General features: G+C 44.0%; 3 protein-coding genes and 5 long non-coding RNA genes across 28 annotated transcripts in view; 3 read left to right on the top strand and 5 right to left on the bottom strand.

Annotated features, from left to right (window-relative positions):
- Window positions 1-29,462: 29,462 nt before the first annotated feature.
- Window positions 29,463-39,937, bottom strand: LOC122429485. The gene is made up of 3 exons (XR_006266044.1): window positions 39,441-39,937; window positions 32,207-32,380; window positions 29,463-29,881 (listed from the first exon to the last, which is right to left on the bottom strand). It is a non-coding gene; the product is annotated as an uncharacterized LOC122429485 (long non-coding RNA).
- Window positions 39,938-44,284: 4,347 nt separating this feature from the next.
- Window positions 44,285-68,081, bottom strand: LOC122429475. Of its 3 annotated transcripts, none has more exons than XR_006266026.1 (7): window positions 65,533-68,081; window positions 62,344-62,442; window positions 59,615-59,731; window positions 50,688-50,823; window positions 49,641-49,920; window positions 45,775-45,937; window positions 44,285-45,317 (listed from the first exon to the last, which is right to left on the bottom strand). It is a non-coding gene; the product is annotated as an uncharacterized LOC122429475 (long non-coding RNA). The 3 variants fall into 3 exon arrangements; XR_006266027.1 differs by having other exon boundaries at window positions 65,541-68,081; XR_006266025.1 differs by lacking the exon at window positions 62,344-62,442 and having other exon boundaries at window positions 65,541-68,081.
- A 1,387-nt stretch (window positions 68,082-69,468) lies between these two features.
- LOC122429480 lies at window positions 69,469-79,346 on the bottom strand. Of its 3 annotated transcripts, XR_006266037.1 has the most exons (4): window positions 78,970-79,346; window positions 77,824-77,917; window positions 72,317-72,421; window positions 69,469-69,622 (listed from the first exon to the last, which is right to left on the bottom strand). It is a non-coding gene; the product is annotated as an uncharacterized LOC122429480 (long non-coding RNA). The 3 variants fall into 3 exon arrangements; XR_006266038.1 differs by lacking the exon at window positions 77,824-77,917; XR_006266036.1 differs by lacking the exon at window positions 78,970-79,346 and having other exon boundaries at window positions 77,824-78,290.
- Window positions 79,347-79,359: 13 nt separating this feature from the next.
- Window positions 79,360-87,476, top strand: LOC122429275 (DNA replication complex GINS protein PSF1-like; the record flags this gene model as incomplete). Its single annotated transcript, XM_043449502.1, has 3 exons — window positions 79,360-79,632; window positions 84,168-84,232; window positions 87,314-87,476. Coding segments are annotated over 3 exons (441 nt in total), but the record flags the coding sequence as incomplete, so codon positions are not given.
- A 5,616-nt stretch (window positions 87,477-93,092) lies between these two features.
- Window positions 93,093-99,271, bottom strand: LOC122429483. The gene is made up of 3 exons (XR_006266042.1): window positions 99,130-99,271; window positions 95,925-96,029; window positions 93,093-93,224 (listed from the first exon to the last, which is right to left on the bottom strand). It is a non-coding gene; the product is annotated as an uncharacterized LOC122429483 (long non-coding RNA).
- Window positions 99,272-109,806: 10,535 nt separating this feature from the next.
- Window positions 109,807-117,506, bottom strand: LOC122429482. The gene is made up of 2 exons (XR_006266041.1): window positions 117,081-117,506; window positions 109,807-110,137 (listed from the first exon to the last, which is right to left on the bottom strand). It is a non-coding gene; the product is annotated as an uncharacterized LOC122429482 (long non-coding RNA).
- Window positions 117,507-117,520: 14 nt separating this feature from the next.
- Window positions 117,521-134,976, top strand: LOC122429465. Its single transcript, XM_043449794.1, has 7 exons — window positions 117,521-118,019; window positions 122,314-122,378; window positions 125,442-125,540; window positions 127,390-127,441; window positions 128,137-128,253; window positions 129,061-129,103; window positions 133,113-134,976. Exons 1-7 carry the CDS (start codon window positions 117,570-117,572, stop codon window positions 133,151-133,153), a joined length of 867 nt encoding a protein of 288 aa, XP_043305729.1. The 5' UTR covers window positions 117,521-117,569; the 3' UTR covers window positions 133,154-134,976.
- Window positions 134,977-137,829: 2,853 nt separating this feature from the next.
- LOC122429463 overlaps window positions 137,830-144,179 on the top strand; it is a 174,452-nt gene continuing 168,102 nt past the window's right edge. For 7 of the 17 annotated variants that reach the window (XR_006265991.1, XR_006265992.1, XR_006265993.1 and 4 more), the window contains exons 1-2: window positions 137,905-138,719; window positions 142,995-143,059. Coding sequence is in view for 4 of the 17 variants with exons in the window: in XM_043449789.1 (XP_043305724.1) it covers window positions 138,276-138,719; window positions 142,995-143,059 (509 nt within the window). In the remaining 13 variants the exon portion in view is untranslated. Of the gene's footprint in view, window positions 138,720-139,200; window positions 139,601-142,994; window positions 143,068-144,179 lie in introns of those variants that run through there. The other 10 variants (XR_006265988.1, XM_043449789.1, XM_043449788.1 and 7 more) reach the window with 8 other exon arrangements.

The raw sequence follows: 144,179 nt of genomic DNA, 5'->3' as shown, positions 1-144,179 counted from the left end.
TGTCAAACTAGAGTCAGACTGGAGAGAGGACCAGATTCAGGATGTAGAAAGGACCAGATTCAAGCCATAAAGTGGACCAGGATCAGACCCAGTGAGGAACAGAATCAGTGCCTAGAGAAGAAGAGACTTAGGGTGTAGAGGATGAAAATCAGGTCCTTATGAGCATAACAATCAGGTCCTATTGAAACAAGAATCTTGATGTGATCAGGACCAGAGTCAGGCCATAGTGAGGACAATAGTCAGGGCCCAGGGGAGAACAGTATCAATCTCCAGTGAGGACAAGATTCAGAAACCAGTGAGTCAAAGAGTCAGGTCATAGTGATGCAAAGTGTCAGGTCATAGAGGACAGAGTCAGGCCATAGTGAGGATAAGAGTCAGGCCACAGTGAGGACAAGAGTTTGGCCCTACTGAAGATGAGAGTCAAGCTCAAGTGAGGATGAGAGTCAGGCCCTAGTGAGGACCAGAGTGAGACCATAGAACCGATCAGAGAGATGACTTAGTGAGGACCAGGGTGAGGCCAGAGTGAGGACTAGAGTGAGGATGTAGTGAGGACATGTCTGAGGCCATAGTGAAGACAAAGTCAGGCCCTTGTAGACATGAATTTAAGGCCCTAGTGATGATGAGGATCATACTTTAGTGAGGACAGAGTCAGTCTGTAGTGAGGACAAGATCAGGGCCTAGAGAAGACTAGAGTCAGGACCTGTGAGGCAATGTATCAGGCCATTAAAGGACCAGAGTCAGGCTGTAGAGAGGGCCAGAGTCAGGTCAAAGTGAGGAGCAGAGTCAAGCTGTAGTGAGGACCACAGTCTTGGCCCAGTGAAATATAGACTAGGGCACATTGAGGACCAGAGTCAGGATGTAGTGAAAATGGTAGTCAGGTTCTGGAGAGGATGAGAGGATCAAAGTTAGGTCAAAATGAAGACCTGAGTCAAGGCCACTAAGGACCATACTCACGGCCTATTGATGACCAGAGTTAGGCACCATTAAGACAAGAATCAGAGTGTAGTGAAGAAAAGTGTCAGGCAGTAGAGGGGACAGAGTTAAGCCATCAGAGTCAGTCCATAGTGAGGACACAACAGGCTGTAGAGAGGACTATAATCAGGGCCCAATGAAGACCAGACTCAGGGTCCAGTGAGAACCTGATTCAGGACCCAGTGAGGACCAGAGTTAGGCCCAGGGAGGCAAAGTGTCAGGTCATAGTGAGGATAAGAGTCAGACCATAGAGAAGAATAGAGGCAGGCTGCATTAATGATGAGAGTCATGCCACAGTTAGGACCAGAGTGAGGTCACAGTGAGGACCAGAGTTAGGGTGTAGTGAATACGAGAATCAGGCACTAGTTAGCACGAGAGTCAGGACCTAGTGAACAAGAGAGTATTACCAGAGTTAGGATGAGACACAGGTCACAGTGAGGACCAGATTCAGGGCCAAGTTGGAACAGGGTCAGGCCCCAGTGAGGACAAGTCAGGCTGTAGTGAGGCAAAATATCAGCCATAGTGAGGCAAAGAGTAAAGCCATATAGGAAAATGTCAGGTCTTGTGAGGATGTGAGTCAGCCCTAGTGAGTACAATAGTCAAGCATTAGTTAGGAACAGAGTCAGGACTCAGTAAGGACAGAGACACTGTCTAATGAGGACGAGTGTCAGAATGGAGTGGGGACAAGAGTGAGGACCTAGTGAGGACAATATTCAGTCCTTAGTGAGGACCTAGTCATTTCATAAAAGGGCCAGAGGCAGGCCTAGTGAGAACTAGAGCCAGGCCATCAAGAGGTGGAGAGTAAGGCCCTAATGAGAACGAGAGTGAGGTCTAATGAAGACCAGAGTCAGGTCATAGTGAGGAACATAGTCAGGGCCCGTTTAGGACCAGAATCTGGGCCAGTGAGGGCCAGAATCAGGTCCCTGTGTGGAAAACAGTCAGTCAGTAGTGAGGGAAAGATTTAGGCCTTAGACAGGACAAAAATCAGGATGTGTTGAGGATGATAATCAGGGCTATGTGAGGACCAGAGTCAGGACCAGTGAGACAAAGTGTCAGGCCAGTGAGGCAAAGGGTCAGGCCATACAGCAGACCAGAACTAGGTCACAGCAAAGACCAGAGTTAAGCTGTAGAGAGGACCAGCATCAGAGTCCAGTGTGGAACAGAATCAGGGCCAAGTGACAATCAGATTCAGGACAAAATGAGGATGAGTGTCAGGCCCTAGTGAGGACAAGAATCAGACCATAGTTAAGACCAGAATCAGGGACCAGTGAAGAACAGTACAAGTCTCCAGTGAGGACGAGAGTCAGGTCCTAGAGAGGCAAAGAGTTGGCCATACTGAGGCAAAGTGTCACACCATAGTGAACAGTCTGGCTATGGTGAGGACAAGAATCTAGCCATCATGTAGACAAAAGTTAGGCTTAGAGTGAGGAAGAGAGACAAGCCCTCATGAGTAAGAGAGTCAGGCCAAAGTGAGGATGATAATCAGGCTCAAGTGAGGACCAGAGTCAAGCCATTGCCAGGAAAAAAAATCAGGTTGCCGTGAGGATCATAGATGGTCTATAGTGAGGATGAGTGTCAGGACATAGAGAGGATGAGAGTCAAGCCCTAGTGAGAAACAGAGTCAGGCCCTAGAGAGGACCAGAGTCAAGCTGTTGTGAGGACCAGGGCAAGTGCCCAGTGAGGACCTGGCTCAGGGCCCAGTGAGGACCTGGCGAGTCGGGTCCCAGTGAAACAAAGAATCAAGTCATTGTGAGGCAAAGAATCAAGCAGTCAAGAGGACCAGATTCATGGTGTAGGGAGAACAAGGGTCAGTCCCTAGTGAGGACAAAAGTCAGAGTATCATGAGAAACAGCATCAGGCCATAGAGATAATCAGATTCAGGTACTTTTGAGGAAAAGAGTGAGGATGTAGTGAGAACCAGAATCATGCAGTCATGAAGAACAGGTTCATGCCATAGTGAAGAACTTGGTCATGCCATAGTGAAGAACTTATTTAGGCCACAGAGAGGAAAGAGTAAAGCTGTAGAGGGGAAGGACCAGAGTCAGGCTATATTGAGGACCAGAGGCAGGCTCTACAAAGGAGAAGTCTGAGGACCCAAGTCAGAGCCCATTGAGGAAAGCATCAGTAAGTACTGTGTCAAAGATTCAGGCTGTAAACAGGACCAGATTCAGTTGTAGACAGATCAAGAGTCAGGCCATAGAGTGGACCAGATGCAAGCTGTAAAGTGGACCAGTATCAGAGTCCAGTGAGGAACAAACTCTGGGCCAAGTTCGGGCCAGATTCAGGGCATACTAAGGATGAGGGTCAGGCTCTAGCAATCACAAGAGTCAGACCCTAGTCAGGACCAAATTCATGCTGTACTAAGACCATAATCAGGGCCCAGTGAGGAACTGTGTCAGTCTCCTAAGAGGAAAAGAGTCAGGCCCCAGTGAGGCAAAGTGTCAGGCAGTCATGAGGCAAAGAGTCAAGACATAGTAGACATAGTCAGGCCATAGTGAGGACAAGAGTCAGACCAAAGTGAGGATGAGAAACAGGCCAAAGAGAGGATGAGAATCAGGTCCTGGTGAACACCAGAGTTAAGCCCTTGTGAGTAGCAGACTCAGAGCCCAGTGAGAACCAGACTCAGCAGGCAGTGTGGACCATAGTTGGCCTCTTGCTAGAGGTCCAGAATAAGTGCTTAGGGAGGAATTTTTATAGACTTTGTGATGAAAGGGTCAGGCCCCATTGAGATAAAGTGCCAAGCCCCAGTGAAGAAAAAACTCAGGTCATAGTAAGCAAAGCAACAGTCAGTTTGGAGGCAAAGAGACAGGCCATAGAGAGGACCAGAGTCAGGCTCTAGTGAGATGAATATTGGTTTTCATGAGGACCAGAGTAGGGCCATAGTGAGGACCAGATTCAGGGCCCAGTGAGGACCCAAGTAAGGACCCAGTGAGGACCCAAGTCAGAGCCCAGTGAGGCAAAGCATTAGTTCATAGATAGGACTAGTTAGGACATAGAGATGATCAGGGTCAAGCCATACTAAGGACCAGAGTGAGGCCATAATGAGGACCAGAGACAGACTGTAAAGAGGACAAGAGTCAAGCCATAGAGATGATCAAAGCAGGGCTCAGTGAAGACCAGATTCAGTGCCAAGTGAGGACAGGTGTCAGTCCATAATGAGGACCAGAGTCATAATGAAAAACAGTGTCAAAGCATAGTGAGTTTCAAGGTCATATAATAGACAGAAAGTTTCAAGGTCATATAATAGACAGAAAAAGAGTGAGAATGTAGTGAGGACTAGAGTGAGGCCATAGTGAGGATCAGGGTCTGGCTGAAGTGAGGGACATGGTCAGGCCATAGTAAGAGCCAGAGTCAGGCCATAGAGAGGATAGAGTAAAATCATAGAGAGGACCAGAGTCAGGACATAGAGAGGACCAGTATCAGGGCCCAGTAAGGACCAGAGTCAAGGTGGAGAGAAAATGAGAGTCATCATAGGGAGCATGAGAGTCAGACTCTAGTGAGGCTGAGAGTCAGGCTGAAGTCAGGACCAAACCAGGGCCAGTGAGGAAGTGTCAGTCTCCAGTGAGGACAAGATTCATGTCCCACTGAAGCAAAGACTCAGGCCACAGTGAGGCAAAGTATCAGTCCACAGAGGACAGAGTCAGGCCTTGGTGAGCACAAGAGTTAGGCTGTGGTGAGGATGAGAGTCAGGCCAAGTGAGGTAGAAATTCAGGTCCGAGTGAGAAAAAGAGTCAAGCCATAGTGAGGACAATATTGACAGTCCAGTGAAGACCAGGCTCAGGGTGCAATTAGACCCAGAGCCAGCATCTAGTGAGGACAATTGGAGGACATAGAGAGGATGAGATTCAGGTGCTAGTGTGGACAAGAGTCAGGCACTAGTGAGGACAAGATTCAAGCACTTGTAAGAACTGGAGTCAGGCCATAGTGAGGACTCATATCAGAGTCCAGTGAGGAATAGACACAGGACCCACTGAGGAATAGAGTCAGGTCACACTGAGGCAAAAAAAGGAGGCTGTTGTGAGGCAAAGTGTCAGTTTGTAGAGAGGACCAGAGTTAGGCCATATTGAGTAAGAAAGTCAGGTTGTAGTGAGGACCTGGGTCAGGATGTATAGAGGATGAGAGTCAGGGCTCACTGACGACCAGACAGGACCCAAGTTATGGCCTAGTGAGGCAAATGGTCAAGCCAGAGTGAGGCAAAGAGTCAGATGGTAGAAAGAACCTGAGTCAGGCCATCGTAAGGAACAGAGTCTGGACATAGTAAAGAACAGAGTTAGGCCATAGTGAAGACATAGTGAGGACATGTTCGAGGCCATATGAGGAAGAAAGTCAGGTCCTAGTACATGGTAATTTCAGGCCTTAGTGATGATGAGAATCTTGCTTTAGTGAGGACAGAGTCAGTCTGTAGTGACCAGAAATAGGGCCTAGTGAGTACCAGTGTCAGGGCTCAGTGAGGAACAAACTCTGGGCCTTGTGAGGACCAGATCCAGGATATACAAAGGATGATTGTCAGGCTCTAGTAAGCCCAAGAGTAAGACCCTAGTGAAGACGAGAGTCACGCTGTACTAGGACCAGAGTCAGGCCACAGTGAGGACCAGAAATAGGGCCCAGTGAGGAACTGTTTCAGTCTCCATAGAGGAAAAGAGTCCTGTAGTAGACTGTAGTGAGGCAAACAGTCAGGCTGTAGAGAGGACCAGATTCAGGATGTAGAAAGGACCAAAGTCAAGCTGTAGAGTGGTCCAGGATCAGAGCCTAGTGAGGAACAGAATCAAGGCCTAGTAAGCACCACAGTCAGGTCCCTATGTGGAAAACTGTCAGGCTGTAGTGAGGCAAAGATTAAGGCCATAGCCAGAACAAGAATCAGGACAGAGTGAGGATGAGAATCAGGGCTATGTGAGGACCAGAGTCAGGCCCAGTGAGTCAAAGTGTGAGACATGTCAATCAAAGAAGAAGTCCATAAAGAGGAAAGGAATCAGTCCATAGCGAGAACCAGAGTTAAGCTGTGTAGAGGACCAGTTTCAGGGCCCAGGGAGGAACTGATTCAGGGCCGAGCGACAACCGTTCAGGGCATAGTGAGGATAAGAGTCAGGTCCTAGTGAGGAGCGTTGTCTGTCTCCAGTGACGACAAGAGTCAGGTCTTAGTGAGCAGAGAGTGAGGTCATAGTGAGGCAAAATGTGAGGCCATAGAGGACAGAGTAAGACCTTTATGAGGAGGAGAGTCTGGCAGTGGTGAGAATGAGAGTCAGGCTAAAGTCAGGAAGAGAGACAAGCCCTAGTGAGGATGAGAGCCAGGCCAAAGAAAGACAATAGTCAGGCCCAGGTGAGGAACAGAGTCAAGCAGTAGTCAGGACAAGAATCAGGGTGCAGTGGGGACCATAGACAGTGTATAGTGAGAATGAGTGTCAGGATGTAGAGAGGAGGAGAGTTTCAGGGACTGGTGAGGATAAGTCAGGCCAGAGAGGACAATAGTCAGACCCTGGTAAGGAAAAGTGTTAAGTGGTAGTCAGGACCAGAATCAGGACACAGTGAGGACCATAGACAGTGTATAGTGAGGATGAGTGTCAAGACATAGAGAGGACCAGAGTCAGGTCTCCGTGAGGCAAAGAATAGCTGTTGTGAGGCTAAGAGTCAGGCTGTAGAGAGGACCAGAGTCAGGCTATAGTGAGAACCAAAGTGAACCTGTAGTGAGGACAAGAGTCAGGATATTGTGAAAAACAGTGTCAGGGCATAGAGAGAATCAGATTGAGGTACTTGGGAGGAAAAGAATGAGGATGAATGAGGACCAGAGACATGCTGTAGTGAAGACCAGGCTCATGCCATACTGCAAAACTTGCTCTTAGAGGAATGAGTAAAGTTGTAGAGAAGACCAGAGTCACGCCATATTGAGGACCAGAGCCAGGCTCTAGAAAGGACCAGAGTAAGGGCCCAGTGAGGACCCAAGTCAGGGCCCACTGAGGCAAAGCATCAGACCATAGTGAGTCAAAGATTCAGGCTATAGACAGGAAGAGTCAGGCTGTACTGAGGACCACAGTTCGGCCATAGTGAGGACTGATTCAGACTGTAGGCAAGACCAGATTCAGTCCATAGAGAGGTTCATAGTCAAGCCATAGAGAGGACCACACTGAGAGCACAGTGAGAAACCAGGGTCAGTACATTTGAGGAGAAGAGTCAGTGCAGAGTGAGAAGCTGGTCAGGTAATAGAGAGGAAAGAGCGAGGAAGAAGAGGGACCAAAGTTAGTTCATAGTGAGGACCAGAATGAGGACCATAGTGAGGCCATACAGAGGCGAGAGTAAGGCCCTCATGAGCATGTGACTCACGCCATAGTTATGATGAGATTCAGGCTGTGGTGAGGACCAGAGTCAGGGTCAGTGAGGCAAAGCATCAGGCCAGAGTTAGGCAAGAAGCAGGTTGTAGAGACGACCAGCCATGGCACAGAGAGGACCAGGTTCAGAGCCCAGTGAGGATAGAATCAGTGCCTAGTGAGGGTCAGAGTCTGGGGAACTGAGGCAAGACTCAGGCCCTATTGAGAACGAGAGTCATGCCATAACGAGGCAGTGTCAGGCCATAGTCTACAGAGTCAGGCCCTAGTGAGGACAAGAGTCAGGCTGTGGTGAGGAAGAGAGTCGGGCCAAAGTGAGGTGGAAAAGTCAGCCCCTAGTACAACCAGAGTCAAGCCAGAGTGAGGACCAAATTCAGAGTCCAGTGAAGACCAGACTTATGGTGCAGTGAAAACAAGAGTCAATATCTAATGAGGACAAGTGTCAGGACAGGACACAGAGAGTGTGAGATTCAGGCACAAGTGAGGACAAGAATCAGGCCCTAGTGAGGACCAGTGTCAGGCACAAGTGAAAACCAGTCAGTCCATAGTGTGGACTCATGTCTGAGCCCAATGAGGAATAGATCCAGGGCCCAGGGAAGTAAGGTCATAGAGTCAGGTCACAGTGAAGTAAAAAGTGAGGCTGTTGTGAGGCAAAGAGTCTGGCTGTAGAGAGGACAAAAGTCAGGCCATATTGAGGATGAGAGTCAGGCTGTAGTGAGGACCTGAGTCAGGATGTACACAGGACCAGATTCAGTGTCCAGTGAGGACCAGACAGGACCCAAGTTATGGCCAGTGATCAAATCTTCAAGACAGAGTGAGACAAAGAGTCAACTGTTGGGGAGGACCAGAGTCTGGCTGTAGTGAAGAACAGGGTCAGGCCATAGTGAGACCAGAGTCAAACTGTCTAGAGGATGAGACTCAGCCCAGTGAGGACCCAAAGCAGGGCCCAGCGAGGAAAGCATCAGGTCAAGTGAGGGAAAGAAATAGGCTATAGAGAGGAGCAGAATCAGGCCATACTGAGAGCGAGATTCAGGCCATAGAGAGGCACGCCATGGAGAGGACCAGAGTCAAGCCACAGAAAGAACTACATTCAGGGTCCAGTGAGGACCAGGGTCAACCAGTAGTAAGGACAGTTGTCAGGGCCCAGTGAGGCAAAGATTCAGGCCCCAGTGATGATAAGAGTAAGTCTATAGTGAGGCAAACAATCAGGAAGCTCTTAGGCAAAATTCAGGCCATAGAAAGGACCAGAATAGGCTATAGTGAGGACGAGGGTCAGGACCTAGTGAAGACCAGAGTCAGGCCAGAGTAATGTCCAGTATCAGTTCCCATTCAGGACTAAATTCAGGGACCAGTAAGACCAGATTTAGGCTATAGAGAAGACCAGAGTCAGTGAACAGTGAGAACCACAGTCAGGGCCTTTCGAGGACCAGAGTCAGGCCCCAACAAGTCAAAGAATGAGGCTGGAGGGAGGACCAGAGTCAGATCGTAGTGAGGACCAGATTCATGTCCCAGTAACAGTGTCAGGCTCCAGTGGGGCCAAGAATCAAGCCCAAGTCAGGTAAAGAGGCAGGCCATAGTGAGGCAAAGAAGTCACCCCATATCCCAAACGATGTACCCGGTGTCACATATCCAGTTGCCAGGGTGATGCCTCCGTCCCAGATCATGTACCAGTGGTCAAATGTCATTGGTCCCCAGAATGACCACCTCCCACACCCTGTACCTGGGTCACACGTCCACAGTCTCCAGGGTGAATCCACCCTCTAGACCCTGTACTTGTGGTCACACATCCACAGTCTACACAGTGATGCCCTGCCCCAGAACCATTACCTGGGGTCATAATCATAGTCTCCAGGATGATCCCAACACCAGACACTGTACCTTGGAGCATACATCCAGAGTCTCCAGGGTGATCCCCCCTCCCCAGACTGTGTAACTCAACTCACACATCCACAGTCTCCAGTGGGACCCCACCCTCCAGACCCTATACCTGGAGTCACACGTTCACATACTCCATGATGACCCCCTTCCCCAGACCCTGTACCTGGGTCCACACATCCACAATCTCCAGGGTGAAGCCACCTTTATGAACCTGTACCCAGGGTCACAGGTCCACAGTCTCCAGGGTGACCCCAACTCCCAGACCTTGCACCTGGGATCACATTTCCACAGTCGTCAGCATGACCCCACCTCACAAACCCTGTACCTGTGGTCACATGTCCACATTCTCTAGGGTATACCCCTCCCAGACACTGTTCTTGGGGTCTCATGTTCACAGTCTCCTGGGTGACCCCACTTCCCAGACCCTGTACCTGGTGTCATGTGTCCACAGTTTTCATGGTGATCACCTTCTCAAAGACCCTGTTCCTGGGTTCAAATGTCTGTAGTTTCCAGGGTGACCACCTCCAAGACCCTGTTCCTGGGTCACACATACACAGTCTCCAGGGTGACATACCTCACAGACTCTGAAACTAGGGTCACATATCCACAGTCTTCAGGGTGATCCCACGTCCCAGACCCTTCACCTGGGGTCACATATCTGCAGGCTCCACAGTGACACACCCTCCCAGACACTGAATCTGGGGTCACGTCCACAATCTCAAGGGTGACACCACCCAAGACTGTGTCTGGGGTCACACATCCACTGTCTCCAGGGTGACACCCTCCCAAGATGTACCTGAGGTCACATGTTTCCCAGGCGCTGTACCTGCTGTCACAAAGTCCACCATCTCTAGGGTGACCCCTTTCCCATACCCTACACTTGAGGTTTCACCTTCCAAGTCTCCAGGGTGACAAACGTCCCAGAGGCTGTCATGGGATCACACGTTCAGTCTCCAGTATGGCCCCATCTCACTAGAACTTGTACCTGGGCACACATGTCCACAGTATCTAGCCCATAACCCCATCTGCCAGATCTTTCACTTGTGGTCAAACATCCACAGTCTCCAGGGTGATCACAGCTGTCAGGCCCTGTCCCTGTGGTAACACATCCACAATATCCATGGTGACACCCTCCCCTTATGCAGCACCTGAAAACACATGTCCACAATCTCCATAGTGACCCCCCTCCCAGACCCTGTTCCTGGGGAAAAAGTCTGCAGTCTCCAGGGTGACCCCTCCCAGGCACTGTTCCTGGCATCACATGTCCAGTCTCTAGGGTGACCCCCTTCCCAAATTCTGCACCTGTGGCCACATGTCCACTGTCTCCAGGGTGACCCCACTTCCCAGACCCTGCACCTGGGATCACATGTCCACAGTCCCTAGGGTGACCATCTCCCGACCCTTCTTGGGGTCAAATATCTACATTCTCCACAGTGACACCCTCCTAGAACCTGTACCTGGGGTCAAATGTCCACAGACTCCAAGATGACCCCTCCTCCCAGACACTGAACTTGGTGTCACACATCCACAGTCTCCAGGGTGACACCATCTCCTAGAACATGTACAGAGGGACACACATACACTGTCTCCAGGGTGCCCCTACCCAGTTACTGCCCATGTGGTCACATGTCCAGAGTCTCCGTGGTGAAGCCCTCCTGAACCTGCACCTGGGGTCACATGTTCAGTCTCCAGGGTGATCCTGCCTCCCACACCCTACACCTGGCGTCTCAGGTCCACAGGCTCCAGCATGAACCCCTCCCAGAGCTTGCACCTGGGTTCACACGTCCACAGTCTCCAGGGAGACACCTCTCCCCAGATCCCATACCTGGGGCCACACGTCCAAAACCTACAGGGTGATACCTCCCAGACGCTGTAAATGGGGTCACACATCCAAGTCTTCAGGGATTCCCCCCTCACCAGAAACTGAAATGGGCATCACACATCCACAGTATCCATGGTGAGCCCTGCTCACCTGCTCCTTGGATCACATGTCCACAGTCTCAAGGGTGACAACCTTCCCAGACACTGCACCTGGTCTCTCAGGTCCACCGTGTCCAGGGTGACCCCACCTCACAAGAACTGTACCTGGAGTCACATATCCACAGTCTCTAGGTTACCCCATTTCACCAGACCTTTTGACTGTGGTCAAAAGTCAAAAGTCTCAAGGGTGCCCACCGCTTCTAAGCACTGAAACTGGGGTCACAGGTCCACAGTTTCCAGGGTGACACAACCCAGACCCTATAAATGGGGTCACATGTCCACAATCTTCACAGTGACCCCACACATCAGATCCTGCAATTGGAGTCACAAGTCCACAGTCTGCGTGGTAACATGCTCCCAGACCCTGTACCTGGAGTCACATGTTTAGAGTCCCCAGGGTGACCCCTCCCAGTCACTGTATCTGAGGTCACACATACAAAGTATCCAGGGTGACACCCAATCCCTAGACCCTGTACCTTGGGTCACAAGTCTACAGTCTCCAGGGTACTCCCCTCCCAGACCCTGTACCTGGGGTCACATGTGCACAAGCTTCAGGGTGACCCTTTCGAAGTACCTGCACCTGGAATCACATGTCAGGATTCTCCTTGGTGACACCATCCTAGATCATGAACCTGGGTTCAGACGTTGACAGTCTCCAGGGTGAACCCAACTCATCAGAACTTGTACCTGGGTTCACATTTCCAGTTTCCTATGTGAACCCCAACCAGACCCAGCACCTGGGTTCACAGTACACATTTTCCAAGGAGACACCCTCCCAGACTCTGTACCTGGGGTAACACCTCCACAGTCTCAAGGGTGACCACACCTCCAGAACCTGTACATGGGACACACTTCAACAGTATCCAGACACCACTTCCCAGACTCTGCACCTGGGTTGGCATGTTTACAAGCTCCAAGTTACCCCCTTCCCTGACCTTGGACCTGTGGTCACACGTCCACATTACCCAAGTTGACCCCATCTCTCAGACTCTGCACCTGGAGTCACACGTCCAGAGTCTCCAGGTTAACCCCTCCTGACCCTGGACCTGGATTCACATATCCATAGTCTCCATGGTGAGCCGCACCCAGACCATGTGCCTGCAATCACAAATCCACTGTCTCCAGGGTGAGTCCCTTCCAGACCCTGTCCCAGGGGTTACACATCCACAGTGTCCACACTGACACAGCTCTTCAGACACTTTACCTGGTGTCACATGGACAGAATCTCCCTGGTGAAGCCCCTTGCAGACCATGTACATTGGAACACATGTCCACAGTCTCCAGGGTGAATGCCCCCCCGCCCCGGACCCTGCACCTGGGGTCACATGTCCACAGTCGGCAGTGTAACTCCACTTCCTAGACCCTACACCTGGAGTTGCACGTCCACAGCCCCTATGGTGATCCCTTCGCATAGCATGCAATTTGAATCTCACATCCACAGTGTCCATGGAGAGCCCACTCCCCAAACCATGCACTTTGAATTACATATCCACCATCCTCAGGGGGACCACACCTCCCAGACCCTGTACCTGGGACACATGTCCACAGTCTCTAGGGTGACCCCCCTCCCAGACCCTGTACCTGGGGTCACATGACCACAGTGCCCAGTGGATGAAGAGGGAATCTCGTGGTTTTTCTTGAGTTGCAGCGGGAAGCTTGGTGTTCCTCTCGAGTTGCGCCCAGGACTTCCTGGAACATCTCATGTTGCCTCAGGGAAGTCAGACCTCCTTTTGTTTTGCGGGGGGCACCTTGGGATTCCTCTTGAGTCGCTGCGGGGGAATAGGACCTCATCTCGAATTGAGGCGGGAAACTCAGGATTCCTCTCCAGATGGGACAGGGATCTCTGGGATCCTATCAAGTTTCAACAGAGAAGTCAGTCCTCATCTTGTGTTGAGGCATGGAACTCCACTTTCCACTTGAGTTGTAAAAGGGGTGTCATGACTCTTGTTGAGTTGAGGTGGGAAACTTGGACTTTTTCTAGAGGTGCAATGGGAAGTCAGACCTCCCTTCATGTTGGGAGGGGAAATTCAGGGTACCATTCGAGACACTACAGGGTCATCAGGCCTTATCTCGAGGTGAGGGGGAATTTGGTGTCCTTTCGAATTGCAGCAGGAACCTCGGGCTTCCTCTCGAATTTAAATTGGTAGACCGGCTTCCTCTTGATGTGCAAAAGGAAAGTCGGGATTCCTCAAGAATCAAAGCAGGGAGATCGCCCTTCATCTCGAGATGAGGCAGGGAAAACAGGTTTCATCTCGAGTGCAGCGGGGAATTTGGTGTTCCCCTCGAGTTGTGATGGCTATCTCAGGAACCTATGGAGTTGCATAAAGGGAGTCAAGCATCCTTTTGAGTTGTGAGATGGAACTCTGAATTGCTCCCGAGGCATTGCAGGGGAAATGGGCCTCATCTTGCAACAAGGGGGGAATCTGGTGGTTTTTCACAAGTTATTGTGGGAAGCTTGTGGTTTCTCTTGAGTTGCGATGGGGACCTCAGTGAAGCTCTCATGTTGCCTCAGGGAAGTCAGGCTTCCTGTCAACAGGGATCTCGGGGTTCCTATCGATTTCAACAGGGGGGTCAGTCCTTTTCTCACTTTAAGGCATAGAACTTCACTTTCCTCTCGAGTTGTAAAATGGGTGTCAGGCATCATGTAGAGTTGAGGCGGGGAAAATGGGCTTTTTCGAGACTTGCAGCAGGGGAGTCAGAGCTCCCTTCATGTTATGAGAGGATGGTAGGGGTTCCATTTGAGTCAGTGCAGGGGAATCAGGCCTTATCTCGAGTTGAGGGCAAGCTCGGTGTCCTTTCAACTTGTGGGAAGGGACCGTGTTGTTCCTCTCGTGTTTCAATAGGTGAGACAGGCCTCCCCTTGAGGGGCGAGGGGGAAGTCAGGATTCCTCTTGAGTTGAAGCAGGGAAATCGGCCCTCATCTTGAGATGAGGTGGGGAACACAGGGCCCTTCTCGATTTGTGGTGGGAAACTTGGGGTTCCTCTCGAGTGGAGATGGGTATCTTGGGGAACATCTTGAGCTGCATAAAGAGAGTCAAGCGTCCTTTCGAGTTCCAAGAGGGATCTGGGAATTGCTCTGGAGGCACTGCAGGGGAAAAGGGCCTCATCTTGCATTGAGAGGGGAATCTCGTGCTTTTTCTCGAGTTGCGGGGGGAAGCTTGGGGTTCCTCTTGAGTTGCGACGGAGACCTCATGTTGCCTCAGGGAAGTCAGGCTTCCTCTTGTGTTGCGTGGGGCACCTTGGGATTCCTCTTGAGTTGCTGCAGGGGAATAGGGCCTCATTTCAAGTTGAGGTGGGAAACTCTGGTTTCCTCTCCAGTTGTGACAGGGATCTGGCAGTTCCTATCGAGTTTCAACAGGAGAGTCAGGCTTCATCTTGTTTTGAAGCATGGAGCTCTGCTTTCCTCTCGACTTATAAAAGGGGTGTCAGGCCTCCTGTTGAGCTCAGGCAGGGAACTTTGGCTTTTTCTAGAGGTGCAACAGGGGAGTTAGACCTCCCTTCTTGTTGTGAAGGGATACTTGCGGTTCCATTCGAGTCAGTGCAGGGGAATCAGACCTATCTTCAGTTGAGGGGGAACGTGGTGTCCTTTTGACTTGCGGCAGGAACTGCGGGGTTCCTTCGTGTTTCATAGGTGAGACAGGCCTATTCTTGATGTGAGAGGCGAAACCCTCTTGAGTTGAAGCAGGGGAATTGGCCCTCATTTCGAGATGAGTTGGGGCACACGGGGCTCTTCTCGAGTTGTGGTGAGATACTCGCGGTTCCTCTCCAGTTGTGAAGGGTATCTTGGGGAAACTCTTGAGTTGTGTAAAGGGATTCAAGCCCCCTATTCAAATTTTGAGTGGGAAATTGGGATTGCTCTCTAGGCGCTGCAGAGGAAAAGGGCCTCATCTCACATTGAGGGGGAAATCTCGTTTTCCTTGAGTTGCCACAGGGATCTCAGGGAACCTCTCATGTTGCCTCAGGTAAGTCAGGCCTCCTTTCAAGTTGCGAGGGGCACCTCAGTATTCCTTTCACATCACTGCAGCGGAATAGGGCCTCATCTCGAGTTGAGGCTGAAACCCAGGGTTACTCTCCAGTTGCGACAGGGATCTCGGGGTTCCTATCGAGTTTCAACAGGGGAGTCAGGCCTCGTCTCATTTTAATGCTTAGAACTCTGCTTTCCTCTCAAGTTGTATAAGCGGTGTCACATATCCTGTCGAGTTGAGATGGGGAACTTGGGCTTTTTCTAGAGGTGGAACAGGGGAGTCAGATCTCCCGTCATGTTTTGAGGAGATACTAGGTGTTCAATTTGAGTCAGTGAAAGGGAATCAGGCCTTATCTCGAGCTGTGGGGCAACTCAGTTTCCTTTCAACTTGGAGCAGGAACTGCGGGGATCCTCTCAAGTTTCCATTGTTGAGACAGGACTTCTCTTGAAGTGCGAGTGAAAATTCCGGTTTCCTTTTGAGTCGAAGCAGGGGAATTGGCCCTCGTCTTGAGGTGAGGTGGGGAACAAGGGGTTCTTCTCAAGTTGTGGTGGGAAACTTGGGGTTCCCCTTGAGTGGTGATGAGCATCTCGGGGAACCTCTTGAGTTGAATAAAGGGAGTCAAGCCTCCTTTCAAGTTCGAGTGGGAGCTTGGCATTGCTCTCGAGGCACTGCAGGGGAAACGGGCCTGATCTCATGTTAAGGGGGGGATGTCGTGGGTTTTCTTGAATTGCGGTGGGAAGATTGCAGTTCCTCTTGATTTGCGATGGGAACCTAAGGGAACCTCTCGTGTAGCCTCAGGGAGGGGGTATATCGTTTCAAGTTGCGAGGGTAGCGCAGGATTGCTCTTGAGTCATTGCAGGGGAATAGGGCCTCATCTCGAGTTGAGGCTGGAAACTCAGGGTTCCTTTCCAATTGCAACAGGGATTTCGTGGTTCCTATTGAGTTTCAACAAGGGATTCAGGCCTCGTCTCGTTTTGAAGCATGGGACTCTGCTTTCCTCTCGAGTGTAAAAGGGGTCTCAGGCTTCCTATCGACTTCAGGCGGGGAACTTGGGCTTTTTGTAGAGGTGCAACTGGGGAGTCAGACCTCCTGCCGTGTTGTGAGGGGATACTCGGAATTCCATGTGAGTCAGGGCAGGGGAATGAGACTTTATCTGCAGTTGAAGGGGAACTCGGTGTCCTTTCGACTTGTGGCAGGAACTGCGGGGTTCCTGTCATGTTTCAGTAGGTGAGACCGGCCTCCTCTTTTGGTGAGAGGGGAAAGTCGGGATTCCTCTCAAGTCGAAGAAGTAGAATTGACCCTCATCTCAAGATGAGGTGGGGAACACTGAGCTCTTCTCGAGTTTTGGTGGGAAATTTGGGGTTCCTTTCGAGTAGTGAGTGGTATCTTGGGGAACCTTTTCAGTTGCATAATGGGAGTCAAGCCTCCTTTCGAGTCTCGAGAAGGTACTCAGGATTGTTCTCAAGGCGCTTAGTGGGAAAAGGGCCTCATCTCGCGTTGAAGGGGGAATCTCATGGTTTTTCTCAAGTTGCGGGGGGTGGGGGGGGGGGAACCTGGTGTTCTTCTCGACTTCCGACGGGGAACTCAGGGAGCCTCTCATGTTGCCTCAGGGAAGTTAAGTCTCTTTTCAAGATTCGAGGGGGAGTGGGGGATGGTTCTCAAGTCAATGCAGGGGAATTGGGCCTCATTTTGCTTTGAGGGGGGAGTTTCGTGGTGTTTCTCAAGTTGTGACGGGGACCTCAGGGAACCTTTCATGTTGTCTCAGGGAAATCAGGACTCCTTTAAAGTAGCGAAGGGCTTCTCGGGATTCCTCTCAAGTCACTACAGGGGAATAGGGCCTCATCTCGAGTTGAGGCAGAAAAGGAACGGATCCTCTTGTTGCAACAGGGATCTCGGAGTTCCTATGGAGTTTCAACAGGGGAGTCAGGCCTCGTCTCACGTTGAGGCATGGAGCTCCGCTTTCCTCTCAAGTTGTAAAAGGGATGTCAGGCCTCCTGGCAAGTTCAGGCAGGGAATTTGGGCTTTTTCTAGAGGTGCAACAGGGGAATCAGACCTCCAATCCTGTTGTGAGAGGATACTCGGGGTTCCATTTGAGTCAGTGAAACAGAATCAGGCATTGTCTTGAGGTGAGTGGGAAATCAGCGTTCTTTAAACTTGCAGCAGGAACCACAGGGTTCCTCACACATTTCTTTTCTTTTTTAAAATTAATTAATTAATTAATTTTGGAGGCCAATTACTTAACAATATTGTATTGGTTTTGCCACACATTGACATGAATCTGCCACAGGTGTACATGAGTTCCCCATCCTGAACCCCCCTCCCATCTCCCTCCCCATCACATCTCTCTGGGTGATCCCAGTGCACCAACCCTGAGCACCCTGTATCATGCATCGAACCTGGACTGGGGATTCTTTTCACATATGATAATATACATGTTTCAGTGCCATTCTTCCAAGCCATCCCACCCTCACCCTCTACCACAGAGTCCAAAAGACTGTTCTATCCATCTGTGTCTCTTTGCTGTCTTGCATACAGGGTAATCATTACCATCTTTCTAAATTCCATATATATGTTTTAATATACTGTATTGGTGTTTTCTTTCTGACTTACTTCACTCTGTATAATAGGCTCCAGTTTCATTCACCTCATTAGAACTGATTCCAATGTGTTCTTTTTAATGGCTGAGTAATATTTCATTGTGTATATGTACCACAGCTTTCTTACTCATTCATCTGCTGATGGACATCTAGGTTGCTTCCATGTCCTGGCTATTATAAACAGTGCTGTGATCAACATTGGCGTATGTGTGTTTCTTTCAATTCTGGTTTCCCCAGTAAGTATGCCCAGCGGTGGGATTGCTGGGTCATATGGCAGTTCTATTTCCAGTTTTTTAAGGAATCTCCATTCTGTTCTCCATAGTGGCTGTACTAGTTTGCATCCCCACCAACAGTGTAAGAGGGTTCCCTTTTATCCACACCCTCTCCAGCATTTATCTTTTGTAGATTTTTGGATAGCAGCCATTCTGACCAGTGTGAGATGATACCTCATTGTGGCTTTGATTTGCATTTCTCTGATAATGAGTGATGTTGAGCATCTTTTCATGTGTTTGTTAGCCATCTGTATATCTTCTTTGGAGAAATGTCTGTTTAGTTCTTTGGCCCATTTTTTGATTGGGTCATTTATTTTTCTGGAATTGAGCTGCAGGAGTTGCTTGTATATTTTTGAGATTAGTCCTTTGTCTGTTGCTTCGTTTGCTATTATTTTCTCCCAGTCTGAGGGTTGTTCTTTCACCTTGCTTATAGTTTCCTTTGTTGTGCAAAAGCTTTTAAGTTTAATTAGGTCCAGTTTGTTTATTTTTGCTTTTATTTCCAATATTCTGGGAGGTGGGTCATAGAGGATCTTGCTATGATTTATGTCGGAGAGTGTTTTGCCTGTGTTCTCCTCTAGGAGTTTTATTATCTCTGGTCTTACATTTAGATCTTTAACCCATTTTGAGTTTATTTTTGTGTATGGTGTTAGAAAGTGTTCCAGTTTCACTCTTTTACAAGTGGTTGACCAGTTTTCCCAGCACCACTTGTTAAAGAGGTTGTCTTTTTTCCATTGTATATCCTTGCCTCCTTCGTCAAAGATAAGGTGTCCATAGGTTCGTGGATTTATCTCTTGGCTTTCAATTCTGTTCCATTGATCTATATTTCTGTCTTTGTGCCAGTACCATACTGTCTTGATGAATGTGGCTTTGTAGTATAGTCTGAAGTCAGGCAAGTTGATTCCTCCAGTTCCATTTTTCTTTCTCAAGATTACTTTGGCTATTCGAGGTTTTTTGTATTTCCATACAAATTGTGAAATTATTTGTTCTAGATCTGTGAAAAATACCATTGGTAGCTTGATAGGGATTGCATTGAATCTATAGATTGCTTTGGGTAGTATAGCCATCTTGACATTATTGATTCTTCAAATCCATGAACACAGTATATCTCCATGTTTGTGTCCTCTCTGATTTCTTTCATCAGTGTTTTATAGTTTTCTATGTATAGGTCTTTTGTTTCTTTAGGTAGATATACTCCTAAGTATTTTATTCTTTTTGTTGCTATGGTGAATGGTATTGTTTCCTTAATTTCTCTTTCTGTTTCTTCATTGTTACTGTTTAGGAATGCAAGGGATTTCTGTGTGTTAATTTTATATCCTGCAACCTCACTATATTCGTTGATTAGCTCTAGTAATTTTCTGGTAGAGTCTTTAGGGTTTTCTATGTAGAGGATCATGTCATCTGCAAACAGTGAGCGTTTCACTTCTTCTTTTCCTATCTGGATTCCTTTTACTTCTTTTTCTGCTCTGATTGCTATGGCCAAAACTTCCAACACTATGTTGAATAGTAGTGGTGAGAGTGGGCACCATTGTCTTGTTCCTGATTTCAGGGGAAATGCTTTCAACTTTTCACCATTGAGGGTAATGCTTGCTGTGGGTTTGTCATATATAGCTTTTATTATGTTGAGGTATCATCACATTAACAAATTGAAAGATAAAAACCATATGATTATCTCAATAGATGCAGAAAAAGCCTTTGACAAAATTCAACATCCTTTTATGATTAAAACTCTCCAGAAAGCAGGAATAGAAGGAACATACCTCAACATAATTTGCTTTTACTTTGTCCCCAGCCTTGCAGGTTTGTGATTTGTATTCTACAGCTTGTCTGTGATTTGTATTCTGTGAACGAACTGCAGGTGTCTCACGTGTGTGTGTCCTCTTCCTGAGCAGTCTGTGGCTTCCATGCCCCCTGCCCTTGTGGGTTTGTCTAGATGGATCTGTGTTTGTGGGAGAGTGACTGTGTGCACTGAAGCAGCTCTGGGTCTCAGTGTGCGTGTGTGCCCTACTCTGGGGACTGGGCCCCTGTGATCCAAGCCTCCTTCCCTCTGCCTCTCCTGCTGGGACACAAATTCTCTTTCTGGTCTCTCCCTCCCTCCCTCCCTCCCCGCAGCTGGGGCTTGTCATAAAGGGCCACCACACAGGGAAGACAGGATGGAGGATGCTGGAAGGTCCTCCATGGGGTGGAATGGGGACAAGGAGGAATAGGAGGGTGGGACAATGGCCTCCATTCCCCTTGAAGGAGTAGACTGGGGCTGGGGGTCCCTGAGAAGAGAGCCCTGAGTGTCAGTGATGCTTCTGGGACCAACATGGCCACCCCACTCTAAGGACTCCACGTGAAGTGGGGGTGGGGAGTGGGCTGGGGTTGGAAGAAGTGAAGGGGAGGAGTGTTCAGGGCTCAGTCCTGAGTCAGGGAGAATGTGCATTTGGGATGAATCCCAGGGCAGGGAGACAGTCTCACACTTTAGGCCATGGGGTGGGGGAAAATAGATTTTTCCTGGGGATTTGGGAAAGTTGGAGATGTTGCCCACCTGGGTTTTGCTAGACTGATAACATCACACAAAGTACATTTGCATACATACAGAGACTTATAGATCTGTGCATCTTACCCATTTTAATTTAGAATGGGCTGCAAGCAGAGGCACAATGAGGTGAGTCCTGAGGAAAAGCTTAGGAGAAAGATTCTGGTTTGAAAAATCACCTGTCTCCATGAGTCAGAGACTAAAGTGGCTGTTTCCTTCCAACCAGAATAAGGCCCCAAGGGAGGCAGATTCGGGCCTAGCCCAGGTCAGAGCTGAGATGGCTTCACCCCGTGAGCTCCCCACCCTAGACTGCTGGCCCACAGGATGGGAAGGGCATGGCCAGCCTGAGCCACTGTGGGAAGAGGAGGGGGATCAGGCCAGAGGGCAGAGGGGAGGACCGATGGGGTCAGACATCTCGCTGGCTGGCTTCTTCCTGGGCAGGGCAGCAAGAGGACAGGCAGCGGCCAGGCCCCACCCACTGTGGTCTAAGGCGTGTCTCAGGAGCCTCCCATTGCCGTGCTATTTCCTGGGAGGGCTGGGTCCACGTCGGATCCACTGGTGCTGACTGGTCTCACTTGTCATCATCAGCCCGAAGAAGCAAGGCCTCTGTCGGTGGCACAGAGTGTGCTTAGGTGTGTGTCTGGTGGGATGCAGGATCAGGTCAGGGTGGGCTACTTCTGGAAGGCACTGTAGGAGCTGGCAGCACTGGGCAGTTGGTGGAGGGGTGCTGGGGGACCCTGTGAAGAAGTTGGGGGAGGCTGGACATTGCTTTGAGTTACAGCCTGGCCTGACCAGGCTTGAAGCCCCAGCCTCAGGAGCTGCAGAAACCCCCCTGGGCTCTGCTCTGATTCTTCCTCCCTTGAATGCCTAGTGGTCAGCGCCTAGCACCTTCCCTATCCTGTCCCAATGCAAGGGAGAGATCTAGGGTGGTTCCAGATCCAAGAGCTGCTTCTGGGGCTCCTTGTGCCCTTCAGGCCATCCTGCTGTGCTTACTCTGGCCCTGGTCCAAGGGTCAGCATGAGCCAATGACAGGAATCAGAGCAGGGGCCCAGGCTGGATCTCAGCAGCTGAAGGTAAAACTAGAAAGAGAGATTGGAAACATTGACTTTGGCCTGTCTGGGGCACAGCCTTGATGTCCAGAGCATTCAGTGTTCAGATTTCTAAATACCTTAGAGCTCTCAAAATCCAGGATTCCCAATACCAAGGGTGCCAGAGCTCTGAACACCACAGGGAACCCGAAACCTAGAGTTCCCAGCACCCAGAGGCCCTAAATGCCCAGAGCACCTCATGTCTAGATCTCTTGGTTTCCTAACATCCAGCCCTCAGAATGCCAATTTACTGGAAAGGAATCTGGAGTGGGGAGAGTGCTGGCCCTGTTGATCCAGGTCCCTTCAGTGACTGGCATTGCCTGAGGAGTGGCCATCATAAAAGCTGGGCCAGGGGTGGTGCTGGAAGCAACAACGATGCTTCCTTGATGCTCTCATCCTGTCCTGAAGTGGGATGGAGACTGGTGACCTTTCTTCCAGTCCCTCCCCATCCCAGGTCACATGACCTGTGTGAGTGAATGTCCACTAACTCTCCATGTGTGAATGCACATCTGCTCTGCGCTGGGGACTGTGCTGATTTCTAGGAACTCAGCCCTGAGAGGAAAGGAACTCCTGTTCCCTATATGGGGACGCGACCATGTGCCTGTGTCCCGTGCTGGGGTGAGACAGCCTATCTCTGAGGTCCACATGTAGTCAAGGGCTCAGCTATGAGAAGGAAGGGCTGCTGGCCTGTGAGAGTGTGTCTGTCAGGCTGTGAACACAGACCATCGGCAAGTTGACGTGTCTGAGTGACGGTCAGAGCAGGTGTGACTATGTCTCCCCATCAGGCTGTCTCTTCCTTGCTGCTTTCTTAAGGGGTGGAGGTAAGGCCCCTATTCCGCCAGATCAGGCCTCCCTGAGAGGAGCAGGAGGCTAGTCCTGGGCTAGAGGCTGACACCCAGAGCTGTCCTGTTGAGGAATGAGAGATTCCTCTCACTGCCCCTGCCCCTGCTGAACACAGAGCCTCCTTGGATTGGGAGGAGAGGCTCTAAGTGGAGCAGCCAACACCCAAAATGGCCATCCACCCTGGGGAGAATCCTGAGACACCACCCCCTCCTCCCAGTCCAGCCCACCCAGTGGGCTGACCTGGAGCCTGGGTGAGGCTCCTGTCTGACTCCGCCTCCCCAGGTCCTTTCTGAGTAGCCCTTTCAGACTGGGAGGAGGACAAAGCCATGATGTGCCTACCAACGATGATGTCACAGGGAGCTCTGACATCATGGGGAGTGACACCGGGCCCCAAGTGGGAGCTATCTGGTGGCCTGAGTGGGTGGGTCTCCGTCTGCTGGCAGCACCCCACAACTCCCAGCAGCTGAGGATGGCAAGGCTGGATAAGGCTTACTGGGGGGGCCCTGCCTTATTAGTCTGCCTCACATGCCTTATAGCCTCTTACCCCTGGGCTAGCTCAGGGAGCAGGCTGGGAGCAGGCTGGAAGAAGGGAAAGGGTCAGCTGGGGCTGGCTGAGCTCCAGGGCAGCCAGCCAGGGTCAGGGAGCCCTGGCAGAGCCCCAAAAAGGGGGTGGGAAGGGTCCCCAAGACAGCCATTCTGCATTCTTATCCCAGGACTTCCACTTGATAGCCAGGTAAACCACAACCTCACTTTCCCCAATATCCCTCAACAGAAGACTATTGGTACTGGCTGACACTCAGTACTGTTGTGGGGATTAAACAGGGTGAAGTAGGCACGGAAGAGGGCCTGGTACATAGTGAGTGCTCATCCTCCTTCCTAGGGAAGGCCAGGATCCTGTCAGGGGCCCACCCGGCCCTGGAGCAGCTCCTGGCTGGCCCGAGCCTTGCTGGGGTTTCCAGAATCTGTGCAGCCCCTTCCCCACCCCATCCCAGTCTGCGCTTGACTCCACACCCCCCAGGAATCCTGGGCTTCCTGGCAGGGTTTCTTCAAGCAGCCCGCACTGAGATCTTGGAGTCCTGGTGCCCTCTGGTGACAAAATCCATCCATGGCTGCTACAGCACATCTGTCCAGACAAAGTGCTGTCTTTATGCCTTCCTCACATCATGTTTCCAAGGTAGGAGCTATCTCCATTTTCTAGAACTGAGGCTCAAGCAGGTTAAATAATTTGCCCAAAGTGAAAGAACTAATAAGTGGTAAAACCTGAGCTTGAACACAGGTTGGCCAGTCTCCAAAGCCTATGCTCTCACCCTGCGAACAGTGTACACAGGTGGTCATGTGGTGACCCAGTCAAAGTTGTATGTGCCGTACTGATAATTGGAGTGCAGTGATCTTGAGTGTGTGTGCATTGAAATTCTTCAACTGTGAATACAAACTCGTGTGACTTGGTGCTGAGCACAGTGAGGTTGGGTGTTTGACTATGGAGACGTTTTGCGTGGTTGTATGATTGTATTGTGTGAGTGTAACCATAGTTAGGCTGGTCGTTTGTGTTGTGTGAAGTTAGCCATGGCAAAGTGCAGCTGTGTGTGTGTGTGTGTGTGTGTGTGTGTGACTGTTGTGGAGGGGTGTGTGGGGGAAGCTGACGAGGGCCCTGAGTCCCCAGCACTGCTGGCCTCTGTGGCCCCAGGACTGTCTGTGCTCACCGTGACACTTGATGGGTGGCTCCACAAGCCTGATACACTCCCTTGGGCCTCCCTGTTCTTAATCCTCCCCTCTCCCCCACTTTTTTTGGAGGAAGTAAGGCAAATAGTGCTGCCAACGGAATTGGCTTTCAGTTTTTCCATAGGATATTTGTGAACCTTTTATTTGTGAGCACGTTATAAACCTTTGAGTGATAACTCCATTAAAAAATCATTTAAAACAAAAAATAAATAGAGCTATTTTAACTCTTTCATTTGAATTCAAGTGTCAGTTCTTATTCGTTCTCCAGGTCTTGTCCACAGATCACTGGGGGTCTCCAAGACCCTTCCAGGGGATCTACAAGGCAAAAATGATGTTCATAATACTTCTGCATTGTTCTTTGCCATTTTCACTTGGTTGATATTTGCCCTGGTGACAGAGCAGCAGCAGGTAGAGCTGCTGGCATCCAAATAGGTATCAAGGCGGGGCTCCCTACTGTACCAGCAGTCTCAGTCTCTCTCTTTTTTCTGCCGCTGTGTGAGCTCAGTACAAAAAAAGAAGAAAAGGCTGATTTTGCTGTTGATAAAGCCACAAAATTATACATTTTATTAAATCTCGACTCTCAAGTACATCTTTTCAACATTTCATGTGACAAAGGGGAAGTGTGCGTATAGAGGTATGATTGTTATCTCCAGGAAAAACACTCAAAATGATTGAGCCGTGAGCCAAAAGTCACTTTTCTCACTGACTGGCTGCTTTCCCTTAAAAGAGCACATGACAAAAATAGTTACTCAGACTTGAGTTTTTGGCATGATTTTCTCAAGTGAATGAAGTAAGCCTGTCATTTCAAGGGAAAAAAACTATTGGTGTTTGTGGCCAGTGATACAATTAGAGCTTTCAAGTGAAAATTAAAGTTTGGAAAACTTCCATCTGCTACTGTGAGTTTGAAAGCTTCTCAAGTTTGATGAGATTGGTAATGACATTAATGAATGTACAGACTGTTTTGTTTGCTTGGATTTTTGTTTTGTTGGTTGGTTGGTTGTTGGTTATTGTGTATAATGACATGTGTCAACATTTGGAAGACCTGATAACTAACTCAGTGAACCAGTATTTTCCGAATGGCCAGGGTACGAGTTAGAGAAACATGCATGGATAAAAGAACCATTCAAAAGCAAGACAGATCAATGGATTTTAATAGGGTATAATTGGTTCATTGATATAGTTTCAGGTTCCACACTGTCACTAATGTTTAAGAAATGACATCTGTTGAGTTTTGGTGTAGTATTAAAGAGGAATAGCCACAGTAAACTAAAAGACTATAGTTATTTAGTGGCTCAGTCGTGTCCGAGACTCTTTTGTGGACTTTTTTAGACTGTAGCCCTCTAGGCTCCTCTGTCCATGGGATTCTCCAGGCAAAAATACTGAAGTGGGTTGCCATTTCCTTGTCCAGGGGATCTTCCCAACCCAGGGATTAAACCAGTATCTTCTGCATTGGCTGGTGGATTCTTTACTGCTGAGCCACCTGGGAGGCCCAAAAAGACTTAACTTCTCTCTTTTCCAACTACATATATTGTGAGGCTGAGTTTCCTTCACATCTTGCCACCAAAGCCATTTACCGCAACAGATTGAATACAAAAGGTATGAGAATCCGTATGAATAAATATGAATATCAACAGATAAAACTCAAACAAAAATTTTTGTGTCCTCAATTAAAAAAAAAAACTTTTTATTTTATATTTAAGTATGACCAATTAACAATGTTGCAATAGTTTCAGGTGGGCAGCAAAGGGACTCAGCCATAGATGTACATGTATCCATTCTCCCCCAAACTCCCCTCCCATCCAGGCTGCCACATAACATTAAGCGGATTTCCCTGTGTCATACAGTGAGAATGTGTTCATCACTTAGTCATGTCCAACTCTGCGACCCAGTGGACTGTAGCCCTCCAGGCTTCTCTGTCCCTGGGATTCTCTAGGCAAGGATACTGAAGTGGGTTGCCATCCCCCTCCAGGGGATCTTCCAGACCCAGGGACTGAACCTGGGTTTCTCCCATTGCAGGCAGATTCTTTACCAACTGAGCCACGCATCTTCAAGGAGCTATACAGGAAGGTCCTCAGTTACTTAAAGGCTCCTGAGATGAGAAAGCTTGAGAACCACTGAATTAGAGTTTTATTTTAAAAAGGACAAAACTGTGCTTAAAAACTTGCTAAGAAACAAGATCTTATTTGTCCCTATAATAATAATGATTACATAAAATGATAGAGGCATTAGTTAATGCTACAATGGCTATCACATTGCAATATATAGATGTATCAAAGTAATATGTACTCCACTTAAATGTACACAGTGTTATATGTTAATTACATCTTTTTTTTTTAAAGAAGACTTCATTTTTTCTTGTCATTATTAATGTACTATTAGATAATAAGCTTCTTTTACTGCTTCCATCACAATGCAAAGAAGTCACAGGTTTTCCTCATTTTCACAGGGAGCCTGGTGGCATTTTCTCTCCCTTGTGGAATGTTCACCTTGTCACCTTCGCCCTGTACAGCCTGGTCTTCCTTCACGAGAAGAAAAATTGATCCCTTAGCTCCTGCCTCCAGGAGCGGTGACGTCGGCCAGTTGTCTGGTTGGGCTGTCTGTAACTACTGGTGCTCCTTCTCATCCCATCTCTCCTGTTTCTAAACACTCTTTTAAAAAAGTGATCATTTGTTAAGGACTGTGTTAACTTTATATATATTTTCTCATTTAATCCTCACAATGATTCTACAGGCTAAAAACTATGATTCTCATTTTATAGGTAAGAAAACTCAACCTCAGAAAGGTTAGGAGAAGTCTCTAGGAATGGAAATGACTTGAAAGCCCTTTTAATTCACTCATTCAAAAAGTTGCCCAGCTGAATTTTGATACTGGAACAATAGTTCTTAGTAATAAATTGCCACTGAAGGGACACATGAGCACAGATCCGCACCCGAACCCTGAGGATGTTTGGGTCCTGGCCTTTGAGACCCCCCATGCTCAGAGCGTGTCTGAGCCCTGCTGACGATGTCTTGCCTGGACTTTAAGCCAAGCCTTCACCCCCACCTCACCCCCACACTCTCTCCAGTGGTCTCACTGAGCCCTTACCTGGGGCAGCACGCTTGAGCTCCTCACTGCATGCTGTATGCCTGGGCCCTGTGATCCACCATCACACCAGAACCTCACTGCTGGAGTTGAGATCTGAGTGGGTTCAGACTCCAATGGCACCTTTTAGGCAGCAGCAGCAGAAGTTGGGGCTGGAGGGTGGGGGAGTGGGTAGAGATGGAGTGTGAGCCGAGGGAAGCAGGCATCGAGAGGAATCTTGGGCTGTCAGCCCCCGGCCACAGCCAGGGATGCTCCCAGACTGTGCTGACCTCTCACCCCAGACCACTCCAGTTCAGGATCCACAGCCGCCCACCACTGCCACTTCAAGGACTAGGAGCCGCCTCTGGAGCAACTGCTGCATCAACATAGGAACCAGGCCAGACAGGATGGGAGTGGGGTGGGGCTGCTTTAAAGTCTTTTATTGCTTCAGAACATAGGCCTGCTCCTCTCATCGTGGTCATGCTCAGGGGCCCTGAGGACTGGGAGATCCAGATCAGCAGGGACTATCTGCTCCCCATTGTGTCTCTGAACTCAGGGAAGGAAGTTTCTGTGGTCTCAGCCAGGTCCTTGCCAGCACAGTCCAAGAGGAAATTCAGGCTCTCTGTCTGGGCCCGCCCCAGCCCAGCACTCTGGACGCTGGTGAGCGTCTCCTCCGGGCATTCTGGTGGCAGAGCTGGAAGGGAGGCAGGGTGGGGCTGACCCCTTGCCTCTGCCCCTCTGGGTGAGACGTATCAGGGACAGGACCTTGTCATCTGAGTACCTGATGGGAGGAGTAGAGGCGTGACTGTGCGAGGTGGGGCTGCTCAGGGCTCGGTGACCTAGACAGAGGCCTTGTGCAGGCGATTAGCTGTCACGGTGGGTCTAAGCTCCTTACCCTCGGAACTCCAGCCTCCCCACCCCTAAGTCTAATGCAGAGGTTAGCGGGGGAGGGCCTTGACAGGTCTCCAGGGACCCATGCAGCGTCACCAGCTGAGGCCCCGTGGGGGTCAGGCCTCTCTCCACCCGTCTCTGTGACTCTCTCTGCTTCTGGGACGACTCTGCCCACCTGGCCTTGTGTGGTGCCTCTGTGTTTCGGTCTCCCCGACTCCACGTGTATTTCAGGCCTTGTCTTTGTGAAGAGCTCTGTGGCCCTGACTCCCTGAAGCCCTCGGGGATTGACAGAGGGGCACGGACACCACCAGGAAATGGGCTGCACAGACCTCAGTGACAGGGCCGTGGGAGACAGCAAGTCTTTGGAGACACAGACTGGTTGGTGACGTGAGGCCTCAGACAGCACAGGGTCTCAGTGGCAACGCATTGCAAGTGGCCCAGGTTTGAGGAAGTTGGGTTATTCGTACTTGACACACGGATTGGGTGACTCTGAGTGTGTGGCTAACACAGGATCTGGTGACTCAGAGCGATTCAAAATGAGTTCTTGGCCAGCCGAGCAATAGCAGTGGTTCTTGACTAGGGCAATTTGTCCCGCCCCTCCAGGGACGTTTGGCTGTGTGTGGAGACACGTTTGGTCGTCACATCTGAGGGGAAGGTGTGCTATTAGCATGTAACATGTAGAGCCAGGATGTTCCTCCACAGTCCACAAGGACCTAAGTGTGGGGGCCTACTCTGACACCTGACTGCCAAGCTGAAATCCTAGCTCCTGCCCTCTGTGACTCTGGGTGAGTCTTCTTATGTCTAACGTGGAGTACCCAGGTGGTACCCTTCTGGGGTGCTGGGACTGCTGAGCTGACTCTTGTCAAGTGTTTGGAATTGGGCCTGGCACAGAGTAGGTGTGGTTTTTGACTCAGTCCTGGAGAGAACAAGGGCAGGTTTAAATTCAGTGACTCAGACGTTCTCTCCCTTTCTTGTTACAGTTTCTACGTCAGACAGGCTTCTTCCCTCTCAGGAAACAACATGGCCAAAAGCGCTCCTGTCTTATAGTTACTGACCAGGGTTCTTGGCCTTCCTTGCGGGTCAGTCGCTAAGTTGTGTCCGACTCTTCAACCCCATGGATTGCAGCATGTCAGGCTTCCGTATCCTTCACTATCTCCTGCAGTTTGCTTAAACTCACATCCATTGAGTTGGTGACACCATCCAACCATCTCATCCTCCGGTGTCCCTTCTCCTGCCCTCAATCTCCTGCCCTCCTCAGGGTCTTATCCAATGAGTCGGCCCTTCACATCAGTTGGCCAAAGTACTGGCCTCCCTTACTCAATAAAAAATAAGAGACCAGACAAGAAATTCAGGCAAGGACTTTATTGGGGCTTCTACTGCAGCAAGGGGAAATAAAAACAAATAAGTTTCCCTTGCTGGCTCCCTGAGCAGGGAGGGCAAGGTGGTTCCGTACTTGGGGTGAAGTTAGGGCTGTGTCCAGGGGTTGGGCCAGAGGGGTGGCTTGGATGGTTTGCCCACCCCTGGGTGCTCTTGAGTGCAGGCGGCATGTAGAACACCCTGCTTTTGTTCCCAGCTTTTTCGAAGTGGCAGTGGTTTCTGGCCTTTTTATGTCTTGTCCATAATTTGCCCAAACTGCCTGTGCATGGTTATTTCTCATGCCTTATAGTTTCTTCGTACTTTTGTTGCTCCAGGAACGTTTCTCCAGATGTAAGCATTGCAGCAAAGGGTCCCAGGTCCCAGGTCTCAGCCGGTCTCTTCATGTCATGCAGGTATAGTCATTTCTGAGGAAAAGAGACAAATACCTATAAATCCCAAAGAAATGACTCTGACTGGCTAAACCTGGGTCACCTGACCATCCACATTTTGCAGAACACCACGTAAATATATTAACTCTTCTATTCTCCATGAGGACTTCCTTGGTGGCTCAGCAGTAAAGTGTCTGCCTGCAATTCAGGAGACCAAGGTTCGATCCTTGGGTTAGGAAAATTGCCTGGAGAAGGAAATGGAACCCACTCCAGTACTCTTGCCTGGGAAATCCCATGGACAGAGGAGCCTGGAGGGCTATAGTCCACAGGGTTGCAAATAGTCAGACACAACTTAGCAACTAAACAATAACAATGACAAATTTTTCATGACAACTCTCTGGAGTAGAACTCTTACTTTCCTCTTTTAACAGTTAAGGAAACTGATGCCCAGAGGTTCAGTAACTTGCAAACCCAAAATTGGATCAAGGCAGTCTGGTTTAAAAAGATGCACCCTTCTTTCAAAGCCACCATCTTGAATGTTTATATTTAGATATATCAGGTTTTATTTTAAAATGTGCAATAAGAAACAACATTGTATTTGTTCATAAGATACAATCACAGAAGCGTTTTCATTACAAGGAGTTGCTCATTTTTCTTTTTCTAAGATAAAGCAATTGCATTAGTCATTAGTCATCTGGTTTTTTGAGTGGGCTAATGAGAGAATGGTTGTGATTTTCTTGGTGAGAGAAAACAATAAGAACTGGTCCTGGGGTGAAGGGTGGGGTAGGAGGGAGGAAAGGACCTTGGTGATGAGCAGAACTAAGTCTAGATAGAATCTGGCCTGGTCCTGAGATAGGACTGCCATGGTTGACAAATTCTTTGTTTGGATGATGACCCAAGACGGGACTCAACCTTTCAACTTTTCCTAAAGTATTGATAGGGATATAGCAAAGTCAAATCAATAATTCACTAATAATACATCTGTTGTCAGTTGCACACATCTTGAGGGAAAGAATGCCTGCATTGTGAGAATTATCTTGCCCTAGGGCCAAGGGTGTGAGACAAGGGGCATAGATAGATAGGTATGCTACGTACATCCTTATTCATATCACCTAATCCTTCTTAGGTGCTTAGTATAAGGAGTAACCAGATGAAAGCATGTGAGTGGGCTGAATAGGAAGAGGAAGTTTCCCTTGGGGAATTTGGCGTCAGAGGTGGGGTTATAGTGCTCTCTAGTGGGGACTTTGTGAATTTGCACAATATCAGACTGGATGTGGCAAGTTGGTTTTTGTTGTTTTTTTAACCAAGGGGTTGGTCTTCAGAGTGTTTGGGAAGCAGGTCCATAAGAAACACTGTGTGTGTGTGTGTGTGTGTGTTGGGAGCTATGCAACTCAACACTGTGTGTGTGTGTGTGTGTGTGTGTTGGGAGCTATGCAACTTTGCCTAACTTCACCATGCAGAAATCAGGAATGGTTAGAGAAGAAAGATGTGGGAGTAGTTGATGGCAATAACCAAGGATTTGATTTAAAATGTGAGAAAATCTAAGGCTGTGGAGATAGGAACTTTCCCCTCACTTGACGTGGACTAAGGTGATTTAAATAAAAAGGCACAGCCAGTAACTTTCCAAGCAGAACTGGATGTCTGCCTGGGTGATTCTAGATGTCACTTAAACTGAGAAATGCTCCAATTCCACTGATTCCCTGGATTCACTGGGAACAAGAAATAAAAAGTGCTGTGCCATTATTAACAAAAAAAAACAAAACACAAAGTAAAAGAAGAGGAGGACCAAGAGAGAGGATACACATAGTAGATAAAAGTATATTTTTGTCAGGATGAGAAAATAGAAGGGTTTGGGAGAAAGGGCATGTAAGAAGAGATGAGTTAGAGATTTCATCTTAATGGTGAATATATTTGTCTTTAAATATGTGTTTAACTTTTTCTCCTTCTGAGATGGTAGCACGCTCTTTGTTTCCAGCTAGAAACTGCCTCTGATCCAACTGCATTTAGAGCTAGTTGGTTAAAAATTAAAAATTAGTATCTGGGGATTTAGAAAATAGGTTGTTTGCTTGAATGGCTTCTCTTAAGTATGTAAATGAATTGCTCTACTATGAGCCTAAATTGCTCTTGGCAAAACTGTCTTTATGTGTTTAACTGGCCAAGGTATAATTTGTTTCACTTATGAATACAGTAAGATTTATATATGAATTAAGAGACATTGAAAAAAACTGATTTATTCTGATAGTGATGTTAAGATTTTTTTGGTTTTGTGTGTGTTTGAACAATCCATTAGTTTAATACAATTTAATTGAAATTGCTCATTAATACACCATTATAACTTGAACACATCTGTGCAAACGTAACTGTTTTAGACTGTTCAGGTCGTAGAAAATACCATACACAGGGAGGTTCAAACTTCAGGCATTTATTTCTAGCATCTCTGGAGGCTGGGACGTCCAAGATCAAGCTGCTGGCAGATTCAGTGCTTGGTGAGGGCCTTCTTGCTGGCTTCCTAGCTTGCAGAAGGTCACCTTTTTGCTGTGTGTACACAAGGTGGGGAGGGATGAAGGGAGAGAGAGAGAGGGAGGGAGAGAACGGTGGAGAGAGAAGGTTTTGGTTTCTTCTCATAAAACACTAATCCCCTTATGGGGGCCTCACATCACGATCTCATCTAAACCCACGCACATACCTCCCCAAAGCCCCACCTCATAATGTAACAGAGAACAAACCTGACTCCGTATCGGAGCTATTGCTTTAGCTCTAAACTTTGTGCTCTGCTTCCTGTGCTTACTCCTGCTGGCTCTGCACCCTGGAAAGGAAAGCCGCCTACAGCCTGAAACACACATCAGAGCTCCTCTTCAGGGCTCTGACTCCCAGGCTTGACTATTAAAGATATAACAATTTTCTTTCATATAGAGATAATTTTTCTCCTTTGGAGATTTATAGGAATATGGTGACGAGACCTAGAGTGGACAAGACCAAAGGATATCACATTCCCTCTGGGGTCTGGTCAGCACCAAGAAGTTTGCAACAACCAGCCACATCCCCTACCCTTTCAGTATGAAAGAAGCCTGAATTCTCACCCGGGTAACATGGTTCTTTGGGACACCTGTCATGTGGTGAGCAGTGTGAGCTTGGACTCAGTAACGATATCATCATATTAGGGGTTAGGGTTTCAACACATAAATTTTAACACATAAACACTAAACTGAACTGAACATAAATTTGGGGGAACACAAACATTCGGTCCATACAGTAAACATACAGGAAAGAGGTTCCTGATCACTACCTTCTCTGTCCTTCTCAAAGCAACCACTACCCTGACTTCTGACCACTCCCCCACCCCAGTAGTTTTGCTTGTTTTTGAACTTTTTATAGTTAGAATTATACAGTCTGTATGCTTTTGTATGTGTGAGATTCATTCATGTTGTTATGTGTAATAGCAGCTTATATGTTTCTATTGCTGTATAGTATTCCATTGCATGAATGCACAACTATTTATTCATTTTAGTTTTTCAGTTTTTGATGACCTGAAAATATAAATATTTTGGTACACAAACTTAGGGTTGGGATTGCTGTGTCCCAGCATTTGCGTGCATTCAACTTTAACAGATTTCATCAAATGGTTTTATAAAGTGGTTGTAGCAATTTACACTCCTTACCAACAATGTGTGAGAGTTAGTCATGGTAAAAGTATTTATCCCACAGAAGTTGGCAACTTCTACAAATCACACTTTCTTTCCTAGTGAGCCAGTTGTTAATTAGTTACCAGTACACCACTGCCAATACCCACTGTCACAAAGACTTCGTATGTTTTTCAATTCTTGGTATTATCAGTCTTTTCCTACCCTCAAAAGAAATAATAAAAAATATTTTAGTTCAAAATTTTAATTGAATGTATTTTAACTCTACTATAAGACAGAATTTAGGGGTATTATTTTTATTTTACTAAGATCAAAACTAATATAACATTGTAAATCAACTATTCTCTAATAATTTTTTAAAAGATCAGATATACAAGCAGATGTCTTTTACTTTCTATACACATATACCCCTCAAATTTAAAAATGATAAACTTACTTTTCAGTCTTTTCAAAATCATGTAGATTTTATGAAAAATTTAAGTTTTATTGACCCAGTTAGGCTTTTTTTTGTTTTGCTCTGCAGCATGCGGGATTTTTGCTGCCCAGCCAGGGGTTGAACCCCTCGCCCTCTGCATTGGGAATGCAGAGTCTTAACCAATGGACTTCCAGGGAAGTCCCAAAACCATGTATCTTAAAGTCAAGGATGAGGAAAAGCCAGGACAATCTTACACTGTTGGTGCAAGTGTTAACTGGTACAACGACTTTGGAAATCTCCCACAATATTTCCTAAAACTAAACATACATATACCCCTGACCAGCAATTCTCCTCCTGAATATGTGCCCAATGGAAATGAGTGCCTCTGTCCACCAGAAGGTGTGGGTGAACGTGTCCACAGCAGCTGTCTTCATGATCACCCACTCTGGAAACAACTCAGAAGTCCAGCAGCAGCAGAAGGAGGAAATACATTGCGATGTGTCCATACAACAAAATATTACACGGCAATAAAAAGGGAACAATGTATGGGCAGTATAGCCACAGAGGTGAGCCTCACATAATTTTGACCAAAAGAAATCAGATGCAAGAGGCTATACTGTGTTATTCCAATTATAGGAAGTTAAAAACTGGCACAACTAACCAATACAGTGGGAGAGGCCAGGTAGAGGTCACCCATGGAAGTGGTATTAACATTCAGGAGCCACGAGAGAGTGTTCTGCAAGGCTGGACTTATTCTATTCTTGATCTGGGTGGAGACTCTATGGGATATATGTATTTAAAATTGATATTGTACTCATTATTGTATCTAAATTATATGCCAATAAGATAAAAACAGTCAAGTGACTGCCTGCTATTAAGAGAGATGTTACTGAGTAGATCTTTATGCCAAGTGAAGCTTTAGTCTTATGCTATATTTCATTGACATTGCAGTGTAACATGAAAATACTCTTTGTGGTTAAGTGTGAATAATTCTTGATATCATGATTATGGAAATAGTCTTAAATAAATGATCATTAAAAGAAATATGTTCCTAAAAAATCAATGCAGAAAGCACTAAAAAAAGTTTTTTTTTAATTGCCCCAAATGCCACTACCCCAAAACAATCATCTTCAACCTAGTTCAATATCATTTCTGACATCCTTAAACTTCTGTGTGACTGACTGTGTATATTTCTATCACATCTTGTCAACATAAAAATAGTAGCCACATAACTTGGATTGATTATTAATGTCTGAATATTCAATTTCATATGTAAGTGTTATTTAAGATGTAATTCAGTGAAAATGTACTTCTTTTGCTTTATATGTTGAAATTCTATCAGTCAGTTGAAGTATAAATATATATGTCATTTTTCATGAGTAAAATGCTGTAGTAATCGGTGATGATTTGAAAGCTGTTGATTGTGTACAAAACACTGACAAAGAACTTTCAAATAATTTAATATGAAAATAGGTTGATAGTTAATGCAGTTTTTAAGACAAAGTATGTTAGCTAGGTATCTTTAGAAAGAACTTTATATGCTTAAAAGTCAAGACCTGTTAATGGTGCTGGCACAAAAACAGACACAATAGATAAGCAGCACAGGATAGAGAGCCCAGAAATAACCCCACACACGAGTGGTCCGTTAATCCACCACAAAGGAGGCAGGAATATACAATGGGGAGAGACAGTCTGTCCATAAGTGCAGCTGGGAAAACTGGACAGCCATATATAAAACAACGAAATCAGAACATTCTCTAACACCATAGACCAAAATACCCTCAAAATGGATTAAACATCTAACTGTAAGACAGCATACCATAAAACTCCTAGAGGAAAACATAGGCAGAGCACTCTTTGACATAAATTGCAGCAATATTTTTTTATCCCCTCTTAAAGGAAATAAAAGCAAAAATAAACAAATGGGACCTAATGAAACATAAAAGCTTTTGCATAACAAAAGAAACCATTGACAAAATGAAGATGACTTACTGAATAGGAGAAAATATTTGCAAATGATTTGATTGGCAAGGGATTAATATTCAACATATGTAAACAGCTCATACAATCTGACATCAAAAACAAAAATCAAACAACCCAATTAAAAAATGGGCAGAAGACCTGAATAGACATTTTTCCAAAGAGGAAATGCAGATGGGCCAACAGGCACATGAAAAATGCTCAATATCGCTAATCGATCAGGGAAATGCAAATCAAAACCACCATGAGATATCATCTCAAATCTGTCAGAATGTCTATCATCAAAAAAGAATATAAATAAAAAATGTTGGCAAAGATGTGGAGAAAAGAGAATCCTTGTACACTGTTGGTGAGAATGTAAATTGGTACAGTCACTGTGGAACACAGTATGAAGGTTTCTCAAAAAACTAAAAATAGAACTACCACATGAACCAGGAATTCCTCTCCTTGGTATATATATCCACCCCCCAAAAAAAAACACCAATTAAAAAAGATACATACATCCCAGTGTTCATAGCAGCATTATTTATAATTGCAAAGATGTGGAAGAAACTCATATATATATATTAACACATGAATGGGTAAAGAAAATAGAACTTTATAGATGTGGTATATATACCACATCTCAGCCATAAAAAAGAATGAAAATTTGCCTTTTGCAGCCACATAAATGGACTTGGAAGGCATTATGTTAAGTGAAATAAGTCAGACAGAGAAGGGCAAATATTGTGTGACACCACTTATAGCTGGGATCTAAAAAAATACAACAAGCTAGTGAATATAACAGAAAAGAAACAGATTCACAAATACAGAGAACAAACTAGTTGCCAGTAACACTGTCTGTAAGAGAGAAGGAAAAAAGGAACAATTCATACGCCCATTGACCACAGAATGGAGAGTTTGTGGTGTATTCGCACATGGAATACTACACAGCAGTAAAAATGAAAATGATATTCCTTTTTGTGCCACAACATGGCTAATCTTCATTATCATAATTTTGAGTGGAAAAGCAAGTGTCAAAAGACTACTCTTTTCACTAAGATCAAAAGCAAATAAAACAGTATCTTATTTAGGCATCAACATATGTGATAAAACACTCAGATATTTGTGACCTCTTGGGGGAGGCGAGTATTGGATGGGAGAGGAGTGCATGGTAGACCTTAAGTTACTGATAATAGTTTAGCTCCTGGGATGAGTAGCAAACTCATGGGTTCTCATTATATTATTTTAAAAAATAAAATCAAGAAATGAATAGTCCTCCCCATATATCATCCTTTACTACTAATAGGATCTTCATTGCCTTCAAACTCAACCAGAGAGGATGACCAATCTCACCCCTAAGGATGCCAGACTCTCACTCCCTTGAGTGTTTATTGCTGCAACTATTTTTGGTGTGAATCATTGTATCAGTGAAAGTGCTTTGTGCAAACCACAGAATCTAATACTCAGTTTGAAAAGAAAGGGATGTATTACAAGGTGCTAGATACTATGTGGGCTTCCCTGATAGCTCTGTTGGTAAAGAATACACCTGCCATGCAGGAGACCCCAGTTTGATTCCTGGGTGGGGAAGATCTCTGGAGAAGGAATAGACTACCCGTTCCAGTGTTCTTGAGCTTCCCTTGTGGCTCAGCTGTTAAAGAATCCGCTTGCAATGTGGGAAACCTGGGTTGGGAAGAGTCCCTGGAGAAGGCAAAGGCTACCCACTCCAGTATTCTGGCATAGAGAATTCCATGGACTATACAGTCCATGGGGTCACAAAGAGTCGTACCCAACTGAGTGACTTCCACTCACTCACTCAGGTACTGGGTAAAGCTGAATTTTTAGAGGCAATAAATCGTGGTTGATGCTGATTATGGATAACAAGAGGCTTTCATAGGGTGGGGTCCCTGGAACAGAGTCTGCAGTGGAGATTTTTAAAATATTTTTAATACTATTTTTTGCTGTGCTGGGTCTTTGTTGCTATGCGTGGGCTTTCTGTAGTCGCAGAGAGAGGGGGCTACTCCCTAGTTGCAGTGTGCAGGCTTATCATTGCGGTGGCTTCTCGTGTTGTGGAGAACAGGCTCTAGGGTGCGTGGGCATCAGTTGTTGCTGCGCGTGGGCTCAGTAGTTGGTGCAGCTTGCAGGGAATAGGCTCAATAGTTGCGGCCCCGAGGCATATGGAATCTTCCGGGACCAGGGATTGAAGAGGTGTTCCTTGTTTTGCAAGATGGATTTTTAACCACTGGACCACCAGGGAAGCTCTAGAGATTCTTACTTAAGATTCTTATTTAAGAGATTTATTTTAAATATTAATTTAAATTAGTCAAGACATTAATTAATTAAATTAATTAAGATTAATGAATCAATCTTAATTAAGAGATTATTTATTTATTATATTTATTTAAGAAGTGCTCTTGGGAGAAGATGAGTGAGGGAAACCAGACAGGACAAGAGGAAGAAAGTTAAACATGAATTTGGAAGTGTTCTCATCTGGAGACTGTCCTTAGCCTGGTTCTCAGGCGAGCATCAGAGCATGATGGCACCACAGAACTGGCTCCCGTTTCAGGCAAGTGGGATAGGCTAGCCCTTTGTACCTGAGAGACGGTGCCCAGCTTCCAGGGGAGCTGATTTCCATGTGGCTGGGAAGGGGCCGCCAGCTCTGACAGCGATTGGAGCTGATTGGAGCTGGGTGCGCTGAGTAGGGCAGAGCCCTGGAAGTGTCTCAGCACCAACGTGACCTCACTGGGAGGGTTGGGGGAGAGCTGGGGCGAGGGCAGGGGTGGAGGAGGGCAGCGAGGGTGGGGGAGAGCTGGGGCGAGGGCAGGGGTGGAGGAGGGCAGCGAGGCGGGGAGGGGGCCGTCTGTGCACCCTGGAAGTGCAGCCTGAGACCCTGGGGGCTTGGCCTTGCGGATCAATGATCTCTCATCCCCATGGGGACACAGAAGGACAGACCAAGCCGTCCCCTTAGCTTCTCATTCCAGAGAGTGCCAAGCACATCATCAACCCACCCCAGTCATCAGTATCACCCTTTCTGTTACTCAGGCAGAGAGAACTAGGCTTCTCTCTTAGCAACCTGCTTCCCCCTCCCTCCTTACTGCTCTCTGCAGCCCCAGCCTTGGCCTTGATCTCAGGCTTTGAAGGTGCTGAATTCAATGTGATGGCTGATTCATTGGGTGATAGGCAGTTTTCCCCCAAGCCGCCTGCCTCAGCCTGGAGTGGAACATTCTGGCCTCATAGGAGGGCAGACCAGGAGGCATTAACCCCTGCTCTGCCAGCATGTCTCTCTAGGGCCAGAACCCAGGATTCTGGAAACTGTTCTCTCCAGGGTGGCAGCAAAGGGAGCCTTGTGGAGGGCTTTGGCCACTCCATATACTTCCTCATTCTCACCCAGGCCATCCAGGAAACACTTAATCTGAATAAAAGGAGTGTCCCCTGGCCCGCCCCTCTTTCCAACACAATTGCCACCTCTGTTCTTATGTCTATACTTCCTGGAGCCACCTGCGCCTTCTGCACACATCCCCCTGCCACCAGGGGTCAGCCCCCACCTTCAGCAGAGATTTCTGCCTTTCCAAATACTCACACAGGAAGCCAGAGCCACCACAGGCTGGTGCAGGAAGTTCAGAGGCTGAGACAGGCCTGGGTAGGAGCCATTTCAACATTCCAGTTGTCCCATCCTTCCGGGTGGCTGGCGGATGGAGGCATCTTAGCAGCGTGCGCTGGGGGCCCTGAGCAGGGAGTGGGAGCTTTCTGGAAGGGGCCTTGGCCAGACGAGGCTCAGCAGGATCCCCCCAAGTTGGCGGTCCCTCCTCCACTCAGTCCTGTGTTAAAGTGCTGAGGGAGAGGCTGTATCCAACTTCACCCCCAGCTGCTTGAATCAGGGGCCGCAGGTTCCAACCCAAAGGCGCCAGCTTCCCCCTTTCTCTTCCCTCCTCTTGTCCATCCTTCGCTCCTGCCCTGCCCACAGTCAATGCCTGTCCCTTCCTTCAGACCTCATGCTCCACCGTCCCACACTGCTGCAGCCACTGCATTCAGAGGGGGCACCTCTGTCTGTAGCACACGGGAGGTCACTCCACACCCTCAGCTGTTCCCCCTGTGCTCTGGACACCTCCATCTTCCACCCTGTTGTTTCGTTGATTAGTCCTTATCACTTGCATTTTTAGCCTCCAAGTCTTTGGGTCTCTATCTGTAGCCTATAAACTTGCAAAAACCTTCCTCATTAAAAATAAATAAATAAGTAAAAAAGCCCAAATCTCCCTTCTTCAGGCATCCTGCCCCCGGTTCTCCCCTCTTGTGTGTCTCCAGACCCCGCTAAGTTACCTAACAGACAAACCAGGGATGCACTTCAAGAGCCAGCCAAGAGGAATAGGAATAGGAAAGGTCATTTCCATGAAAAGTGGCAATAAATTAATGTTGTTGTGCTTAAGGTAATTTAGAAAAGGCTTGCTTGAATTTTATCACACATGCAAATTTTACTTTATTTTGAAAATCAAAAGTTAGTTTCTGTTGTATATAGATAGGAGGGATGGGAACCCTCATCTTTTTTCCAGACCCCCAGATTGCCCCTTGCAGTGGAAGCTCAGAGTCTTAACCACTGGACCAACAGGGAAGTCCCAGGAACCCTCACCTTTTAAAGGTGTTAATTCTGTCTTTCTCACCTCTAGCTCTTCAACCCTGTGTGTCTTCGGACACCATCGAGTGCTCCTGCTGAGGCCACCAGTGATCTTCACGTTGACAAATCTGATGGACATCTTTTCCCCTCAGCTGTGACCCTTTCAGCAGACATCACCTCAAGCCTTGAAAAGCTCTCCTGTGGTTTCGGTGACAACTGCTTATCTTTCTAAATCATATATTTTTCCTTCAAAATCTGTTTATACTGTGCTTTTGTTTTCAAAATTCGGTCATCATACACATTTGACCCATCTGCAGATCCTCGAGGAGACACTCTAAAGGTATCAGATGCAAATTCAGCATCAACTGGAAAGAAAAGGAAAGGATTATATTCTTTACCTAAAATACCTGAGTTAACTAAGTATTATTTACAACAAACAAACAAGAAAACAAAAAAACCTGAGGCCTTTCCTATTGTTCCGAAAAATGAAATATATCTGTAGATGGCATGACATGAGATACAAGATTACAATTTTATAATCTGCTCATGGTTGCACGTGTGGCTGAGTATCAGAGTTTCTGGTTTTCTCATTCTTCATCCATTTACTCAGTAACTGTGTGCAAAGGTGCTGGGACAAGGACTGCAATTATAAGATGAAGGTGACCCGGGTCCATCCTGGAAAATGATATGCCCTCAACTGGAAAAACAGACAAACAGGCAACTTCCATACAGACTCTTAAATACAAAACAGATATAAAAGATGGCACATGAAACATTCAGAAGGGACAGCCAGCGTTGTGACAATACAGCCAGCTTTCTGGTGGCGGTGCTATGGAAGCAGATACCTGAAGGACAGGAAAAAGTACAGGAGATGGAGGGGAGAAGCACATACAAAGACCGGAGGTGAGGACGCGCAGCTGTGGGATCCTACAGTCTGGCTGGTTAGAGGCAGAGCTGAGGGCAGAGGAGGGTGCTAAGGAAATAAGGCCGACTGCTTTGGCAGGACCCAAACTGATGTGGGTGTTTGGAGCTTTTACTGAGGGTAAAAGATAAACTGGTGACAAAGTCAGTGACAGAAGTTTTAGTCACCCACCAAGTGACCGCTACACCAACGTGACTGCGTGAGTCTGGGTTTCTGAGCCTTAACCGCTACCAACGCTTGAGAAGCAGATGAACTCCACGTTTTCTGAGAATAGAGTCACGTGTAGGCAGATTGTTCCACAGGGATGGAGGCAGTAGAAGAATGATATAGCCAGACATAAAAAGAAATACATAGACCTTTAGAGATTATTTCTCAAGCTATGGAACATGATGAATAAATGAGGAAGAAAAATATTTTTCACTATGATCGCTCAGGCATTCACATTTCCCATTAGCTATGTATAAGAAAAAAATATCTACAATATTTGCACCCCTACATGGCAGAAGGGGTGAGGGAGACTCTAGCTCAATCAGAGTCTCGTGAAAAAACAGCATGGAGCCCCAGTTGCAGCTTAAAGGATGACTGAAATAACAGCTTTTGGCTCATCCTGTCAGTCCCATTACAGTAGTGAATCAGGAAGAAAGTGGACCAGGGGCTTCAGTGAGCACAGAGAAAGTTGCCCCAGTGTCCAAAAGAAAATCAAGGGGAAAAATTTTGGTTTTCCCCTACAAAATATATGTCTCTTTAGATATCAGATAAGTATCACCCTTTCCAATCAGATCTACAATTGTTTACTGGGTATCATGTTTCAGTTTTGTAAGATGAAGAGTTCTGGAGAAGGTGGTCATGGTGATGACTATATGACATTATGAATGTTTTGAATACACTGATACACTCGACAATATGTGTGCTCAGTCACTCAGTCATGTCCGAATCTTTCTGACCCCGTGGACTGTAGCCTGCCAGGCTCCTCTGACCATGGAATTTTCCAGGCAAGAAAACTGGGGAGGGCTACCATTTCCTTTTCCAGGGACTCTTCCTGACCCAGGAATTTAACCTGCATCTCAATTAACCAATTTAACCACAACTGAAAAAAAAAAAAAAAAAAAGGAAAACAAAACCCGGTGTACAGAATTACTAAGTATCTACTGTGGAGTTTAAAAGGAACAGATAAATACAAAATGTATGTGCCTGCTCTAGACCCTGAAAATAGAGGCAAAATATATGTCCCGTGTCTTCCAGATCTGTACCATGTACATAGATGCACCGTGTCTTCTAGATCTGTTCTAGACACTTCTGCCACTCTACAATCATTAGATTTATTCTCCACACTGCTTACAATGTGCCTTGATTATAATGAATAGCACAAATAAAATACACCCAACTTAACATCAAAGTACTTGATTCAGCACACAAGAACTTCCTTAAAAAATTCACATTTTCATGCGAGCAATTAAATAGGAATATATTTCTTCTGACAAACAATTTTAACCAGAAACTGATAATAGTGGTGTCCCACCCAGAACCAAACTAGGAGGATAGGGCACAGAATTTTAGATCCTGATTTTCCCCATGGTACGAACAGAGGAAAATCATTCCCTTACTGGACCAAGGCCTGTTCAGTCACCTCCTAAACAGCTGTGTAAACTGTTCTCCTTCCCCTGGTCTGGCTCACCTCTCCTGTCAGCTGCATGACCACCATCCTCCCTCTCGATCCCACCATCCCCTATCCACATGGGGCCAGGGTCGTCCTTAGATGACCTTAGAACACAAACATGCCACCACCTGCCCCACATGCTTAGAAATCTCCCCTGGTGTTGCTCTCGGCCTGCTCACTAAGTTCCAGCCACACTGGCCTTTGGGAAGGCCCAGGTCCCTGGGCATCCCACCCTCTTTCAAGACTCAGGGCCTTTGCACGTGCTGTTTCCTCCAACTAGAATGCTCTCTGCCCACAGTTATCTCCTCGCTAAAACCTGCTTCTTCAGGTTCCACCTGAAGTGTCTGTTCCTCAGAGAGAGTTTCCCTCATTCCTCAATCTACTAATATTTTCAGGACATGATTATCTCTCCAAGTGTGGTGTTTTCCTTCATGGCAGGTACTCTGACCTGGTTTACTTGCATTTAACATCTGCCTTCTGCGTGACACTGTTGAGGGCCCCAGGGGCAAAGTTTTGATTCTGCTGTTTACAATCGAAACACCAGAGCCTTTTATCAGCTCATAACTGCTGAGTGCATATCTGATGCAGGAACAAATGAAGGACTTGGGAACCTGAGTGCATTTCCCTTACATTTACTGCAGACCTCTTGCACATCAGTTCCTCATCATCAGTAACACAGTCACTGCAAAATGTTCCTACTCTTCTGTGTACTCCACACACCCTAACAACATGTTACTGATTTCTATGCCCAACTAACTGATGAAAACACTACCGAACAAGGCCAGGGACGAAATCTCATGTTGCAGACAGACTTCTCTCCAGGCTGAGCTCTGAATACCTCCTCTTTCTTCCAGCAGTCAGTACTCTTGTGTTTTATTCTTCACCCAATTGCAGGATCCTCTGAAATTTGTCGTTCAGCCCAAATTCTCCGCAGTGCCAACTACCATGCTTGGCTCTAAATAGTCTGCAACTCCAGAACCCTCTAACCTACCAAGCTGTAGCCTTCTGCAGCACGCGTTCTCAGCAAACTTTAACCTTTTGGAAGTCACTGCTGCTCCCACTAAATTTGCAAACTGCCTGTCCTCCCTTTAACCCACTAAGGGCCCACCTGATGAAAAAAAAGCAGTGGAAATAATACACTTCCCTCGTTAGGTCTGTTACTTGCCCTTTTGCTCAAAATTTTCACCTTCATCTCAGGTTCAAAGGATTTGTTAACAAAATAAGTCACTCATTGTATACAAGCAAATAACATAGATATTTATTAGAGAATTGTCTGGCTTACTTTCAACAAACTAACATTAAAGAAAAGATAAATAGAAAAAGCAGATAATACATCACCAAATCGGGTTTTTGACAAACATCCAGACTTAATCAGCGCTGGGAAGTCCATTTGTGTCACAGCACATCTGGAGTCCCAGTTCGGAAAGGGTCCCAGGCAGCGGGTCCACTCCATGGGTGAGACTTCAAAGACTTCAGTCCAGGGTTCCCAGTTATAATCCCAGGATGGAGGCAAACTGGTATCATCATCAATCTGTGACCAAACTGCCAGCCTGGCTTCCTGTGAGTGCTGTTTGTTTTGTCTTGTAAAACTTGTAATGTGACTAAGCCTGGGGCTTCGTTGGCCAGGCCCCCTCCAGGGGCTCAACAATCTCAAGATTTCTCCCCCATCTTGTCTGTGGCTCTGCAAGTCTTGCACTCACATCAGGCAGTCACTCCCAGTCACTCCCAGTCAGGGCAGTGTCCAGGCAGGTCAGAAGCAAGGTCAGAGGCCTGCTCTGCTTTGTCTCTGAAGCCTAAACAAGACTACTTTTTTACATTTCGCTAATAGTCTGCCCCAGGATTGGTTAGGCTGAAGAACATTGGAACAAGGCAAAATAACACAAGCAGTCTTATTAACTCTGTAAGTAACTATGTAGAACATATTGTAGGATTTAGTGAAAACAGCCCATTCACAGTATTTGACGGAGTGTTCCAATAAACAGAGTTCTCAAAGTTGAGAAGTTGATCCATTCAGCAGTCCTTCTGTAGCCTTGCCACAGTCTGTCAGTACACAGGTGCAGTTATCAAAGTCTAGGTAATTTAACCACCTTTGCAAAACTGTGTGATTTCATGCTTCTATTGGCTAACAGTAGGGCAGGTGAACACTTGGCTGTTGGCCAGGTGATATTTTTGTGCTACCATTTGGAGATCCATTTGCTGCATTCTCAAAGAAACAAATTTAACAAGAGGGCTAACGATGCATAAAGGTAGAGAAGAGCTGCCCGGGTGCCTAGGAGAAAGGTTAGACAGAAGAATTGGGATCAGACATTGGTGCATGATGTTAGTGTTTCTGTAGGTATGAGGAGGCAAGAATTGGGGCTCATAAAAAAGACCACATCTTTACCTGAAGACATCTGACTATCTGGAGTCCATTTTTCCCAGAGCACAGATTGAGTGCCTCATTTCTGATAGCCACCCTGAATTCCTTTCAAGGGGTGTTGAAGTTCAGCAGCTATAATGGTCATGACTTAATCTTTGCAGAGGCAGTCTGCAAGTGCCAGTTTTCAGTTGACAGGGTCCCTTCATAGTCACAGATTTGACCATGCTTTGAGGGCATTTCATGGGCATTGTGTCCCATGGGGCTGGAAAGGCTCATTTCCAGGTCTAGCGAAGATTTCATTGATAGGCCACTCAGTGTGCTGTTGTTGGACTAGGCCCTGTGAATAGCAAAAGTCTCTGAACCATACCTGTCTTACTAGCCTCTTGGTCCAGGAAAATATTCCCTCTTGTTGCTTCCTCCCATATCTAGAGTTACATTATTCAATCATTGATCTCATATGGCACTATACATTATCATTAGTTCATCAGTGGCTCAGTCACATACTTGGTAATGTAAGAGACAAGAATTTTCTGAAACAGGAAACACAGAAATATAAATTAATATAGCTAGCAGTTATTAGGTCACAAGCAAGAATTTAAGTCAAGAACTTTCAGGAGGTATAGCCCAATATACCCCAGGTTATCTGACTTAGTTAAATGATTATAGCCAGCTGTGAATTTCCTGGTTGTACATCATGGAGCATTTGATCTTTATTCAGAGACTGACTATTGAAACAAAGCTTCAGAAACAAAGTTAGAGTGTCCTTCTAACAACTTGATGAAAATCTTAACAATACAATGTAGCAACAAGGAACTATCTCAGAAGTGAATAGCAAAACCAGAATGCAAAGTTCAGTGAAACATGAACAGTTTTCATTGTGAGGGCATTAACCCTGTAGCCAGGGAAGGCTTTATCCCATCAAATGAAAATGATGCTCATCAGGGAGCCGGGAAAAGCCAAGTGGCCATTTTGGGTTTCCCATAGCCCTGGCTGTTTGGTTTACAGCTACTGCTTACCCAGTTTAAATCTCCCAATTTAGAAGTAGACTATTGCCACGTTTCAAGGACATCAGGACAGTGATAGTTTGACAGTGAGGGGGTAATTTTGTAGAAGCAGGATAATCTTTCTCTACAGGTACCATAATCTTCATGGATCATCATGAAATAATACTTATTTACTTTGCCAAAGTAACAAAAGGTTTTAAAAACAAATCCATGAGTGATCATGCCATCGTGATTATCTGGGTTGTGAAGATCTTTTTTGTATAGTTCTTCTGTGTGTTCTTGCCACCTCTTCTTAATATCTTCTGCTTCTGTTAGGTCCATACCATTTCTGTCCTTTATTGTGCCCATCTTTGATGTTCCCTTGCTATCTCTAATTTTGCTGAAGTGATCTCTAGTCTTTCCCATTCTATTGTTTTCCTCTATTTCTCTGCATTGGTCACTGAGGTCTCCTTGCTATTCCTCAGAACTCTGCATTCAGATGGGTGTATCTTTCCTTTTCTCCTTTGCCATTTGCTTCTCTTCTTTTCACAGCTCTTTGTAAGGCCTCCTCAGACAACCATTTTGCCTTTTTGCATTTCTTTTTCATGTGGATGGTCTTGATCACTGCATCCTGTACAATGTCACAAATCTCTATCCACTGTTCTTCAGGCACTCTATCAGATCTGATCCCTTGATCTTCTTCTTCTATTTGTCACTTTCACTGTATAATCATAAGAGATTTGATTTAGGTCATACCTAAATGGTCTGGTGGTTTTCCTTACACTCTTCAATTTAAGTCTGAATTTGGCAATAAGGAGTTCATGATCTGAGCCACAGTCAGTTCCCGGCCTTGTTCTTGCTGACTGTATAGAGCGTCTCCATCTTTGGCTGCAAAGAATATAATCAGTCTGATTTCAGTATTGAATCCATCTGGTGATGTCCATTTGTAGAGTCTTCTCTTGTGTTGTTGGAAGAGGGTGTCTACTATGACCAATACATTCTCTTGGTAAAAATGTTAGACTTTGCCCCCACTTCATTTTGTTCTCCATGGTCAAACTGGCCTGTTACTCCAGGTATCTCTTGACTTCCTACTTTCACATTCCAGTCCCCTATAATGAAAAGGACATCTTTCTGGGTGTTAGTTCTAGAAGGTCTTGTAGATCTTCACAGAACTGTTCTGCTTCAGCCTCTTTAGCATTCCTGGTTGCGTTACGCGGCTCTGTGGCACGGGAGCGTCTGTGAGGAGACACCCCGCGTCCAAGGGCAAAGGAGAAGCCCCAGCAAGAGGGCAGGAGGGGCAAAATCACCTTTAGAATCAAACCCCATGCCTGCCAGACACTCTCAGTGGGCTCACACATACCTTGTATGCACCAGGACCCAGAGACCCCCACATGGACCGAGACAGAACTGTGTCTGAGCGTCTCCTGTGGGGGTCAGCAGTGGACTGCCGCATGGGCATGGGCTCTGGGTGCAGCAGACCGGGGATATGGCATAAGCCCTCCTGGAGGAGGTAGCCATTAACCCCACCACAGAACTGCCAGAATTTACATAGGCTTGGGGAAACAGACTCTTGGAGGGCACAAACAGAACCTGTGCACACCAGGACCAAGGAGAAAGGAGCAGTGACTCCACAAGACACTGACCCAGACAGGCCCGTGAGTGTCCAGGAGTCTCCAGCGGAGGCATGGGTCGGCGGTGGCCTGCACGGTAGGGGCGCTGAGTGTAGCAGGGTGTCCATGGGACCTTCTGAAGGAGGTCACCATTATCTTCATTACCTCTACCATAATTTGGCCTCAGGTCAAATAATAGGGAGGGAACACAGCCCCACCCATTGACAGAAAATTGGATTAAAGATTTACTGAGCATGCCCTCCCCCGCCCCCCCATCAGAACAAGAACCAGTTTCCCCCTCAGTCAGTCTCTCCCATCATGAAGCTTCCATAAGCCTCCTATCCTTCTCCATCAGTTGGAAGACAGACTGAAAACCACAATCACAGAAAACTAAGCAATCTGATCACATGGACCATAGCCTTGTCTAACTCAATGAAACTATGAGTCACTCCGTGTAGGGCCACCTAAGATGGACGGGTCATGGTGGAGCATTCGGAGAAAATGTGGTCCACTGGAGAAAGGAAAGGCAAACCATTTCAGTATTCTTGCCTTGAGAACCCCATGAACAGTAAAAAAAGGCAAAAAGATAGGACACTGAAAGATGAACTCCCTGGGTCGGTAGGTGCCCAATATGCTACTGCAGAAGAGTGGAGAAGTGACTCCAGAAAGAATGAAGAGACAGAGCCAAAGCACAAACAACACCCAGTTGTGGATGTGACTGGTGATGGAAGTAATTGATATTTTACAAAATCAGTGAACTAAAATGGACCAGAATGGGTGAATTTCACTTAGATGACTATTATATCTACTACTGTGGGCAAGAATGCTTTAGAAGAAATGGAGTAGCCATCATAGTCAACAAAAGAGTCCGAAATGCAGTACTTGGATGTAATCTCAAAAACGACAGAGTGATCTCTGTTCATTTCCAAGGGAAACCATTCAATATCACATATCACAGTAATCCAAGTCCTCTTGAGCAGTCCTCCATTATTTGAGACGTGGCACCGAGTCTTTCCTTATTCATGGAGATGTCTTGACTGTCCAGCTCTCACTGAGCCTTTTCACTTCAGCCCCTGTTATCTAGTCTCTGAGGAACAGTTTAGCCCCTAATTTTAAGCTGCCGTCTCACTCCCCCCGCCATGGGGGAGAATCTCGGCTAAGTATACATTGGTTGAACAGGGGATATTTATTGATATGCACAGCTCTTGTCTTGCATCAATGGACACTAACAAAGCATGACAAGAATGAGGCGGTTTTTGTTGTTGTTGCTGCTGTTGAGAAAAATGTATGCATCATCTCAGTAATCTATTAGGAGATGGGATTTCTCCTGGGAATGCCACTCAAATTAGCAAAAAGTCTTTGTAGTTCAGAAAAAGGCTTATGGGATTAGAATCCATATTTATAAAATTTATGAATCAGAGTCTTATTCTCACAGTCTCCTTGTGGGAGGCATTTATTAACTTAGCCCTAGATAGCTGAATACAGTATCCATCCCTCAAACTTCTTTAAAACCCTGGGACATTAAGATGAGGGGAAGGAGTAAGATGGTCTATGAAGAGGTGACTTGTAGTCATTTTATGGAGGAAAGATAGAAAAATATTATTGGAGAAAAATAAAACAGTGTAAAATCAAGTACAAACCTTGTGTGAGAAAGATGACAGTGAAGAATATGTTTTGTGACTCTTGGTGGTGTGAAAATCTTTCTTGATTCTCTGAGTAATTCCTGGTCGTACATTCTACAATATAGATATTTATTCGATCCTGGGTTTGAGTTAGGCTGTGCTCAGTTCACTTTCTTCATTACCAATTGGTATTGTTGTATTCCTGAAGACTGATGATCTTCCAGCAGAGCTGGAAACTGCATTTTCAAAATGTCTGCACTGGATGCAGAAAAATCAAGTGTTCAATAGGAGTTATTATCTATGAAAGGAATGCAAAAGAAATGTAAAAAACTAGAGAGAAGAAAAAGAAGTTGGAGCAAGAAGTAGTGAATCTCAAAAGTCATACAGAAAAAAGAATATAATAGAACACAGTCAAGTTGAGCAGTATAAACAGGAGACTGAGGAAAGAGGGAGAAAGGATCTAGCAGAGAAAAAAAAAAAAGTCAAACTATTTTTGCAGGTTAATTCGTTGATCTGTCATGTGCTTGAATTCACTTTCACTGCAGATTACATTCCAGATGTAAACAGCTTATGTATTTCCTCTATTTCCCTTAGAGCAGTTTGTTTTGTAGATTTCAAAGAAGGGGACACTTGCTCTCCATTTAGATATTTCAGTTTTCATCACACTTATCACTAAATTGACCTATCAGAATGATTCTCACAAGAGAATCCTTTTACTTATAAGATCAATTGGTATAAAACAAGACTATGAGAAATAAAAGAAAACATTGTGGTTTAGAGCTAGTACCATCCTCTTGAATTATTCTTAAGTTGTCTTCTTCAATTTTTAAAATTTTAAGTTGATCCTCTTCTTTGAATTGTCAGTATATAAGTACTACTATAAAAATGATTTCACTTTAATTTTATAATTCAGATTTAATTCACTTGAAATTGTCGATAATTATTTTAAACTTCCGTTCTGTTTTTTTTTTTTTTTCACTTTTAAAATCTCTCTCTGAAAAACTGACTCAACACTAAAGGGAACAAATATAATATTCCAGCTTATAATTACTTTAAAAATGTTACCTTTTTCAATTTGCTTTAGATAAAAGCAGGATCTCAACAGATGGAACTCAGAAGTAAAGTCTTGGAATCTGAACTCTCCACGATTGCCGGGCCTGCCGGCTAGATGAACAGGTCAAGGACGCAATCACCAGTGCACCTGAGAAATAAAAGAATAGGAAAGATGGGGTTGAGAGGAATGGAGTCAGCTTGTGACTGATTCCGACGACTTTATTGAGGGGTAACATACATATATATACTAACAGGATTCACCAAATTTTGGATCAAAGACTTGCATACGTGCAGAACTGCAGATACTAGTTTTAGGAGTTTTATCTTAACTCCAGCAGAGCATGGCACCAGCGTCTTACAATCAGGTAAAGACTACCTAGACATAAGCCATTCACAGGAGCCCGATAATCTTATCAGAGTCAGGAAAATGGACAAATGGTGGCTGCAGCGATTTCCTTGAGGGAGGTGAGAAAGGCCAATTTGCACTTTAACAAATCAGGGGTGGCGGGACAGAGAGGGACCTTTTGATCTCTCTCAGGGCCAAGAAGGGGCCTGAGCAGTCAGGCCGGCTCCCCGCACACGATGAAAACCTTGCATGAAGATTCTAACAAAGCAGAGTTGGAAAAATATAAGAAGTTGTACTTAGTAAAGCTAGATGTTAGAAAGTCATTGGAAGATAAACTACACAAGTGAGTCAAAACACAGTGTCACAGGAAAGAAATTTACGTCATTAATTTGTCTCTAAAGCCTAATTTTTATAGAGTGTGGTTCATGAGATTGGCAGAAAGTGAAAGCTAACTAGATAGTCACTGCTAAGGGAGAGCCCTAAGACAAACTATTAATACTGAATCAAGTTTTTCTACACTATGAGCAAAGTCTCTGTTTCATAATTTTATTAATATATTTTTATGCATCTACACTATTCTTCAAATTTTATGAAAATATCAACATCAGTTCAGTTCAGTTCAGTTGCTCAGTTGTGTCCAACTCTTTCCATTCCCATGGACTGCAGCACACCAGGCTTCCCTGTCCATCACCAACTCCTGGAGGTTTTACAAACTCATGTCTATTGAGTCGGTGATGCCATCCAACCATCTCATCCTCTGTCGTCCCCTTCCCCTGACGCCTTCAATCTTTCCCAGCATCAGGGTCTTTTCAAATGAGTCAGTTCTTTGCATCAGGTGGCTAAAGTTTTGGAGTTTCAGCTTCAACATCAGTCCTTCCAATGAACATTCAGGGCTGATTTCCTTTAGGATGGACTGGTTGGATCTCCTTGCGGCCCAAGGGACTCTCAAGTCTTCTTCAACATCACAGTCCAAAAGCATCAACTCTTCGGCACTCAGCTCTCCTTTATTCCCCAACTCTCACACCCATACATGACCACTGGACAAACCACAGCTTTGACTAGATGGACCTTTGTTGGCAAAGCAATGTCTCTGCTTTTCAATATGCTGTCTAGGTTGGTCATAACTCTTCTTCCAAGGAACAAGTATCTTTTAATTTCATGGCTTCAGTCAACACCTGCAGTGATTTTGGAGCCCAGAAAATCACCGTCACTGTTTCCATTGCTTCCCCGTCTATTTGCCATGAATTGATGGGACCAGATGCCATGATCTTAGTTTTCTGAATGTTGAGTTTTAAGCCAACTTTTTCACTCTCCTCTTTCACTTTCATCAAGAGGCTCTTTTGTTCTTCTTCACTTTCTACCTTGAGGCTGGTGTCATCTGCATATCTGAGGTTATTGATAGAAATACCAATGTTTCTATATTTCAGTATTTCATCCCAGCAATCTTGATTCCAGCTTGTGCTTCATCCAGCCCAGCATTTCTCATGATGTACTCTGCATATAGGTTAAAAAAGCAGGATGGCAATATGCAGCGCTGACATACTCCTTTTCCAATTTGGAACCAGTCTGTTGTTCCATGTCCACTTCTAAGTGTTGCTTCCTGACCTGCATACACATTTCTCAGGAGGCAGATCAGGTGGCCAGGTATTCCCATCTCTTATAAGTCATCAGGAAAATAGAAATTAAAATCTCAGTGAGATGGCACTACACACCCATTAGAATGGGTGACATTTAAAAGGCTAACCATACCAAGTATTGGAGTGGATGCAAACTGGAACTCATACAATGTTGGTGTGAATGCAAAGTGCACAACCACCTTGGAGGAGTTTGGAAGTTTCTTCAAAAGTTACACTCACACCTACATTAAGACCCAGCCAGTTAACTCCATTTTATTTGGCCAAAGAAAAGGAAATACACACTCAGAAGAGACTTGTACATCGACATTCCTGGGATCTTTTCTGTAACAGCCCCAACTGGAAATAACATACTGTTGGCAAAGAAGGTTAGGGAGAGTGACTCTCGTAACTCCTGGTGTAGTATAAAATATAATTCCTATATATTTCAGCAAGAGCCATCAAAAGTACAATTATCCTACACACAAAGCTGTGCATGTGTAAAATGATGCATCTACAAGGGTACACATATAGCTTTGTCTATAACAGCAAAAGGATGGAATCTCTTCAAGTGTCTGTCAATTAGGTAAATACATTAAAAAAACAAAAAAAGATACTAAACGTCCTCTATTAGTTTGCAGGGGTTGCCAAAACAGAATATTACAGACTGGGTGACTGAGACAAAAGTAATGTATTTTCTTACAATTCTGGAGGCTGGAAATCCGAGATCAAACTTGTTAGCAGGATTGTTTTTCCTGAGGTCTCTGTCTTTGGCTTGCAGATGGCTGCCTTCTTTGTTACTACGTTTTGTTCTATATGAAAACATTGTTTTTATAATGTCACAAATAGAATAAATTCAACTCATCCTAAAATACCATCAATTGTGAAAAGCAATAGACCACGTGAAATTAGCACCTCCCTCCTCTACATCCTAGAGGATTAATACAGTATCAATACAGATACATCTTCCAGTTATAGGGCTAATACGAGAAAGGAAAGACAGACACATATTAGGGATAATCATATGTAGTGAAATGAAAAAAAAAAAAATGGCCTTAATACATTTCAAACTATAGATTTAAAAAAGCTTAGGAAAAAAGACTAACTGAAATTTAGTTAAGAAAAAGTAGAAAAGTTTGACTACAAACTAAAGAAAAGAAAAGAAAAAATCATCAAGTATCTCTCTCCAAAGAAGATTTATACTGAGATAGTTAGATAGGTATCAATGCCATTTTCAAAGGTACATGTCTATGAAAAATAGATGAAGGAACTTGCATCACTAAAAACTGACATCAGAACACTGACACCCCATCTGACTGTGGGGCCTCTTGCTGTTCTGCCTTTATGTGGTCCACGTGGCCTCTTCACTGACTCTGAGCAACCGGGGCTGTATTAGTTGACTGAATTTGGGAGAAAATGGTGTTAGCCCACTACCAGGCCTAGTCGTTCAGAAAATTAGCAGCACCCACATCCACCGTCTTATCCCTGCAGGGTCCCAAGCTGCCAGGTAAGAAGCCCAACCAGCTCACTGGAGAGAACCTCGCAAGAGGCCCACATGGAGAAGAGAGGCCAAGCCATCCCCGTCAGGCCACCAGAGGAATGCACCTGCAACAGGGACCCTAAGCAAGAGCTGCAGAACCTCCCAGTAGAGCCCAGTCAACCTGCAGAGCTGGGAAAGTCAATCAAATGGTGTGGTTTAAAGCCATTGTGTTCGGATGGCTGTTTCATAGGAACAGATGACTGAAAACACTCACAAAACAGAGACACGTATGCGAATACATACACATCCATCCCTTCTTGCTAAGCACTATAAAACAGCATCACTCAACATTGCAAAATTCCACAATAAAATAACAGCAAATCAAATCTTGCAGTTCAATGACTGGTTAACACACCATGGCCAAAAGAATGCTACAAATGGACTGTAAGATAGTGCAACAGTTATATATATATATATATGCAATCCATAACTTTAGGGAGTTAAGGGAGAAACCATATATGATCATCACTCAAGTTCCAAAAGTACACTTGGAAAACATGTTAATTACCACTGTTTTACTACCATTTTAAATTTATTTTGAAGTGTCAGGCTGCACTGAGGGAGGCCACAAGTCTCGGCAGTTTCCCTGGAGAAGTATGGGGCAGAGAGATGAAGACAGTGTCATTCAGGTTGAGTGAGGAAAAGGATAAGCTGCCAGCTATTACCAGCAGTAGTCAACATTTTTCTGAAACTTCCAGATGACAAAATCAATGTGAAAAAGAGATGACTTAATATAGGAAAGTGGCCAAATCATCATCATATACTGCTTTTTAATATTTATCAGCCAAAACCAGTTAGAAAATGTAAGAGAAAAGAAGATTCCATTCACATCAGGAAAAAAAACTGAAAAGTATTTCATTGGAAAAACACCTGAAATGGGATTGCATTTATATCCGTAATCAGTTAACAATGGGCACACTGGACGGTGGCATTGAGTAGGTAAAATGGGAACTTACTTTGATTTTCTACATTGTATGTTTTCTTTTATCTTTTTAATTGTGCATTACCTTTAAATTTAAAAAATTATACATTTTAAAATTCTAGACACAACTCTATAGAACCAACCAACATAAATCAATAAAACCTACAAAATTTTAACTTGTCAACCAGTATACATTTACTTTAAATAAGAACTATACTTATTATTTTATTTTGGGAATGAATCAGAAAAGTATATCATACAGTTTATATACAGGAATGATGCTGGGCTGGCAACAGGGCATTGGCCTTTACCTCAGGTTCCTCCTCACAGCTGACTCACATGCACTCTGGGCTCCCCTGCACATGGTTCCACATGCTTGGAAGAGCAGAATGCAAGGGAAGTGACCACTGGCCTACAGTTTAAACATCACCCATCCCATTCACTAGAGAAACTTCCTTATTGTTTCCTGGCAGAGATTCAGATGAAAATCTGACCTGGCTATGAATCTATGGAAAGAAGTATTTTTAAGATGAGGGGATTCCCTAGAGGTACATGGTTAGGGCTCTGTGCTTTCAATGCCCAGGGTGCAGGTTCAATCCCCGGTCGGGAACCAGATCCTGTGAGCCGCACAGCTTGGAAAAGAATCTGCCAAGGGCTGCCTGCTGACCTAAGTTCTAATACATGTGTTGTGAAAATATGCAAATCCACACCCTAGGTAGAGGCTCTCCATAGCTTGACTACTTGAGTATAATTTTGGCCTGAAATATTCCCGTCTAAGAAATAAATTGTACAGAGAGCCCCAGGTACTGGGTTTATCTGGGTTTTAAACTTGAATGTCTCTGAGATTACTGGGCTGGTCATGGAGGGGACTGGTGGAGAAAGGGTATTGACCAGCAGGTAGGACCCCCTTGTGCCTCTCTGATGCCTATCATTTCAATGGACAGTAGAAATTGCCCTCCACTTAGCTGATCAGCTCTTCCTGTTACTTTTTGGTCAATGTGACTCTTGGGGTGAAATTGCACAAAATTCCTTTCCTAGCCCCAATCTCAATTTCCTTTTCCAAAATGGACATCCTGCAACACAAGCTTGCACACAGGCATGAGCCAGACCAGCCACCACTGGAAATGGGCAAAATCCATTGTGTCCTTTAGAGACCACCAGCTCCACCTGCCCATGGGATTTGGAAACAAACTTCGGAAACGCAGCTCCCTGGCCTGCACAGCACACTTCCAGCAACAATCCAAGAGGCAGAGGGACACGAGGCCTCCCTTCACACCAGGTGAACCTCTCCCTCAGTGTTTAAAAGAGACGAACATCTAACTTGTGTTCACTGGCATGAAACTGAAACACAGGGGAGCATTTGGGGAATTGTAGGACGTTGTGATTACGGAGACAGCTTACTACACAAAGGGGAGAATCCTGTACGATAGAAACTCAAACCTCCTGCACGCTGTGAGGACAGAATGAGAAATGGCAGTTTACGCGCCGGGAAGCATTCTCTTTAAGCTCAGCATCTGCTAAAACCCTGACCATGGACTCTGCTGTAGAGCTGTGGACAGCAGGGTGGATGTGTGTGGATTCTCTGCATGGCCAGACTGCAAACTCTCTTTTGAGAACCAATGCTTCAAAGTACAAACATACAACACAGATTCACAAATATGTTTACCATGGAAGGTAATGGAATTATATTCAGAAATGAAAAAAAGAGAAATTAACATCCAAATGAAAAGGAAAGAAAAGAAAACAAACTAACCATACTCTTCTGCAAAGCATTCCTGCATAAAGAAAGTTTCCATCTGAGAACCAAAAAGCAGTGGGCCTTGGGGAGGTAGAGAGGGAGGTGGAGAAGTGACCTTGGTTGGTGCAGTCTCACACCAGGAGGGAGTCTTAGCAGCCATCTGGCCAGGGGTCATGACAGCACACGCTCCAGAACGCCTTGTCTAATCAGCTGCTCGTACTTCCACCGAGGTAAAAAGTGCTCAGGGGAGAGGGGGAGGAAGAGAGAGGAATGAAACGTGTTTTAAATTACATGCTGTGTCATTAAAAAGCAGCAATACAGGATGAATATTTCAAACTGCACCAGTGAAGGAGTTAAAGTAAGCTTAAGTATATTCGCTATTTTCGTCAACTGAAATTGATGTTACTTAGAGCTATACCAGAATCTGAATTTTATACACAAATGCATTCCTTGCTTAAGTTAAATTTAAACTAAAGACTTATGAATTCTAGTAGGTATTCTCGTCAGTGTTCGCATTTTAAGATTTAAACACAGGAAAGCCAGGTAGGTGATCTGGGCCACGGACCACAAGGGCTGTGGCAACAGTTCACTAAGAAGGCAAGCAGAAGGAGTGTATTCTCCACTAAACCTCTTCGAGGATCTATGTCTGAACAGTCATTCCTCTAACAGGGCAACTCTTCTCCCATATTCTTCAAGGATGAAAAGTCTTTGTAACCCAAGAATGCTGGCCACACGCTGTGTGTGAGGACAGTGGTGCCCGGCTAAGGCTCATCCTCCGTATCTCCCGAGAGCACACTGCTCTCATTCTGAGCTGGAATGGCATCTCCTGGTCTCATTCCCTCCCAAACAGCAAGGCTTAACCCACAACGGCACATTGACTAAATTCTGGTACGGGGAGGTGCAGGGAGTGAGGCAGGAAGACTTTTCAAGCTCACAGGTGACCAAAGGAATCTCAAAGACTAGACAGATATAGATCCCTGAGTAAAGATGAAAAACAGTGCATTAGAAAGTGTAGCGTAGAGAACTCTAGAAAGGAACTGAAGAAGCGAGTAGAGTAAGTGCTCAAGGAAGCGGATGCTGTTTCAGCAGCACCGTGCGCCTGACAGTTCTCTACAAGCTCAAAGGCCTCGCGTGGGACCCACGGCCAAAGAAACTCCTGCCAACCAGTCATGAAGACCCATGGGCCAAGGGCTGGTGGCTAACTTAACTGAATGTTTAAGTCTTACAACTATGAAATCCAAAAAGAAAAAGAAAAAAAAAACGATGGAGTTGTTCACTGAACAGTTATTCCAATGTCTACTAAAGACATTCATTCTCATTTCTGGGCAATGAGAAACATGCCCCATAGAGTCAAGAATAAAGGACTGTATGGTAGGAAAATGTTTCCCTATTAATATTTCACATTGTGTGGGTGATCTATAACACAGATTTTATAGAAAACTTATTTCAGATGTGCTAAGACATGTTAGAAGCCCCTTAATGTCCACTAGAGTAGATGATGCTTTTAAGTTACCCCAGTTTTACAGATTGATCCTGAGAGACAAAATCTCATCAAGAGGAAGGCTTCTGCCCACAAACTCTAGAATCCACATGCCACAGAGCCCACACACCACAACTACCAAGTGTGCGTGCTGCCACAATGGAAGCCCGTGTGTCTAGAGCCTGTGGGGAGCGGGCAGTCTGACTACACCCATTATCCCTACATGATGTTCAAGGGTCAACTGTATCGTCCCTTTCTGCTTCAAGGTTTTAGCCAAAGGATAAAAGGATATTTTATGATAAACTTAATGTCTATGACACAAATGATCATCGCAAGGTGGTATTTAGTTTACTACTGATTCCAACATTTCCATCATTTGACACTCTTAAAAAGTTAAAGTATCCTAAGACAGTAAATCCCTGGCTATGTTTTTTTTTTTAATAGCACTGAAGTACCATCTTCAACTTCAAATTCTCCGTAGTAGTTAGACACCGCACCTGAAAAGAAAAACTGATGTTTTACAATATCTACATTATATTATGGAGTAACCATCCAGTAGCTGGGCACTGTACATGCACCTCCAGGTAAGCGTTAGGCTCTGTTTGCGTCTTCTCTGTGTAGTTAGGCTTAGCATTCTTTCCTGAGGCATTCTAGCAGTTCAAACTGTCCAGCTCTGATGGGGAGGAAGAAAAATGGCAAATCTCTGAATATATGTATAGGTCAGCATTGACAGCAAGGAAACTGAAGGAGATGCCAAGGAGAGTTTTGGGTTGGTTTTTCACTTTGATTTCATTTTCTTTTAACAATGTGTAAAACGCTTACATGGTTCTAAAGTTAAAACTTTAAAAACAGGTACAGCCAGAAATTTTTAATTGTTCAATCCCATTCCCACTACAGGCAAGGGTTTTGGCTTGGGTTTATGTTTCCTCTCTTGTTTGTGCTTTGCTTTATTGTGCTTCTCTAATACTGATTTTTTTTTTTTTTATAAACTAAAGATTTGTGTCAACCCTGCATTGTCAGAGAGCAGAATTTTTTAGCAATAAAATATGTGTATAATGCTAAGACATACTCAGTAGATAAGTGTAAGCATGTTGCACACGCGTGGGGAAACCAAAAGATTTGTGTGACATGTTTCAGTGAATATTCACTTTATTGTGAGTCATAAACCAAACCTATGGTGTCTCCGAGTTATACGCCTGTATACACTAGTATATATTCATATACCCCCTCCTTTGGACAAAAGCAAGCACACTCTAAGCATTAAAGAAACACCTATTTTTTATTTTAAAGGTATACTTACTTCTATATATAGGCTTTTTGGAGGTTTCACATCCTGTGTGATGTCCAAACCTTGGTCTCCTGCCAATGACCTCATATAGGTAGCAAGGGACATTTTGTAACCATTGAACCAGTCCACCTGGAAACATAAAGATGGCCATTTGACAAAGCTGTAAGAAAATAAACTTGCAGAAACTGTACACTAAGCCTTTCAAAAACAGCACAGATGCCCACATGCATCTTTCCTATGACCAGTCATTCAAACTACAAATATTATCGATTGCCTCTTATGAACCAAGCACTGGTACCTAGAACAGTAGGTATTGGTCATTCTGCACAGTGGTACCTAATAATGCAGAATGATACACCACTTTCAAGGACTGGACGATTCAGTATTACAATACTGTTAACTGATCTACAGATCCAAGTCATTCTCAATCAAAACCCCAACTGTTTAAAAATATCAAACTTGACAAATAAGGCTAAAATTTACATGAAAATGCAAAAAGCCAAAAATAGTCAAGACACTTGAGAAAGAAGAACAAAATGGGAAAACTTACTTAAGAAGTACTACAAAATTATAATCATTTAAACAGTATGAAAAAGGTACAAGGACAAACAGACTAAGACAAAAGAAAGCCGCCCCTCTCCCCGCCAACCATAGACATGCAACTTGGCTCATACATTATTCACAAGAGTCTATTCCAGTACCATGGATATCTCTGTGAAAAATAAAACAAGATAGCTCCAAGAAGACTGTACAGAAAAACATCTTCATAACCTTCCCTAGTAAAGTATGCCCATGCATACACACACACATACACCCCTCCCTCAGGTTTAATACTTTGCCAGAACGACTCACAGGACCCAGGAAAGCACTGTCCTGACGTCCACTGTTGTACTGTAGTGAAAGGAATACAAATGAGAACCAGCCAAAGGAAGAGACACCCAGGGTGAGGTCTGGGAGGGTCCCAGATGTGAAGCTTTGACTTCCCCTCCCCGAGGAATCAGGACACACCATCCTCCCGGCACACTGCCGTGGAACAATGCACATGATGTGGTGTCAACCAGGGAAGCTCACACAAGCCTGGATGTCAGGACACAGGTGAATCGATGGATCAAACTATGACGGACTGAATCACAGGTGACGGAGCCCTACTTCTGGTCCCCTCTCCTCTCTGCAATGATGTCAAGAGGCTGAAAGCCTCAAACCTGAGGGGAGAGTGGGAACCGCTGAATTTGCAGCCAGGTGGTCAGAAGGGAGAGTGGCCCTGGGAACACCCAAACCATGGCTGGTGTCTGAAGTGAGGTCAGTCTTAACCTATGAAGTTTGGTCTAACTAGGGAGTCAGTGTTTGAAGTCACTGCAGCAGATGCTATGACTTTCACTTTGCAAATGAGGGAATTTAGGCACAGGGAGAGATGGAGCCTCCTGCCTAGGATCTCACAGAAGCAGAGCCAATATTTCCACAAGAGTCTGCTTGCCTTCAATCCTGTGTCCTTAAATATTGTGCCTCAGTGACTGAACAAATCAAGAATTCATCACACATATTCACAAAGATAAGCAAAGTATGTGTGTGCCTGCTGAGTCTCTTCAGTCGTGTCCGACTCTCTGTGACTGTATGGAGTGTAGACTACCAGGGTCCTCGTCCATAGGATTCTCCAGGCAAGAATACTGGAGTGGGTTGCCAAGCCCTCCTCCAGGGGATCTTCCCAACCCAGGGATCGAACTCACATCACTTACGTCTCCTACATTGGCAGGCAAGTTCTTTACCAAAAGTGCCACCTGGGAAGCCCCAAGCAAAGTATGTACACACATATATTTTATGAAAAATTTCCAAATAATGATGCCAATTTTGCACCCTACTGATGGATCTCTAGCAACTAACATAACCGGACCCTTTATTTTGTTAATAGTAGTTTTCCATACAGCATTTAGAATTACTACTACCATTCTCAAACAGACCAAAAACTACTGAAAATCAAAGGTTCAAACAAAAAGACAAGTACTATAAATACTACTGTAGAAGCTGAGCCAGAAGCTCAGCCAGTTTCCGACTTTACAGATTTGAACAAGAGTGCTAACTTATCTCTTCAGCAGACATGTGAAATCGTGAAGGCCTTGGCAAGACACTGCCATAACCCCACCTGAGGGCTCTAATCCGAAGCAGCCGGTCATGCCTGGAACATTAATACCGCATTGGAGCAGAAGTTGTCTTGATGAGGAAAGGCTTAGGACTGAACCACCAGAAGGTAACACGTGGGTTTGATTTGATTCCGGACGGAAACAAACCACTGCAAGGGGACCCCTTCGGGACAACAGGGAAAAGAGGAGCAGACTGGATGGATGCTGTGAAGGGACGCTCACTGCTCCAGACAGGAGAGTTACACAGTGGTCACAGGTCAACTATACAGTGAGAAAAGGCCCCAGAGGGCCTTATTTCTTAAAGATGCACACAAAACTATTCAGCGGTAAAGTGCCTAATGTTTAGCCTAGACACATAAAACAAGACGAAGCAATTATGGCAAAATGTGAAGAACTGTTTGACCTATATGATGGCTCCATGGGGGGCTGTAATATTACTCCCTAGTTTAAGAGTACTGCAACTTTCCATGATAAAAAACATTTAAAAGGAAACAAAGAGAAAATTCAGAATGCTCATAGAAGAGAGACATCGCCAAGAATTTCTGACATCCCCTGGGACGGGAACCCCCTCTGCTCCCTGCCACCCGCGCAAACACAGAAGCTCACAGGCAGGCCCCGGCGCAGAGCTGAATTCTTAGCAAAGAACAGTGTTGAAACTCGATGGCTGGGACCAAATCACCTCGTCCTCTTGACTTTGGGTTATTCCTGAGAAAACATTTAAGGAAAAGAATGTCTACTGAGAACAAGTCACGTTTTCAAAGCCAGCTAACAACTGAGGCCATACTTGCTGTCAGCCATTTGTGTCTGTAGTTAACCTACCTGCCTCCACGTCAGAGCTTTTGCTAATAGGATAAAATAGAAAAGGGTCAGGGAATTCCCTGGTCGTCCAGTGTTTAAGACACTGCACTTTCAGTGCTCAGGGCACAGGTTCAATCCCTGGTCAGGGAACTAGGATCCTGCAAGCTGTGTGCTCAAACTTAAATTAAATAAATAAATAAATACCTAACTAATTTGCCTAGGATCACAGTCCCATTCTTTTGTTTAGCCACGTGGCACATTGGGTTTTGTACACTGATTAATTTCCATTGTCTCCAAAAGACAGTCTTTGCCTCACTTTTTAGAATCCCTTTTTCATGATGGGATAAGAGATCAAATATCACAGTGCATAAGACTATGGCCTCACATCATGCTCTCATCCTATGGAGTCCTTTTTCTATGATATCAGTAGTTTCAAATCCTCATTCCCATAAAGTGAGCAAAGGACTCTAAAGTCAAGTGCTCCTCCACTCATCCAAGAAATAGTTTTTTATCTTCAACTCTGTGCATGTTTGTACTTTAGGGTCCTTTACACAGAGAGGGAGAAAACCTTGGCTTTACCCTATAAAATATGTGTCCCCTTAGATATCAGATGAGCATCACCCTTTCCAATCAGATGTACAATTGTTTACTGGGTGTGGTGTTTCAGTTTTGTAAAATGAAGACTTCTGAAGAAGGTGGTGGTGGTGATAGCTATATGACACTATGAATGTTTAGAATACACTGATTGGTCTGTGCTCTCAGTCACTCAGTCACGTCCGCCTTTTTTGACACCATGGTCTGTATCCTGCCAGACTCCTCTGTCCTTGGAATTTTCCAGGAAAGAGAACTGGGGTGGGTCACCAGTTCCTTCTCCAGGGGATCTTCCTGACCCAGGAATGCATCTCCTGCATTGGCAGTCAGATTCTTTACCACTGAGCTATCTGGTGTGTATCTTAACCACAATTGGAAAAAAAAAAAAAAAAGAAAGAAAACAAAACAAAACCAGATGTACAGAATTAACAGATATCTACTTTAGAGTGTTAAAAGGAACAGATAAATACAAAATGTATGTGCCTGCTCTAGACCCTGAAAATAGAGGCAAAATATATGTCCAATGTCTTCTAGATCTGTACCACGTACATAGATGTACCATGTCTTCTAGATCAGTTCTAGACACTTCTGCCATTCTAGAAATGTTAGATTTATTCTCCACACTGCTTACAATGTGCTCTTGATTATAATGAATAGCACAAATAAAATACACCCAACTTAACATCAAAGTACTTGATTCAGTACACAAGAACTTCCTTAAAAAATTCACATTTCCATATGAGCAATGAAATAGGAATATATTTCTTCTGACAAAGAATTTTAACCAGAAACTGGTAATAGTGGTGTCCCGCCCAGAACCAAACTAGGAGGATAGGGCACAGAATTTTAGATCCTGATTTTCCCCATGGTACGAACAGAGGAAAATCATTCCCTTACAGGACCAAGGCCTGTTCAGTCACCTCCTAAACAGCTGTGTAAACTGTTCTCCTTCCCGCTGGTCTGGCTCACCTCTCCTGTCACCTGCATGACCACCATCCTCCCTCTCGATCCCACCATCCCCTACCCACATGGCGCCAGGGTCGTCCTTAGATGACCTTAGAACACAAACATGCCACCACCTGCCCCACATGCTTAGAAATCTCCCCTGGTGTTGCTCTCGGCCTGCTCACTAAGTTCCAGCCACACTGGCCTTTGGGAAGGCCCAGGTCCCTGGGCATCCCACCCTCTTTCAAGACTCAGGGCCTTTGCACATGCTGTTTCCTCTAACTAGAATGCTCTCTGCCCACAGTTACTTCCTCGCTAAAACCCGCTTCTTCAGGCTCCAGCTGAAGAGTCTATTCCTCGGAAAGAATTTCCTAGATTTCACAATTTACCAATATTTTCAGTGCATGACTCTCCTCTCAGGATGGTGTTTTCCTTCACAGCAGGTACTCTGACCCGCTTTACCCGCATTTAACACCTGCCTGCTGCATGACACTGTTGAGGGCCATGGGGGCAAACCTCTTGATTCTGCTGTTTACAACTGAAACACCAGAGCCCTTTATCAGCTCATAACAGCAGAGTTGTAGGAACAAATGAAGGACTTGGGAACCTGAGTGCACGACTTTCCATTTCCCTTACATTTACCGCAGACCTCTTGCACATCAGTTCCTCATCATCAGTAACACAGTCACTGCAAAGTGTTCCTACTCTTCTGTGTACTCCACACACCCTAACAACATGCTACCGATTTCTATGCCCAACTAACTGATGAAAACACTACCGAACAAGGCCAGGGACGAAATCTCAAGTTGCAGACATACTTCTCTCCAGGATGAGCTCTCAATAACTCATTTTCCCTCCAGCAGTCAGTACTCTTGTGTCTCATTCTTCACCCAATCACAGGTCCTCTGAAGTTTGTCATTCAGCTCAAATTCTCCCCTGTGCCAACTACCATGCTTGGCTCTAAACAGTCTGCAACTCCAGAACCCTCTAGCCTACCAAGCTGTAGTGTTCTGAAGCATGAGTTCCCAGCCAACTTCAGTCAAGCTTTCACAAGTCTCTGCTACTCCTGCTAAATTTGCAAGCTGCCTGTTCTCCCTTTAAGCCCACTAAGGCCTCACCTGATGAAAACAAGCAGTGGAAACAATGCACTTTACTCATCAGGTCTGTTACTTGCTCCTGGATCATCTCTTTTGGATCTACCTTAATTCCTTTCAAGTCACACCAGTCAAACAAGAAGTATTTATTGAACATCTACCATGTGCCAAGCACTATTTCGTCCCCAGAGACATAACAATCATTAACACAAATCCTTCTACTTCTGTATAGCTAGGGTATGACCAGGCTCACAGAGAATTAAAAAAAAAAACAAAAAAACACAAACAAATCATATCTAAAAACTAATGTTAAGATGATCTGACATCAATATCATATTTCTTAAACTGCTTTAAAATATCAAATTACCAACTTACACATCAGGTAGGTTTTGCTCGTCTAAGGCTTTCATCTCCTCCAGAACTTGCCTCAGTCCATCCTCCTGGAACATATACAATTACACTCATTAATTCCCCTACCAAGTTGGTAGCAACAGTCTTTGCTTATGTATCTTATGAAAAACCAAAAGTCCTTCCACACTTACTAAGATGGCTATAATAACAAGTGTTGGAGTGGATGGGGAGAAACTGGAACCCTTGTCCAATGCAGGTAGCAATGTAAAATGGTACAGCCCTATAGAAAACAGCCTTGTGAGTCCACAAAAAGTCAAATTTCGAATTTCCATCTTATCCAGCAATTCCTCTTCTAGGTATACACTCAAGAGAACTGAAAACCTATGTTCATATAAAGTATGTTTATTCAATGGAAAATTACTCAGTCAAAAGGAAAATGCTGATAGATACAACAACATGAACTTTGAAAACACTGCTTAGTGAAAGAAGCCAGACACCAAAGGACAAATATTGTATGATGCAACTCATCTGAAATGTCTAGAATAGGCAAACTCATAGAAGCAAAGTAGATTAGAGGCTACCAGGCTGAGGGGGTAGGAGAGTGGGTAGTCACTGCTTAAAAGCTATAGAGGTTATTTGGGGTTATGAAAAAGCTTTGGAAATAGAGGTGATGGTTGCACAACAATTGGAATATAATTAATGCCACTGAAGTGGACACAGAAGAATGGTTAGAAATGGCAACATTTAGTTTTGTATCACTTACTACAATTAAAAAAAATGAAAGGAATGAATTACCAACAAAACACACAATCAACATAGTCATTAAGGGTAATCTTAAAGACTGAGAAGTCAGACAGAAAGGAGCACACACTGTATGCTTCTAACTGGCCCTGTACAGAGGAATTTGCTATTGCTGGCATGTGGACTCCAGAAATACAATAAAAAAGACAAATATAATCTGCAGGGGATAGAAAATCCTTGGCTACCCAACCTGCAGATGGGAAGTAACCAGTGCCACAAAAGAGAAAAGGGAATCCTTGGGATAGCAGAAATCTTGGTTGGGTTGCTGGTTATAAGGATTGTATACATTTGTCAAAATTCTATTAAAATGTGTATTGTGTTGTAGATAAATTATACCTCAATAAAACTAATGACAAAAAACCAATAGTCTACAGAAATAATAACACATGACAAAAGCATGAAAATAACTTATTATTTATTGGAAAAGGATCTTAAAAGGTTACTACCAAAAAAAAAAAAAAACCTACACACTGCTAGGAAAGAAAACAGAAAGGTTAAAGGAGTTTTCCCACTTTCTACTTTGACAAATTTCTAAAACAATTTCCCTTGGAAGGATAAAAATACTAGAATTATAAAATTCATAAATGCTACACAATGTTTCTCAACAGGCAACCCCTATGCCTGAAATACTGTAAATAAACTATATTTCAATTAAAGTTTTTACCATAATAAAACCCAATAATGCTATAACAATGCCAACCAAAAAACAAACAAACAAACAAAAGAAACCTCAAAACCAAACAATGATAAGCAACCATCTACTGTTAGAGCCAAAATAAATGCATTACCGAAAAAAAAAAATGCTTTAGCTCTACGGGTGTAACTATAAAATTACACTATTTAATGCTACTTGGATGTAAGAAATGATTTCTAATGAAAAATGGAAACATGACTTTTACCTACCCTTTCATCTACTGGTTAAAAAGATATCATGGAAAAGTCTGATTTACTAGAATTCACTTAAATATTCCTTTTATCACAAATATCATTTTAAAGGACAGCTGAAACTCTTGCAGGATTAGGAGATCAGCAGGTACACAAAAGATAATATGAAATAAACTTGTAAAGATACAACAGAGTTTTCAGATTTAAACTTTTATTTTTTTTAAGACTTAAATTTTTAAAATTTACTCTGGGAATTGCATCATTTTCTGCTCCCACCTCCAGCTGTAAGCCCCTGGAAACTCAAGATAATTTTCCTAAAGACTCAAACGATGATCAGTTCTGCAGATACAAAGTGCATCATTCCAATTTGCTAAACACAGCACCTAACCATGAGGGAGTCTGGAATGAACAAGGCAGAGTCCCTGCTCTAAACCAGCTACCATCTGCCAGGGGGGAATGATTCTTGACAGCATGTGTGGGTTCAGGGTGTGAGGGCTCAATCAGATCAAGACCAATTCTTAGTCTAATTCCAACTCAGCTGTCCCAGTGGCCAGCCCCCAAAGGCAGCCACAACTGCAAGAAAAGGAGCACTGACACCCTCAAAGACCCAGAAGCCAGTGATTTTACACTTCTAAGTTCATCCCTGAATACGCCCCTCCAGCCTGCGGCTTCCCAAAGTGGGAAACCAACACTTCCAAGTCTGAGCGAACTAGACAGCTGGACTAACAGTCTGAAAAGCCAGCACCTGTGGGCACTGTCTGCACCTTTGGGCTCCTTTCTTCCCGTGTGACCTAGTCTTCCCACCCTAGTGGGGACATATTGGAAAGCCTCCACCCTTCTCAAATATCTGGCTTAAAACTCAGCATTCAAAAACTAAGATCATGGTATCTGATAACACAATCTGCAACAAGAAGAAAACACATAGAAACAAGAAACACACTGATGTGAGTAATTTTTGAGTATAAAGGACTGTGTCTTTCATGTCCACTCCTCCATACACTGAACAAATATTGAGTGTCTATCAAGTGGAAGACATTATTCTAAGCTCTCCAGATAAAACAGATGACCCTGGCTCTTGTTTAGCTTGCAGTCTCGTAGAAGAGAAAGAGAAATGAAATAATGACATATATATATATATATATATATATATAAAATTATAAATTCAGGTACAGTAAGAATGATCATAGGCTCAGCGTATACACTCACTTTCACTGTCTTTTAATACAAAACATATCTATAAGATGCACAGCACTGTAATATCCATAGCTCTAGAGCAGTCCTAGACAAGGTGAGCATGTATTACTACACTATACACAAACAGGCTTTGTATTGATATTTACACCACGGTCCTACCTTTATACCTCAAGCCAAGCGGTTCTACTTGCAATGTGGAAATCTCAGAGTAAAGACATCACCGTCCTGGGAAGCACTTTCAGATGGCTAAGTTCAGTCATTCAGGTAGCTCACGTCATTAATCTGTGCTTTGACCTACATATAAACAATACTGTTTCACAATGTCCTTAAAATATTTATAAAATACACTAACTGTACAAAGGTGATAAATACCTCGTCATTAAATGAGAAACAGACACTTCTTAAAAGGACAGATTTTTATCAAAATGATAATTTGATCAATACTGTTTCTAAATTAAGTTCTCAAAGTGTATGTCTCTACAACATATGAAGATTTTCTGTTTTGACACTATTCCTTTTACAAAATATTTTTTACTAGGATGATATTTTCTATAATTAACTTTTTTATTATACCTTATACTTCTCATTAGATGTTTTCTTTGCAGCCCTAAAATAACAAATGATTCTTTTCAGGCTAATATTAAATACTTAAAAATACAAACAATATCTAAACTTTGGCTTTTTACATAAAACCTGTGCACTGGGAAGTAATTTTTTACTAAAAGATTAAACAATAAATAAGAGTGGCATTAATGGACAAAGAAATATATGAATAATACTAATAAAGCATTGAATTTAGATCAAAGGAAAAGGAAAAATATAACATTACTTGTGTTATTTGATAGGAAGCAGTATACCAGGGTTTGTGGCAGTTGTCATTTTCAATAAGAACTACCTTTTATGGCAATAAAACCTATCTTGGAGGTATTCCTTAATTCCTTATAAGAAAGAAACCCATTTTTATGAAAACCACAATAACCATGATATTAGTCTTCTGAGGACTTCCTATGCAACTGCTATGCATTATGATCAGCACTTGCCATATCTGAAGGCACTTTTGATCCTCACAATTATTCTCGAAGACAGGTAATGCCTGAGGTCCTCTACACGGGGAAAGATGGGGCACAGAGAGGCTGAGGACCGTGTCCAAGCCTACAGCAGGTCACCAACAGACTCAGAATTCAAACCCAGGAAGTCTGGCCTCAACACTGCGGCTCCAAAGCATGCTGAGAAAGTGAGATTTAAAGAAGTCTTTCTAAGTAATATGATAGCAAATGAATCTATATTATTATTACATGGCTACCAATAGCTATAAAGAATTAATGATTTCTGAATCTTAACATATTTCTAAAAAAATCAAACATCTTTCCATGTAGGCAATATTGGAAATCTACTTGCAATAAAGACTTGTTTTTTGGAAAGAAATTCATCAATAGGCATTCATGTAACCATTCTGCTCTTTCTTCATGCATCTGACATGCACTTATTGAGCACACAAGATGTATTAACGACACTCTTAGTATGGGAAGCATGGTTTTAGTAATTTAGAACTTTATGATCCAAAAATAATAATTAATGAAAGATTGTCAATAGCTTTTTCTACTGAATATAAACAAAAATTTCCCCTTTTCCCAGGAATCTATAAACAACAAGAAGTTAATATGATGTGATGTTTCAGAGTACCTTACAAAACCGTAGCTATTCACGATGATACGATCATCCAGAATCACCAAGGAATGATTAAATCCTATTCAGTATAGCCTAAGGGTTTGTGTATTCATGATTCTATAAGTTTTAAAAATCTATGTATGATAGAATTAATTGAAGCAATCATCTGCATATTCAATTACATAAGGATATTACACTTCAGAACCAATGAACAAGCCCTTACCACAAAACTATACATGAACAGAAGTATTGTGTGCAATTAGTTTACTGTTAATAGCTTAAAGATAATGTCATACAATCAATAAGCTTTCTACCACTGGAAATGGAAACAAGATTCAACTCAATAAACACGTCCCCTGCTGGCTCATTTCTAGCAGCATATATACACTAAAAGCTCCCCTCTGAATCTAAAATAGGAAACTCCCGTGAACTCCCTATTCCCCTTCAGTTACCATCCAGTTCTCCACTGCCTTTCCCAGGAAATAGCGCCTGTGCAGCTGTTTACGTGTATTTGCTGCCAAGGGGACGAGGCCCTGAGACGACTTCTGGCCAGAGGCCCTCGTCCTCACCTTACCCTTTTCGGTTAGGTGAAAAGTAACTTGCCTTACCCGAAAATAGGAGAAACACCTGAACTCAAAACCCAATTTTGTCCCTGTTTGTTTGAATTAATTCATGTATATTAAATCTACCAAAAATGAATTAGGAGATGATTTTTAATGTTATAAATGCTGGCTTCCCTTAAAAATATTTCCTCTCACTATATCTTAGACAGGGAGTCGCTACAGCACATGTGAAAGCTTATTATTTTTTTTTTTTTAAAGGACTAATATCTGGAGAACAGACAAACTTTATATTATGAGGAGCCAAAATCTATTAACACCAATCAGAAAGAGAAACCAATTCCTAAATTAATGCAAATTATATATAATGATAATGTTATACATCAATACATATTACCTGCTTAAATTCAGTCATGTGTGTACTCAGTCCTGTCTGACTCTTTGCATCCCCTAGGATTGTAGTCTGCCCGGATCCTCTGTCCATGGGGACTCTCCAGCCAAGAACATGGAGTGGGTTGCCACAACCTCCTCCAGGAGATCTTTCCAACCCAGGGATTGAACCCAGGTCTCCCAACAATACTGGAGTGCGTATCCTAGTCTTTTCACTGGGGGAATTTCCTGACCCAGGAATTGAACCGGGGTCTGCTGCATTGCAGGTGGATTCTTTACCAGCTGAGCTACCTGGGAAGCCCCTACATTCAGTTATATTAAATCCTAACAGCCACCGATGAAAGTGGATAAAGCATTTTTAATCATATTTACTGATTTCCCACCTAGAAATGAAATAAAGTATAAAGTTATTATTTGTACCCTAACAACAAAGGTCCAATCTGGAAGGTTCAATACTTTTAATAGGCAGTTGGGCTGACTCTATGATCTACTCTGTTGTTGAATGCTCATCCCTAAGTCCATCCTAAAGGAGGTCAGTCCTGAGTGTTCATTGGAAGGACTGATGTTGAAGCAGAAGCTAATACTTTGGCCACCTGATGCGAAGAGTTGACACATTTAAAAAGACCCTGATGCTGGGAAAGACTGAAGGCGGGAGAAGAAGGGGAGACAGAGGATGGGATGGTTGGATGGCATCACTGACTCAATGGACATGAGGTTAGGTAAACTCCGAGAATTGGTGATAGACAGGGAGGCCTGGCATGCTGCAGTCCACAGGGTCACAAAGAGTTGGACATGACTGAGCAACTGAACTGAACTGAACTGAACTGAAGTCAACTATGATGAGATATCAGACAGAATGAATCTTTAGTCCTGGCATCAGTGACTGGCAATTTCAACAGAAAACCTTGACCACTGGCAATGATTTCTCTCTACACATATCTAGGTCAGGGACCATCATTGTCCTATTGTTCATAAATTCAACTCTTTAATCCTATGATTCGGTATTTGATCTCACCTTCTTTACCATGTAAAGAAATTATAAAAATGGAAGAAGTAAACAGTAGTCAGGAGAGTTTTTTGCCTCAATTCCAAAGACAAGCTATAAATTACAGTAGACTCTAACAATATTTTAAGTTTTCTAATTGAACTGCTATAAAAACTTAAGTGATCATCTGTCGATTCTAAAAGTCTACTTTTGAAAGGTAATTTTATTTGTTATGAACTTTGTTGCAAACTGTATTATGTTGTTATAGAATAGAAAATAGTATTAAACCAGAAATTTAAATTTACACTTTCACATACCTGTGAATGATTATTTTCATCTCCATCAGATTTTTCTTGTTCTTCCTCTCATGTCATTTCTAAGTCTAGTTCTGCTAACAAATCTGTAAGTTTTGTTAAAATTACCTAGAATATTTAGATAAAAGACAGAATATTTAAAACATAGATTTAAAACATTGTATCAAATGACAGCTTATATCAATCTTTTTTTTTTAATTTATTTTTATTAGTTGGAGGCTAATTACTTTACAATATTGTAGTGGTTTTTCCCATACAATGACATGAATCAGACATGGATTTACATGTGCTCCCCATCCTGATCCCTCCTCCCAGCTTATATCAATCTTAATCTTCAGCTGAATTTTTACGTCTTTAAGAAATACTTCCAATGATCTAAAACTTCAAGAAACCTTTTGGGAGATACCAGAATTCATCAGGTTACAGGCACACAAACATCTCAAAGATTCATTCATAAATTCATCCAAACATCAGTGAACAAAACAATCAGAAACCAAACAAAATTTCAAAATACTGGACAGACATTAGCCACAATATCTTCTCTTCTCTACTTCATAACAACACGCCAAGCTTCAACTGCAACATTATTCATGGTTTACAAAATTCCTGTTACTTTTTTTTTTCCTTTTCTCAATTCCTTAAATTGAAATGTTTCTTTCCCAACAAATTATTTTTCACCTTTTAAGGCTCAGCCTGCTTCGTAAAGTTCTCCTTGATTATAGCTGTTTTTCCCCCCAGATAAACAGGTATCTCTTTCCTAAAGTTCCGTAGGACTTTATAGATTTTTCAAGTGTATCTTCATCACCTGAATGTAAGTTATTTCTTCACATGTCTACCCTCTTGGCTCTTAGACTGCAGAGGACAAGCTCTTCAAAATCATCCTGGTATACATAAGTCTTTAGTTCTTTATTCAATAATTATTTGGGGGGTTCCTGCTCAGTACTAGACATTGGAGTTTAAAGAGAAGTGTAGATAAAGGAGGTCAGGGATGGCTTTTCGAGAGAGACTGCCTGAGCGCAGACTTCAGCACTTCACGGGAACAGCGGGCAGGAGAGGGAGCGCACGGAAGGCTGCAGCAAGACGGCGACAGAAGCGCACAGGAGAGGGTGAACATTTGTTCAGAGCGCAGGGACTGGTGAGGGGGCGTCAGCAGCAGCTCAGGATTCCAGAGCAAAGGACAGAAGGGTGAGAGATGGAGAGTCAGGCGCAAGTCAGACTATGAAAGCATCACGCGTCGCTGTAAGATGTCTACATATTAATGCGATTTGACGAGTGGTTTACGGTCACATGTGCTTTTAAGACAGGTGACTCTAAACACTACAGGGGATGGAATCTGAAGGGCATACAAATAAGTGGAGGGAGAAGAATCTGAAGACATTAATAATGAAAAAAAAAAAAGGTGATGCAGGCCTATACTGGGGAATGGTTCCAGAAATATTTAGGATATAAAATGTTCTAGGTCGAGTACAGAATAAATCTATATGAAATCAATACATGTACAAATCCTGGGACCCTAAAGGAATAGACTCTGCCGGTTACTCAATAAAAGGTAGCGACTGAGACGAGACTGAGAATCTGCATGAACTGTCTGAAGTTGCTTCTATTTATTTGGTGGTTTTCCTATGTCACTTCTTCCAGTGTTGAAAGGATTCAGGTAGGTGATTTATTTGAATTTGTGCTTCTTGGACCAACCAAGCTCACTGAGAAACAAGAGCAAACAAGTCACTTGTAGAGATGTAAAACACACACACACACAAAACACTTTGAGTTTATAGCTTGTAGTCACTATTCTAGGAGATAACTGAGAATCTTGTAAACGCAAAGGGAAGTTCTACAGGTGAGGAAAGAAAAGAAAAAACAATAGGAGTGAAAAAAGAAACAGTGTATGATTTCTTACTAGAGCCCTGATTGTATGACCGATTGAAGGCACTAAATTAATTGGTATTCATGGACAACACGTATTAGATGTGGTTACTCAATAGTCTGGGCATCCCAGTAGAATAAGAATTGCTTTTCTATACACTGCTTTTAAATGATACAGCACTCTTAAAACCAACATTCCTTCTGAACTATTAATTCATTACAAATAATAAAACAAGTTGATATATTAGACAGGTACAACTGAGGAGGTACTATGTAGCAATTTCCCATGACTCCCATTATCACTGGGAAAGCCAATTCTAAAATATATAACGTCATAGAAAACACAAGAAATATTTTAGCATTTGGCTTCAGAGGTGCTCCTGCAGTCATACTGAATATAATTTATAACAAATACTTATGAATTTAGAGCTATGCAAAAATATGACTACGAAGCCACATTTTGAGAAGGCAATGTCTAGATGTCTACCCAGGTCTCCCAACTAGATGCAAAATTCTACATATAATCCTGCTACCCACTCTCAGGTATGCTACATGATAGCCTAAATGAATTTACTTTCTCCTAACTCTCTTTGTCATGCATTGTCTTACTATGGTCAGAGGAAGAATGCAAACACCTTTCTAAGAAATACTGTTTGGCTGCAGGTTGCATAAAAGGAGTCAGCACACAGTAGGTTTTGCCACAACATCTAATTTTGGAAACGTCGGTGCACAGGTGGCCCAGGGCTGAGTGCTCTGGGCTTCTTCACTGCCTTGTTTGCTTTCTCTGTCTTCTGGCAGCTGAGACTTGCACAGCTGATGGAGCATGTGATTCCCTACCAGAAACACCACTCCAATATTCACCTTTTCTTCATCTATTAAGGTTGTCAAGGGAGTGTGTAATTTCCTCGCTTCTGTCTTGTCACAGCAAAAATTTGAAGCAACAGACTTTAACCTCTCGGCGCGTCACAGCCCTCCGAAAGTGTTATAGCTCCATGTTACAGCTCAGTTTTATTTGGAAAATACATCCTGGAGGTGTGAGGGCATGCCGACCCAAAAGACGCAAAGAGAAGAGAGGGGGAGAGAGAGAGAGAGAGTCAGAGCGCACACGCATAGGGGAGACACCCCTGGCCCTTTGGTTCCTCTCTTATATGTTTTTTATCCTCCCCCTGGGCTTGCCCGATGTAAATTGGGCTAGCCAGGAGTGCTGTTTGTTCTACCTGAGGTCCTCACTCCGGTCCTCGGACCTTCCTTTGTTCTATCTTTGTGGGCTCTACCCTTCCTTGTCTTTCAGCCACCGCTGTTCTGCACTCTTTTTTCCTATTCTAACTACCTAACAAGGTCATCTGTTCCAAGTTTGTGGATGCTGACTGATTTTTGGTCATTGGTTGTGAAATCAACAGACACTGATCATCAACTTGCAAATGCCTGGCTCTTTGACAAGTCTCATTACTGAGGCTCAAAGGAGTAGAATCCCAATCTGAAAAATCTGAAAACAAAGTCTCCATTTATTAGAATGTAAGAATACAACTCTGACTACCTCCTACAAACTCTTATGTCAGAGAATCACTTCCACGTCCTCCTCTCCCTTCAAACTCACTACTCCTTCACAGCTTATTGTATCTTACACGTCACTGCCATTCATGAAGAGATGCTAACTAGTGTGTCTCATTTTTTCTAATTTTTAGTTTTCTAGTATGACTTACATTGATTCACTCAATCTGTTCCCTATTCTGTATTCCATAAGAACTTTATGAACAATTCAATTGCCACAAAATTATTAGATATTAAAAACCTTGCATGTTTGAAAATCAGTGTAGTGTTTATTGAAAATGACAGCTCTAGCATTTAGGGAATGAACCCTATTCATCTGTTTTGTTTGAAAACTTAGTTTGGTTTGCTACATCATGCTAATGCTTCAAAGGATTTCTGTGAAACAACTGCCAAAAAATCAGTTATCTTAAATAAAAGAAAAAGAAAGTCAATGCCTTCCATATTCAAATTAATCTACTTCAAATAACAAATATCAATACAACATATACCTTTGATGCCTGAGAGTTACTTAGAGTGGCTGGGGTTTCCCCTACTTCTAGCACCACCACCCTTCTCCCCAACCCCCAGTATTCTCTGGAGCAACAATGATTTCATCTCTTTTCAGTGGAAATACAATGAAGCCATCTAGAAGGAATTCTCTCAAGTGTCCTCATCAACTCCAAACTCACCTCCCTAAGGACTTACTTTCTTACTTTCCTCCTTTCACTAGAATCTGTCTTCTCCAAAGGGTACTCTCTGGATCTGTGGTCTTAAGTCTTCCCCCTTTACAGTCTTTCTATGGATCATCTCCACCACTTCTTTTTCCCTCTTTTCTTAGCAATGGTATCTTAAACCTGTAATTGCTACTTCAACTCCTTGCTTCCCTCTGGCTATAAACACGCTCGGAAAGAAAAACAAAATAATGCTTTTTCTTGATCCTGTTTATGTCCTGCACTATCCAATGCTCTTCTTCCAGATGTCTCTAAAGGCAAGGCTACACCCTTGCTAGTCAGAGAACTTGTTAGAAACACAGAATCTCAGACCTCCTGCTCAGCAAGTGCACTTCCCATAAGGTCCCCAGGCAACTAAATCAAATGTGAGAAACTCTGGTCTACACTGAGTCTGCTTCTACATGACTTCAACTTAATTTATTCTTCTAAAATGTTAGCCTCAACCTACTCTCACTCTACCCTCACTTTGGAGACACTTCCCTCCAAACTGAAACTGCATTAGAAGTTGGAAACTTTCCAGTGGACACTGTATCAGGTGGTAGGTTCCCTGATCTCCCCATCACGACCCCTGCTTTCTCCTTTCCAGTTCTCTTGTTCTGGCCAACGTGACACCATCCTATAAAGCAGTAACATTTCATATGACATCAATCTGCACACATTTACAGATGAGTACCTATGCCCGTGTTCCTGCACAGAGGCTTACACACAGCTCTGCACGCCCAGGCACCTCAATGCTGAATGCCTTCTAACAGCCAGGAGAACAGGAAGATGGGGAAAACTCTGCTGTTCTTCTCGGACAAGCTCACTTCAAAATCATCGCCCATGTCAAGGACTGTCCCTTTTACTAAAGACCCATCTCTTTCCTTGCCACCTTCCCCAGAGATGCTTGCTTCCATCTCCTTCACTTCATTTCCTCCCTGTGCCCTATGCGTCTCTCATCCTTCACCTCCTCTTTCCTCTTAATTCTCAACCTTCCTGAGGTTGTAGAGTATCTTGAAACAGAACTATATATATATATATATATATATATATATATATTTTGTTGTTGTTGTTGTTGTTTTCCTTTTGGCCATGGATCAGATGGAATCTTAGTTCCCTGACCAGGGATCGAACCTGTACCCCCTGCATTGGAGAGTCTTAACCGCACAGAGTCTTAACCATTGGACCAGACCACCAAGGAAGTCCAGGAACTCATAACTTAGCTCCTGAAATGGCAATCTCAATTTAATCTGTGGCTGACACCTGATAAGATACACTATTTCCCTCCTCATCTTTTTCGTCACTAGACGTCCAACAGGTGATTTTCTCTGGCTATTAGAATATGTCAGCAGTCCCATTTTAATTTACCATTCTGTCAATGAGTTTTCTATCAAATCCAGTTCTTACCTTCTACTTGTCCATTTAATGTCTTTTTTCCTCTTTGGCCAGCAGCTCCAGATAAAGGATCCACATACTTCTGTGGAAGGCTCCCAGAGATACTCTGTTAAAATTAATACTCAGGTGCTTGAAGATTTCCTAAACCCTTTCTAAGAAAATACCCTACTTTTAAAAACTGCCCACGTTTAACCCAGTAAGACAGGTTTTGCCAAGATCCCACAGCTGGTAAGTGTCAGAACCAGGATGCTGACTTCAGGCACGGTGCTGGATCACCAGGCAGCAGCCGCCTGCAACGAAGAGAACAGGCCCTTCCTGTCTCCTTCCAGTGGTGCCACCTTCAAACAGGGCAGCCTTACTTTCTGTTTCTTCAAGTACAACTGCCAAAAACGTACTCTGCACATACAAAATGCTTTGTATTATTAGCATAGAAGTGAAAGTCGCTCAGTTGAGTCTGACTCTTTGCGGCCCCCTGCACTATATAGTCCATGGAACTCTCCAGGCCAGAATACTGGAGCGGGTAGCCTTTCCCTTCTCCAGGGGATCTTCCCAATCTAGGAATCAAACCTGGGTCTCCTGCATTGCAGGCGGATTCTTTACCAACTGAGCCACCAGGGAAGCCCTTGTTAAAACATCACTAAAGCAAACTGCTGTTGTCATAAGCCCACATATTTATCACTACCCCCCACGCTTTTGTGTCTCTTGAAATGTTCCTTGCAGATCAACTATACAATCCAAATGCAGTAATTCTTTCAAGTTTCAAGAACTATCTTTTCAAAGCCGAAGAGTTAAAAAAAAAACAAAAAAAACAAAAAAAACCACAATTCAGCCTGTTTCTGACCCTCTAGCAGTTTTACACACACACATGCACCAAAGAAACACACATGTGGCTGGCATGCTGGGACTGACACACACACTACACACTATTGTGAGCGAAACATAACTAACTAGGGCCAACTGTACCGCACAGGGGACGCCACATTCTGTGACAGCCCGTATGGAAAAAACGTTTCTAAAGAGCAGGTACACATATAGACACATAACTGATTCACTTCGCTGCACAGCCAACACTGAGACAATACTGTAAATCAGTTCTACTCTAGTAAAACGGAGGGGAGAACGGAGGGAAGAAACACAAACATGTGGCTACAGACTGACCTGGAACAATGCAGCAGTTTTTAGATAAATGTCACTTCAGAAGCCAAAGTGTAGGGTAGGAAAATCAGGATATTGTCATTATCCTCAAATTAAAAACAATTAGGAGCCCAGCGGCGGCAGGACCCAGGCACTGGCCAAGCCCACTGCTGGCTCCTCGCACCTTTCTCCCGGCTCCCGCCAGGCCCTCAGGGAAGGGGCCAGCTGCCCGCCCCTCAGGCGAGGACGACCGCCCGCCCTCCCGGCTCACAGGGCCCAGGGGCGCCGGCGCCCGTTTCCCAATGACAGGGCCCGGTTTCTGGCTCACACGCCCCCTGCGGTGCGGGCTCGGCTCGCCGCTCCCACGTTCCCAGCTCACGCTCCCGGCTCCCCGCCCCGCCAGGCTCGCTGCTCACCCGCCGCCCTCGCCCCAATGCGCCAGCGGCGCTCTCGGCTCTCACCCCCGACGCAGGCCCGCGCTCCCCGGCCGCCGGCCCGCGCAGGCGCCGGCCTGGCTCGCCGGCCACACGACCCCCGCTCCGCAGGCGCCGGCAGCTACTAGCCGCTCACACCCTCTGCGCGCGGCTGACCCTCGCAGAGGCTCGGCTAAGCTCTCCGCCCGGCGCCTGCGCCGTGTTCTGCGAGAAGGCCGTGGAGCCGCCCGGGAGCTGCGCCGCGCGGCCGAGGGAAGGCTGCCTGAGACGGGGCGCAGTGAGGGCGGGGGCGGGCGGGCGCCTCCCGGGCCGCTACTCTGGGGCTGCACAACCGCGAGCGGGATGGCGGTTGTGCTTGTGGTTCCACTCCGTGGCTGTGGGCAGGTCGGTTTCGGTGGCTTCTCGCGCGCGGGGGTCGCCGCCATTTCCTCAGCGCCCCCCGCCGCCCCAGGTCCTGGAAGCCGCTGCGCGCGCGGGCTGCGCGGTGGGCGTCTCGCCCCGGAGACGCGCGGAGAGACCGGGAGAAGGGCGGTTGGAGCTCAGGTGCCAGTTACCCCGGAGAAGTGGGGACGGGGTAGCCCGGGCGTTAGGGCCGCGCCCTGAGGGCTGCGGTGTGGGTAGCCCCCCGGGGCCGGCCAGGCAAACACCCTCCCCTCCCCGCCGCGGAAGGGCGGGCCGCAAGGGGGCTCTGGGGCGGGAGGTTCGCTCTTCACTCACAAGGCTTTTCAGAGGAGCGATGGGATGTCTCTGTGTTTAGATAGCTGTCGCAGTGCTTATGGCTCATCTGTTAAAGAAGCTGCCTGCAATGTGGGACACCTGGATTCAATCCCTGGGTTGGGAAGATCCCCTGGAGAAGGGAAAGGCTACCCACTCCACTATTATGGCATGGACTGCCACAAAGAGTCAGACTGAGCGACTTTCACTTCACTAATGAAGGGGCTCCCCTCATAGCTCAGTCGGTAAAGAAGCTGCCTGCAAAGCAGGAGACCCAGGTTCGATTCTTGGGTTGGGAAGATGCTCTGTAGAAGGAAATGGCAACCCACTCCAGTATTCCTTCCTGGAGAATCCCATGGACAGAGGAGCCTGGCAGTCTGCAGCCCATGGGATTGCAAGAGTCGGACACGATTTAGGGACTAAACCACCACGCAGTCCTTAGGGGATTGGATCAGGTAGAAGAAAGACTGGTTCTGAGTGAGTTATGATAGACAGCACGAGAGATGGATGTGGTCAACAGCCCGGTCGGGGGTCACTGAACACCGTGTCCTGAGAGGACAGGTCTTGTAGGTACAAGGACAGGGGTGGAGGTGAGAGGAATAGCAGGGGAGGGGAAACACCGCGTCTCTGGAGGCTTCTCTCAGGAAGCAGAGTAAACATCTGGCGGTCATCAGGGAGAGCCTTTGGGTAAGGTGAGTTTTGTTTTGAACATTCAAGGGCACTTAGTCTGACACTTGGGCCATTTAACAGATGGGGAAGCTGAACCACTGGACTTACGCATCAAGTTAATGGGCATGTCTGAACTTGGCAGTTGTTGGAAGCGGAGCCCCAGGTTGAATTCTGTTCCAGTCTGTTATTCCTGCAACTTCAGGCAGTTACCTTATCTAAAAAGTTAGGAGACCACAGTGGGCGGTTCACTGGAGACATAGATCACAGAGGGGTTGTTGTTGTTCAGTCCCTAAGTCATGCCCCAGTCTTTATGACCACATGTACTGAGGCCTGACACCAGGCTTCCCTGTCCTTCCCTGTCTCCCTGAGTTTACTCAAATTCAGGTCCAGTGGGTCAGTGATGTCATCCAACCATCTCACCCTCTGTAGCCCCCCCTTCTCCTTCGTCATATCCTCAATCTTTCCCGGCATCAGGGTCTTTTCCAATGAGTCAGGTCTTTACATCAGGTGGCCAAAGTATTGGATCTTCAGCATCAGCATCAGTCCTTCCAAGGAATATTCAGGGTTGATATCCTTTCAGATTGAGTGGATTGATTTCCTTGCTGTCCAAGGGACTCTCAAGAGTCTTCTGTAACACTACAGTTCAAAAGCATCAATTCTTTGGTGCTCAGCCTTCTTTATGGTCCAACTCTCATATCCCTACATGCCTACTGGAAAAACCATAGCTTTGACTATAGTGAGGGACTTTTGTCTGCAAAGCTCTCTAGGCTTATCATAGTTTTTCTTCCAAGGAGCCAGGGTCTTTAAATTTCACGGCTGCAGTCACCATCCACAATGATTTAGGACCCCAAGAAAATAAATTCTGCCACTGTTTTCATTTTTGCCCCATCTATTTGCCATGAAGCGATAGGACCAGATACCATGATCTTAGTTTTTGAATGCTGAGTTTTAAGCCAGATATTTGAGAAGGGTGGAGGCTTTCCAATATGTCCCCACTAGGGTGGGAAGACTAGGTCACTTGGGAAGAAAGGAGCCCAAAGGTGCAGACAGTGCCCACAGGTGCTGGCTTTTCAGACTGTTAGTCCGGCTGTCTATTTCTCTCAGACTTGAAGTGTTGGTTTCCCACTTTCGGAAGAGGCAGGGTGGAGGTGGGGGATTCAGGGATGAACTTAGAAGTGTAAAATCACTGGCTTTTCTGGGTCTTAGAGGGCGTCAGTGCACCTTTTCTTGCAGTTGTGGCTGCCTTTGGGGGCTGGCCACTGGGACAGCTGAGTTGGAATTAGACTAAGACTTGGTCTTGATCTGATTGAGTCCTCACACCCTGAACCCACACATGCTTTCAAGAATCATTCCTCCCTGGCAGATGGTAGCTGGTTTAGAGCAGGGACTCTGCCTTGTTCATTCTGGAATCCCTTAGGTGCTGTGTTTGGCAAATTGGAATGATGCACTTTGTATCTGCAGTACTGATCATCGTTTGAGTCTTTAGGAAAATTATCTTGAGTTTCCAGGGGCTTACAGCTGGAGGTGGGAGCAGAAAATGATGCAATTCCCAGAGTAAATTTTAAAAATATAAGTCTTAAAAAATAAATAAAAATTTAAATCTGAAAGCTCGGTTGTATCTTTACAAGTTTATTTCATATTATCTTTTGTATACCTGCTGATCTCCTAATCGTGCAAGTTTCAGCTGTCTGTCCTTTAAAATAATATTTGTGATAAAAGGAATATTTAAGTGAATTCTAGTAAATCAGACTTTTCCATGATATCTTCTTAACCAATTGATTAAAGAGTATGTAAAAGTCATGTTCTCATTTTTCATTAGAAATCATTTCTTACATCCAAGCAGCATTAAATAGTGTAATTTTACAGTTATACCCGTAGTGCTAAAGCATTTTTTTTTTTTTTTTGCTAATGCATTTATTTTGGCTCTAACAGTAGATGGGTTGCTTATCATTGTTTTGTTTTGAGGTTTCTTTTGTTTGTTTGTTTTTTGTTGTCATTGTTATAGCATTATTGGGTTTTATTTTGGTAAAAATTTTAATTGAAATATAGTTTATTTACAGTGTTTCAGGCATAGGGGTTTCCTATTGACAAACAGTGTGTAGCATTTATGAATTCTATAATTCTAGTATTTTTATCCTTCCAAGGGAAATTGTTTTAGAAATTTGTCAAAGTAGAAAGTGGAAAAACTCCTTTTACCCTTCTGTTTTCTATCCTAGCAGTGTGTAGGTTTTTTTTTTTTTTTTTCAGTAGTAACCTTTTAAGATCCTTTTCCAATAAATAGTAAGTTATTTTCATGCTTTTGTCATGTGTTATTACTTCTGTAGACTATTGGTTTTTTGTCATTAGTTTTACTGAGGTATAATTTCTCTATAACACAATACACATTTTAATAGAGTTTTGACAAATGTATACAATCCTTATAACCAGCAACCCAACCAAGATTTCTGCTATCCCAAGGATTCCCTTTTCTCTTTTGTGGCACTGGCTACTTCCCATCTGCAGCCTTAGGTAGCCAAGGATTTTCTTTCCCCTGCAGATTATATTTGTCTTTTTTATTGTATTTCTGGAGTCCACATGCCAGCAAAAGCAAATTCCTCTGTACAGGGCCAGTTAGAAGCATACAGTGTGTGCTCCTTTCTGTTTGACTTCTCAGTCTTTAAGATTACCCTTAATGACTATGTTGATTGTGTGTTTTGTTGGTAATTCATTCCTTTCAATTTTTTTAATTGTAGTAAGTGATATAAAACTAAATATTGCCATTTCTAACCATTCTTCTGTGTCCACTTCCGTGGCATTAATTATATTCCCATTGTTGTGCAACCATCACCTCTATTTCCAAAGCTTTTTCATAACCCCAAATAAACTCTATAGCTATCTAGCAGTGACTACCCACTCTCCTACCCCCTCAGCCTGGTAGCCTCTAATCTACTTTGCTTCTATGAGTTTGCCTATTCTAGACATTTCAGATGAGTTGCATCATACAATATTTGTCCTTTTGTGTCTGGCTTCTTTCACTAAGCAGTGTTTTAAAAGTTCATGTTGTTGTATCTCTCAGCATTTTCCTTTTGACTGAGTAATTTTCCGTTGAATAGACATACTTTGTATGAACATAGGTTTTCAATTCTCTTGAGTGTATACCTAGAAGAATAATTGCTGGATAAGATGGAAATTCGAAATTTGACTTTTTGTGGACTCACAAGGCTGTTTTCTATAGGGCTGTACCATTTTACATTCCTACCTGCATTGGACAAGGGTTCCAGTTTCTCCACATCCACTCCAACACTTGTTATTATAGCCATCTTAGTAGGTGTGGAAGGACTATTGGTTTTTCATAAGATACGTAAGCAAAGACTGTTGCTACCAACTTGGTGGGGGAATTAATGAGTGTAATTGTATATGTTCCAGGAGGATGGACTGAGGCAAGTTCTGGAGGAGATGAAAGCCTTAGACGAGCAAAACCTACCTGATGGGTAAGTTGGTAACTTGATATTTTGAAACAGTTTAAGAAATATGATATTGATGTCAGATCATCTTAACATTAGTTTTTAGATATGATTTGTTTTTTTTGTTTTTTTTAATTCTCTGTGAGCCTGGCCATACCCTAGCTATACAGAAGTAGAAGGATTTGTGTTAATGATTGTTATGTCTCTAGGGATGAAATAGTGCTTGGCACATGGTAGATGTTCAATAAATACTTCTTGTTTGACTGGTGTGACTTGAAAGGAATTAGGGTGGATCCAAAAGAGATGATCCAGGAGCAAGTAACAGAGCTGATGAGTAAAGTGCATTGTTTCCACTGCTTGTTTTCATCAGGTGAGGCCTTAGTGGGCTTAAAGGGAGAAGAGGCAGCTTGCAAATTTAGCAGGAGTAGCAGAGACTTGTGAAAGCTTGACTGAAGTTGGCTGGGAACTCTTTCTGCAGAACACTACAGCTTGGTAGGCTAGAGGGTTCTGGAGTTTCAGACTGTCTAGAGCCAAGCATGGTAGTTGGCACAGGGGAGAATTTGAGCTGAATGACAAACTTCAGAGGACCTGTGAGTGGGTGAAGAATAAGACACAAGAGTACTGACTGCTTGAGGGAAAATGAGTTATTGAGAGCTCATCCTGGAGAGAAGTATTTCTGCAACTTGAGATTCCGTCCCTGGCCTTGTTCGGTAGTGTTTTCATCAGTTAGTTGGGCATAGAAATCGGTAGCATGTTGTCAGGGTGCGTGGAGTACACAGAACAGTAGGAACACTTTGCAGTGACTGTTTTACTGATGATGAGGAACTGATGTGCAAGAGGTCTGCGGTAAATGTAAGGGAAATGGAAAGTCCTGCACTCGGGTTCCCAAGTCCTTCATTTGTTCCTGCAACGCAGCAGTTATGAGCTGATAAAGGGCTCTGGTGCTTCAATTGTAAACAGCAGAATCAAGAGGTTTGCCCCCATGGCCCTCAACAGTGTCATGCAGAAGGCAGGTGTTAAATGCAGGTAAAGCGGGTCAGAGTACCTGCTGTGAAGGAAAACACCATACTGGGAGGAGAGTCATGCACTGAAAATATTGGTAGATTGTGAAATCTGGGAAATTCTTTCCGAGGAATAGACTCTTCAGCTGGAGCCTGAAGAAGCAGGTTTTAGCGAGGAAGTAACTGTGGGCAGAGAGCATTCTAGTTAGAGGAAACAACATGTGCAAAGGCCCTGAGTTTTGAAAGAGGGTGGGATGCCCAGGGACCTGGGCCTTCCCAAAGGCCAGTGTGGCTGGAACTTAGTGAGCAGGCCGAGAGCAACACCAGGGGAGATTTCTAAGGATGTGGGGCAGGTGGTGGCATGTTTGTGTTCTAAGGTCATCTAAGGACGACCCTGGCCCCATGTGGATAGGGGATGGTGGGATCGAGAGGGAGGATGGTGGTCATGCAGGTGACAGGAGAGGTGAGCCAGACCAGCGGGAAGGAGAACAGTTTACACAGCTGTTTAGGAGGTGACTGAACAGGCCTTGGTCCAGTAAGGGAATGATTTTCCTTTGTTCTACCATGGGGAAAATCAGGATCTAAAATTCTGTGCCCTATCCTCCTAGTTTGGTTCAGGGCAGGACACCACTGTTACCAGTTTCTGGTTAAAATTGTTTGTCAGAAGAAATATATTCCTATTTAATTGCTCACATGGAAATGTGAATTCTTTAAGGAAGTTCTTGTGTGCTGAATCAAGTACTTTGATGTTAAGTTGGGTGTATTTTATTTGTGCTATTCATTATAATCAAGAGCACATTGTAAGCAGTGTGGAGAATAAATCTAACGTTTCTAGAATGGCAGAAGTGTCTCGAACAGATCTAGAAGACATGGTACATCTATGTACGTGGTACAGATCTAGAAGACACGGGACATATATTTTGCCTCTATTTTCAGGGCCTAGAGCAGGCACATATATTTTGTATTTATCTGTTCCTTTTAACACTCTAAAGTAGTTATCTATTAATTCTGTACATCTGGTTTTGTTTTGTTTTCTTTTTTTTTCAATTGTGGTTAAGATACACACCAGATAGCTCAGTGGTAAAGAATCTGACTGCCAACGCAGGAGATGCATTCCCTGGGTCAGGAAGATCCCCTGGAGAAGGAACTGGTGACCCACCCCAGTTCTCTTTCCTGGAAAATTCCAAGGACAGAGGAGCCTGGCAGGATATAATCCATGGTGTCAAAAAAGGCGGACATGACTGAGTGACTGAGAACACATACCATTCTGTGTATTCTAAACATACATAGTGTCATATAGCTATCACCACCACCACCTTCTTCAGAACTCTTCATTTTACAAAACTGAAACACCATACCCAGTAAAAAAATTGTATATGTGATTGGAAAGGGTGATGCTTGTCTGATATCTAAGGAGACACATATTTTATAGGGTAAAGCCAAAATTTTCTCCCTCTCTGTGTAAAGGACCCTAAAGTACAAACATGCCCAGAGTTGAAGATAAAGAACTATTTCTTGGATGAGTGGAGGAGCACTTGACTTTAGAGTCCTTTGCTCACTTTCTGGGAATGAGGATTTGAAAGTATTGATATCATAGAAAGAGGACTTCGTAGGATGAGAGCATGATGTGAGGCCATAATCTTATGCACCATTATATTTGATCACTTATCCCATCATGAAAAAGGGATTCTAAAAAAGTGAGGCAAAGATTGTCTTTTGGAGACAATGGAAATTCATCAGTGTACAAAACCCAATGTGCCACTTGGCTAAGCAAGAGAGTGGGAGTATGATCCTAGGCAAATTAGTTAGGTATTTATTTATTTATTTATTTAATTTAAGTTTCTGCACACAGCTTGCAGGATCCTAGTTCCCTGACCAGGGATTGAACCTTTGCCCTGAGCAGTGAAAGTGCAGTGTCTTAAACATTGGACCGCCAGGGAATTCCCTGACCCTTTTCTATTTTATCCTATTAGCAAAAGCTCTGATGTGGAGGCAGGTAGGTTAACTACTAACACAAATGGCTAACAAGTATGGCCTCAGTTGTTAGCTGGCTTTGAAAACGTGACTTGTTCTCAGTAGGCATTCTTTTCCTTAAATGTTTTACCAGGAATAACGCAAAGTCAGGAGGACAGGGTGATTTGGTCCTAGCCATCAAGTTTCGACACTGTTCTTTGCTAAGAAGTCAGCGCTGCGCTGGAGCCTGCCTGTGAGCTTCTGTGTTTGCGGGGGTGGCAGGGAGCAGGGGGCGTTCCCGTCCCAGGGGGTGGCAGAAATTCTTGGCGATGTCTCTCTTCTATGAGCATTCAGAATTTTCCCTTTGTTTCATTTTAAATGCTTTTTATCATGGAAAGTTGCAGTATTCTTAAACTAGGGAATAATATTACAGCCTCCCATGGAGCCATCATATAGGTCAAACAGTTCTTAACATCTTGCCATAATTGCTTCGTCTTGTTTTATGTGTCTAGGCTAAACATTAGGCACTTTACCGCTGAATAGTTCTGTGTGCATCTTTAAGAAATAAGGCCCTCTGGGGCCTTTTCTCACTGTATAGTTGACCTGTGACCACTGTGTAACTCTCCTGTCTGGAGCAGTGACCGTCCCTTCACAGCATCCATCCAGTCTGCTGCTCTTTTCCCTGTTGTCCCGAAGGTGTCCCCTTGCAGTGGTCTGTTTGCCTCCGGAACCAAATCAGATCCACTTGTTACCTTCTGGTGGTTCAGTCTTAAGCCTGTCCTCATCAAGACAACTTCTGATCCAATGCGGTATTAATGTTCCAGGCATGACCGGCTGCTTCGGATTAGAGCCCTCGGGTGGGGTTATGGCAGTGTCTTGCCAAGGCCTTTACGATTTCACATGTCTGCTGAAGAGATAAGTTAGCACTCTTGTTCAAATCTGTAAAGTCGGAAACTGGCTGAGCTTCTGGCTCAGCTTCTACAATACTATTTATAGTACTTGTCTTTTTGTTTTAACCTTTGATTTTCAGTAGTTTTTGGTCTGTTTGAGAATGGTAGTAGTAATTCTAAATGCTGTATGGAAAACTACTGTTAACAAAATAAAGGGTCCCGTTATGTTAGTTGCTCGAGATCCATCAGTAGGCTGCAAAACTGGCATCATTATTTGGAAATTTTTCATAAAATATGTGTGTGTACATACTTTGCTTGGGGCTTGCCAGGTGGCACTTGTGGTAAAGAACTTGCCTGCCAAAGTAGGAGACGTAAGTGATGTGAGTTCGATCCCTGGGTTGGGAAGATCCCCTGGAGGAGGGCTTGGCAACCCACTCCAGTATTCTTGCCTGGAGAATCCCATGGACGAGGACCCTGGTAGGCTACAGTCCATACAGTCACAGAGAGTCGGACACGACTGAAGAGACTCAGCAGGCACACACATACTTTGCTTATCTTTGTGAATATGTGTGATGAATTCTTGATTTCTTCAGTCACTGAGGCACACTATTTAAGGACACAGGATTGAAGGCAAGCAGACTCTTGTGGAAATATTGGCTCTGCTTCTGTGAGATCCTAGGCAGGAGGCTCCATCTCTCCCTGTGCCTAAATTCCCTCATTTGCAAAGTGAAAGTCATAGCATCTGCTGCAGTGACTTCAGACACTAACTCCCTAGTTAGACCAAACTTCATAGGTTAAGACTGCCCTCACTTCAGACACCAGCCATGGTTTGGGTGTTCCCAGGGCCACTCTCCCTTCTGACCACCTGGCTGCAAATTCAGAGGTTCCCACTCTCCCCTCAGGTTTGAGGCTTTCAGCCTCTTGACATCATTGCAGAGAGGAGAGGGGAGCCAGAAGTAGGGCTCCGTCACCTGTGATTCAGTCCGTCATAGTTTGATCCATCGATGTAGCCTGTGTCCTGACATCCAGGCTTGTGCGAGCTTCCCTGGTTGACACCACATCATGTGCATTGTTCCACGGCAGTGTGCCGGGAGGGTGGTGTGTCCTGATTCCTCGGGGAGGGGAAATCAAAGCTTCACATCTGGGACCCTCCCAGACCTCACCCTGGGTGTCTCTTCCTTTGGCTGGTTCTCATTTGTATTCCTTTCACTACAGTACAACAGTGGACATCAGGGCGGTGGTTTCCTGGGTCCTGAGAGTCGTTCTGGCCAAGTATTAAACCTGAGGGAGGGGTGTATGTGTGTATGTATTCATGCGCATACTTTACTAGTGAAGGTTATGAAGATGTTTTTCTGTAGAGTCTTCTCGGAGTTATCTTGTTTTATTTTTCACAGAGATATCCATGGTACTGGAATAGATTTTTGTGAATAATGTATGAGCCAAGTTGCATGTCTGTGGTTGGCGGGGGGGGGGGGGGACTTTCTTTTGTCTTAGTCTGTTTGTCCTTGTACCTTTTTCATACTGTTTAAATGATTATAATTTTGTAATACTTCTTAAGTAAGTTTTCCCATTTTGTTCTTCTTTCTCAAGTGTCTTGACTATTTTTGGCTTTTTGCATTTCCATGTAAACTTTAGCCTTATTTGTCAAGTTTGATATTTTTAAACAGTTGGGGTTTTGATTGAGAATGACTTGGATCTGTAGATCAGTTAACATTATTGTAATACTGAATCGTCCAGTCCTTGAAAGTATCATTATTAGGTACCACTGTGCAGAATGACCAATACCTACTGTTCTAGGTACCAGTGCTTGGTTCATAAGAGGCAATCGATAATATTTGTAGTTTGAATGAATGGTCATAGGAAATATGCATGTGGGCATCTGTGCTGTTTTTGAAAGGCTTAGTGTACAGTTTCTGCAAGTTTATTTTCTTACAGCTTTGTCAAATGGCCATCTTTATGTTTCCAGGTGGACTGGTTCAATGGTTACAAAATGTCCCTTGCTACCTACTTGAGGTCATTGGCAGGAGACCAAAGTTTGGACATCACACAGGATGTGAAACCTCCAAAAAGCCTATATATGGAAGTAAATATACCTTTAATGGGTGTTTCTTTAATGCTTAGAGTGTGCTTACTTTTGTCCAAAGGAGAGGATATAGGAATATATACTAGTGTATATAGCCATATAACTTGGAGACACCATAGGTTTGGTTTCTGACTCACAATAAAGTGAATATTCACTGAAATATGTCACACAAATCTTTTGGTTTCCCCGCACATGGAAAACATGCTTATACTCATCTATTGAGTATGTCTTAGCATTATATACATATTTTATTGCTAAAAATTTCTGCTCTCTGACATTGCAGGGTTGACACAAATCTTTAGTTTGTAAAAAAAAAAAAAAAAATCAGTATTAGAGAAGCACAATAAAGCAAAGCACAAACAAGAGAGGAAACATAAACCCAAGCCAAAACGTTTGCCTGTAGTGGTAATGGGATGGAACAATTAAAAATTTCTGGCTGTACCTGTTTTTAAAGTTTTAGCTTTAGAACCATTTAAGTATTTTACACATTGTTAAAAGAAAATGAAATCAAAGTGAAAAACCAACCCAAAACTCTCCTTGGCATCTCCTTCACTTTCCTTGCTGTCCATGCTGACCTATACATATATTCAGAGATTTGACATTTTTCTTCCTCCCCATCAGAACTGGACAGTTTGAACTGTTAGAATGCCTCAGGAAAGAATGCTAAGCCTAACTACACAGAGAAGACGCAAACAGAGCCGAATGCTTACCTGTAGGTGCATGTACAGTGCCCAAGTACTGGATGGTTACTCCATAATAAAAAAAAGTAATGTAGATATTGTAAAACATCAGTTTTTCTTTTCAGGTGTGGTGTCTAAAAGACTACGGAGAATTTGAAGTTGAAGATGGTACTTCAGTGCTATTAAAAAAAAAAAAAAAAACATAGCCAGGGATTTACTGTCTTAGGATACTTTAACTTTTTAAGAGTGTCAAATGATGGAAATGTTGGAATCAGTAGTAAACTAAATACCACCTTGCGATGATCATTTGTGTCATAGACATTAACTTTATCATAAAATATGCTTTTATCCTTTTTCTAAAACCTTGAAGCAGAAAGGGACGATACAGTTGACCCTTGAACATCATGTAGGGATAATGGGTGTAGTCAGACTGCCCGCTCCCCACAGGCTCTAGACACACAGGCTTCCGTTGTGGCAGCACGCAGACTTGGTAGTTGTGGTGTGTGGGCTCTGTGGCATGTGGATTCTAGAGTTTGTGGGCAGAAGCCTTCCTCTTGATGAGACTTTGTCTCTCAGTAACAGTCTGTAAAACTGGGGTAACTTAAGAGCATCATCGACTGTAGTGGACATTAAGGGGCTTCTAACATATCTTAGCACATCTGAAATAAGTTTTCTATAAAATCTGTGTTATAGATCACCCACACAATGTGAAATATTAATAGGGAAACATTTTCCTACCATACAGTCCTTTATTCTTGACTCTATGGGGCATGTTTCTCATTGCCCAGAAATGAGAACAAATGTCTTTAGTAGACATTGGAATAACTGTTCAGTGAACAACTCCATCGTTTTTATTTTTCTTTTACTTTTTGGATTTCATAGTTGTAAGACTTAAACATTCAGTTAAGTTAGACACCAGCCCTTGGCCCATGGGTCTTCATGACTGGTTGGCAGGAGTTTCTTTGGCCGTGGGTCCCACGCGAGGCCTTTGAGCTTGTAGAGAACTGTCAGGCACACGGTGCTGCTGAAACAGCATCCGCTTACTTGAGCACTTACTCTACTCGCTTCTTCAGTTCCTTTCTAGAGTTCTCTACGCTGCACTTTCTAATGCACTGTTCTTCATTTTTACTCAGGGATCTATATCTGTCTAGTCTTTGAGTTTCCTTTGGTCACCTGTGAGCTTGAAAAGTCTTCCTGCCTCACTCCCTGCACCTCCCCGTACCAGAATTTAGTCAATGTGCCCTTGTGTGTTAAGCCTTGCTGTTTGGGAGGGAATGAGACCAGGAGATGCCATTCCAGCTCAGAATGAGAGCAGTGTGCTCTCGGGAGATACGGAGGATGAGCCTTAGCCGGGCACCACTGTCTTCACACACAGCGTGTGGCCAGCATTCTTGGGTTACAAAGACGTTTCATCCTTGAAGAATATGGGAGAAGAATTGCACTGTTAGAGGAATGACTGTTCGGACATAGATCCTAGAAGAGGTTTAGTGGAGAATACACTCCTTCCGCTTGCCTTCTTAGTGAACTGTTGCCACAGCCCTTGTGGTCCTTGGCCCAGATCACCTACCTGGCTTTCCTGTGTTTAAATCTTAAAATGCGAACACTGAAGAGAATACCTACTAGAATTCATAAGTCTTTAGTTTAGATTTAACTTAAGCAAGGAATGCATTTGTGTATAAAATTCCGATTTTAGTATAGCTCTAAGTAACATCAATTTCAGTTGATGAAAATAGCAAATATACTTAAGCTTACTTTAACTCCTTCACTGGTGCAGTTCAAAATATTCATCGTGTATTGCTGCTTTTTAATGACACAGCATGTAATTTAAAACACTTTTCGTTCCTCTCTCTTCCTCCCCTCTCCCCTGAGCACTTTTTACCTCGGTGGAAGTGGGAAGTAATTTTTCACTAAAAGATTAAACAATGAATAAGAGTGGCATTAATGCACAAAGAAAATATATGAATACTAATAAAGCATTGAATTTAGATCAAAGGAAAAGGAAAAATATAACATTACTTGTGTTATTTGATAGGAAGCAGTATACCAGGGTTTATGGCAGTTGTCATTTTCAATAAGAACTACCTTTTATGGCAGTGAAACCTATCTTGGAGTTTTCCTTAATTCCTTATAAGAAAGAAACCCATTTTTAAGAAAACCACAATAACCATGATATTAGCCTTCTGAGGACTTCCTATGCAACCGCTATGCATTATGATCAGCACTTGCCATATCTGAAGGCACTTTTGATCCTCACAATTATTCTCGAAGACAGGTAATGCCTGAGGTCCTCTACACGGGGAAAGATGGGGTACAGAGAGACTGAGGACCGTGTCCAAGCCCACAGCAGGTCACCAACAGACCCAGAGTTCAAACCCAGGAAGTCTGGCCTCAACACTGCGGCTCCAAAGCATGCTGAGAAAGTGAGATTTAAAGAAGTCTTTCTAAGTAATATCATAGCAAATGAATCTATATTATTATTCCATGCCTACCAATAGCTATAAATAATGAATGATTTCTGAATCTTAGCATATTTCTAAAAAAATCAAACATCTTTCCATGTAGGCAATATTGGAAATCTACTTGCAATAAAGACTTGCTTTTTGTAAAGAAATTCATCAATAGGCATTCATGTAACCATTCTGCTCTTTCTTCATGCATCTGACATGCAATCATTGAGCACACAAGATGTGTTAATGGCACTCTTAGTATGGGAAGCATGGTTTTAGTAATTTAGAACTTTATTATCCAAAAATAATAATTAATGAAAGATTGTCAATAGCTTTTTCTACTGAATATAAACAAAAATTTCCCCTTTTCCCAGGAATCTATAAACAAAATGAAGTTAATATGATGTGATGTTTCAGAGTACCTTACAAAACCGTAGCTACTCACGATGATACGATCATCCAGAATCACCAAGGAATGATTAAATCCTATTCAGTATAGCCTAAGGGTTTGTATATTCATGATTCTATAATTTTAAAAAATCTATGTATGATAGAATTAATTGAAGCAATCATCTGCATATTCAATTACATAAGAATATTACACTTCAGAACCAATGAACAAGCCCTTACCACAAAACTATATATGAACAGAACTACTGTGTACAATTAGTTTACTGTTAATAGCTTAAAGATAATGTCATACAATCAATAAGCTTTCTAACACTGGAAATGGAAACAAGATTCAACTCAATAAACACGTCCTCCGCTGGCTCATTTCTAGCAGCATATACACACTAAAAGCTCCCCTCTGAATATAAAATAGGAAACTCCCATGAACTCCCTATTCCCCTTCAGTTACCATCCAGTTCTCCACTGCCTGTCCCAGGAAATAGCGCCTGTGCAGCTGTTTACGTGTATTTGCTACAGTTCAGCTGCCAAGGGGACGAGGCCCTGAGACGACTTCTGGCCAGAGGCCCTCGTCCTCACCTTACCCTTTTGCGGTTAGGTGAAAAGTAACTTGCCTTACCCAAAAATAGGAGAAACACCTGAACTCAAAACCCAATTTTGTCCCTGTTTGTTTGAGTTAATTCATGCATATTAAATCTACCAAAAATGAATTAGGAGATGATTTTTAATGTTATAAATGCTGGCTTCCCTTAAAAATATTTCCTCTCACTATATCTTAAACAGGGAGTCCCTACAGCACATTTGAAAGCTTTTTTTTTTTTTTTTAAAGGACTAATATCTGGAGAACAGACAAACTTTATGAGGAGCCAAAATCTATTAACACCAATCAGAAAGAGAAACCAATTCCTAAATTAATGCAAATTATATATAATGATAATGTTATACATCAATACATATTACCTGCTTAAATTCAGTTTTGTGTGTACTCAGTCCTGTCTGACTCTTTGCATCCCCTAGGACTGTAGCCTGCACGGATCCTCTGTCCATGGGGACTCTCCAGCCAAGAACATGGAGTGGGTTGCCACAACCTCCTCCAGGAGATCTTTCCAACCCAGGGATTGAACCTAGATCTCCCAACAATACTGGAGTGTGTATCCTAGCCTTTTCACCGGGGGAATTTCCTGACCCAGGAATTGAACTGGGGTCTCCTGCATTGCAGGTGGATTCTTTACCAGCTGAGCTACCTGGGAAGCCCCTACATTCAGTTATATTAAATCCTAACAGCCACCGATGAAAGTGGATAAAGCATTTTTAATAATATTTACGGATTTCCCACCTGGAAATGAAATAAACTATAAAGTTATTATTTGTACCCTAACAACAAAGGTCCAATCTGGAAGGTTCAATACTTTTAATAGGCAGTTGGGCTGATTCTATGATCCACTCTGTTGCTGAATGCTCATCCCTAAGTCCATCCTAAAGGAGGTCAGTCCTGAGTGTTCATTGGAAGGACTGATGTTGAAGCAGAAACTAATACTTCAGCCACCTGTTGCGAAGAGCTGACTCATTTGAAAAGACCCTGATGCTGGGAAAGACTGAAGGCGGGAGAAGAAGGGGCGACAGAGGATGAGATGGTTGGATGGCATCACTGACTCAATGAACAGGAGTTTGGGTAAACTCCGAGAATTGGTGATGGATGGGGAGGCCTGGTATGCTGCAGTCCACAGGGTCACAAAGAGTTGGACATGACTGAGCAACTGAACTGAACTGAACTGAACTGAAGTCAACTATGCTGAGATATCAGACAGAATGAATCTTCAGTCTTGGCATCAGTGACTGGCAATTTCAACAGAAAACCTTGACCACTGGCAATGATTTCTCTCTACACATATCTAGGTCAGGGACCATCATTGTCCTATTGTTCATAAATTCAACTCTTTAATCCTATGATTCGGTATTTGAATCTCACCTTCTTTCCCATGTAAAGAAATTATAAAAATGGAAGAAGTAAACAGTAGTCAGGAGAGTTTATTTGCCTCAATTCCAAAGACAAGCTATAAATTACAGTAGACTCTAACAATATTTTAAGTTTTCTCATTGAAGTGCTATAAAAACTTAAGTGATCACCTGTTGATTCTAAAAGTCTACTTTTGAAAGGTAATTTTCTTTGTTATGAACTTGGTTGCAAACTGTATCATGTTGTTAAAGAATAGAAAATAGTATTAAACCAGAAATTTAAATTTACACTTTCACATACCTGTGAATGGTTATTTTCATCTCCATCAGCTTTTTCTTGTTCTTCCTCTCATGTCATTTCTAAGTCTAGTTCTGCTGACAAATCTGTACGTTTTGTTAAAATTACCTAGAATATTTAGATAAAAGACAGAATATTTAAAACATAGATTTAAAACATTCCATCAAATGACAGCTTATACCAATCTTAATCTTCAGCTGAATATTTACTTCTTTAAGAAATACTTCCAATGATCTAAAACTTCAAGAAACCTTTTGGGAGACACCAGAATTCATCAGGTTACAGGCACACAAACATCTCAAAGATTCATTCATAAATTCATCCAAACATCAGTGAACAAAACAATCAGAAACCAAACAAAATTTCAAAATACTGGACAGACACATAAAGCCACAGTATCTTCTCATCTCTACTTCATAGCAGGACATTTATAACAACATGACAAGCTTCAACTGCAACATTATTCATGGTTTACAAAATTCCTGTTACTTTTTTTTCCTTTTTTGAATTCCTTAAATTGAAATGATTCTTTCCCAACAAATTATTTTTCACCTTTTAAGGCTCAGCCTGCTTTGTAAAGTTCTCCTTGATTATAGCTGTTTATTCCCCAGATAAACAGGTATCTCTTTCCTAAAGTTCCTTAGGACTTTATAGAGTTTTCAAGTGTATCTTCATCACCTGAATGTAAGTTATTTCTTCACATGTCTACCCTCTTGGCTCTTAGACTGCAGAGGACAAGCTCTTAAACATCACCCTGGTATACATAAGTCTTCAGTTCTTTTATTCAATAATTATTTGGGGGGGGTTCCTGCTCAGTACTAGACACTGGAGTTTAAAGAGAAATGTAGACAAAGGGGGTCAGGGATGGCTTTTCGAGAGAGACTGCCTGAGCGCAGACTTTGGCAGTTCACGGGAACAGCGGGCAGGAGAGGGAGCGCACAGAAGGCTGCAGCAAGAAGGCGACAGAAGCGCACAGGAGAGGCTGAACATTTGTCCAGAGCGCAGGGACGGGTGAGGGGGCGTCAGCAGCAGCTCAGGATTCCAGAGCAAAGGACAGAAAGGGTGAGAGATGGAGAGTCAGGTGCAAGTCAGACTATGAAAGCATCACACGTCGCTATAAGATGTCTACATATTAATGCGATTTGAGGAGTGGTTTATGGTCACATGTGCTTTTAAGACAGGTGACTGTAAACACTACAGGGGATGAATCTGACGGGCATACAAATAAATGGAGGCAGAAGAATCTGAAGGCATTAATAAAAAAAAAAAAAAAAAGGTGATGCAGGCCTATACTGGGGAATGGTTCCAGAAATATTTAGGATATAAAATGTTCTAGGTCAAGTACAGAATAAATCTATATGAAATCAATACATGTACAAATCCTGGGACCCTAAAGGAGTAGACATTGCTGGTTACTCTATAAAAGATAGCGACTGAGAAGAGACTGAGAATCTGCATGAACTGTCTGAAGTTGCTTCTATTTATTTCGTGGTTTTCCTATGTCACTTCTTCCAGTGTCGAAAGGATTCAGATAGGTGATTTATTTGAATTTGTGCTTCTTGGACCTACTAAGCTCACTGAGAAATAAGAGGAAACAAGTCACTTGTAGAGATGTAAGCACACACACACACACACAAACACTTTGAGTTGATAGCTTGTAGTCACTATTCTAGGAGATAACTGAGAATCTTGTAAACGCAAAGGGAAGTTCTATAGGTGAGGAAAGAAAAGAAAAACCAATAGGAGTGAAAAAAGAAACAGTGTATGATTTCTTTTTTTTTTTTTTTTCCTTTAAAATTTTGTTTGAGTTTATTGCTGTGTGAAATGATTTATTCCGGGTCTTTGAGGATAAAAAAGATTACATCTTACAAACTAAGACTTTATCTTCTAGTTGGAGAGATAAGACCAGTGCATAAACAAACATAAGAAAAACATTAAATATAGCAATAAACATAGGATTATATTTTACAGTAAATTCAGAAGAAGAAATTATTTCTGAAGATTTAATTCTTTTGAGTAAATCATTCTTGACTAGTCAGGATGCATGTGAAACTCTGCTAGGAACTAGAACATCAAAGATGAATTTGAAACAGTCTTGGCCTCAAGGTGGAGAAGATCTTGTTCTAGCGATAATCTGTGCTTAGTCGCTCAGTCCTGTCTGACTCTGTGACCCCACGGACTGCAGCCCGCCAGGCTCCTCTGTCCATGGGGTTCTCCAGGTTCGCATACTGGACCAGGTTGCCATTTCCTTCTCCAGGGCATCTTCCCCACTGAGGGATCAAACTCACATCTTCTGCACTGGCAGGCAGGTACTTTACCATCTGAGCCACCTACACTGAGATTGTGGAAAAGGTAACTGAAACAGTGTATGATTTCTTACTATAGCCCTGATTGTATGACCGATTGAAGGCATTAAATTAATTGGTATTCATGGACAACATGTATTAGATGTGGTTACTCAATAGACTGGGCATCCCAGTAGAATAAGAATTGCTTTTCTATATACTGCTTTTAAAAGATACAGCACTCCTTAAAACCAACATTCCTTCTGAACTATTAATTCATTACAAATAATAAAACAAGTTGATATATTAGATAGGTACACCTGAGGAGGTACTATGGAGCAATTTCCCATGCCTCCCATTATCACTGGGAAAGCCAAGTCTAAAATATATAATGTCATAGAAAACACAAGAAATATTTTAGCATTTGGCTTCAGAGGTGCTCCTGCAGCCATACTGAATATAATTTATAGCTAATACTTATGAATTCAAAGCTATGCAAAAATATGGCTACGAAGCCACATTTTGAGAAGGCAATCTCTAGATGTCTACCTAGGTCTCCCAACTAGATGCAAAATTCTAAATATAATCCTGCTACCCACTCTCAGGTATGCTACATGATAGACTAAATGAATTTACTTTCTCCTAACTCTCTTTGTCATGGATTCTCTTACTATGGTCAGAGGAAGTATGCAAACACCTTTCTAAGAAATACTGTTTGGCTGCAGGTTTCATAAAAGCAGTCAGCACACAGTAGGTTTTGCCACAACATCTAATTTTGGAAATGTCGGTGCCCAGGTGGCCCAGGGCTGAGTGCTCTGGGCTTCCTCACTGCCTTGTTTGCTTTCTCTGTGTTCTGGCACCTGAGACTTGCACAGCTGATGGAGCATGTGATTCCCTACCAGAAACATCACTCCAATATTCACCTTTTCTTTATCTATTAAGGTTGTCAAGGGAGTGTGTAATTTCCTCGGTTCTGTCTTGTCACAGCAAAAATTTGAAGCAACAGACGTTAAACCTCTCGGTGCGTCACCGCTCTCTGAATGTGTTACAGCTCCATGTTACAGCTCAGTTTTATTTGGAAAATACATCCTGGAGGTGTGAGGGCATGCCGACGCAAAAGACGCAAAGAGAAGAGAGGGTGAGAGAGAGACAGAGAGTCAGAGCGCACACGCATGGGGGAGACACCCCCGGCCCTTTGGTTCCTCTTTTTAGATGTTTTTTTCCTCCCCATGGGCTTCCCCATGTAAATTGGGCTAGCCAGGAGTACTGTTTGTTCTACCTGAGGTCCTCACTCTGGTCCTCGGACCTTGTTTTGTTCTATCTTTGTGGGCTCTACCCTTCCTTGTCTTTCAGCCACCGCCGTTCTGGACTCTTTTTTCCTTTTCTAACTACCTAACAAGGTCATCTGTTCCAATTTTGTGGATGCTGACTGATTTTTGGTCATTGGTTGTGAAATCAACAGACACTGATCATCAACTTGCAAATGCCTGGCTCTTTGACAAGTCTCATTACTGAGGCTCAAACTAGTAGAATCCCAATCTGAAAAATCTGAAAACAAAGTCTCCATTTATTAGAATGTGAGTAAGAATACAACTCTGACTACCTCCTACAAACTCTTATGTCAGAGAATCACTTCCACATCTTCCTCTCCCCTCAAACTCACTACTCCTTCACTGCTTATTGTATCTTACACGGCACTGCCATTCATGAAGAGATGCTAACTAGTGTGTCTCATTTTTTCTACTTTTTACTTTTCTAGTATGACTTACATTGATTCACTCAATCTGTTCCCTATTCTGTATTCCATAAGAACTATATGAATAATTTAATTGCCACAAAATTATTAGATATTAAAAATCTTGCATGTTTCAAAATCAGTGGAGTGTTTATTGAAAATGACAACTCTAGCACTTAGGGAATGAACCCTATTCATCTGTTTTGTTTGAAAACTTAGTTTGGTTTGCTACATCATGCTAATGCTTCAAAGGATTTCTGTGAAACAACTGCCAAAAACTCAGTTATCTTAAATAAAAGAAAAAGAAAGTCAATGCCTTCCATATTCAAATTAATCTACTTCAAATAACACATATCAATACAACATATACCTTTGATGCCTGAGAGTTACTTAGAGTGGCTGGGGTTTCCCCTACTTCTAGCACCACCACCCTTCTCCCCAACCCCCAGTATTCTCTGGAGCAACAACGATTTTATCTCTTTTCAATGTAAATACACTGAAGCCATCTAGAAGGAATTCTCTCAAGTGTCCTCATCAACTCCAAACTCACCTCCCTAAGGACTTACTTTCTTCCTTTCCTCCTTTCACTAGAATCTCTCTTTTCCAAAGGGTAATCTCTGGATCTGTGGTCTTAATTCTTCCCCCTTTACAGTCTTTCTATGGATCATCTCCACCACTTCTTTTTCCCTTTGCTTAACAATGGTATCTTACACCTGTAATTGCTACTTCAACTCCTTGCTTCCCTCTGGCTATAAACACGCTCGGAAAGAAAAACAAAATAATGCTTTTTCTTGATTCTGTTATGTCCTGCACTATCCAATGCTCTTCTTCCAGATGTCTCTAAATACAAGGCTATACCCTTGCTACTCAGAGAGCTTGCTAGAAACACAGAATCTCAGACCTCCTGCTCAGCAAGTGCACTTCCCACAAGGTCCCCAGGCAACTAATTCAAATGTGAGAAACTCTGGTCTACACTGAGTCTGCTTCTACATGACTTCAAATTAATTCTTATAAAATCTTAGCCTCCCTCCAAACTGATACTGCATTAGAAGTTGGAAACTTTCCAGTGGACACTGTATCAGGTTGTAGGTTCCCTGATCTCCCCCATCACGACCCCTGCTCTCTCCTTTCCAGTTCTCTTGTTTTGGCCTACGTGACACCATCCTATAAAGAAGTAACATTTCATATGACATTAATTTGCACACATTTACAGACGAGTACCTATGCCCGTGTTCCTGCACAGAGGCTTACACACAGCTCTGCATGCCCAGGGACCTCAATCCTGAATGCCTTCTAACAGCCAGGAGAACAGTAAGATGGGGAAAACTCTGCTGTTCTTCTCAGACAAGCTCACTTCAAATTAATCGCCCATGTCAAGCATTCTCCCTTTTACTAAAGACCTATCTCATTGCTTCTCACCTTCCCCAGAGACCCTTGCTTCCATCTCCTTCACTTCATTTCCTCCCTGTGCCCTATGCCTCCCTCATCTTTCACCCCCTCTTTCCTCTTATTTCTCAACCTTCCTGAGGTTGTAGAATATCTTGAAACAGATTTTTTTTTTTTCTTTTGGCCATGGATCAGATGGAATCCTAGTTCCCTGACCAGGGATCGAACCTGCACTCCCTGCATTGGAGAGTCTTAACTGCACAGAGTCTTAACCATTGGACCAGACCACCAAGGAAGTCCAGGAACTCATAACTTAGCTCCTTAAATGGCAATCTCAATTTAATCTGTGGCTGACACCTGGTAAGATACACTATTTCCCTCCTCAACTTTTTCGTCACTAGACGTCCAACAGGTGATTTTCTCTGGCTATTAGAATATGTCAGCAGTCACAGTTTAATTCAACATTCTGTCAATGAGTTTTCTATCAAATCCAGTTCTTCTGGATTTGTCCATTTAATATCTTTTTTCCTCTTTGGCCAGCAGCTCCAGATAAAGGATCCACATACTTCTGTGGAAGGCTCCCAGAGATACTCTGTTAAAATTAATACTCAGGTGCTTGAAGATTTCCTAAACCCTTTCTAAGAAAATATCCTACTTTTAAAAACTGCCCACATTTAACCCGGTAAGACAGGTTTTGCCAAGATCCCACAGCTGGTAAGTGTCAGAACCAGGATGCTGACTTCAGGCACAGTGCTGGATCACCAGGCAGCAGCCGCCTGCAACGAAGAGAGCAGGCCCTTCCTATCTCCTTCCATTGGTGCCACCTTCAAACAGGGCAGCCTTACTTTCTGTCTCTTCAAGTACGACTGCCATAAAGGTACTCTGCACATCCAAAATGCTTCGTATTATTAGCATAGAAGTGAAAGTCGCTCAGTTGAGTCTGACTCTTTGCGGCCCCCTGCACTATATAGTCAATGGAACTCTCCAGGCCAGAATACTGGAGTGGGTAGCCTTTCCCTTCTCCAGGGGATCTTCCCATCCCAGGAATCAAACCGGGGTCTCCTGCATTGCAGGCGGATTCTTTACCAACTGAGCCACCAGGGAAGCCCTTGTTAAAATATCACTAAAGCAAACTGCTGTTGTTATAAGCCCACATATTTATCACTACCCCCCATGCTTTTGTGTCTCTTGAAATGTTCCTTGCAGATCAACTAGACAATCCAAATGCAGTAATACTTTCAAGTTTCAAGAACTATCTTTTCAAGGCCGAAGAGGTAAAAAATCAAACAAACAAAAAAACCCCACAATTCAGCCTGTTTCTGACGCTCTCTAGCAGTTTTACACACACACATGCACCAAAGAAACACACATGTGGCTGGAAGGCTGGGACTGACACACACACTACACACTATTGTGAACGAAACATAACTAACGGGGGCCAACTGTACCGCACAGGGGACGCCACATTCTGTGACAGCCCGTATGGAAAAAGCGTTTCTAAAGAGAGCAGATACACATATAGACACATAACTGATTCACTTCGCCGCACAGCCAACACTGAGACAATATTGTAAATCAACTCTACTCCAATAAACACCGAGGGGAGAACAGAAGGAAGAAACAAACACAAACATGTGGCTACAGACTGACCTGGAACAATGCAGCAGTTTTTAGATAAATGTCACTTCAGAAGCCAAAGTGTTGGGTAGGAAAATCAGAATATTGTCATTATTCTCAAATTAAAAACAAAGAGGAGCCCGGCGGCAGCAGGGCCCAGACACTGGCCAAGCCCACCGCTGGCGCCTCGCACCTTTCTCCCGGCTCCCGCCTGGCCCTCGCGGAAGGGCCCCGGGTTCCACGGCCAGCTGCCCGCCCCTCAGGCGAGGACGACCGCCCGCCCTCCTGGCTCACGCCGGCGCCCGTTTCCCAATGACAGGGCCCGGTTTCTGGCTCACACGCCCCCTGCGGTGCGGGCTGGGCTCGCCGCTCCCACGTTCCCAGCTCACGCTCCCGGCTCCCCGCCCCGCCAGGCTCGCCGCTCCCCCGCCGCCCTCGCCCCAGTGCGCCGGCGGCGCTCCCGCTCTCACCCCGACGCCGGCCCGCGCTCCCCGGCCGCCCGCCCCGCGCAGGCGCCGCCCGGTTCGCCGCCCACATGACCCCCGACCCCCAGGCGCCGGCCGCTACTCGCCGCTCACGCCCTCTGCGCGCCGCCGACCCTCGTAGAGGCTCGGCTAAGCTCTCCGCCCGGCGCCTGCGCCGAGTTCTGCGAGAAGGCCGTGGAGCCGCCCGGGAGCTGCCCCGCGCGGCCGAGCGAAGGCTGCCTGAGTCGGGGCACCGTGAGGGCGGCGGCGGGCGGGCGCCTCCCGGGGCGCTACTCTGGGGCTGCACAACCGCGAGCGGGATGACGGTTGTGCTTGTGGTTCCACTCCGTGGCTGTGGGCAGGTCGGTTTCGGTGGCTTCCCGCGCGCGGGGGTCGCCGCCATTTCCTCAGCGCCCCCCGCCGCCCCGCTTCCTAGAAGCCGCTGCGCGCGCGGGTTGCGCGGTGGGCGTCTCGCCCCGGTGAGGCGCGGAGAGACCGCGAGACCGGCGGTTGGAGCTCAGGTGGGAGTTACCCCGGAGAGGTGGGGGCGGGGTAGCCCGGGCGTTAGGGCCGCGCCCTGAGGGCTGCGGTGTGGGTAGCCCCCCGGGGCCGGCCAGGCAAACACCCTCCCCTCCCCGCCGCGGAAGGGCGGGCCGCAAGGGGGCTCTGGGGCGGGAGGTTCGCTCTTCACTCACAAAGCTTTTCAGAGGAGCGATGGGATTTCTCTGTGTTTAGATAGCTGTCGCAGTGCTTATGCCTCATCTGGTAAAGAATCCGCGTGCAATGTGGGACACCTGGATTCAATCCCTGGGTTGGGAAGATCCCCTGGAGAAGGGAAAGGCTACCCACTCCACTATTATGGCATGGACTGCCACAAAGAGTCAGACTGAGCGACTTTCACTTCACTAATTAAGGGGCTTCCCCATATTTAAGGGGCTTCCCTCATAGCTCAGTCGGTAAAGAATCTGCCTGTAAAGCAGGAGACCCAGGTTCGATTCTTGGGTTGGGAAGATCCTCTGGAGAAGAAAATGGCAACCCACTCCAGTATTCCTTCCTGGAGAAACCCATGGACAGAGGAGCCTGGCAGTCTGCAGCCGATGGGATTGCAAGAGTCGGACACGATTTAGGGACTAAACCACCATGCAGTCCTTAGGGGAATGGATCAGGTAGAAGAAAGACTGGTTCTGAGTGGGTTATGATAGACAGCACGAGAGATGGATGTGGTCAACAGCCCGGTCGGGGGTCACTGAACACCTTGTCCTGAGAGGACCGGTCTTGTAGGTACAGGACAGGGGTGGAGTTGAGAGGGATAGCGGGGGAGGGGAAACACCGCGTCTCTGGAGGCTTCTCTCAGGAAGCAGAGTAAACATCTGGCGGTCATCAGGGAGAGCCTTTGGGTAAGGTGAGTTTTGTTTTGAACATTCCAGAGCGCTTAGTCTGACACTTGGGCCATTTAACAGATGGGGAAGCTGAACCACTGGACTTAAGCATCAAGTTAATGGGCATGTCTGAACTTGCAGTTGTTGGAAGCGGAGCCCCAGCTTGAATTCTGTCCCAGTCTGTTATTCTTGCAACTTCAGGCAGTTACCTTATCTAAAAGGTTAGGAGACCACAGTGGGAGGTTCACTGGAGACGTAGATCGCAGAGGGGTTGTTGTTGTTCAGTCCCTAAGTCATGCCCCAGTCTTTATGACCACATGTACTGAGGCCTGACACCAGGCTTCCCTGTCCTTCCCTGTCTCCCTGAGTGTACTCAAATTCAGGTCCAGTGGGTCAGTGATGTCATTCAACCATCTCACCCTCTGTAGCCCCGTTCTCCTTCATCATATCCTCAATCTTTCCCAGCATCAGGATCTTTTCCAATGAGTCAGGTCTTTACATCAGGTGGCCAAAGTATTGGATCTTCAGCATCAGCATCAGTCCTTCCAAGGAATATTCAGGGTTGATTTCCTTTAAGATTGAGTGGATTGATTTCCTTGCTGTCCAAGGGACTCTCAAGAGTCTTCTGTAACACTACAGTTCAAAAGCATCAATTCTTTGGTGCTCAGCCTTCTTTATGGTCCAACTCTCATATCCGTACATTCCTTCTGGAAAAAGCATAGCTTTGACTATAGGGAGGGACTTTTGTCTGCAAAGCTCTCTAGGCTGGTCATAGCTTTTCTTCCAAGGAGCCAGGGTCTTTAAATTTCACGGCTGCAGTCACCATCCGCAATGATTTAGGAGCCCAAGAAAATAAATTCTGCCACTGTTCTCATTTTTGCCCCATCTATTTGCCATGAAGCGATGGGACCAGATACCATGATCTTAGTTTTTGAATGCTGAGTTTTAAGCCAGATATTTGAGAAGGGTGGAGGTTTCAAATATGTCCCCACTAGGGTGGGAAGACTAGGTCACACGGGAAGAAAGGAGCCCAAAGGTGCAGACAGTGCCCACAGGTGCTGGCTTTTCAGACTGTTAGTCCGGCTGTCTAGTTCGCTCAGACTTGAAGTGTTGGTTTCCCACTTTGGGAAGCGGCAGGGTGGAGGTGGGGGATTCAGGGATGAACTTAGAAGTGTAAAATCACTGGCTTTTCTGGGTCTTAGAGGGCGTCAGTGCACCTTTTCTTGCAGTTGTGGCTGCCTTTGGGGGCTGGCCACTGGGACAGCTGAGTTGGAATTAGACTAAGAATTGGTCTTGATCTGATTGAGCCCTCACACCCTGAACCCACACATGCTTTCAAGAATCATTCCTCCCTGGCAGATGGTAGCTGGTTTAGAGCAGGGACTCTGCCTTGTTCATTCCAGAATCCCTCATGGTTAGGTGCTGTGTTTGGCAAATTGGAATGATGCACTTTGTATCTGCAGAACTGATCATCGTTTGAGTCTTTAGGAAAATTATCTTGAGTTTCCAGGGGCTTACAGCTGGAGGTGGGAGCAGAAAATGATGCAATTCCCAGAGTAAATTTTAAAAATTTAAGTCTTAAAAAATAAATAAAAATTTAAATCTGAAAACTTGGTTGTATCTTTACAAGTTTATTTCATACTTATCTTTTGTATACCTGCTGATCTCCTAATTGTGCAAGAGTTTCAGCTGTCCTTTAAAATAATATTTGTGATAAAAGGAATATTTGAGTGAATTCTAGTAAATCAGACATTTCCATGATATCTTTTTAACCAGTTGATGAAAGAGTAGGTAAAAGTCATGTTTCCATTTTTCATTAGAAATCATTTCTTACATCCAAACAGCATTAAATAGTGTAATTTTATAGTTATACCCGTAGTGCTAAAGCATTTTTCTTTTTTTTTTGATAATGCATTTATTTTGCCTCTAACAGTAGATGGGTTGCTTATCATTGTTTTGTTTTGAGGTTTCTTTTGTTTTGGTTTTTTTTGTTTTTTGGTTGTCATTGTTATAGCATTATTGGGTTTTATATTGTAAAAATTTTAATTGAAATATAGTTTCTTTACAGTGTTTCAGGCATAGGGGGTGCCTGTTGACAAACATTGTGTAGCATTTATGAATTTTTTAATTCTAATATTTTTAAACCTTCCAAGGGAAATTGTTTTAGAAATTTGTCAAAGTAGAAAGCGGAAAAACTCCTTTTGCCATTCTGTTTTCTATCCTAGCAGTGTGTAGGTTTTTTTTTTTCTTTTTTTTTCCAGTAGTAACCTTTTAAGATCCTTTTCCAATAAATAATAAGTTATTTTCATGCTTTTGTCATGTGTTATTACTCCTGTAGACTATTGTTTTTTTGTCATTAGTTTTATTGAGGTATAATTTATGTATAACACAATACACATTTTAATAGAGTTTTGACAAATGTATACAATCCTTATAACCAGCAACCCAACCAAGATTTCTGCTATCCCAAGGATTCCCTTTTCTCTTTTGTGGCACTGGCTACTTCCCATCTGCAGCCTTAGGTAGCCAAGGATTTTCTTTCCCCTGCAGATTATATTTGTCTTTTTTATTGTATTTCTGGAGTCCACATGCCAGCAATAGCAAACTCCTCTGTACAGGGCCAGTTAAAAGCATACAGTGTGTGCTCCATTCTGTCTGACTTCTCAGTCTTTAAGATTATCCTTAATGACTATGTTGATTGTGTATTTTGTTGGTAATTCATTCCTTTTATTTTTTTAAATTGTGGTAAATGATACAAAACTAAATGTTGCCATTTCTAACCATTCTTCTGTGTCCACTTCAGTGGCATTTATATTTCCATTGTTGTGCAACCATCACCTCTATTTCCAAAGCTTTTTCATAACCCCAAATAAACTCTATAGCTTTTAAGCAGTGACTACCCACTCTCCTACCCCCCTCAGCCTGGTAGCCTCTATTCTACTTTGCTTCTATGAGTTTGCCTCTTCTAGACATTTCAGATGAGTTGCATCATACAATATTTGTCCTTTTGTGTCTGGCTTATTTCAGTAAGCAGTGTTTTCAAAGTTCATGTTGTTGTATCTATCAGCATCTTCCTTTTGACTGAGTAATTTTCCATTGAATAGACATACTTTGTATGAACATAGGTTTTCAGTTCTCTTGAGTGTATACCTAGAAGAGGAATTGCTGGATAAGATGGAAATTCGAAATTTGACTTTTTGTGGACTCACAAGGCTGTTTTCTATAGGGCTGTACCATTTTACATTCCTACCTGCATTCGACAAGGGTTCCAGTTTCTCCCCATCCACTCCAACACTTGTTATTATAGCCATCTTAGTAGGTGTGGAAGGACTATTGGTTTTTCATAAGATACATAAGCAAAGACTGTTGCTACAAACTTGGTAGGGGAATTAATGAGTGTAATTGTGTATGTTCCAGGAGGATGGACTGAGGCAAGTTCTGGAGGAGATGAAAGCCTTAGATGAGCAAAACCTACCTGATGTGTAAGTTGGTAAGTTGATATTTTAAAACAGTTTAAGAAATATGATATTGATGTCAGATCATCTTAACATTAGTTTTTAGATATGATTTATTATTATTATTTTTTAAATTCTCTGTGAGCCTGGTCATACCCTAGCTATACAGATGTAGAAGGATTTGTGTTAATGATTGTTATGTCTCTAGGGATGAAATAGTGCTTGGCACATGGTAGATGTTCAATAAATACTTCTTGTTTGACTGGTGTGACTTGAAAGGAATTAGGGTGGATCCAAAAGAGATGATCCAGGAGCAAGTAACAGAGCTGATGAGTACAGTGCATTGTTTCCACTGCTTGTTTTCATCAGGTGAGGCCTTAGTGGGCTTAAAGGGAGAACAGGCAGCTTGCAAATTTAGCAGGAGTAGCAGAGACTTGTGAAAGCTTGACTGAAGTTGGCTGGGAACTCGTGCTGCAGAACACTACAGCTTGGTAGGCTAGAGGGTTCTGGAGTTGCAGACTGTTTAGAGTCAAGCATGGTAGTTGGCACAGGGGAGAATTTGAGCTGAATGACAAACTTCAGAGGACCTGTGATTGGGTGAAGAATGAGACACAAGAGTACTGACTGCTGGAGGGAAAATGAGTTATTGAGAGCTCATCCTGGAGAGAAGTATGTCTGCAACTTGAGATTTCGTCCCTGGCCTTGTTCGGTAGTGTTTTCATCAGTTAGTTGGGCATAGAAATCGGTAGCATGTTGTTAGGGTGTGTGGAGTACACAGAAGAGTAGGAACACTTTGCAGTGACTGTGTTACTGATGATGAGGAACTGATGTGCAAGAGGTCTGCGGTAAATGTAAGGGAAATGGAAAGTCCTGCACTCAGGTTCCCAAGTCCTTCATTTGTTCCTGCAACTCAGCAGTTATGAGCTGATAAAGGGCTCTGGTGTTTCAACTGTAAACAGCAGAATCAAGAGGTTTGTCCCCATGGCCCTCAACAGTGTCATGCAGAAGGCAGGTTTTAAATGCAGGTAAAGCGGGTCAGAGTACCTGCTGTGAAGGAAAACACCATACTGGGAGGAGAGTCATGCACTGAAAATATTGGTAGATTGTGAAATCTGGGAAATTCTTTCCGAAGAATAGAAGCGGGTTTTAGCGAGGAAGTAACTGTTGGTTGGATGGCATCACTGACTCAATGAACAGGAGTTTGGGTAAACTCCGAGAATTGGTGATGGATGGGGAGGCCTGGTATGCTGCAGTCCACAGGGTCACAAAGAGTTGGACATGACTGAGCAACTGAACTGAACTGAACTGAACTGAAGTCAACTATGCTGAGATATCAGACAGAATGAATCTTCAGTCTTGGCATCAGTGACTGGCAATTTCAACAGAAAACCTTGACCACTGGCAATGATTTCTCTCTACACATATCTAGGTCAGGGACCATCATTGTCCTATTGTTCATAAATTCAACTCTTTAATCCTATGATTCGGTATTTGAATCTCACCTTCTTTCCCATGTAAAGAAATTATAAAAATGGAAGAAGTAAACAGTAGTCAGGAGAGTTTATTTGCCTCAATTCCAAAGACAAGCTATAAATTACAGTAGACTCTAACAATATTTTAAGTTTTCTCATTGAAGTGCTATAAAAACTTAAGTGATCACCTGTTGATTCTAAAAGTCTACTTTTGAAAGGTAATTTTCTTTGTTATGAACTTGGTTGCAAACTGTATCATGTTGTTAAAGAATAGAAAATAGTATTAAACCAGAAATTTAAATTTACACTTTCACATACCTGTGAATGGTTATTTTCATCTCCATCAGCTTTTTCTTGTTCTTCCTCTCATGTCATTTCTAAGTCTAGTTCTGCTGACAAATCTGTACGTTTTGTTAAAATTACCTAGAATATTTAGATAAAAGACAGAATATTTAAAACATAGATTTAAAACATTCCATCAAATGACAGCTTATACCAATCTTAATCTTCAGCTGAATATTTACTTCTTTAAGAAATACTTCCAATGATCTAAAACTTCAAGAAACCTTTTGGGAGACACCAGAATTCATCAGGTTACAGGCACACAAACATCTCAAAGATTCATTCATAAATTCATCCAAACATCAGTGAACAAAACAATCAGAAACCAAACAAAATTTCAAAATACTGGACAGACACATAAAGCCACAGTATCTTCTCATCTCTACTTCATAGCAGGACATTTATAACAACATGACAAGCTTCAACTGCAACATTATTCATGGTTTACAAAATTCCTGTTACTTTTTTTTCCTTTTTTGAATTCCTTAAATTGAAATGATTCTTTCCCAACAAATTATTTTTCACCTTTTAAGGCTCAGCCTGCTTTGTAAAGTTCTCCTTGATTATAGCTGTTTATTCCCCAGATAAACAGGTATCTCTTTCCTAAAGTTCCTTAGGACTTTATAGAGTTTTCAAGTGTATCTTCATCACCTGAATGTAAGTTATTTCTTCACATGTCTACCCTCTTGGCTCTTAGACTGCAGAGGACAAGCTCTTAAACATCACCCTGGTATACATAAGTCTTCAGTTCTTTTATTCAATAATTATTTGGGGGGGGTTCCTGCTCAGTACTAGACACTGGAGTTTAAAGAGAAATGTAGACAAAGGGGGTCAGGGATGGCTTTTCGAGAGAGACTGCCTGAGCGCAGACTTTGGCAGTTCACGGGAACAGCGGGCAGGAGAGGGAGCGCACAGAAGGCTGCAGCAAGACGGCGACAGAAGCGCACAGGAGAGGCTGAACATTTGTCCAGAGCGCAGGGACGGGTGAGGGGGCGTCAGCAGCAGCTCAGGATTCCAGAGCAAAGGACAGAAAGGGTGAGAGATGGAGAGTCAGGTGCAAGTCAGACTATGAAAGCATCACACGTCGCTGTAAGATGTCTACATATTAATGCGATTTGAGGAGTGGTTTATGGTCACATGTGCTTTTAAGACAGGTGACTGTAAACACTACAGGGGATGAATCTGACGGGCATACAAATAAATGGAGGCAGAAGAATCTGAAGGCATTAATAAAAAAAAAAAAAGGTGATGCAGGCCTATACTGGGGAATGGTTCCAGAAATATTTAGGATATAAAATGTTCTAGGTCAAGTACAGAATAAATCTATATGAAATCAATACATGTACAAATCCTGGGACCCTAAAGGAGTAGACATTGCTGGTTACTCTATAAAAGATAGCGACTGAGAAGAGACTGAGAATCTGCATGAACTGTCTGAAGTTGCTTCTATTTATTTCGTGGTTTTCCTATGTCACTTCTTCCAGTGTCGAAAGGATTCAGATAGGTGATTTATTTGAATTTGTGCTTCTTGGACCTACTAAGCTCACTGAGAAATAAGAGGAAACAAGTCACTTGTAGAGATGTAAGCACACACACACACACACAAACACTTTGAGTTGATAGCTTGTAGTCACTATTCTAGGAGATAACTGAGAATCTTGTAAACGCAAAGGGAAGTTCTATAGGTGAGGAAAGAAAAGAAAAACCAATAGGAGTGAAAAAAGAAACAGTGTATGATTTCTTTTTTTTTTTTTTCCTTTAAAATTTTGTTTGAGTTTATTGCTGTGTGAAATGATTTATTCCGGGTCTTTGAGGATAAAAAAGATTACATCTTACAAACTAAGACTTTATCTTCTAGTTGGAGAGATAAGACCAGTGCATAAACAAACATAAGAAAAACATTAAATATAGCAATAAACATAGGATTATATTTTACAGTAAATTCAGAAGAAGAAATTATTTCTGAAGATTTAATTCTTTTGAGTAAATCATTCTTGACTAGTCAGGATGCATGTGAAACTCTGCTAGGAACTAGAACATCAAAGATGAATTTGAAACAGTCTTGGCCTCAAGGTGGAGAAGATCTTGTTCTAGCGATAATCTGTGCTTAGTCGCTCAGTCCTGTCTGACTCTGTGACCCCACGGACTGCAGCCCGCCAGGCTCCTCTGTCCATGGGGTTCTCCAGGTTCGCATACTGGACCAGGTTGCCATTTCCTTCTCCAGGGCATCTTCCCCACTGAGGGATCAAACTCACATCTTCTGCACTGGCAGGCAGGTACTTTACCATCTGAGCCACCTACACTGAGATTGTGGAAAAGGTAACTGAAACAGTGTATGATTTCTTACTATAGCCCTGATTGTATGACCGATTGAAGGCATTAAATTAATTGGTATTCATGGACAACATGTATTAGATGTGGTTACTCAATAGACTGGGCATCCCAGTAGAATAAGAATTGCTTTTCTATATACTGCTTTTAAAAGATACAGCACTCCTTAAAACCAACATTCCTTCTGAACTATTAATTCATTACAAATAATAAAACAAGTTGATATATTAGATAGGTACACCTGAGGAGGTACTATGGAGCAATTTCCCATGCCTCCCATTATCACTGGGAAAGCCAAGTCTAAAATATATAATGTCATAGAAAACACAAGAAATATTTTAGCATTTGGCTTCAGAGGTGCTCCTGCAGCCATACTGAATATAATTTATAGCTAATACTTATGAATTCAAAGCTATGCAAAAATATGGCTACGAAGCCACATTTTGAGAAGGCAATCTCTAGATGTCTACCTAGGTCTCCCAACTAGATGCAAAATTCTAAATATAATCCTGCTACCCACTCTCAGGTATGCTACATGATAGACTAAATGAATTTACTTTCTCCTAACTCTCTTTGTCATGGATTCTCTTACTATGGTCAGAGGAAGTATGCAAACACCTTTCTAAGAAATACTGTTTGGCTGCAGGTTTCATAAAAGCAGTCAGCACACAGTAGGTTTTGCCACAACATCTAATTTTGGAAATGTCGGTGCCCAGGTGGCCCAGGGCTGAGTGCTCTGGGCTTCCTCACTGCCTTGTTTGCTTTCTCTGTGTTCTGGCACCTGAGACTTGCACAGCTGATGGAGCATGTGATTCCCTACCAGAAACATCACTCCAATATTCACCTTTTCTTTATCTATTAAGGTTGTCAAGGGAGTGTGTAATTTCCTCGGTTCTGTCTTGTCACAGCAAAAATTTGAAGCAACAGACGTTAAACCTCTCGGTGCGTCACCGCTCTCTGAATGTGTTACAGCTCCATGTTACAGCTCAGTTTTATTTGGAAAATACATCCTGGAGGTGTGAGGGCATGCCGACGCAAAAGACGCAAAGAGAAGAGAGGGTGAGAGAGAGACAGAGAGTCAGAGCGCACACGCATGGGGGAGACACCCCCGGCCCTTTGGTTCCTCTTTTTAGATGTTTTTTTCCTCCCCATGGGCTTCCCCATGTAAATTGGGCTAGCCAGGAGTACTGTTTGTTCTACCTGAGGTCCTCACTCTGGTCCTCGGACCTTGTTTTGTTCTATCTTTGTGGGCTCTACCCTTCCTTGTCTTTCAGCCACCGCCGTTCTGGACTCTTTTTTCCTTTTCTAACTACCTAACAAGGTCATCTGTGCCAATTTTGTGGATGCTGACTGATTTTTGGTCATTGGTTGTGAAATCAACAGACACTGATCATCAACTTGCAAATGCCTGGCTCTTTGACAAGTCTCATTACTGAGGCTCAAACTAGTAGAATCCCAATCTGAAAAATCTGAAAACAAAGTCTCCATTTATTAGAATGTGAGTAAGAATACAACTCTGACTACCTCCTACAAACTCTTATGTCAGAGAATCACTTCCACATCTTCCTCTCCCCTCAAACTCACTACTCCTTCACTGCTTATTGTATCTTACACGGCACTGCCATTCATGAAAAGATGCTAACTAGTGTGTCTCATTTTTTCTACTTTTTACTTTTCTAGTATGACTTACATTGATTCACTCAATCTGTTCCCTATTCTGTATTCCATAAGAACTATATGAATAATTTAATTGCCACAAAATTATTAGATATTAAAAATCTTGCATGTTTCAAAATCAGTGGAGTGTTTATTGAAAATGACAACTCTAGCACTTAGGGAATGAACCCTATTCATCTGTTTTGTTTGAAAACTTAGTTTGGTTTGCTACATCATGCTAATGCTTCAAAGGATTTCTGTGAAACAACTGCCAAAAACTCAGTTATCTTAAATAAAAGAAAAAGAAAGTCAATGCCTTCCATATTCAAATTAATCTACTTCAAATAACACATATCAATACAACATATACCTTTGATGCCTGAGAGTTACTTAGAGTGGCTGGGGTTTCCCCTACTTCTAGCACCACCACCCTTCTCCCCAACCCCCAGTATTCTCTGGAGCAACAACGATTTTATCTCTTTTCAATGTAAATACACTGAAGCCATCTAGAAGGAATTCTCTCAAGTGTCCTCATCAACTCCAAACTCACCTCCCTAAGGACTTACTTTCTTCCTTTCCTCCTTTCACTAGAATCTCTCTTTTCCAAAGGGTAATCTCTGGATCTGTGGTCTTAATTCTTCCCCCTTTACAGTCTTTCTATGGATCATCTCCACCACTTCTTTTTCCCTTTGCTTAACAATGGTATCTTACACCTGTAATTGCTACTTCAACCCCTTGCTTCCCTCTGGCTATAAACACGCTCGGAAAGAAAAACAAAATAATGCTTTTTCTTGATTCTGTTATGTCCTGCACTATCCAATGCTCTTCTTCCAGATGTCTCTAAATACAAGGCTATACCCTTGCTACTCAGAGAGCTTGCTAGAAACACAGAATCTCAGACCTCCTGCTCAGCAAGTGCACTTCCCACAAGGTCCCCAGGCAACTAATTCAAATGTGAGAAACTCTGGTCTACACTCAGTCTGCTTCTACATGACTTCAAATTAATTCTTATAAAATCTTAGCCTCCCTCCAAACTGATACTGCATTAGAAGTTGGAAACTTTCCAGTGGACACTGTATCAGGTTGTAGGTTCCCTGATCTCCCCCATCACGACCCCTGCTCTCTCCTTTCCAGTTCTCTTGTTTTGGCCTACGTGACACCATCCTATAAAGAAGTAACATTTCATATGACATTAATTTGCACACATTTACAGACGAGTACCTATGCCCGTGTTCCTGCACAGAGGCTTACACACAGCTCTGCATGCCCAGGGACCTCAATCCTGAATGCCTTCTAACAGCCAGGAGAACAGTAAGATGGGGAAAACTCTGCTGTTCTTCTCAGACAAGCTCACTTCAAATTAATCGCCCATGTCAAGCATTCTCCCTTTTACTAAAGACCTATCTCATTGCTTCTCACCTTCCCCAGAGACCCTTGCTTCCATCTCCTTCACTTCATTTCCTCCCTGTGCCCTATGCCTCCCTCATCTTTCACCCCCTCTTTCCTCTTATTTCTCAACCTTCCTGAGGTTGTAGAATATCTTGAAACAGATTTTTTTTTTTTTCTTTTGGCCATGGATCAGATGGAATCCTAGTTCCCTGACCAGGGATCGAACCTGCACTCCCTGCATTGGAGAGTCTTAACTGCACAGAGTCTTAACCATTGGACCAGACCACCAAGGAAGTCCAGGAACTCATAACTTAGCTCCTTAAATGGCAATCTCAATTTAATCTGTGGCTGACACCTGGTAAGATACACTATTTCCCTCCTCAACTTTTTCGTCACTAGACGTCCAACAGGTGATTTTCTCTGGCTATTAGAATATGTCAGCAGTCACAGTTTAATTCAACATTCTGTCAATGAGTTTTCTATCAAATCCAGTTCTTCTGGATTTGTCCATTTAATATCTTTTTTCCTCTTTGGCCAGCAGCTCCAGATAAAGGATCCACATACTTCTGTGGAAGGCTCCCAGAGATACTCTGTTAAAATTAATACTCAGGTGCTTGAAGATTTCCTAAACCCTTTCTAAGAAAATATCCTACTTTTAAAAACTGCCCACATTTAACCCGGTAAGACAGGTTTTGCCAAGATCCCACAGCTGGTAAGTGTCAGAACCAGGATGCTGACTTCAGGCACAGTGCTGGATCACCAGGCAGCAGCCGCCTGCAACGAAGAGAGCAGGCCCTTCCTATCTCCTTCCATTGGTGCCACCTTCAAACAGGGCAGCCTTACTTTCTGTCTCTTCAAGTACGACTGCCATAAAGGTACTCTGCACATCCAAAATGCTTCGTATTATTAGCATAGAAGTGAAAGTCGCTCAGTTGAGTCTGACTCTTTGCGGCCCCCTGCACTATATAGTCAATGGAACTCTCCAGGCCAGAATACTGGAGTGGGTAGCCTTTCCCTTCTCCAGGGGATCTTCCCATCCCAGGAATGAAACCGGGGTCTCCTGCATTGCAGGCGGATTCTTTACCAACTGAGCCACCAGGGAAGCCCTTGTTAAAATATCACTAAAGCAAACTGCTGTTGTTATAAGCCCACATATTTATCACTACCCCCCATGCTTTTGTGTCTCTTGAAATGTTCCTTGCAGATCAACTAGACAATCCAAATGCAGTAATACTTTCAAGTTTCAAGAACTATCTTTTCAAGGCCGAAGAGGTAAAAAATCAAACAAACAAAAAAACCCCACAATTCAGCCTGTTTCTGACGCTCTCTAGCAGTTTTACACACACACATGCACCAAAGAAACACACATGTGGCTGGAAGGCTGGGACTGACACACACACTACACACTATTGTGAACGAAACATAACTAACGGGGGCCAACTGTACCGCACAGGGGACGCCACATTCTGTGACAGCCCGTATGGAAAAAGCGTTTCTAAAGAGAGCAGATACACATATAGACACATAACTGATTCACTTCGCCGCACAGCCAACACTGAGACAATATTGTAAATCAACTCTACTCCAATAAACACCGAGGGGAGAACAGAAGGAAGAAACAAACACAAACATGTGGCTACAGACTGACCTGGAACAATGCAGCAGTTTTTAGATAAATGTCACTTCAGAAGCCAAAGTGTAGGGTAGGAAAATCAGGATATTGTCATTATCCGCAAATTAAAAACAAAGAGGAGCCCGGCGGCAGCAGGGCCCAGACACTGGCCAAGCCCACCGCTGGCGCCTCGCACCTTTCTCCCGGCTCCCGCATGGCCCTCGCGGAAGGGGCCCGGGTTCCACGGCCAGCTGCCCGCCCCTCAGGCGAGGACGACCGCCCGCCCGCCCGACTCACGCCGGCGCCCGTTTCCCAATGACAGGGCCCCGTTTCTGGCTCACACGCCCCCTGCGGTGCGGGCTGGGCTCGCCGCTCCCACGTTCCCAGCTCACGCTCCCGGCTCCCCGCCCCGCCAGGCTCGCCGCTCCCCCGCCGCCCTCGCCCCAGTGCGCCGGCGGCGCTCCCGCTCTCACCCCGAAGCCGGCCCGCGCTCCCCGGCCGCCCGCCGCCCGGTTCGCCGCCCACATGACCCCCGACCCCCAGGCGCCGGCAGCTACTCGCCGCTCACGCCCTCTGCGCGCCGCCGACCCTCGTAGAGGCTCGGCTAAGCTCTCCGCCCGGCGCCTGCGCCGAGTTCTGCGAGAAGGCCGTGGAGCCGCCCGGGAGCTGCCCCGCGCGGCCGAGCGAAGGCTGCCTGAGTCGGGGCACCGTGAGGGCGGGGGCGGGCGGGCGCCTCCCGGGGCGCTACTCTGGGGCTGCACAACCGCGAGCGGGATGACGGTTGTGCTTGTGGTTCCACTCCGTGGCTGTGGGCAGGTCGGTTTCGGTGGCTTCCCGCGCGCGGGGGTCGCCGCCATTTCCTCAGCGCCCCCCGCCGCCCCGCTTCCTAGAAGCCGCTGCGCGCGCGGGTTGCGCGGTGGGCGTCTCGCCCCGGTGAGGCGCGGAGAGACCGCGAGACCGGCGGTTGGAGCTCAGGTGCGAGTTACCCCGGAGAGGTGGGGACGGGGTAGCCCGGGCGTTAGGGCCGCGCCCTGAGGGCTGCGGTGTGGGTAGCCCCCCGGGGCCGGCCAGGCAAACACCCTCCCCTCCCCGCCGCGGAAGGGCGGGCCGCAAGGGGGCTCTGGGGCGGGAGGTTCGCTCTTCACTCACAAGGCTTTTCAGAGGAGCGATGGGATTTCTCTGTGTTTAGATAGCTGTCGCAGTGCTTATGCCTCATCTGGTAAAGAATCCGCCTGCAATGTGGGACACCTGGATTCAATCCCTGGGTTGGGAAGATCCCCTGGAGAAGGGAAAGGCTACCCACTCCACTATTATGGCATGGACTGCCACAAAGAGTCAGACTGAGCGACTTTCACTTCACTAATTAAGGGGCTTCCCCATATTTAAGGGGCTTCCCTCATAGCTCAGTCGGTAAAGAATCTGCCTGTAAAGCAGGAGACCCAGGTTCGATTCTTGGGTTGGGAAGATCCTCTGGAGAAGAAAATGGCAACCCACTCCAGTATTCCTTCCTGGAGAAACCCATGGACAGAGGAGCCTGGCAGTCTGCAGCCGATGGGATTGCAAGAGTCGGACACGATTTAGGGACTAAACCACCATGCAGTCCTTAGGGGAATGGATCAGGTAGAAGAAAGACTGGTTCTGAGTGGGTTATGATAGACAGCAGGAGAGATGGATGTGGTCAACAGCCCAGTCGGGGGTCACTGAACACCTTGTCCTGAGAGGACCGGTCTTGTAGGTACAGGACAGGGGTGGAGGTGAGAGGAATAGCGGGGGAGGGGAAACACCGCGTCTCTGGAGGCTTCTCTCAGGAAGCAGAGTAAACATCTGGCGGTCATCAGGGAGAGCCTTTGGGTAAGGTGAGTTTTGTTTTGAACATTCCAGAGCGCTTAGTCTGACACTTGGGCCATTTAACAGATGGGGAAGCTGAACCACTGGAATTACGCATCAAGTTAATGGGCATGTCTGAACTTGCAGTTGTTGGAAGCGGAGCCCCAGCTTGAATTCTGTTCCAGTCTGTTATTCTTGCAACTTCAGGCAGTTACCTCATCTAAAAGTTAGGAGACCACAGTGGGAGGTTCACTGGAGACGTAGATCGCAGAGGGTTTGTTGTTGTTCAGTCCCTAAGTCATGCCCCAGTCTTTATGACCACATGTACTGAGGCCTGACACCAGGCTTCCCTGTCCTTCCCTGTCTCCCTGAGTTTACTCAAATTCATGTCCAGTGGGTCAGTGATGTCATTCAACCATCTCACCCTCTGTAGCCCCGTTCTCCTTCATCATATCCTCAATCTTTCCCAGCATCAGGATCTTTTCCAATGAGTCAGGTCTTTACATCAGGTGGCCAAAGTATTGGATCTTCAGCATCAGCATCAGTCCTTCCAAGGAATATTCAGGGTTGATTTCCTTTAAGATTGAGTGGATTGATTTCCTTGCTGTCCAAGGGACTCTCAGGAGTCTTCTGTAACACTACAGTTCAAAAGCATCAATTCTTTGGTGCTCAGCCTTCTTTATGGTCCAACTCTCATATCCGTACATTCCTTCTGGAAAAAGCATAGCTTTGACTATAGGGAGGGACTTTTGTCTGCAAAGCTCTCTAGGCTGGTCATAGCTTTTCTTCCAAGGAGCCAGAGTCTTTAAGTTTCACAGCTGCAGTCACCATCCGCAATGATTTAGGAGCCCAAGAAAATAAATTCTGCCACTGTTCTCATTTTTGCCCCATCTATTTGCCATGAAGCGATGGGACCAGATACCATGATCTTAGTTTTTGAATGCTGAGTTTTAAGCCAGATATTTGAGAAGGGCGGAGGTTTCAAATATGTCCCCACTAGGGTGGGAAGACTAGGTCACACGGGAAGAAAGGAGCCCAAAGGTGCAGACAGTGCCCACAGGTGCTGGCTTTTCAGACTGTTAGTCCGGCTGTCTAGTTCGCTCAGACTTGAAGTGTTGGTTTCCCACTTTGGGAAGCGGCAGGGTGGAGGTGGGGGATTCAGGGATGAACTTAGAAGTGTAAAATCACTGGCTTTTCTGGGTCTTAGAGGGCGTCAGTGCACCTTTTCTTGCAGTTGTGGCTGCCTTTGGGGGGGCTGGCCACTGGGACAGCTGAGTTGGAATTAGACTAAGAATTGGTCTTGATCTGATTGAGCCCTCACACCCTGAACCCACACATGCTTTCAAGAATCATTCCTCCCTGGCAGATGGTAGCTGGTTTAGAGCAGGGACTCTGCCTTGTTCATTCCAGAATCCCTCATGGTTAGGTGCTGTGTTTGGCAAATTGGAATGATGCACTTTGTATCTGCAGAACTGATCATCGTTTGAGTCTTTAGGAAAATTATCTTGAGTTTCCAGGGGCTTACAGCTGGAGGTGGGAGCAGAAAATGATGCAATTCCCAGAGTAAATTTTAAAAATTTAAGTCTTAAAAAATAAATAAAAATTTAAATCTGAAAACTTGGTTGTATCTTTACAAGTTTATTTCATACTTATCTTTTGTATACCTGCTGATCTCCTAATTGTGCAAGAGTTTCAGCTGTCCTTTAAAATAATATTTGTGATAAAAGGAATATTTGAGTGAATTCTAGTAAATCAGACATTTCCATGATATCTTTTTAACCAGTTGATGAAAGAGTAGGTAAAAGTCATGTTTCCATTTTTCATTAGAAATCATTTCTTACATCCAAACAGCATTAAATAGTGTAATTTTATAGTTATACCCGTAGTGCTAAAGCACTTTTTCTTTTTTTTTTGATAATGCATTTATTTTGCCTCTAACAGTAGATGGGTTGTTTATCATTGTTTTGTTTTGAGGTTTCTTTTGGTTTTGGTTTTTTTTTGTTGTTGTTGTTGTTGTCATTGTTATAGCATTATTGGGTTTTATATTGTAAAAATTTTAATTGAAATATAGTTTCTTTACAGTGTTTCAGGCATAGGGGGTGCCTGTTGACAAACATTGTGTAGCATTTATGAATTTTTTAATTCTAATATTTTTAAACCTTCCAAGGGAAATTGTTTTAGAAATTTGTCAAAGTAGAAAGCGGAAAAACTCCTTTTGCTGTTTTCATCCTAGCTGTTTTCTATCCTAGCAGTGTGTTTTTTTTTTTTTCTTTTTTTTTCCAGTAGTAACCTTTTAAGATCCTTTTCCAATAAATAATAAGTTATTTTCATGCTTTTGTCATGTGTTATTACTCCTGTAGACTATTGTTTTTTTGTCATTAGTTTTATTGAGGTATAATTTATGTATAACACAATACACATTTTAATAGAGTTTTGACAAATGTATACAATCCTTATAACCAGCAACCCAACCAAGATTTCTGCTATCCCAAGGATTCCCTTTTCTCTTTTGTGGCACTGGCTACTTCCCATCTGCAGCCTTAGGTAGCCAAGGATTTTCTTTCCCCTACAGATTATATTTGTCTTTTTTATTGTATTTCTGGAGTCCACATGCCAGCAATAGCAAACTCCTCTGTACAGGGCCAGTTAAAAGCATACAGTGTGTGCTCCATTCTGTCTGACTTCTCAGTCTTTAAGATTACCCTTAATGACTATGTTGATTGTGTATTTTGTTGGTAATTCATTCCTTTTATTTTTTTAAATTGTGGTAAATGATACAAAACTAAATGTTGCCATTTCTAAACATTCTTCTGTGTCCACTTCAGTGGCATTAATTATATTTCCATTGTTGTGCAACCATCACCTCTATTTCCAAAGCTTTTTCATAACCCCAAATAAACTCTATAGCTTTTAAGCAGTGACTACCCACTCTCCTACCCCCCTCAGCCTGGTAGCCTCTAATCTACTTTGCTTCTATGAGTTTGCCTCTTCTAGACATTTCAGATGAGTTGCATCATACAATATTTGTCCTTTTGTGTCTGGCTTATTTCACTAAGCAGTGTTTTCAAAGTTCATGTTGTTGTATCTATCAGCATCTTCCTTTTGACTGAGTAATTTTCCATTGAATAGACATACTTTGTATGAACATAGGTTTTCAGTTCTCTTGAGTGTATACCTAGAAGAGGAATTGCTGGATAAGATGGAAATTCGAAATTTGACTTTTTGTGGACTCACAAGGCTGTTTTCTATAGGGCTGTACCATTTTACATTGCTACCTGCATTGGACAAGGGTTCCAGTTTCTCCCCATCCACTCCAACACTTGTTATTATAGCCATCTTAGTAGGTGTGGAAGGACTATTGGTTTTTCATAAGATACATAAGCAAAGACTGTTGCTACCAACTTGGTAGGGGAATTAATGAGTGTAATTGTGTATGTTCCAGGAGGATGGACTGAGGCAAGTTCTGGAGGAGATGAAAGCCTTAGATGAGCAAAACCTACCTGATGTGTAAGTTGGTAAGTTGATATTTTAAAACAGTTTAAGAAATATGATATTGATGTCAGATCATCTTAACATTAGTTTTTAGATATGATTTATTATTTTTCTTTTTAAATTCTCTGTGAGCCTGGTCATACCCTAGCTATACAGAAGTAGAAGGATTTGTGTTAATGATTGTTATGTCTCTAGGGATGAAATAGTGCTTGGCACATGGTAGATGTTCAATAAATACTTCTTGTTTGACTGGTGTGACTTGAAAGGAATTAGGGTGGATCCAAAAGAGATGATCCAGGAGCAAGTAACAGACCTGATGAGTAAAGTGCATTGTTTCCACTGCTTGTTTTCATCAGGTGAGGCCTTAGTGGGCTTAAAGGGAGAACAGGCAGCTTGCAAATTTAGCAGGAGTAGCAGAGACTTGTGAAAGCTTGACTGAAGTTGGCTGGGAACTCGTGCTGCAGAACACTACAGCTTGGTAGGCTAGAGGGTTCTGGAGTTGCAGACTGTTTAGAGTCAAGCATGGTAGTTGGCACAGGGGAGAATTTGAGCTGAATGACAAACTTCAGAGGACCTGTGATTGGGTGAAGAATGAGACACAAGAGTACTGACTGCTGGAGGGAAAATGAGTTATTGAGAGCTCATCCTGGAGAGAAGTATGTCTGCAACTTGAGATTTCGTCCCTGGCCTTGTTCAGTAGTGTTTTCATCAGTTAGTTGGGCATAGAAATCGGTAGCATGTTGTTAGGGTGTGTGGAGTACACAGAAGAGTAGGAACACTTTGCAGTGACTGTGTTACTGATGATGAGGAACTGATGTGCAAGAGGTCTGCGGTAAATGTAAGGGAAATGGAAAGTCGTGCACTCAGGTTCCCAAGTCCTTCATTTGTTCCTGCAACTCAGCAGTTATGAGCTGATAAAGGGCTCTGGTGTTTCAACTGTAAACAGCAGAATCAAGAGGTTTGCCCCCATGGCCCTCAACAGTGTCATGCAGAAGGCAGGTGTTAAATGCAGGTAAAGCGGGTCAGAGTACCTGCTGTGAAGGAAAACACCATACTGGGAGGAGAGTCATGCACTGAAAATATTGGTAGATTGTGAAATCTGGGAAATTCTTTCCGAAGAATAGAAGCGGGTTTTAGCGAGGAAGTAACTGTGGGCAGAGAGCATTCTAGTTAGAGGAAACAGCATGTGCGAAGGCCCTGAGTCTTGAAAGAGGGTGGGATGCCCAGGGACCTGGGCCTTCCCAAAGGCCAGTGTGGCTGGAACTTAGTGAGCAGGCCGAGAGCAACACCAGGGGAGATTTCTAAGCATGTGGGGCAGGTGGTGGCATGTTTGTGTTCTAAGGTCATCTAAGGACGACCCTGGCCCCATGTGGATAGGGGACGGTGGGATCGAGAGGGAGGATGGTGGTCATGCAGCTGACAGGAGAGGTGAGCCAGACCAGCGGGAAGGAGAACAGTTTACACAGCTGTTTAGGAGGTGACTGAACAGGCCTTGGTCCAGTAAGGGAATGATTTTCCTCTGTTCGTACCATGGGGAAAATCAGGATCTAAAATTCTGTGCCCTATCCTCCTAGTTTGGTTCAGGGCAGGACACCACTATTATCAGTTTCTGGTTAAAATTGTTTGTCAGAAGAAATATATTCCTATTTCATTGCTCACATGGAAATGTGAATTTTTTAAGGAAGTTCTTGTGTGCTGAATCAAGTACTTTGATGTTAAGTTGGGTGTATTTTATTTGTGCTATTCATTATAATCAAGAGCACATTGTAAGCAGTGTGGAGAATAAATCTAACGTTTCTAGAATGGCAGAAGTATCTAGAACTGATCTAGAAGACATGGTACATCTATGTACGTGGTACAGATCTAGAAGACACGGGACATATATTTTGCCTCTATTTTCAGGGTCTAGAGCAGGCACATACATTTTGTATTTATCTGTTCCTTTTAACACTCTAAAGTAGATATCTATTAATTCTGTACATCTGGTTTTGTTTTGTTTTCTTTTTTTTTTTTTTTCAATTGTGGTTAAGATACACACCAGATAGCTCAGTGGTACAGAATCTGACTGCCAACACAGGAGATGCATTCCCTGGGTCGGGAAGATCCCCTGGAGAAGGAACTGGTGACCCACCCCAGTTCTCTTTCCTGGAAAATTCCAAGGACAGAGTAGTCTGGCAGGATACAGTCCATGGTGTCAAAAAGAGGCGGACGTGACTGAGTGACTGAGAGCACAGACCAATCAGTGTATTCTAAACATTCATAGTGTCATATAGCTATCACCACCACCACCTTCTTCAGAAGGCTTCATTTTGCAAAACTGAAACACCACACCCAGTAAACAATTGCACATCTGATTGGAAAGGGTGATGCTTGTCTGATATCTCAGGAGACACATATTTTATACGGTAAAGCCAAGATTTTCTCCCTCTCTGTTTAAAGGACCCTAAAGTACAAACATGCCCAGAGTTGAAGATAAAGAACTATTTCTTGGATGAGTGGAGAAGCACTTGACTTTAGAGTCCTTTGCTCACTTTCTGGGAATGAGGATTTGAAAGTATTGATATCATAGAAAGAGGACTTCGTAGGATGAGAGCATGATGTGAGGCCATAATCTGATGCACCGTGATATTTGATCTCTTATCCCATCATGAAAAAGGGATTCTAAAAAGTGAGGCAAAGATTGTCTTTTGGAGACAATGGAAATTCATCAGTGTACAAAACCCAATGTGCCACATGGCTAAACAAGAGAGTGGGAGTATGATCATAGGCAAATTAGGTATGTATGTATTTATTTATTTATTTAACTAAAGTTTGTGCACACAGCTTGCAGGATCCTAGTTCCCTGACCAGGGATTGCACCTGTGCCCTGAGCAGTGAAAGTGCAGTGTCTTAAACATTGGACCGCCAGGGAATTCCCTGACCCTTTTCTATTTTATCCAATTAGCAAAAGCTCTGATGTGGAGGCAGGTAGGTTTACTACTAACACAAATGGCTAACAAGCATGGCCTCAGTTGTTAGCTGGCTTTGAAAATGTGACTTGTTCTCAGTAGACATTCTTTTCCTTAAATGTTTTACCAGGAATAACGCAAAGTCAGGAGGACGGGGTGATTTGGTCCCAGCCATCAAGTTTCAACACTGTTCTTTGCTAAGAAGTCAGCGCTGCGCCGGAGCCTGCCTGTGAGCTTCTGTGTTTGCGAGGGTGGCAGGGAGCAGAGGGGGTTCCCGTCCCAGGGGGTGTCAGAAATTCTTGGCGATGTCTCTCTTCTATGAGCATTCTGAATTTTCTCTTTGTTTCCTTTTAAACGTTTTTTATCATGGAAAGTTGCACTATTCTTAAACTAGGGAGTAATATTACAGCCCCCCATGGAGCCATCATATAGGTCAAACAGTTCTTCACATTTTGCCATAATTGCTTCGTCTTGTTTTATGTGTCTAGGCTAAACATTAGGCACTTTACCGCTGAATAGTTTTGTGTGCATCTTTAAGAAATAAGGCCCTCTGGGGCCTTTTCTCACTGTATAGTTGACCTGTGACCACTGTGTAACTCTCCTGTCTGGAGCAGTGACCGTCCCTTCACAGGATCCATCCAGTCTGCTCCTCTTTTCCCTGTTGTCCCGAAGGGGTCCCCTTGCAGTGGTTTGTCTGCCTCCGGAACCAAATCAAATCCACGTGTTACCTTCTGGTGGTTCAGTCCTAAGCCTCTCCTGATCAAGACAACTTCTGATCCAATGCGGTATTAATGTTCCAGGCATGACCGGCTGCTTCGGATTAGAGCCCTCAGGTGGGGTTATGGCAGTGTCTTGCCAAGGCCTTTACGATTTCACATGTCTGCTGAAGAGAAAAGTTAGCACTCTTGTTCAAATCTGTAAAGTCGGAAACTGGCTGAGCTTCTGGCTCAGCTTCTACAGTAGTATTTATAGTACTTGTCTTTTTGTTTGAACCTTTGATTTTCAGTAGTTTTTGGTCTGTTTGAGAATGGTAGTAGTAATTCTAAATGCTGTATGGAAAAATACTATTAACAAAATAAAGGGTCCCGTTATGTTAGTTGCTAGAGATCCATCAGTAGGGTGCAAAACTGGCATCATTATTTGGAAATTTTTCATAAAATATGTGTGTGTACATACTTTGCTTGGGGCTTGCCAGGTGGCACTTGTGGTAAAGAACTTGCCTGGCAATGTAGGAGACGTAAGTGATGCGAGTTTGATCCCTGGGTTGGGAAGATCCCCTGGAGGAGGGCTTGGCAACCCACTCCAGTATTCTTGCCTGGAGAATCCCATGGACGAGGACCCTGGTAGGCTACAGTCCATACAGTCACAGAGAGTCGGACACGACTGAAGAGACTCAGCAGGCACACACATACTTTGCTTATCTTTGTGAATATGTGTGATAAATTCTTGATTTGTTCAGTCACTGAGGCACAATATTTAAAGACACAGGATTGAAGGCAAGGAGACTTGGTGGAAATATTGGCTCTGCTTCTGTGAGATCCTAGGCAGGAGGCTCCATCTCTCCCTGTGCCTAAATTCCCTCATTTGCAAAGTGAAAGTCATAGCATCTGCTGCAGTGACTTCAGACACTAACTCCCTAGTTAGACCAAACTTCATAGGTTAAGACTGCCCTCACTTCAGACACCAGCCATGGTTTGGGTGTTCCCAGGGCCACTCTCCCTTCTGACCACCTGGCTGCAAATTCAGAGGTTCCCACTCTCCCCTCAGGTTTGAGGCTTTCAGCCTCTTGACATCATTGCAGAGAGGAGAGGGGACCAGAAGTAGGGCTCCGTCATCTGTGATTCAGTCCGTCATAGTTTGATCCATCGATTCACCTGTGTCCTGACATCCAGGCTTGTGCGAGCTTCCCTGGTTGACACCACATCATGTGCATTGTTCCACGGCAGTGTGCCGGGAGGGTGGTGTGTCCTGATTCCTCGGGGAGGGGTAGTCAAAGCTTCATATCTGGGACCCTCCCAGACCTCACCCTGGGTGTCTCTTCCTTTGGCTGGTTCTCATTTGTATTCCTTTCACTACAGTACAACAGTGGACGTCAGGGCAGTGCTTTCCTGGGTCCTGAGAGTCGTTCTGGCAAAGTATCAAACCTGAGGGAGGGGTGTATGTGTGTATGTATGCACGCGCATGCTTTGCTAGTGAAGGTTATGAAGATGTTTTTCTGTACAGTCTTCTCGGAGTTATCTTGTTTTATTTTTCACAGAGATATCCATGGTACTGGAATAGATTTTTGTGAATAATGTATGAGCCAAGTTGCATGTCTGGTGTTGGCGGGGAGGGGGCGGGGCTTTCTTTTGTCTTAGTTTGTCCTTGTACCTTTTTCATACTGTTTAAATGATTATAATTTTGTAGTACTTCTTCAGTAAGTTTTCCCATTTTGTTCTTCTTTCTCAAGTGTCTTGACTATTTTTGGCTTTTTGCATTTCCATGTAAATTTTAGCCTTATTTGTCAAGTTTGATATTTTTGAACAATTGGAGTTTTGATTGAGAATGACTTGGATCTGTAGATCAGTTAAAATTATTGTAATATTGAATCGTCCAGTCCTTGAAAGTATCATTATTAGGTACCACTGTGCAGAATGACCAATACCTACTGTTCTAGGTACCAGTGCTTGGTTCATAAGAGGCAATCGATAATATTTGTAGTTTGAATGAATGGTCATAGGAAAGATGCATGTGGGCATCTGTGCTGTTTTTGAAAGGCTTAGTGTACAGTTTCTGCAAGTTTATTTTCTTACAGCTTTGTCAAATGGCCATCTTTATGTCTCCAGGTGGACTGGTTCAATGGTTACAAAATGTCCCTTGCTACCTACATGAGGTCATTGGCAGGAGACCATGGTTTGGACATCACACAGGATGTGAAACCTCCAAAAAGCCTATATATAGAAGTAAGTATACCTTTAAAAAAAATGGGTGTTTGCTTAATGCTTAGAGTGTGCTTACTTTTGTCCAAAGGAGGGGATATAGGAATATATACTAGTGTATATAGCCATATAACTTGGAGACACCATAGGTTTGGTTTCTGACTCACAATAAGGTGAAATTTCACTGAAACATGTCACACAAATCTTTTGGTTTCCCCGCGCATGTAAAACATGCTTACACTCATCTATTGAGTATGTCTCAGCATTATATACATATTTTATTGCTAAAAAATTCTGCTCTCTGACAATGCAGGGTTGACAGAAATCTTTAGTTTGTTAAAGAAAAAAAAAATCAGTATTAGAGAAGCACAATAAAGCAAAGCACAAACAAGAGAGGAAACATAAACCCAAGCCAAAACGTTTACCTGTAATGGGAATGGGATTGAACCATTAAAAATTTCTGGCGGTACCTGTTTATAAAGTTTTAACTTTAGAACGATGTAAGTATTTTACACATTGTTAAAAGAAAATGAAATCAAAGTGAAAAACCAACCCAAAACTCTCCTTGGCATCTCCTTCTGTTTCCTTGCTGTCCGTTCTGACCTATACATATATTCAGAGATTTGCCATTTTTCTTCCTCCCCATCAGAACTGGACAGTTTGAACTGCTAGAATGCCTCAGGAAAGAATGCTAAGCCTAACTACACAGAGAAGATGCAAACAGAGCCTAACGCTTACCTGTAGGTGCATGTGCAGTGCCCAGCTACATGATGGTTACTCCATAATAAAAAAGTAATGTAGATATTGTAAAACATCAGTTTTTCTTTTCAGGTGCGGTGTCTAAAAGACTACGGAGAATTTGAAGTTGAAGATGGTACTTCAGTGCTATTAAAAAAAAAAACATAGCCAGGGATTTACTGTCTTAGAATACTTTAACTTTTTAAGAGTGTCAAATGATGGAAATGTTGGAATCAGTAGTAAATTAAATACCACCTTGCGATGATCATTTGTGTCATAGACATTAAGTTTATCATAAAATATCCTTTTATCCTTTGGCTAAAACCTTGAAGCAGAAAGGGACGATACAGTTGACCCTTGAACATCATGTAGGGATAATGGGTGTAGTCAGACTGCCCGCTCCCCACAGGCTCTAGACACACGGGCTTCCATTGTGGCAGCACGCAGACTTGGTAGTTGTGGTGTGTGGGCTCTGCGGCATGTGGATTCTAGAGTTTGTGGGCAGAAGCCTTCCTCTTGATGAGATTTTGTCTCTCAGGATCAATCTGTAAAACTGGGGTAACTTAAAAGCATCATCTACTCTAGTGGACATTAAGGGGCTTCTAACATGTCTTAGCACATCTGAAATAAGTTTTCTATAAAATCTGTGTTATAGATCACCCACATCATGTGAAATATTAATAGGGAAACGTTTTCCTACCATACAGTCCTTTATTCTTGACTCTATGGGGCATGTTTCTCATTGCCCAGAAATGAGAATGAATGTCTTTAGTAGACATTGGAATAACTGTTCAGTGAACAACTCCATCGTTTTTATTTTTTTCCTTTTCTTTTTGGATTCCATAGCTGTAAGACTTAAACATTCAGTTAAGTTAGCCACCAGCCCTTGGCCCATGGGTCTTCATGACTGGTTGGCAGGAGTTTCTTTGGCCGTGGGTCCCACGCGAGGCCTTTGAGCTTGTAGAGAACTGTCAGGCGCACGGTGCTGCTGAAACAGCATCCGCTTCCTTGAGCACTTACTCTACTCGCTTCTTCAGTTCCTTTCTAGAGTTCTCTACGCTGCACTTTCTAATGCACTGTTTTTCATTTTTACTCAGGGATCTATATCTGTCTAGTCTTTGAGTTTCCTTTGGTCACCTGTGAGCTTGAAAAGTCTTCCTGCCTCACTCCCTGCACCTCCCCGTACCAGAATTTAGTCAATGTGCCGTTGTGTGTTAAGCCTTGCTGTTTGGGAGGGAATGAGACCAGGAGATGCCATTCCAGCTCAGAATGAGAGCAGTGAGCTCTCAGGAGATACGGAGGATGAGCCTTAGCCGGGCACCACTGTCCTCACACACAGCGTGTGGCCAGCATTCTTGGGTTACAAAGACGTTTCATCCTTGAAGAATATGGGAGAAGCATTGCACTGTTAGAGGAATGACTGTTCAGACATAGATCCTCGAAGAGGTTTAGTGGAGAATACACTCCTTCCGCTTGCCTTCTTAGTGAACTGTTGCCACAGCCCTTGTGGGCCGTGGCCCAGATCACCTACCAGGCTTTCCTGTGTTTAAATCTTAAAATGCGAACACTGAGGAGAATACCTGCTAGAATTCATAAGTCTTTAGTTTAAATTTAACTTAAGCAAGGAATGCATTTGTGTATAAATTTCCGATTTTAGTATAGCTCTAAGTACCATCAATTTTAGTTGATGAAAATAGCAAATATACTTAAGTTTACTTTAACTCCTTCACTGGTGCAGTTTGAAATATTTATCGTGTATTGCTGCTTTTTAATGACACAACATGTAATTTAAAGCACTTTTCATTCCTCTCTCTTCCTCCCCCTCTCCCCTGAGCACTTTTTACCTCGGTGGAAGTACGAGCAGCTGATTAGACAAGGCGTTCTGGAGCATGTGCTGTCATGACCCCTGGCCAGATGGCTGCTAAGACTCCCTCCTGGTGTGAGACTGCACCAACCAAGGTCACTTCTCCACCTCCCTCTCTACCTCCCCAAGGCCCACTGCTTTTTGGTTCTCAGATGGAAAATTTCTTTATGCAGGAATGCTTTGCAGAAGAGTATGGTTAGATTGTTTTCTTTTTTTTCTTATCATTTGGATGTTAATTTCTCTTGTTTTCATTTCTGAATATCATTTCATTACCTTCCATGGTAAACATATTTGTGAATCTGTGTTGTATGTTTGTACTTTGAAGTATTGGTTCTCAAAAGAGAGTTGCACTCTGGCCATGCAGAGAATCCACACACATCCACCCTGCTGTCCACAGCTCTACAGCAGAGTCCAAGGTCAGGGTTTTAGCAGATGCTGAGCTTAAAGAGAATGCTTCCCGGCACGTAAACTGCCATTTCTCATTCTGTCCTCACAGCGTGCAGGAGGTTTGAGTTTCTATCGTACAGGATTCTCCCCTTTGTGTAGTAAGCTGTCTCTGTAATCACAACGTCCTACAATTCCCCAAATGCTCCCCTGTGTTTCAGTTTCATGCCAGTGAACACTTGTTAGCTGTTCGTCTCTTTTAAACACTGAGGGAGAGCTTCAGCTGGTGTGAAGGGAGGCCTCGTGTCCCTCTGCCTCTTGGATTGTTGCTGGAAGTGTGCTGTGCAGGCCAGGGAGCTGCGTTTCCGAAGTTTGTTTCCAAATCCCATGGGCAGGTGGAGCTGGCGGTCTCTAAAGGACACAATGGATTTTGCCCATTTCCAGTGGTGGCTGGTCTGGCTTGTGCCTGTGTGCAAGCTTGTGTCGCAGGATGTCCATTTTGGAAAAGGAAATTGAGATTGGGGCTAGGAAAGGAATTTTGTGCAATTTCGCCCCAAGAGTCACATTGACCAAAAAGTCACAGGAAGAGCTGATCAGCTAAGTGGAGGGCAATTTCTACTGTCCATTGAAATGATAGGCATCAGAGAGGCACAAGGGGGTCCTAGCTGCTGGTCAATACCCTTTCTCCACCAGTCCCCTCCATGACCAGCCCAGTAATCTCGGAGACATTCAAGTTTAAAACCCAGATAAACCCAGTACCTGGCGCTCTCTGTACAATGTATTACTTAGACGGGAATATTTCAGGCCAAAATTATACTCAAGTAGTCAAGCTACGGAGAGCCTCTACCTAGGGTGTGGATCTGCATATTTTCACAACACACGCATTAGAACTTAGGTCAGCAGGCAGCCCTTGGCAGATTCTTTTCCAAGCTGTGCAGCTCACAGGATCTGGTTCCCGACCGTGGATTGAACCTGCACCCTGGGCATTGAAAGCACAGAGCCCTAACCATGTACCTCTAGGGAATCCCCTCATCTTAAAAATACTTCTTTCCATAGATTCATAGCCAGATCAGATTTTCATCTGAATCTCTGCCAGTAAACAATAAGGAAAATTTCTCTAGTGAATGGGATGGATGATGTTTTACCTGTAGGCCAGTGGTCACTTCCCTTGCATTCTGCTCTTCCAAGCATGTGGAACCATGTGCAGGGGAGCCCAGAGTGCATGTGAGTCAGCTGTGAGGAGAAACCTGCAGTAAAGGCCAATGCCCTGTTGCCAGCCCAGCATCATTCCTGTATATAAACCGTATGATATACTTTTCTGATTCATTCCCAAAATAAAATAATAAGTATAGTTCTTATTTAAAGTAAATGTATACTGGTTGAAAAGTTAAAATTTTGTAGGTTTTATTTATGTTGGCTGGTTCTATAGAGTTGTGTCTAGAATTTTAAAATATACATATATTTTTAATTTAAAGGTAATGCACAATTAAAAAGATAACAGAAAGCATACAATGTAGAAAATCAAAGTAAGTTCCCATTTTACCTACTCAATGCCACCGTCCAGTCTGCCCATTGTTAACTGATTATGGATATATAATGCAATCCCATTTCAGGTGTTTTTCCAATGAAATACTTTTCAGTTTTTTTTCCTGATGTGAATGGAATCTTCTTTTCTGTTACATTTTCTAACTGGTTTTGGCTGATAAATATTAAAAAGCAGTATATGATGATGATTTGGCCACTTTCCTATATTAAGTCATCTCTTTTTCACATTGATTTTGTCATCTGGAACTTTCGGAAAAATGTTGACTACTGCTGGTAATAGCTGGCAGCTTATCATTTTCCTCACTCAACCTGAATGACACTGTCTTCATCTCTCTGCCCCATACTTCTCCAGGAAAACTGCTGAGACTTGTGGCCTCCCTCAGTGCAGCCTGACACTTCAAAATAAATTTAAAACGGTAGTAAAACAGTGGTAATAACATGTTTTCCAAGTGTACTTTTGGAACTTGAGTGATGATCATATATGGTTTCTCTCTTAACTCCCTAACGTTATGGATTGCATATATATATAACTGTTGTGCTATCTTACAGTCCATTTGTAGCATTCTTTTGGCCATGGTGTGTTAACCAGTCATTGAACTGCAAGATTTGATTTGCTGTTATTTTCTTGTGGAATTCTGCAATGTTGAGTGATGCTGTTTTATAGTGCTTAGCAAGAAGGGATGAATGTGTATGTATTCGCATACGTGTCTCTGCTTTGTCAGTGTTTCCAGTCATCTGTTCCTATGAAACAGCCATCCGAACACAATGGCTTTAAACCACACCATTTGATTGACTTTCCCAGCTCTGCAGGTTGACTGGGCTCTACTGGGAGGTTCTGCAGCTCTTGCTTAGGGTCCCTGTTGCAGGTGCATTCCTCTGGTGGCCTGACGGGGATGGCTTGGCCTCTCTTCTCCATGTGGGCCTCTTGCGAGGTTCTCTCCAGTGAGCTGGTTGGGCTTCTTACCTGGCAGCTTGGAACCCTGCAGGGTTAAGAGGGTGGATGTGGGTGCTGGTAATTTTCTGAACAACTAGGCCTGGTAGTGGACTAGCACCATTTTCTGCCAAAATTCAGTCAACTAATACAGCCCCGGTTGCTCAGAATCAATGAAGAGGCCACGTGGACCACATAAAGGCAGAACAGCAAGAGGCCCCACAGTCAGATGGGGTGTCAGTGTTCTGATGTCAGTTTTTAGTGGAGCAAGTTCCTTTATCTATTTTTCATAGACATGTACCTTTGAAAATGGCATTGATACCTATCTAACTATCTCAGTATAAATCTTCTTTGGAGAGAGATACTTGATGATTTTTTCTTTTCTTTTCTTTAGTTTGTAGTCAAACTTTTCTACTTTTTCTTAGGTAAATTTCAGTTAGTATTTTTTCCTAAGCTTTTTTAAATCTATATTTTGAGATGTATTAAGGCAGTTTTTGTTTTTTTTTTCATTTCACTACATATGATTATCCCTAATATGTGTCTGTCTTTCCTTTCTCGTCTTAGCCCTATAACTGGAAGAAGTATCTGTATTGATACTGTATTAATCCTCTAGGATGTAGAGGAGGGAGGTGCTAATTTCACGTGGTCTATTGCTTTTCACAATTGATGGTATTTTAGGATGAGTTGAATTTATTCTATTTGTGACATTACAAAAACAATGTTTTCATATAGAACAAAAAGTAGTAACAAAGAAGGCAGCCGTCTGCAAGCCAAAGACAAAGACCTCAGGAGAAACAATCCTGCTAATAAGTTTGATCTCGGATTTCCAGCCTCCAGAATTGTAAGAAAATAAATTACTTTTGTTTCAGTCACCCAGTCTGTAATATTTTGTTTTGGCAACCCCTGCAAACTAATAGAGGACGTTTAGTACCTTTTTTTTGTTTTTTTAATGTATTTACCTAATTGACAGACACTTGAAGAGATTCCATCCTTTTGCTGTTATAGACAAAGCTATATGTGGACCCTTGTGGATACATCATTTTACACATGCACAGCTTTGTGTGTAGGATAATTGTACTTTTGATGGCTCTTGCTGAAAGATATAGGAATTATATTTTATGCTACACCAGGAGTTTCGAGAGTCACTCCCCCTAACCTTCTTTGCCAACACTATGTTATTTCCAGTTGGGGCTGTTACAGAAAAGATGCCAGGAATGTCGATGTACAAGTCTGTTCTGAGTGTGTATTTCCTTTGCTTTGGCCAAATAAAATGGAGTAAACTGGCTGGGTCTTAATGTAGGTGTGAGTGTAACTTTTGAAGAAACTTCCAAACTCCTCCAAGGTGGTTGTGCACTTTGCATTCACACCAGCAGTGTATGAGTTCCAATTCTGCATCCACTCCAATACTTGGTATGGTTAGCCTTTTAAATGTCACCCATTCTAATGGGTGTGTAGTGCTATCTCACTGAGATTTTAATTTCTATTTTCCTGATGACTTATAAGAGATGGGAATACCCGGCCACCTAATCTCCCTCCTGAGAAATGTGTATGCAGGTCAGGAAGCAACACTTAGAAGTGGACATGGAACAACAGACTGGTTCCAAATTGGAAAAGGAGTATGTCAAGGCTGTATATTGCCACCCTGCTTTTTTAACCTATATGCAGAGTATGTGGTCTTAATTCTTCCCCCTTTACAGTCTTTCTATGGATCATCTCCACCACTTCTTTTTCCCTTTGCTTAACAATGGTATCTTACACCTGTAATTGCTACTTCAACTCCTTGCTTCCCTCTGGCTATAAACACGCTCGGAAAGAAAAACAAAATAATGCTTTTTCTTGATTCTGTTATGTCCTGCACTATCCAATGCTCTTCTTCCAGATGTCTCTAAATACAAGGCTATACCCTTGCTACTCAGAGAGCTTGCTAGAAACACAGAATCTCAGACCTCCTGCTCAGCAAGTGCACTTCCCACAAGGTCCCCAGGCAACTAATTCAAATGTGAGAAACTCTGGTCTACACTCAGTCTGCTTCTACATGACTTCAAATTAATTCTTATAAAATCTTAGCCTCCCTCCAAACTGATACTGCATTAGAAGTTGGAAACTTTCCAGTGGACACTGTATCAGGTTGTAGGTTCCCTGATCTCCCCCATCACGACCCCTGCTCTCTCCTTTCCAGTTCTCTTGTTTTGGCCTACGTGACACCATCCTATAAAGAAGTAACATTTCATATGACATTAATTTGCACACATTTACAGACGAGTACCTATGCCCGTGTTCCTGCACAGAGGCTTACACACAGCTCTGCATGCCCAGGGACCTCAATCCTGAATGCCTTCTAACAGCCAGGAGAACAGTAAGATGGGGAAAACTCTGCTGTTCTTCTCAGACAAGCTCACTTCAAATTAATCGCCCATGTCAAGCATTCTCCCTTTTACTAAAGACCTATCTCATTGCTTCTCACCTTCCCCAGAGACCCTTGCTTCCATCTCCTTCACTTCATTTCCTCCCTGTGCCCTATGCCTCCCTCATCTTTCACCCCCTCTTTCCTCTTATTTCTCAACCTTCCTGAGGTTGTAGAATATCTTGAAACAGATTTTTTTTTTTTCTTTTGGCCATGGATCAGATGGAATCCTAGTTCCCTGACCAGGGATCGAACCTGCACTCCCTGCATTGGAGAGTCTTAACTGCACAGAGTCTTAACCATTGGACCAGACCACCAAGGAAGTCCAGGAACTCATAACTTAGCTCCTTAAATGGCAATCTCAATTTAATCTGTGGCTGACACCTGGTAAGATACACTATTTCCCTCCTCAACTTTTTCGTCACTAGACGTCCAACAGGTGATTTTCTCTGGCTATTAGAATATGTCAGCAGTCACAGTTTAATTCAACATTCTGTCAATGAGTTTTCTATCAAATCCAGTTCTTCTGGATTTGTCCATTTAATATCTTTTTTCCTCTTTGGCCAGCAGCTCCAGATAAAGGATCCACATACTTCTGTGGAAGGCTCCCAGAGATACTCTGTTAAAATTAATACTCAGGTGCTTGAAGATTTCCTAAACCCTTTCTAAGAAAATATCCTACTTTTAAAAACTGCCCACATTTAACCCGGTAAGACAGGTTTTGCCAAGATCCCACAGCTGGTAAGTGTCAGAACCAGGATGCTGACTTCAGGCACAGTGCTGGATCACCAGGCAGCAGCCGCCTGCAACGAAGAGAGCAGGCCCTTCCTATCTCCTTCCATTGGTGCCACCTTCAAACAGGGCAGCCTTACTTTCTGTCTCTTCAAGTACGACTGCCATAAAGGTACTCTGCACATCCAAAATGCTTCGTATTATTAGCATAGAAGTGAAAGTCGCTCAGTTGAGTCTGACTCTTTGCGGCCCCCTGCACTATATAGTCAATGGAACTCTCCAGGCCAGAATACTGGAGTGGGTAGCCTTTCCCTTCTCCAGGGGATCTTCCCATCCCAGGAATGAAACCGGGGTCTCCTGCATTGCAGGCGGATTCTTTACCAACTGAGCCACCAGGGAAGCCCTTGTTAAAATATCACTAAAGCAAACTGCTGTTGTTATAAGCCCACATATTTATCACTACCCCCCATGCTTTTGTGTCTCTTGAAATGTTCCTTGCAGATCAACTAGACAATCCAAATGCAGTAATACTTTCAAGTTTCAAGAACTATCTTTTCAAGGCCGAAGAGGTAAAAAATCAAACAAACAAAAAAACCCCACAATTCAGCCTGTTTCTGACCCTCTCTAGCAGTTTTACACACACACATGCACCAAAGAAACACACATGTGGCTGGAAGGCTGGGACTGACACACACACTACACACTATTGTGAACGAAACATAACTAACGGGGGCCAACTGTACCGCACAGGGGACGCCACATTCTGTGACAGCCCGTATGGAAAAAGCGTTTCTAAAGAGAGCAGATACACATATAGACACATAACTGATTCACTTCGCCGCACAGCCAACACTGAGACAATATTGTAAATCAACTCTACTCCAATAAACACCGAGGGGAGAACAGAAGGAAGAAACAAACACAAACATGTGGCTACAGACTGACCTGGAACAATGCAGCAGTTTTTAGATAAATGTCACTTCAGAAGCCAAAGTGTTGGGTAGGAAAATCAGGATATTGTCATTATCCTCAAATTAAAAACAAAGAGGAGCCCGGCGGCAGCAGGACCCAGACACTGGCCAAGCCCACCGCTGGCGCCTCGCACCTTTCTCCCGGCTCCCGCCGGACCCTCGCGGAAGGGGCCCGGGTTCCATGGCCAGCTGCCCGCCCCTCAGGCGAGGACGACCGCCCGCCCTCCTGGCTCACGCCGGCGCCCGTTTCCCAACGACAGGACCCCGTTTCTGGCTCACACGCCCCCTGCGGTGCGGGCTGGGCTCGCCGCTCCCACGTTCCCAGCTCACGCTCCCGGCTCCCCGCCCCGCCAGGCTCGCCGCTCCCCCGCCGCCCTCGCCCCAGTGCGCCGGCGGCGCTCCCGCTCTCACCCCGACGCCGGCCCGCGCTCCCCGGCCGCCCGCCCCGCGCAGGCGCCCGCCCGGTTCGCCGCCCACATGACCCCCGACCCCCAGGCGCCGGCCGCTACTCGCGGCTCACGCCCTCTGCGCGCCGCCGACCCTCGTAGAGGCTCGGCTAAGCTCTCCGCCCGGCGCCTGCGCCGAGTTCTGCGAGAAGGCCGTGGAGCCGCCCCGGAGCTGCCCCGCGCGGCCGAGCGAAGGCTGCCTGAGTCGGGGCACCGTGAGGGCGGGGGCGGGCGGGCGCCTCCCCGGGCCGCTACTCTGGGGCTGCACAACCGCGAGCGGGATGGCGGTTGTGGTTCCACTCCGTGGCTGTGGGCAGGTCGGTTTCGGTGGCTCTCGCGCGCGGGGATCGCCGCCATTTCCTCAGCGCCCGCCGCCGCCCCCCTTCCTCGAAGCCGCTGCGCGCGCGGGCTGCGCGGCGGGCGTCTCGCCCCGGTGACGCGCGGAGAGACCTGGAGACGGGCGGTTGGAGCTCAGGTGGGAGTTACCCCGCAGAGGTGGGGGCGGGGTAGCCCGGGCGTTAGGGCCGCGCCCTGAGGGCTGCGGTGTGGGTAGCCCCCCGGGGCCGGCCAGGCAAACACCCTCCCCTCCCCGCCGCGGAAGGGCGGGCCGCAAGGGGGCTCTGGGGCGGGAGGTTCGCTCTTCACTCACAAGGCTTTTCAGAGGAGCGATGGGATTTCTCTGTGTTTAGATAGCTGTCGCAGTGCTTATGCCTCATCTGGTAAAGAATCCGCGTGCAATGTGGGACACCTGGATTCAATCCCTGGGTTGGGAAGATCCCCTGGAGAAGGGAAAGGCTACCCACTCCACTATTATGGCATGGACTGCCACAAAGAGTCAGACTGAGCGACTTTCACTTCACTAATTAAGGGGCTTCCCCATATTTAAGGGGCTTCCCTCATAGCTCAGTCGGTAAAGAATCTGCCTGCAAAGCAGGAGACCCAGGTTCGATTCTTGGGTTGGGAAGATCCGCTGGAGAAGAAAATGGCAACCCACTCCAGTATTCCTTCCTGGAGAAACCCATGGACAGAGGAGCCTGGCAGTCTGCAGCCCATGGGATTGCAAGAGTCGGACACGATTTAGGGACTAAACGACCACGCAGTCCTTAGGGGAATGGATCGGATAGAAGAAAGACTGTTTCTGAGTGGCTTATGATAGACAGCAGGAGAGATGGATGTGGTCAACAGCCCGGTCGGGGGTCACTGAACACCTTGTCCTGAGAGGACCGGTCTTGCAGGTACAGGACAGGGGTGGAGGTGAGAGGGATAGCGGGGGAGGGGAAACACCGCGTCTCTGGAGGCTTCTCTCAGGAAGCAGAGTAAACATCTGGCGGTCATCAGGGAGAGCCTTTGGGTAAGGTGAGTTTTGTTTTGAACATTCAAGGGCACTTAGTCTGACACTTGGGCCATTTAACAGATGGGGAAGCTGAACCACTGGACTTAAGCATCAAGTTAATGGGCATGTCTGAACTTGCAGTTGTTGGAAGCTGAGCCCCAGCTTGAATTCTGTTCCAGTCTGTTCTTGCAACTTCAGGCAGTTACCTTATCTAAAAGGTTAGGAGACCACAGTGGGAGGTTCACTGGAGAGGTAGATCACAGAGGGTTTGTTGTTGTTCAGTCCCTAAGTCATGCCCCAGTCTTTATGACCACATGTACTGAGGCCTGACACCAGGCTTCCCTGTCCTTCCCTGTCTCCCTGAGTTTACTCAAATTCATGTCCAGTGGGTCAGTGATGTCATTCAACCATCTCACCCTCTGTAGCCCCGTTCTCCTTCATCATATCCTCAATCTTTCCCAGCATCAGGATCTTTTCCAATGAGTCAGGTCTTTACATCAGGTGGCCAAAGTATTGGATCTTCAGCATCAGCATCAGTCCTTCCAAGGAATATTCAGGGTTGATTTCCTTTAAGATTGACTGGATTGATTTCCTTGCTGTCCAAGGGACTCTCAAGAGTCTTCTGTAACACTACAGTTCAAAAGCATCAATTCTTTGGTGCTCAGCCTTCTTTATGATCCAACTCTCATATCCGTACATTCCTTCTGGAAAAAGCATAGCTTTGACTATAGGGAGGGACTCTTGTCTGCAAAGCCCTCTAGGCTGGTCATAGCTTTTCTTCCAAGGAGCCAGGGTCTTTAAATTTCATGGCTGCAGTCACCATCCGCAATGATTTAGGAGCCCAAGAAAATAAATTCTGCCACTGTTCTCATTTTTGCCCCATCTATTTGCCATGAAGTGATGGGACCAGATACCATGATCTTCGTTTTTGAATGCTGAGTTTTAAGCCAGATATTTGAGAAGGGTGGAGGTTTCAAATATGTCCCCACTAGGGTGGGAAGACTAGGTCACACGGGAAGAAAGGAGCCCAAAGGTGCAGACAGTGCCCACAGGTGCTGGCTTTTCAGACTGTTAGTCCGGCTGTCTAGTTCGCTCAGACTTGAAGTGTTGGTTTCCCACTTTGGGAAGCGGCAGGGTGGAGGTGGGGGATTCAGGGATGAACTTAGAAGTGTAAAATCACTGGCTTTTCTGGGTCTTAGAGGGCGTCAGTGCACCTTTTCTTGCAGTTGTGGCTGCCTTTGGGGGCTGGCCACTGGGACAGCTGAGTTGGAATTAGACTAAGAATTGGTCTTGATCTGATTGAGCCCTCACACCCTGAACCCACACATGCTTTCAAGAATCATTCCTCCCTGGCAGATGGTAGCTGGTTTAGAGCAGGGACTCTGCCTTGTTCATTCCAGAATCCCTCATGGTTAGGTGCTGTGTTTGGCAAATTGGAATGATGCACTTTGTATCTGCAGAACTGATCATCGTTTGAGTCTTTAGGAAAATTATCTTGAGTTTCCAGGGGCTTACAGCTGGAGGTGGGAGCAGAAAATGATGCAATTCCCAGAGTAAATTTTAAAAATTTAAGTCTTAAAAAATAAATAAAAATTTAAATCTGAAAACTTGGTTGTATCTTTACAAGTTTATTTCATACTTATCTTTTGTATACCTGCTGATCTCCTAATTGTGCAAGAGTTTCACTGTCCTTTAAAATAATATTTGTGATAAAAGGAATATTTGAGTGAATTCTAGTAAATCAGACGTTTCCATGATATCTTTTTAACCAGTTGATGAAAGAGTAGGTAAAAGTCATGTTTCCATTTTTCATTAGAAATCATTTCTTACATCCAAACAGCATTAAATAGTGTAATTTTATAGTTATACCCGTAGTGCTAAAGCATTTTTTCTTTTTTTTTTTTGATAATGCATTTATTTTGCCTCTAACAGTAGATGGGTTGCTTATCATTGTTTTGTTTTGAGGTTTCTTTTGTTTTGGGGTTTTTTTTTTTGGTTGTCATTGTTATAGCATTATTGAGTTTTATATTGTAAAAATTTTAATTGAAATATAGTTTCTTTACAGTGTTTCAGGCATAGGGGGTGCCTGTTGACAAACATTGTGTAGCATTTATGAATTTTTTAATTCTAATATTTTTAAACCGTCCAAGGAAAATTGTTTTAGAAATTTGTCAAAGTAGAAAGCGGAAAAACTCCTTTTGCCATTCTGTTTTCTATCCTAGCAGTGTGTAGGTTTTTTTTTTTTCTTTTTTTTTCCAGTAGTAACCTTTTAAGATCCTTTTCCAATAAATAATAAATTATTTTCATGCTTTTGTCATGTGCTAGTACTCCTGTAGACTATTGTTTTTTTGTCATTAGTTTTATTGAGGTATAATTTATGTATAACACAATACACATTTTAATAGAGTTTTGACAAATGTATACAATCCTTATAACCAGCAACCCAACCAAGATTTCTGCTATCCCAAGGATTCCCTTTTCTCTTTTGTGGCACTGGCTACTTCCCATCTGCAGCCTTAGGTAGCCAAGGATTTTCTTTCCCCTGCAGATTATATTTGTCTTTTTTATTGTATTTCTGGAGTCCACATGCCAGCAATAGCAAACTCCTCTGTACAGGGCCAGTTAAAAGCATACAGTGTGTGCTCCATTCTGTCTGACTTCTCAGTCTTTAAGATTATCCTTAATGACTATGTTGATTGTGTATTTTGTTGGTAATTCATTCCTTTTATTTTTTTAAATTGTGGTAAATGATACAAAACTAAATGTTGCCATTTCTAAACATTCTTCTGTGTCCACTTCAGTGGCATTAATTATATTCCCATTGTTGTGCAACCATCACCTCTATTTCCAAAGCTTTTTCATAACCCCAAATAACCTCTATAGCTTTTAAGCAGTGACTACCCACTCTCCTACCCCCTCAGCCTGGTAGCCTCTAATCTACTTTGCTTCTATGAGTTTGCCTCTTCTAGACATTTCAGATGAGTTGCATCATACAATATTTGTCCTTTTGTGTCTGGCTTCTTTCAGTAAGCAGTGTTTTCAAAGTTCATGTTGTTGTATCTATCAGCATCTTCCTTTTGACTGAGTAACTTTTCATTGAATAGACATACTTTGTATGAACGTAGGTTTTCAGTTCTCTTGAGTGTATACCTAGAAGAGGAATTGCTGGATAAGATGGAAATTCGAAATTTGACTTTTTGTGGACTCACAAAGCTGTTTTCTATAGGGCTGAACCATTTTGCATTCCTACCTGCATTGGACAAGGGTTCCAGTTTCTCCCCATCCACTCCAACACTTGTTATTATAGCCATCTTAGTAGGTGTGGAAGGACTATTGGTTTTTCATAAGATACATAAGCAAAGACTGTTGTTACCAACTTGGTAGGGGAATTAATGAGTGTAACTGTATATGTTCCAGGAGGATGGACTGAGGCAAGTTCTGGAGGAGATGAAAGCCTTAGATGAGCAAAACCTACCTGATGGGTAAGTTGGTAAGTTGATATTTTAAAACAGTTTAAAAAATATGATATTGATGTCAGATCATAAGATTAGTTTTTAGATATGACTTTTTTTTTTTTTTTAATTCTCTGTGAGCCTGGTCATACCCTAGCTATACAGAAGTAGAAGGATTTGTGTTAATGATTGTTATGTCTCTGGGGATGAAATAGTGCTTGGCACATGGTAGATGTTCAATAAATACTTCTTGTTTGACTGGTGTGACTTGAAAGGAATTAGGGTGGATCCAAAAGAGATGATCCAGGAGCAAGTAACAGAGCTGACGAGTAAAGTGCATTGTTTCCACTGCTTGTTTTCATCAGGTGAGGCCTTAGTGGGCTTAAAGGGAGAACAGGCAGCTTGCAAATTTAGCAGGAGTAGCAGAGACTTGTGAAAGCTTGACTGAAGTTGGCTGGGAACTCGTGCTGCAGAACACTACAGCTTGGTAGGCTAGAGGGTTCTGGAGTTGCAGACTGTTTAGAGCCAAGCATGGTAGTTGGCACAGGGGAGAATTTGAGCTGAATGACAAACTTCAGAGGACCTGTGATTGGGTGAAGAATGAGACACAAGAGTACTGACTGCTGGAGGGAAAATGAGTTATTGAGAGCTCATCCTGGAGAGAAGTATGTCTGCAACTTGAGATTTTGTCCCTGGCCTTGTTCGGTAGTGTTTTCATCAGTTAGTTGGGCATAGAAATCGGTAGCATGTTGTTAGGGTGTGTGGAGTACACAGAACAGTAGGAACACTTTGCAGTGGCTGTGTTACTGATGATGAGGAACTGATGTGCAAGAGGTCTGCGGTAAATGTAAGGGAAATGGAAAGTCCTGCACTCAGGTTCCCAAGTCCTTCATTTGTTCCTGCAACTCAGCAGTTATGAGCTGATAAAGGGCTCTGGTGTTTCAGTTGTAAACAGCAGAATCAAGAGGTTTGCCCCCATGGCCCTCAACAGTGTCATGCAGAAGGCAGATGTTAAATGCGGGTAAAGCGGGTCAGAGTACCTGCTGTGAAGGAAAACACCATACTGGGAGGAGAGTCATGCACTGAAAATATTGGTAGATTGTGAAATCTGGGAAATTCTTTCCGAGGAATAGAAGCGGGTTTTAGCGAG

Source organism: Cervus canadensis, chromosome 28, assembly GCF_019320065.1.
Source record: "Cervus canadensis isolate Bull #8, Minnesota chromosome 28, ASM1932006v1, whole genome shotgun sequence".
NCBI lineage: Eukaryota > Metazoa > Chordata > Mammalia > Artiodactyla > Cervidae > Cervus > Cervus canadensis.
Note: the sequence above shows the minus strand (reverse complement) of the source record. Positions and strands in the feature narration are given on the sequence as shown.

Coding starts and splice junctions, on each gene's coding strand:
- LOC122429465 (XM_043449794.1), top strand. CDS start 117,570: ATGACCCCCGACCCCCAGGCGCCGGCAGCTACTCGCCGCTCACGCCCT. Junction 128,254..129,060: donor CAAAAAGCCTATATATAGAA/GTAAGTATACCT, acceptor TTTTCTTTTCAG/GTGCGGTGTCTAAAAGACTA. Junction 129,104..133,112: donor AGAATTTGAAGTTGAAGATG/GTACTTCAGTGC, acceptor ATACTTCTCCAG/GAAAACTGCTGAGACTTGTG.